General features: G+C 37.7%; 2 protein-coding genes across 5 annotated transcripts; both read right to left on the bottom strand.

The window, feature by feature from the left end:
- Positions 1 to 2,288: 2,288 nt before the first annotated feature.
- On the bottom strand, positions 2,289 to 10,854 carry smim13 (small integral membrane protein 13). Its single transcript, XM_088929013.1, has 2 exons — positions 10,361 to 10,854; positions 2,289 to 5,944 (listed from the first exon to the last, which is right to left on the bottom strand). Exons 1-2 carry the CDS (start codon positions 10,434 to 10,436, stop codon positions 5,754 to 5,756), a joined length of 267 nt encoding a protein of 88 aa, XP_088785139.1. The 5' UTR covers positions 10,437 to 10,854; the 3' UTR covers positions 2,289 to 5,753.
- Positions 10,855 to 35,513: 24,659 nt separating this feature from the next.
- nfatc1 (nuclear factor of activated T cells 1) lies at positions 35,514 to 138,280 on the bottom strand. 4 transcript variants are annotated; one of them, XM_088929722.1, is made up of 11 exons: positions 137,854 to 138,280; positions 128,620 to 129,688; positions 124,874 to 125,033; positions 107,061 to 107,263; positions 102,886 to 103,058; positions 100,701 to 100,841; positions 85,595 to 85,650; positions 82,240 to 82,372; positions 68,600 to 68,997; positions 68,302 to 68,500; positions 35,514 to 36,253 (listed from the first exon to the last, which is right to left on the bottom strand). In XM_088929722.1, exons 1-11 carry the CDS (start codon positions 137,984 to 137,986, stop codon positions 36,198 to 36,200), a joined length of 2,721 nt encoding a protein of 906 aa, XP_088785848.1. In that variant the 5' UTR covers positions 137,987 to 138,280; the 3' UTR covers positions 35,514 to 36,197. The 4 variants fall into 4 exon arrangements, with proteins under 4 accessions (XP_088785848.1, XP_088785846.1, XP_088785847.1 ...); XM_088929720.1 differs by having other exon boundaries at positions 36,084 to 36,253; positions 68,302 to 68,997; XM_088929721.1 differs by lacking the exon at positions 137,854 to 138,280 and adding an exon at positions 131,509 to 131,832 and having other exon boundaries at positions 36,084 to 36,253; positions 68,302 to 68,997.
- Positions 138,281 to 141,141: the final 2,861 nt, after the last annotated feature.

Here is a 141,141-nt window from a genome sequence, read left to right as displayed (position 1 = left end):
TGCTTTTGTAAGACCTTTAATCAATATTCAATATTGTAAAGTAGACATATCAGAAAGCCCACAACCAGACTCCTTCTGTAAGTTACAGACCGGCTCTAGAGTAGTGGCACATGTTTCTCAGCTGGGCCATTTTCAAGAGTATTCATCAACAAATTAACCATGATGCAGCTTTAACAGTAAATTTTTCAGAGTGTACACTACCACATTCCAAAACACCTTTTTGTTTTTTTAATCTTTTTTGTCTGCTGGTATTTGTCAAATTATACCAAATTTGAAATTAATCTGTTAATCTCAGTCATCATATCTGTATCAGTAAAGTATTTGGGGAAAACCATTTCCAAAAGGCTGCTGCAATTCAAACTTCAGATACCACAGAAACAGCAAATTGGTGCTCTTCGGAGACATACTGTACAATGCCAATAATCTAATAACTGACATTCAGGGTGTCAATAGATCCAGCACAATTAGATGGATCGAGGTCAGCCGCCCCCATAATCCCATCAGACAGTGGCTGCAACAGCCTGAACACTGTTTAGCAACTGAAGAATCAATTTAGCAACTGATGCAAGGAATTCATCCAGCCATCTCTCCTAAAATACACATACACGTACTTCTTTATCACCTGAAAGACGCTGCGATGATACAAGAAAACAAGTGTAAATTAGGTTTTGGAGCATTCAGGATGGAAACCAGGAGGCACTTCATTCCAAAGAGGATTGTGAGGCTTTAGAAGCAGCTCCTATACCATTTTGTTTGAGGTTAATTCTGCAGGATCATTTATGAATCGACCTTTTCTGGACCGTCAAGATGGGGTTGAAAAGCCTCCATCCAGGACAAAGTGCTTTGAACCTCTACTTCATTCATCAAGTTATTGTGTTTTCTTCCCTTTCCCTTCCCTTTTTGTTCTCATTTAGAGATCTGGACACTGTGAACTAAAGCCTGGAGTAAATCGTAAGTTCAACACACCCAGCAACTGAAGATTTCAAGGCCTGGTTCTGATCAAGGATTTCGATGAGGCGGACTCAATCAACCTCTAGGAAAAATAAATCCATCTCATTTTGAACTAAACGAGTGGCTAGGGTAAAGTGTTGGACTTTTTCTGGGCCTAGGTTAGTTTTTTTTTATAAAATGAGGCTTATTTCTCAACTTGCTCAACAAGCTCACACAGTCACACAAACCACAAAAATACTCCCTACTAGGGAGAAAAAACATTTTTTAAACATTATTCATAACCAAGGCTCAAAATCTGAGGGGTAAAGCACAGTTGTGTTGTAGTAATTACAGTAGGTGATTTATGTGTGTTAATAAAGTCATTCTGGATTCTCCTTGGGCCCTTTTGCAAAGTGTGCTGGAACAATGATACAGCGATAAAGCATTAGAACTGAAGTTGTGAGTTGCACTATCTGTAGCTTTACCAAAGAGTGAGACTGTAGTTAAATCCAAAGAGTATCTCATATCTTTAATAGGTAATCAAGCAATCACTATGCACCTATCGTTGAACATTATTAGAGTGTGGAGTCCCACCCACATGACTGATTCTACTTACCCCAAAGTTTTTGTGTATTCACACTCAAAAGTGTGACGTTTTTCCTCTTCAGCACTGTCCTGTGTTCCTGTTGTCTGCTCTTTTGTTGAAAGCAGTAATGGATAGGTAATATTAAATTGCATTTTATACAAAGGTAATGGAAATAAGGAACAAGCTACTGTAGTTGGCCATGTTGCTAGAGCTGATGCCTTGATTTTTTGAAGAAATGGCAAGATAACATCCTTGGATAAATTAACTACTAATTTGGGCTAATATAGTCCATGTAGTCCAAATGGGCTATATTGGCTGAATGAAATCCTCTTGTTTGTAACTTTCCTTACGAATTAGACTTTGATCAATATATTCATAAAACTGTTCTACATTTCGCAAGTACGTAAGGAGAAAGTATTTTATTTTGGTTGCGGTATCGAAAAATACAGCAGGCCTGCATTGGAATAAATGAAATCCTCAGATGCTTTAACGGATGTGTGAATTGATAACATGCGGTGATAAAACGGAAAGATCATTTACTGTGCATGTTGTGTGCCTTTGTCAGTCACGTCAATGACCTAACCAGTCATCGATTCCTACAGGTACAGCACAGATAATTATTTGGATATAGATTAGTTTAATATTGGAACATCTCCATCCAAAAACAATAGGATACAAAAGTAATAAAACACTAGATGGCATCTTATTGTACCTTAGTGCTTTTATTTCCTCCTTGTGTTACAACAAATAAAAGCACTGGAACAGTGAAGGCTAGCGAATAACTTTTATTTTTAAAACATGAGCTTTAAGATGTAGCAGCACTGAAACACAATCTAGTGAATTCTGCTGTAGCGTTATGATAAGTTAGGGATTAAGAAGCCAACTGATCATTTCCGTAGCATTCCAAGGCCTTTTTTGTCTTCGAAGGTGATACGGCCCTAACTTCATGCTACATCACCACAAATCGCCATTCATGTTTATGACAGACCAATATATGTGAACTTCTCTGTTCTGGTTTCCAGGCTTGCTATAGCTGTGTACGCCCCGCTATAAGGACAGTAAAATGGGCATGGTTCTATTTATAGACTGAGGAAAGTAGCAAGGAAAAGTCTCATTTCCTTGGCTTACCACAGTCATTTCCTGACCGTCATCTGTAGGCTCTATTTTTCCAACATGTATACTCCGAATGTTTTTAAACGTGTATATTCAATAGCTCCTTGAAACTTTTTTTTTTTACAATCACACAAAGTCATGTGAACTGCAAAGTCACTAACCAGTATCGTTGAAAGTACTTCTTGGTTCTACACCTTTTCAAATCTTATAAAATGCTTTATTTTTTAAAGCACAGTGTGTATTAGGAAACAATTGTAATAGTAATCAACAATGTCTACAGTTGTGGCTGAGCATTAACAATAAAAAGTGAATATGCATTGAATTTACAGATGTGGTATCAGTTCAGTGCAAATCAGTTTCAAAACTGATACAAGTTACTACTGCCACATACATAGCAATAGACCTTATGTACATTTAAATGGCATGCATGCACTTGAAGCACAAAAAGAGCTTCATCATTTAAAGTTAATCCTCCTAAATGTCTGTGAAAAGTAGTTCAGTTTAAAATTTTGCAATGTGAAATGCAAAACTGCCATCTTGTGTTCAGTCTCCATATTGCACTTTAAGTATAGCTACAAGGCATGACTGCAACACGCAAACTCCCTTTGCACCCATCTGCAGGCAACATAACAGAAGAAAATAAATCTGAAACTAGAGACAAAAGACAAAGTTGGTCAATGGCAGACACAGTTACATAGAAATATAACAATCCAACCAACTTTGAGGTAAGTCAAGGATGTCAGAAGAGTTCTGAAAAGGTCCTTAAACTGAATGAAATGAGCACAAACCAGGTCATAAAGCTAACACTGATATAATTGGAGAGACAGCTCAATGTCAGTTATTCTGAAAATAACTAAATACACTTTTTATTCTTACAAAATACTCAAATGATAATAAATCCTCCTAGTTTTCACTCTTCATTATTTAAGTAGTAATGTTCACTATTCCCGCTACCAATCAGACCAAATGTTCTGCAAAACCTAGGATGAAATATTTACCAAATGGACATACAAATTCTATTACAGATAATTTACAAATACAAAAGCAATTGCATTTTACTATTGCAATATCATAACGTCAGTTACAATAGGAATATTACCATTTGTTTAATGTTAAAATGAATGCGCTCATTATGTTCAATTAAATTCTAAAACCAAGATTCTATCATATCTGTGTCTTTACTATAGTACATTTCCAACCCAAGGATGAAATAATGCTTTCTAAGCAAAAACTGCCCTACCGGTCCAACGCAACTCCATCTAAAAGTGTTTGCAATAAAAGCTTTTAATTTCCCACAGGTTACATGCTTTTTCCCAGAGGGGAACTGCACAAAATGCCCGATCCATCTAGGCTTATGTGGCTTTAGGCACTGTTTTACTGTAACATTATAGCCCATAATGCAAGAACCTTCAAATAATTTCAGTCCATTGTCCAGCTTGTCCATTGTAGCAGACCGTTCTCTCAAAGCATGGACATTTTTCCTTCCTTTAAAAACTCTGACAGCCCCTGTGATAAAACGTGTACTGTATGTGTGTGGTGTAGGGGCACACTCCTATCCTCAACGGCATCAGTTTAACATTTCTCTCCACACCCCCTCCACAAGCCATCAGAAAAGTGTTACTATGGTCCACCTCTGTCAACAAAAGAAGATAATTTACATCACATTAAAGCTCAGCTGGAATGAACACCAGAAGAACCTGTGACCATGAGGACCGGATGCACCTCAGTACCATTAATGAGTTTCCCTCTTTTTGGACATGGCTCACTGTCCAGGAGCTCAGCACAGCTCTCCTTCAACATGCCTCATCTGACATGCTGCCAGCTCTGCAGCACCTCCCAGGAAAGTCAGTGCCATCTGGAGGAGTGATGCTTCTATTACTCAATGCACTGCCAAACTCCAACGTGTCTGGAAGGTTCAAGCCTGACCAACCCTATCCCTTGTAACCCCTGCAATGTTCAGACAACTGTGTGCCTCCATCTACAGAATCTCCAGGAATGCCCAGGCTTGAATTAGGCACATTAGCTCAATCACCGGATTTATAATTCAGGTGGAGTGATGTTCATAGGACGGAGTGGCCCTTGAGGCCTGAAGCTGAGGAACACCACTGTAACTCGATGTAATGGCTGACAGCACTAAGGGGAACATTTTAACTTTATAGGGCTGTGATTACATCTACACCCTAATTTGTATTTCAGGAGACTTTGAGAAAATTCCGTTTTTTTCAGTCAGTAAGATGAGTATTCTGTTTAACTAAGAACGACCCTTTTAAGGAATATATTAAGGGCCATTCCAGCTACAGTAAAAACAACACAACATGTAAACAGTTTACAGTATTCGCTATTGTCAGAGACCATGTTCAGAAAAAACATCATATGTAAAAGCAGCTGAAAAGGGTGCTTCTTAATACATATAGAATGGAGAAAAAACAACAATGTGAATGTGCAAGACAACTTGATACACAAGAAAAAATCTTTCTACAGTCGTTGCTTTTATATTTCTGAGTCAAGCAGCACTCCATGCAGAAGTAGAGTTAAATGACCAGAGGTCCACTGTGGTTCTAGTGTTGTCATAACATTCAGTTTTCAGAAGGCCTCCAAGCAAGGAGTCAAGAACCCTAATGTTCCCCTGATTAATGTTAAACCGTTATGCACTATTTCACCAACCAATTTCACACATTTCTTTCATTGCACATTTGAGTAACCTTTGGAGTACAGTTTCGAAACTCACTTGTGGAAAAAAAACTGAAATAGGAAAACCTGGGGGTGGCGAGTCAGTCAGTTACAATAGTTTTTCCCCAGTTAATAGTAAAGAAATGCTAACAGGTTGCTACAGCCAGTGTTATCTGGTGTTTGGCAAGCACTGCCTTTGTCTGTAAACACAGCCGGTGTGATGTAATGGACAGTCATACATCTCACAGACATCAGCACACTGGAGCAAGTCAGTAGCCTTAGGGAGACGTGGAAATCAAAGGTTACTGAACATGCTCTGTACTCAGCAGTACTAGTGGAGGCGACACTAAAATTCTAACATAAAAATGCGTCACGTCACACACGTTACTAGCTCCTAGAACACAGGTATGTTCAGAGGCCTGGTCAGAGGGATGATGCAGGACACCGAGTCTCCCTATGTAGCTTCTTCAGGAGGGGCTTTCCTCTGCCGGGCCATCCTGGGTCTGTGCCGGGGGGTCGGGGGCGAGTCTCGCTCTGCCTCCGAGTCGGACAGCTCGTCGTCTCCCTGTTGGGATCCCGTGTCACCCACCAGCTCTCGCAGGAATTTGAACTTAGAGAGGAACAGCTGCCATACAACATACCAGCCTGCAGGCAAACACAGCAGAAAAACGCCGATAAAATGACAATATCAATGTTTCACATCACGTCTTCTGAACAGATGTTATAAAGAAAAAGGGAGTAGCAAATAGACTTGCTGTACTGTAAAGCATGGTTATCTATAAGGAAAGATTCTGACTACAAGAGAACATGTAACCAGCTGACAGCATGATGTTTATTTTTCAGTTTGCTAATGTCTCCTCGACAATGCAGCTGATAGTACACAGGTTAAGCATCCTTACAATGGTTCCACACATCGACAGACATGAAGCTGCACTACAATTAAGGGGGACCAGGACAAAATGCAAAGAAATTAACATGCAAATTGCTCCCAAACACCTGATTTTAAATTAAATGTTTTTATTTAGTTGCATAATGTGATATTACAGTATTTTCCTAACAATTTCAACTGACATTAAACACTATGCTAATATGAATAAACAGAAAATGTTTCTAGTTTTCATTTTTTTTCTGCAAATAGCATTGATTATTTTTTGTTAATTAATAATTAAATTGCACATTCTCCCAATCACACTAATTTTGCTAGCCCTGATGGGAGGTGTTAGCTGTTTGCTGCAACAGTAATTAAGAAATGACTAGCAAAAGGTAGAATGACTGTTAATATAGTCAATTTCATATAGGCAATTTCAAGCTCTCTTCTTGTATCTTAGGGACTACAGAGATGCACTCTGTAGTCTCCCTTGATATCACACAGGTCAATGTGAACATCTGAAAATGGATGCCAAACTTATTTTGAGGCATATCTCTGTTAAAGTCCTCGCCCCAAATCCCTGCCAATAATCACACAAATTTCATCTTGTTTAGTCCACAGAAACTAGAAAATGGGATGTAGACTTTGGCCAAGAGGGAGCTAGTTCATACAGGGCAGGGTAAACCCTTTTTATTAATCATTCAACTCAGGCAATTTTTCCACACTATCAGTTTCATGCTGAAACTAAAAAAGAAAAGATAAAAACACTCAGCTGTAAATCACAAGTAGACTCGTTTTATGCCTGCTGCCAGATGACCTCAAATTACACGATCTAGCCAAAGAAACAAATCTCTCCGTCATTACTTTCCCATTCTGCTGAAATCTAAATCGCACTCAAGGCATTCTCAGGGCTTCTGGCACACCTAAATTTGATATGATTGTTTTTGCGTGTGGATGTGTTGAAGATTAGACAGATGCTGGGCATGAGATAGTTACCCAGGACATTATTTGGAAACATTAAGTCGTCACTTCTTTAGCTTAGCTATCCCACGTCTGACAAAGACAAAAGGCCACTTTGAAATGTGACGCTGCTCACAGAGCACAGCCCACGATGAACTGCAAATTACATGCTACTGGATCTGAAGCCTTTCCAGTATTTACGTCACAGCAGACCAACACTGCTTTTTATTCAGCCCACTGTACACACAACCCACATCCTGATCTATGGGAAATCTGTGCAATCTGTGCTTTTTTTTACTTACCTCACCCTGAACCTGTAATCTTGTAACTACATGTTCAACAGTTCTCAAGCGCTAACACTTAAGTTAGTTATTTTTAATGATGGTAGGCTTGTTTGCATATCCCATTACACATGTCATGTCATTTGCCAAACAGCTCTATACCATAAGGTGTTGTGGGAAGCCAGAGCCTACCTGGCAAGCAGCGAGTGCAAAGCAGGGTACACCCTGGACAGGGCGCCACTCCATCGCAGGGCAAGTGCAAGCCAGTCATACATGGGGACAGTTTGGAGGCCATGGTAAAGGCTGAGGGGGGAAATCTGGCCCAGACACTGGGATAACTCCCTACTCTTCTGGAGGGGTTCTTGAATGACCACTGAGAGTCAGGACCTTGGTTTAACATCTCATCCGAAAGACAGCCATTACACGTGTATTACATACAAATATACTCTATATCAAATATCAGAACTTAGCTAGAAAAGCAAAAGTGAAATATATAAAGTCAAATCACACATTGGCACTTTCCTGTTTCAAAAGGTTTTAAAAAGGTTACTGTACAAACAAACAAGAGTGGGATAAAATGAGGGAATATAAGTTAATTCAAAATTGTACCAAGCACTCAATAATGTAATACAATATTTTTAAAGTCAACTTGCACATTGGTTGACCCTTTCAATTAGCTGAAAAACATTATGTTCTTAGAAAGCAACCACACCAGATGACTGACAATAGTACCATTCTACAAATGGTACTGTACCTTCTACCTAATTTCTTGAAAAGAGCCAGAGTATTGTCTTTGACAACACTGCTGTGTAGCTTGTTCCATATCTCGCAAAACTTGGCTGGGCAGTTTGTTCCAGACATGTAACACATTTTATGTTTGAAGTATCCAAAACCTCATGCATGCTTAAAGACTTAAGAGGTAGTGTAAACTGCAGTGCCCTTTCCAAATCAACAGATAATAAAATACAAAAATGAAAAGCCTAAAGCCAGTTAAAATTATGCTGAACACAGTACCAGAAATGTCTGAGGACACTCTGAAGTAGGGCTGAACGAAATGAATGAGTCAAGAAACACACAAAAAGGAAAGAGAAACTTAAGCAGCCTTTTTGCACAGAAAGCAGGAAGTGGTCCAGCTATAACACAATTCTGGAGGTTACAGATTTTTTTTGTCTTGCAATGTTGGCCCCACTGGAGAGGAAATCAGCATGGGTGCAGCATGCCTGTTTCTTAACTACAACGAGCACATGGTTAGCAGAACCATTTAAAAGGCTACAGAACAATTCAACAAAATGGCTGACTTTGGTGGTATAAACGAAACGGTGTTAGAGAGGTACTCTCTGAACAGCAGGGAAAAAGAGTAAGGTGAACAGTACCTCACCTGTTCCATATCTCAAATCTAACAGTTTTATAAGACTTCAGTATACACTAGCAAACTTTAACAAATACGTCATGCAATAAGACCTGTCCTGTTGAACAAGCATCTTCTATGAAAAAAAGTAACAGAAGTGGTTTCACTGGTTTCGCAGGTCCCAGAGACCCTGGATTGAATAAAGTGGTTAGAAAATGGATGGATGGACAGGTGATTTCACAAGCAAGGATTACAATATTTATTTTTCAGTTTTCTACAAGCATGAACAAGATGAATGCTCACACTAAGATAAATCACACTCCAAAGCATGAACGATGTTATTAGCCCCTGGTAACCAGAATTCCCAGAAATACAGGAAAGGGTGGGGCTTGAGTAGGTCAGGGTTCCTAAGAGTTTTGATCCTTGCAAGTTAGCCGCAACATTGGTGAGAGATGCACTGATCATCTCATCCCCTCAGGGCTGCTTGTCCTATAGAAATGTTGGCAACACCAGAAGTTGAATGACAGTTGTATATGAACATTTGTCCACCCACCGCTCTCCCCAGGCAGCACAGGGACAGAAGCCAAAAAGTCAAGCTGATAAACAAGTGGCTGTTCTCAAACAGATGGGTTAAATTAATCTGGGAATGTTGTGCCTTCCTCGCTGAGTGGCTCATCTCTAAGCTAGCTCTGGGGACGAAAGTATGCCAGTTTATAAATATTTATAAAGGTTGTTACCCTGAAAATAGAAACCTTGTAATGTGCATTTATGATATTGCCCCAAAAGAAACTTTGAACTCCAGGTGTTACACATTCAGTTTAAGACCTCAAATAGACCTTATTTCTATATGGCATATTTTTGTTACAGGAGACTGGCAGTGTCACAGACACAGTAGTCCTGGAAAGCTGTAATTAAACAAGTCTTGTAAGTCGTCCTACAGGCATCTCCCGTGTAGCAGACAGAACCTTGTACAAGCAGTGAAACACTTTGAATAAACAACATAACATTCTACCTTTTCTAACGCACTATTAGATTTCTCCTATTTTCACTGTGAGTTGTGCAACTCACAAAGGCACAAGGAGGGAAATAATCTAAATCCGGGAATTCGTTCTTCGGGATTTGTTTAGAAACGTGACCTTCCTGTCAGAGCTAAAATTGTTATTTTGACAGAAGGGGGGGTAAAAAATATGGCTAGGGGTTGGTTAGCAACATAAATACCTTCGTCACCACCAACATAAAACGATCTGAATGTACAGTACGAGTTAATATACGCATCCGTATTTGTAAAACCTGATACACAGTTTGGGAGTTAAAGATTTTATGTTAGAAGTTTCGTGTATAATCGCAAAGATTTTATGTTGGAAGTTTCGTGTATAAACGCAAACAGTCGCTGCATTTCCTTTTCAAATGCACGACCCCTCCAGTACACTTAGTAACTACCTACCCACCCATTCGCTTCATTATTGCAACGAAGCTAATCACAGATGAAAAGATATTTTAAAGCAATTCATTTTAATATAGTTCCGACTGCAATGCCGTCGCCCCCTTAATACAGAGAAACAAACTGTGCTAATGGTATGACACATCTCCACAGGGCTACTTACCAAACAGCATGAACAGCAAGACGCATACAAGGGTGGCGACAATAACCAGCACAGTCAGACCGACGCTTTGCCACATGTTCCCCCCAGCACAAATACAGTATATATCCCTTTCGTCTGTTTCTTTACGTTTTAAGCTGCAAGCCCATTTATTATTTTTGGCTGTGTGTGTGTCCCATAGATGGCAAACTACTGATCATTTTTGCCGAGACGCAGAACCGTATGCAGCGGCAACCGACTTTTACCGCTGCCACACTCGGCAACCGCAAGTAGCTGTTTCTGCACAGCCCGCAGGACGGAATATAGATAGACCTATCATTAGAAATAAATACATAAAAACATCTAGACAATTAAAACATGTAAATGCATACTAGACTACAGTACGCGAGAAAACACACCGCACACAACCCTGAGACAGAGTCCAATGGAGCTTGCGTGCTTGACGCCTGTGGAGTTGTGGGTATTGTCGTTCACAGAAAAGGGACTTCGGACAATGCAGCAAACTGCGGAGACTACTTTTCCCAGAAGTCTTTAGTAAACGCTCTTTAATAGACGTTCAGTGATGCGATAGGTCAATAAAAAGTTCTTTCCTTTAAGACTTTGTATTAGTAGGTGCTGAGGTTTTTCGTTGTATGATTTTTGGCGATATTAACAGAATTCAAAATCTGCACATCTGTAAAAAAGACTTTCAGAACATCAGTTTTCGAAATGCAACAAATCGATAACTAAGAATTACTGGTTGTTAAATATCTCCCTTGTAATCAGACTACATCGGTCTCTGTCAAGTCATAGGTAGACTTTAGACCTAGTGGGCTCATGTTCTCCCCCATTTACCTTATAATGCTCTACACCATAGACATATATTACTAGAGCGCCACAAGCCCTTTTTTTTCCTGTGGTTAACAGCTACTGTACTGCTACAAGGCAGTAAGTAGGTTCACCACATTTATAACCAGGGTAGTGGTATTTGTGATCTTGTCTTAAAGTTAAATACCACTCTGTCTTTTACTGCATTCATCAAAACATGTGAGAACAGATCAAATGGAATAACATTTCTCTTGGAAATAAAGATAAACACTATTCAGAATTACGTGAAATTATATATCTATTGAACATACAATTACAGTAGTGTTACCAATTTGTAGCATGATCTTAGTTGAGCTCTGAAGCTTAGAGAGGCCTGGCCTGGTTAGCCCTGGGATGGGAGATGCTAAAGGAGAACCAAGCAGGTACTGTAAGAGGTGTTGGTGGGTCAATAGATGGCGCCTTTTGCCCTGAACAAGGATTTGCAAACCAGTTCCCCATTATGGTGACCAGCATGCTGTCCTGTAGGAGGAACGTTCTTTCATTGAGATCCTGTGTACATGTGTACATTAAAGATCCCCTTGCAAAGATTGTAGGAGTAGGGGTGTCAACCCTGGTGTCCTGGCTAAATTTGACTTGAGTCTTGTACAATTAGGCCTTCCTAAAATTAACACCTTTATTCAACTGGTTAAGCAATGTCTTGTTTCTCTACCTGATCTGCTTTGTGAGTGTGGCATAATGGCTGCTGCATGTCACGCAGATGGGTGGTACATTTTAAAGGTGGGTGGATTGTGTCCACTCATGTACAATATGTAAATTATTTGGGGTTTCTGTCAATAGTGATTGAAACAGACTGTACAATCAATAACTTAAATACAATTACCTACAGAAAAAATATACATGAAATGAAAAGGCACAGTTTTTGAACATTTTTCCCTTTCAAAAATCATAAGTGGGTAACTAAGGCTATTCCTGTGCCTCAGCCTTTTATTTACAGTAGCAGTTTTGAATAACTGTAAAACTATTAACTAAACAGTACATATAGGAAGGAGAATAAGGATGTAACAAGCATATACTCCTTTTGGAAGTTCATTTCAAACAGAGCAGGAGGTACTTCTTCACACAGATGGTTGTGGATGTTTGGAACAAGCTACCCAGCCATGTTGTTGAAGCAACCATAAACCATGTACATTTTTCTGTTAACTTCCTTAGTAAAAATACTTTTCACATGAAATCCTCAGATTTGACTGATTTGGGAAGGAAGACCTCTGCTAGTTTCCAATAGACTTGTTAAGAGAATAACTTATATGCTTGAGATCAAAATCAAAGCAAACCTGGCTAGATGTTCTCCTTTAACAAATTAAACATAACCAGTTTTAATTAAAATATCCAAGAATTATCTTGACTCCAAAGCTCTAGTATTCAGTTTTTAAGTACTATCACTGGGCTTGCCAGTGGAAGATGTTGAGAATATGGTTACATTCCAGTAAATTTGCTTCACAGCACACAATCGAAGAGCTATTAACTTTGCCAGTTAACCCTTTCTTCCATTAAAGGAAGGTACTTTTAATAGAAAACCAATTTGGAAAAAAATGCATTTGATCAGAACCTGAGTATATACATTTGATAAGTTTGCTTAGTCAGGTAAACACCATGTCTTGAATAGTCCTGGTCACAGTCAGCTAGTGTCAAATCAAGCAAGCTCACTCACTAATCAGGCCCTGTCTTGTTTTTAAGTTCCTAAATTGGAGAAATGCTCTCCTTATTTCAATTGATCCCATTTGTCACTAAACATTTGGCTTCTCCAGTTTTCCCTAGCAAAAGGCTCTCTCACATCTTACTTCCCAATGTCTTTGTTGCATGACTGAATCCAATAACACTTCTTGGTTCTAACTTTCTCCTAACAGTTTTCCCTTTTATCTTTGCAACTAACTCCATCCTAAATGCATCACAATGACTATACTAGCCCCTACAACCAGAACACAAACCCACCCCAATCACCTTGAGGCCTTTTATATACTGAATTCCTTTAATCACATCCATTTGAGAATGTGTCCTCTAATCCCTTCATCAATTATCCAATTAATGAATTAATCAATCATCACCCAGTGTGTCTGTTTAACGTGAATCACCCTAGCCTACCACAGTCTCCTAGTATTTGATCTTCTTTGTTAACCATAAGTGAGGACATCTTCTCATGGTGATAACAAATAACTCTTACTGTTGAATATATTAAGGGTATTTAAATATATTAAAGATGCATATTGCAGGTGTAGAATATACTAGCATGCTGTAACTATAAAGTATGAAAATAATTGTCTACATCTTTAATGTCTTCAAATACAAATGTAATTGTTCTTGTTTTTGAAAAAAAAAAACAGCAATGTATTCACCTGTTTATAGGATAGGTCACTTTTCCTAGGTGGTTTTGTATTTGCCTGGTGGTTTGCCAGAGTCGGGAAACGTCAGTAAGCCAAAAAGGTGAAATTCTTTTGTGTATTATCAAGAATGGTTATTTAAAGGTACTATTTGACTACCGAAAGCCAGGACATATTTACCCTAGCACATTACGACACTCCTGTTTTCTTGTATGTTGCTTATTTTTATTACGCAGGGCTGATTTGAATGTTGTTAACCTAACTTTATAGTACTTTTACGACCTATGAAAATAAATTGTGTTCCAGAAAAGCTATCTGTTTGATTAAAATAACTAGAAATAACTAGAGATATAACACAGGTCATTATAATTGAAAATCTTAATGAACGAGGATTAAAATGCAAGTTATTTTTAACAATAATATAATAACACTCAAACTGAAAAACAGTTTGTGTATATTACAAGCACCCTGTAGATCCTGTGGTGGTCTATACTACTACAAGTAGTTTACATGCTTAGAAATAAAATGTGGCTGACTGGCACATTCAATAGATCTTTGGATCAATGAACTGCTAAGTACCAAATGAATCTGAAGGCTGGTAAGACCTCTTCTCAGGATTCTAAGAGACAAATGTTGCCATTTTTACATCCTTTCTACATGAGACACTTCACTTCCCATTGACTGGAATCTTCTTGTCTGCTTACAGTGGATATGCAGTATTTTTCACAATCATTGTGTGATGGGGAAATGAACTATGACTACTTAACAGTTCTTGTGAAAGTGGAGAGTCACTTCTTGACCTGGATGATGAGGAGGAGCTGTCCAGGGTGCTGCAGAAATGCTGCTGCAGTTTCAGAGTATTAATTAATTTTTAAAGATCTGTTTTTACAATGTAAAACATTTCTGACATAACCATTAGGTTTAGCCATAAACAGATCACTTCCGAGAATACAGGTGTTTTATTCATAATTAAAGAATGCTGTGACCAAAACTTATATAAGAGTCATTTTATGTTTAAGTATCAGAACAATGAAAGAAAAACATGCTAAATTAGTTAAATCTTTGGAAATTTAAAGTAAAGTAAAACACCTGCGTTAAAACGTGATTTTTTGTATGCATAACCTGCAGTAAGCAACGGTGTTATACATGTCTAAAGTGGGCGTTGCCAAGATACTTTTTTCATTTTCATTTCATTGATCGTCCACCAGGTGGAATCCTTCGGATTTGTAACACTAAATTCGAACATGGATATCTAGATCTGCTAGATGTTCTAGTAGTCGCCATTGTTACATTTCTATGGCTTGAGCTGCCATTTTGCTACGGTAATGGAACTTATTTTCTAGCTTTTTGTAACCATGCACAAGATCGACTGATTTAAAGTCACTTATAACATTTATATAGTAAAATATAATTAATTTTAAAACACTAAGAAAATAGTTTGCCACACACGAACCTTAGAAAACTGTGTTGCAAAATAAAATACAGGAATTACCGGTGTACGAGCAACACTGATTTCCACAAACATTGCGGAGCACATACAGTAACCTGCTCTGATACCACAATTACTGCACAACTACAGTCCAAATTAAACAGTGTTTTAATATATACTAAGAAACATTTTGCTTTTAGTTAACAACGAAGCTACACATTACCAGCAACATTAGATTTTTAAAGGATTGCACCTCCTTAGATATGACATATAAACTCCTGATGCACAGAAACCATAACTTAATATATGCAGATAAAATTCAATATTTAGCTCTATTTGCGTAAAGTGCCACTAGATGTCACTCTTGGCTTTGATAGTAACAGCTCCACAATTCTCCAGCCGGTTTGATATAATTAAGCACACAGTGCTGTAGTTTTACTGCCTAATTCATTGTTAGATAAACAAGTATGTAAAATTTCCCTCCACAGCAAATATACTGCTCAAGTTTTTCTTTAGATTCTTAATTACACATTAGTGTTTAAGAAGCAAATGTTAATTTGTCTGCAAAATTCTAACACCTTTCAAATTTGGCTACAGCCACCCCCTGTAAACCTCTGACTCCTCCACGTGGAAGTCTTTGTTTCTGTATGTTGTCAAATTACACAATTACATTATTTTTAGTGGAGAAAGTGGCACTGTATTATCTTTTGCACATATGTTACTCCTGTGACCTAAAATGACCCCTCACCTAGCAGGACTAGACAGGGGTCTGGGAATACACCTAGGGTTCTTATTTGCTTCTTTGGTTCATCATACAAAACAAATGCTCATTCATCATCTCCACATGTCTATCCCTGAGGAAAGGGCGGAAAAATAATCATCAACGTAGGCAGCACCCCTCAGGGTGTCTAGACCAGCTCTGGAGCTCTGACGTAGCCTTAGAAGATGTATTTTGCCAAGCTAATCGGTGACTAAGCAACCAGTTGATCACCTTACAGAGTGCCATGAAGCTTAGTCATGGCTCAATGCACCACAGTAAATCTAAGAGCATATGGGAGAGAAAGAAAATGTAGTTTTTCATTTTCAGTTACTCTGTGTTGCTATATGATGCCTTTTGTGTTATGCACAACACTAATTATCTGATGCTGAAGATAAACAAGTTCAAAATCAATGCAAGTTCTGATCAAGCAGAAATGGAAATCGCAGTTAAGGTGATGCAAGTTTTAAATACATGCATATGTATGGTTTTTAGGAAGCATTTTAATGTCTTAATCACTATAGTGTCACAAATGCTGTGGAATAGTGCTACAAAAGATGTTTACATCCATCCAAAATATTTATCAGTCCACTGTGTTAATTTTATATACTTTCAATTGTAATTAGGGTGTTGCCTTGGCAGTCTTACTGAAATACAACTATGAAGGGAAGACTCTGAAGACTACGAAGAGAAATCATTGGCTTCACTACTTCAGAAAAAGTGTTCAGGTTAAAAACAATTAGAGCATTTTCTTTTGATGTGCAGACATGTTTGCTTTGATTTTGATTTTCCTTCTGATTTTTACCATCTAACTTTGACCAGCTCTGGGCTGATTGGAGGTGTTTCCTGCCAGTGGGAGTACTACCACTACTACCAAGTCTAGTGATAGTGGGGAGATGTGTCAGAGTGCCCTGGTTATATCACGTTGCAATGATCTGTAATTATTTGCAAAATCAGTAATTACAGTATGTATGAAAAATGTTAGCTTCATACAGTATCTATATATAATATACCCACACTGTATTGCCAAAGAATCAGGGCAAGCATATGCTTCATGGAGGTAGTCTGTAGAAGTGAAAATCTAAATCTGAGACTCATTGATACAATCAGTTCCTTCCTGTATGACATTTTTCAGTGTGGAATAGACGTCAGATTCCATATGTTACATAAGACAGTCCATATGGTTTGCTGTGGCTTTGCAGTTCCAGAGGACTGCTGAGCTTACAGAGTATATGCAAAAGCGAAAAGCAGTCCTGAAAGACTGAATGTGTTGAATGCAGAGTGGAGATCAGTTTAAAAATCAACAAGTGCAGAGGTGTGTCTACTTTCTGTCTAAACCACATGCATAAGCAGGGAAGGTAAAACACAGCAGCCTCCACAAGCACCAGTCAGATGAACGTGTGAACATACTCACATGAATACGAGTGCACACAGATGGATACAGTGGTACCAAGATCATGGAATGTATGATATACAGTACTGTAGCAGGGAACACACCCTTACCAGGGAAGAATTCTCCATTTAATGCAAAACAACCTGCTGTAAATGGGAATGGCACCAGTATGGAGAAGACTACTGTATATACAGCTGTATGTCTTTTGTTCTCAGTGCAGTGTGATATAGTCCAGCTGTGTTTCTTGGGTCAGCTGGATTTCACTAGTACGTCTTGTGACATACTGAACATGTCACACTTACCTACCAAAGAATAATGTAGGTTGTCACAAAGTTTGGAAAGTAATGCTGTAGTTCATAGAAGAATCACATTGAAATATTTCATTTATCTGAGTCCACAGGTCAACCAGACAGAGCACTTCTCGTATGACTTGGAACAGCCAATCAGGAAGAGACTACGGGGGCCAGTTTGTCTCACTAGAAACATTGCTGAAGGAGGAATGGCACAGTATTCTGGCAGATGTCTGCAGCAGTGGTTCAGGCCAAGGATGGGTCTGAACCACTTGGGAACTGCATTGTTGGGCCTGAACTACAATGAGACAGCTTACAGACCTTACAAATTAAGCAATTCCTCTGTCATTTTTTATATAATTAATAGGTTCAGTACGCAGTGTATATGTGTCTTGAGCTGAAAAAAAAATCCTGCAGTTGTTTTTACAAAAGGAAAAGATGATGCATGGTGTAGAGTGTGCATAGGACTACAGGTAGTCTTAACCCTGTCTTGTTACATCACAGTGTTGAGATTTGAAAGAAAGTACATGTAATTTTTAAGGTAACACAGGGATTTGCAGATATTCTACACTGTAAATGTAAACCAAGATGTGTTTCACATTTCTCATTTTTCAAGTTAGGTTTGCTGCTCTCATTCAGGCAGTTCAATTTCTTAGTGAAACATATACTGTACCTATCAACCTATCAGTTATACCTCAAGAACTAAGGTGCCACATGAGTAATGTGCCCTAAGATGGTCACAGGGGATTTCAAGATGAAGAAATGTGACCTGACAAACAGTTCTGGAAGTATATTCAAAACCAAAAACAAGGTTTTTGGCAGTCTGAAACAAGCTTCCCAGCCATACTGTTGAAGGTGATACTTAGGCTTCTTTCAAGAACTAGCTGGATGAGATCCTTAGATCAATAAGTTATTAGCCTCCAAATGGACTAGATGGACCAAATTGCTTCTCCACAATTGTAACTGTTCTTACGTTCTTAGGAACATGAGACAAATGATTGTGATGCAGATTCATCCAAATTTGCCTAGTACGAAACCACGTTAAAAGGGTTTGTGTCAGCGTGTGTTTGAATTCATTCCACATTTATTTCAAATAGATGTGAAATTGTACTAAAATGTTTTTCATTTTTTACATAAGTACTGTAGTAACAATTAGATGTTTTTTTCAATGGATTGAAAAAACTTGAATGAAGAAAGTGCTTCAAAGTTTCCAAGTTCTTTATAATGCTGTGAGTTAAATTATTGCTTTATGATATAAACTGTATGTATTATTTTTTTAATTATAAAAAATGAAATTGCTGGTAACCTCTTAAGATTTACAATTTTCAAATAATTATACCAGAAATGCAATATACTGTATCCCCAAACCAGGACGCATGGATTTTATGAGACTTATGGAAAAACTTTGCTGTGGAGATCATTACTTTATTATTCCTAAGTCATGTCTGGCTCCATTTTTCTACCACTTGTTGGTCTGTTTTAAAAGCTTTTCTTGAGATGCTGTCGTATTATACTGTATATGTAAAGTATGTTGTCAGTTTTGCTGCCTTTTGTACTAAAGGAGAACTGTCAGTTACTATTCAGTGTCTATATATTTGACACACAATTTGCTTCGGTGAAAATGAATAATTTCTGAATGAGCTGTGACCTTCTAATTTGAAATAAAAGTATACTTGTAACAGTATCTTATTGCTTAATATTCTCATGAACTTTTGAACCATAAAACTTACCTTTAACAAAGCGCTCAAAAATAAATGCTTCTTAATGAGCTTCCTGTAAGCACCTTATTTGTGACATTTGTTATTGAGAACTATTGACTGTAATTGATTTAAAAAGCACTTGCAACCACTCCCTTAGATTCATCAACTAAATTGCATTTGTTATAGTGTAGTATTATATTGCTTTTGTGTTACAATAAACTAATCAAAATACAACAATATCTTAGAATGTCTGAATTTATGTGGGACTCTGTGTTTATAGCAATCGACAGATACCAGCTTTTTAGTCACATGTTGCTGCTATTGCTGTGGTGTATTCAGGAAAAAATAAACAAAGTGCTCTGCTCTCTAGGATCAGATTTCTGTAGAACCACATTCAATGAGGTGGAGATCTACTCTCGTTAAATATGCACAGCATCATCAACTAATATTTAAATTAGACAAAATTAGGGTAAATTGCTGCAAACGTACACTAAGTAAGCAGATCTGTACTGATTTGTGGAGACGGTACATATGGTACTATCTTCCTCTCAGGAACCAAACAGCCTATTAAAAAAATCAAGTTGTTTGTATACATATTTCCACATGAAGTTAGATACCAAAACTTTGTGGCATATATAGTATTCTGCAATTTTCTGGAACTAATTTTACTACCATATCCTGATTTTATTTCAAACTTCTACTAAAATAAATGAAGTTGTATTATAGAGACAAATCTTTTACTGGTGCACATTATATGCAGCTAAATCAAATGTCTTAGTTTGACTTAAAACAGAGGTGCTTGTAATTTAAAGCAGACCTGCTGATTACATATTTCCAGTGTATAGTCTTAATTCCTTTGCATGTCCAAACTACACAGATCATGGCCCGTAGCCATGTGCAAAATTATGCAATAGGAGAAAAAGTGTTATCCAGAGTGCAAGACCACACAGTTAAAGGAATTGCACTGTGACTCACTTGCATTCGTGTGTGTGACTTTCTCGCACACATAAATGCAAGAGGGTTCAACGATCACTTCCCTGAAAGGGGATAATCCTCTCACAATGAAATGCCAGTGACTTGCACCTGTGGTCTGGCGTAGCTTCAGTTTCAGTTTGGCAGCATAATAAAGTCAGAGTGGGCTCTCTAAGTGGGCTCTCAAGACCCTGCCCTTGGACCTGCAGGAGTATCACTGCATTTAATTAATAATTATCTATTATATATAGCAATGAACAGCAATACTAATATAACATACACAACCAATTGATCTATTGTGTTATTTTGTATACATGTAACAATACTTTTTGAATCCCAAAGGGCAGCTACAGTGCTGACTCCATAGTCCTCTCCGCTTCAGAGATTTCATGCTTGTTTTACAGGTTTAATGCCTTTAAGATGAAGACTGCATATTCATTGACCTCATGAATGTACCAGTGCCTCCAACCAGTCCTCAAAAACAGCAGGGTTCCTCCACAACGTCAAATAATGAGCAGATTTTTCATCAGGCAGAAAATAACACAAATGTGTCAGCCCTACAGTAGGGGGTGCTATATACAACTGGGGCAGGTGAATAGGAAGCTAGGCAAAGGGCTGCTGAGGGGAGAGGGTTGGGGAAGTGATAGTGATGCAGCACCTTAGCCCCTGTGCACTCGAGAGAAAAACATTCAGAGAAAGAGATGTTTTAAAAATGAAATTCTCACTGGAAGCGAGACATTGAAATGGATTTATATGGATGAAAGTTTTTACAACAAGAAGAGAGACAATGCAGGCATGAGAAATTGCACAAAAAAGGAATATCTGAAATCTGTCATCAATCACATATCTCCAGAACACCTTGCCCTCCCACATTTGTGTTTGCCAATCTATCATACCTAGATCACAATTTTCAGATTCAGATTTTTTGTGTACAAATTAATGTTTAGAAAAGCCCGATCAAATAAATATACTCTTGGGGGCAGACAATACACTGCTGGACAGAGGAGCATACCTGACAATCCTTGTCCTCAATCAGTAAAAATCCAAACTCATCTGAAGGTGATCCTGAGAAGAATGAACAGAGACTAGTCTAAAAATATGCTAAAAACCTAATGGAATACATGCCACGCTCTGTGCACACTGCTCACAGAAGCCCACTGTTTTATTCAGTGGTGGGTCCTTAATATTTCATTGCATGATTCTGGATGAGGGACAGGTGAATGGTTTCAGTAAACAGAGAGGTAATGAAAGACCACACATCCAATAGTTAGCATAACATGTTACAAATACAACTTTTCCTGCTCCTGGCTGGACTAGATTCTTTCTGCTCAGGGGCTCCAAGGCTGCACAGTACTACTCTCAGGAAAGTGGAAAACTCCATCACACCAAAAAACAGGTCTTCTGCAGCAGCTGCGCCGTCTAGATATCAGATAAGGGTGACATCACTTCTGTAAGTCACTCAGCACACTGCTGCTACACTCTGTACTTCTGAATTCCTCCTTCTGCACAGTAACCTCACTAAGTGATAGACATTAGCCTGAGGAATATGAGGCACAGAACCACTGTGACGAGTGTAGCTCTCCCTGCACCTCCCTGGAACTTTCTGGATTTGATTCTGACCGCTAATGGGCTCTAAGCACACACGACTCTAAAGACAAAGGATACCCTGCCACGCCAAAAGACCAGGTCTTCTGCTGGGGAAGAATTTTACACTGTCTAGATTTCATAGGGGAATGATGTCACTTCTGTGACCCGCTCAGTGCTCCAAGGCCTGTCACAGACACGTGACAAAGGAGAGAGAAGTAAAGCACTGCTTTGCACAAGCTCAAATACACACATTTTTCAGCTGCATTCCAGCTTGCTTTCACATTGGTTCCTTTTAAAGTACAGCTCTGTTGACTCTCCAACGTTTTGCACCAGTTTCAGAAACCTGCACAATGTATGACTACTGTCCCATAAAAAATTGATTTTGTCAGAAAGCATCAAGTGTGCTGTGTAACCACAGTTTATTTTGAGCTCCTAGTCATTTAATACCTGGGAAACGACTGAAGAATTCTCTTACTGGTTAATGTAGGATCTGTACATTGCCTGGGAAAACTCAGTCAACAGTGCCGACAGCTCCAGGCATTCCTACTTTTGTGTAAAATACAGTGCAAATGTCCTGTTGCACTTTCTGTGGTCAGCTTAAGACCACAAGACATGAAATATCTGACAGTATGTTATTCTTTATTAACTACGACATACGCTAAGAGTTAGTTTTAAAAGCTGCTCCAAAACTTTACAGTTTTTCTTAAATGTAATAAAATTTACAGACAGCTTTTTTCAAAGTTTAAATTAGATTTATAGTAGTCACCTAGCCAAAATAAATACTGTAGGAACTTACAAAATCCAAGAAAAAAAAAGATTTTCCTGATTTGGAAAGTGCTTACTAAGCTTAGGTTTTAAACTTTTACTGAGTATCAAAAGAAACTTCCCACATGTAACTGCAACAGATTTACAAAGTTACTGTCAGTAAATGAGAACATCTTTTTTGTAGCTAATTACAGTGTTTTCACTGACATGTTATTGAAGAATTGCAATCTTGTTAAATTGATTGATTAGGCAGATTAATATTTGTCATCATCATGTTTTATCACCAATCTTTGAAAATCACAGGACTGCAGTGAGTGTGGCCACACTTACTATGTACCAGTGCGCAGAGGCTCTGTTGTAGGATTACAAGGCTTGCTTAACTTCTCCCTAAATAAATGGAACAAATACTCTGAAAAGCAGGATTGCCATACCACCCAAAACAAACTTGTACCTGCTAAAATGGTTGCTTTTGTTTTTAACATAAGCTACAATACACTATCACTTTGTAACCACAAACTCATAATCAAGTCTGTTGCTATGCTTTTTGAGCCATTGTCCAACATTGGTCTTTGATTATGTTTTGTCTCTGTTCAAAGGAAAGAGAGGAAGACATGTTTAAATTGTGTGGCTGGATTGTTCGAAGTGATGGAGATAGGTAGAACTACAGCAGACAAGTGGAACTGAATCCGGGTCTAGTAAGTTACTACAGTATTACTAGTCAAAACAATAGATACAAATAAATTCTATTGAACAGATGAAAAATAAGCATAAACTCTTTACATACGTCACTTGCCAACAAAGCAAGAATAGATCACCCCCAATGAACATCACAAAGGAATAGGGGGCACCTCAACTGGTCCCCCCAGTATATCACTTCCCTTTGTCAGATCCATAACTCTTACTGTATATCATCAAGGCATGAAATCAAGACTGGTACTGCACCTCTGAACCTACAATAGTCAAAGATGCCCCAGCAAATGTGCCTTGCAAAGTACTAATTTTATTCATATCAGAGTAAATACAAGTAGGTCAGGTAGAAATAATATTTGTAAGTTGAAAACATGATGTCATTTTCCAACAAGAATTATTGCAATATAAGAAACAGTGTAATATCACCTTGCATAACAAAATCTGTTAACACAGAAATGACATTTAGGTCTGATTTTTCATACCTAAATCAGACACAAAGAATATTAGTAGCCTTGAAAGCAAATTGCTGTGATGAGAAAACCCCTTCAGATCTAATGATTCCTTTGTCTCCTACAAGGTGAACTGATGTTCACCATCATGGAGGACTTCAAGCACTCCAGAATACTAACCTCCTTTCCTTACAGGAAAGGTCCGTAATTCTTGGGCAGCCAGTGAGCTATAATTACTGTAAAAATATAACATAGAGCCCTTAGCTGATTGAATAGGGGTCAAATTGCCTGTTTTCTATCAAAAGCATTTTTTCATTAGGGCACCAGAGAAGTCTGAGAATTAACACTCCAAGTTTGTTGCAGCATCCAGAAGAGCAGCCTCCTTACATTCTATGTACCCTCTCCATGCCACTAAGTCAAATCTGAAAACCACATAGGGTTTTTTTTTCAAGAATACAACTGTTACGCCAGAGTAGAGAGTGGCTTACGTCCGAAGTTACCCCAGGCAACCAAACATTTGCCTCCTTCCAACCATGTATGAACTCGCTCAGGTCACATTTCTCAAAACATTTTACTCAGGCTGTTAATACCAAAATCAATCATTTGAGTTGGCTTGTTAAAGCTTTTTCTGCACTAACAGTATTCAGTGCTCTGACATTGAGTTAGAGCAATCACTGCAAGCATCAGTGTCACTTAAACACTTTTTGCTCTTGCTACATTTTTTCCATTTTTCCTGGATCATGTTGTTTTTCTTTTTTTTCCCCAATTCGTTGTCATCTCTGAGGCTACAGCTCCCCAGCATTCTCCACTGCTACCACTAGACAGTTTTTTTCCCCCACAATGAGCCTACATCTTATTCTAGCTGCTTTTTTTTTCCAGCCAGCCTGTCTGCTGCAGGTAGGCAGCCTTTCCCTGCTCATTAGTCACTCATCTCCTCTCACCCTTTCAATCAGCCTGCATCATTTACCTCTTCATCACTCAACTCATTATAGCCTCACTCCCCCCAAACCTCCTGAAGCTCCTATGAAAACCTATGCTTGAAGCTCAGTTTGTGATTCACCACAGTCCTGAAACTTCAGGGACCACAATATGTCAACACCTGAATCATAGCAATCACTTCTGTTTGGCAAACCCAATATCCTGAGGCTGTAGGAGAGGTAAGAGACCCTTAAGTTCTCCATCTTCAAAGCGTTAGCATTTAATATCTTCTGTTCACTTTGTTCACTCAAATCCAAGTGCAGTTACAAGATCATTTGCAGAATACTTGACATCTGCTCATTTAAGACTGCACCTATTACAACAGCCCATGAGCTTACGACCACTATCTTAATTTCACCAAGCAGTGTCTCCACTTCCCGTGACCATTTCAGGAGACCAGTTCGCCCAACTAATACAGAAGTTCCAGCTTCTTTGCAAGTAGGGAAAACAAGTGGTGAAAAATCAAACCTCTTCTATAAAATAGGCCATCTCACAAACAAAGATGCATTGAAAATACAATTGGAATAACTAAAAAAAGTATAAAAGAGTAGTAGGCAATAGGAGCACTAGCTCTGGGATACCATTTAAAGCACAGGAAAAATTGAGTAGCTCATCATCTCCATGCGTTTGGGGCCCAGGATACTTTTGAAATACAGTCATGAGTGTACAGTCATTTTCATATATACAGTATTATATACTGTATGTAATGGAAATTGATTCATTTTCTTTATTCATCCAGTAGAAGATAGCTGTTTATTAATGGTAAGGGCCACAGAAACCCAGAGCCTGTCTCAGAAGTATAGGTTGCAGATAAGACTATACCCACTACACCCTGTAATAAATGTCTCTCAAACACAGTGCAATCACAAACAAACTTACAAATGAACAGGGACAACTGAGAGATAACAAATAACCTAGTGAGCATGTCTTTAAGAGGAGGAAAGTTTAGCACCTGAAAAAAGACCAATTGAAAATGCAAGGGGCATGCAGACTCCACATTTTCTGTTTGCTCATTTAAAAAACACTAAACTTTTATAGATATACAGTATATCGGTAAATATTTTACATCTTACCTACTGTTTTGTGCTTTCTTTTTTAAGCTTGTTTTGTTGTAATGTTTCATTAACTACAGTAGTGCTTTAAGCAGAAGAGCTCACTTAAACACAGTTTATCAGTTGTCGGATGTCTCCAGTTTGTACTTTCATTTTCATGTTCAAAATTTACTAGTCAAAATGGTTGTGCACAGGAGTGCCAGGTGTAAGAACAACCCACAGGATTCTAGTGAGTTCATGAACTCACTCCTCTTTGGTTTTTAAAATGGTAATATAGTATCATGAAATATTATCAGTTTTGACTGAGCATAATCTTATTCACATAGATTTTCAGTTCTATACAGGAGCTTAGAGTGTTGGATATAATTCTAATCTTAGAGCTCCATACAATCTACTGTAGCAATGGCAGGTTTTGTCTGAGCAATAAAAAACAAAATTGTAAAAGCAACCCTTAGGGCAGTTCCTATACAAAAACCTTTTCCGATAAAACATTTATAAAACCAGGAGCTCCTTAACTTCTCAGTTAATGTGCTTGTGGTTACACTCACTCAGCGTGGAGTTGAATTCGAGGAGAAGACGCAATACAAAAAGTAATGCTGCTGTCTTCAGATGGACTGATTATAGACAAGCCAGATTTCAGGAGGGCACTAAGGAGACAACTCCATTTCACAGTGTGAAAAGGTCAGTCTGCACTTTCTAGTTGATGTGCTTCAGAGAAGTGCTGACGCTTTGCTCTTCTGGCTCAAGTGCATTGAGCAAATTCCCTCTTGATAGGGTCAGAGTTTGCCATTAGTGCCAGTAATGGTACAGGATCCAATAATCTCGACCTCCTGTCAATGAACAATTAATGGGGATAATATTTTTAGGACTGATGTTGGACTTTTAAATATCAAGTACTTTTAAGTATATTTAAGTCCCCAGATTTTTGGAAGTGAAATTAGGAACACACACATTATGGAGGAAGTACATCCTTCCACCCCCAATCCTCACAATATCAGTAACACCCCATGCTGTGCTCTGAGGAGAGGTCTTTACCATTTGAGCCAGTGATATTCTTTGAAACAAAGCCGAGAGTGCTGTATACTGCAATATTGACCGCTGTGAAACTGCAGCTACGTAAAGCATTTAACATCATTGTATTCTTAGAATAATTTTATTCTTAAATATCATGTTTTTCATGGAAATATATTGAAGAGAGAAGCAGTTCAAAATATTAAACTAAAAAAGCCTTAAGAAAAACTGCACCAGTTCTTATACAAGCTTGCTCTTGTACGACCAAGTGAAATGTATAAGGATGTGTCAAAAATGCTAGGAAACAACCAACAGCAGCAGACAACTCAGATTTTTCAAAGTCTGCAAAAATACTTGTAAATATAAAAATACTGCAATTTTGTGGGAACCATCATTGAAAAACATAAACCCTAGCTATAGATAATGATGTGCTCTGTAACCTTATTTGTGTAAATGTTACAATAGTAAAAGACGACTAGGGACTGTCACAGCCCATATTGAAATGAGCAGCATTATGCAACATTGCTTTGCTCTTGACCTTGACCTGGCCTGACAGGATCGGGACTTTGTGCAGATTGTGCCTTCATGTATCTTTTTCCTAGCATTTCTGATTATTTCTTTACATGAAATCTTGATTATGCTAATGCATCAGCTGCTGGAACATCCTTGACAATGTGTTTATAGTGAATAAAGTCTTAAATTCACCAGGGGCCATTTTATCTAGGATACACTGATTTTATGTAGGGTACACCATACCATGTTAAATACCACTTTAACGACAATATAGGCTTAATTATAAAACATAAATATCTTATAAAGATAATACTGTATATAAGATGTTTATAATGTTTTACAGTATATATATATATTGCCTCATCCATGAGCATATTATTTTGTTGTATTTAAGTGTCAGAAACAAGTGGACCATATAATATGCCCTTGTTCCCGAGACACAGAGAGCTAAAGAAAGCATTGAACTGGATTTGTTTTCTTTGTGATTTTGTAGCGACATTTCAATTTCACTGCAACCAACACTGTGTCAACTGGAGGTCAACTGCCCCCTGTCTCACTACTCTATTAGTTTGTTATTTAGTGTATTATTTCAGTAGTGGGAGTGATAGACTAGCAAAAAAGAATCATAATGCCTCCTCCTCTGCACAGTAGCAATCAATAATGTAAGCTCATCAAAATTAATAGACATTTTTTCTGAATCCTAATTGTTGAATTGTTGTATCAGTGTCAGGTGAATGAAGATTGAACATAATGGAAGCTTGAAAAGGTTCTTCTTAGCATTGGGAACTCCAGCTTATTGCAACGAAAGCCCAGGGAAAGGATTCCTGTTAAACTCATGATCCTCTTTAAACCTTTGAGGATGAGTTACAGAATGTTAATAATAATTTGATTGCATTTCTATAACATCATCCCAAAGAACAGATAAGATATAGAAACTCACATATACTGTAGGATGGGACTCAATTCTATCATCAATCAGGATGAAAAATGGAAACACTACTGTCCATAGTATATTAATTAATAAACACGTTTCCAAAACTAGATCAAGTAACATTTTATTTTTTTGGTTTATGGTATGTTATTACACTAAACATGGTCTTGCTCATTGTAGGAGTGAATCCTGTAATAATGCCTTTCAGGTAATTCTTGTGCTGTTACCATGCATTACCTAATGTGTATAGCAATGTTAAAAGATTTTCTTGACTATAATTGAAAAACTTTCATTCGTTTAACAGTTCCATTTTCTCCTATGATCACAATCACTGGCCATCAACGTTGACAGGTGGTAAGCAAACTCAAATTGTCAGCTCAAAGAGTTAATTATTCAGGTAATCAATCTACACAATTACTGGATGTGAACATCTAGAGTTGTGTTTCACTTCACAGGTCAACACTTTATGAGCATCAGATGTTCCTTAGAAATAAGGGCTGTTAGATTTTTAATAATGCCTTAACCTTCTTGAGGCGACCCTCTGGAGGGATACCATTGACTCTATTTTGTATGAAACACCTCTAGAGAACCGACACCTTAGGGCTTTGCTAGTCACAAGCACAGGGCTTGGAGGTCCTCACTTCCTTGTTATCAAAAACTAAGAACTCTTGTTTTGAGACTTGATTTTTACTTTGTTTTGACAAAGAGGGAAAAAAAAAACTTCTGTCTTGGTTTTTCAAAATAATATTCTCTTCCAAACTATAAACTGTTTATTTCCTAATCTCTTTTATGTTACTAAAACCTCTTGTTTCCAGCACTATTACCTGGTCTTAAAACAGACAGCTCATTCCCTTCTGCCACACCCTTATATACTCTGAGCTTCCACTGACAACAGCTGTGCTTAATTGACTCTGGACAATTCTAATTAACTCTTGATTAGCCTTTTTTCCTTTTTTCTACACAAAATGGAGAAAAGCTACAGTGGGTTGAGACTATGCCATATCTTAGGCCCATATTAGATTCCTCCAATAACTTTACCCCATATTATGTCACAGAACAGAAATATATGTCTTCAAAGTCATGAGTGAAAGTATTGTACCACCAGGCTCCATCTCTTTAATGTTAACCAGACAATTGCCTGATCAAACTGTGGTCTGAAAATCTGTGACTCATTCCTCACAGCCACTAGTAGTTAACTCTACTGCAACTAATTTGGCTCACTGAGTGTAACTGATGGTGTGAAGTATGATTTGCACCTTTCTACATTAATTGCACCACACAGAGAGTACTACTGTGCAGTTCCTGTTGTCCCATAAGGACTAGCTGGATTTGCAAGCTCTGGACCTGTGTTAATCACAGCTAGAAAACTCTGTCCTCATATGCTCATGAGGTAGATATTCTAGGATGCTGTTGGACACCAGCTTCTCTTCACCTGCCTCAGCCTCCTTCACCTCTACTGCCCTGGCCCCTGTGGACTTGTGGTTTTAAAACTTAGTTGGGCTCTTGGCTCACCTATAGTTGGAGAGTTACTACACACAGGAATCAGCACTCATGGCCAATCACTCTTGAAGACCTTCGATCAGTTGTGCAAAGTTACATGAGCAATCATGATCAGAGTTGCCTAAATAAACAGCCTTCAGGGCTCAGTCTGCTCACTGAATGTTTGTTAAATGAGTGTTGCTTGGAGAGATTCGCATGACATGATCTGATACATGTTCTGTCATTGTCTGTTTCTTTCTTAGGTTTTCATCCAATTTTAATGACAAGAACTGCAAGATGGCAGGAGCCTGGCAAGGCACAGCAGTCAGGCAGGCTGAGGAAACCCTGGTTGAATATGAAACCACCCAACTCCAAACAGCATGTGATGGTTACAACGCAGCACAGCACTACAAAAAGAGGCAGAAGAGTACTAAATGAATGTGAACATCAAGGGCTGTAATTCTGCTGTGTGTTGCAGGCAGCTGTGGAGAGTTTTTAGCTGGAACCCAAGCGTGGAGTCTGTGGGTCTTTGGGTGTTTTCAGGAATTAAAGAGGAGGCTCAACTGGAGCTTGTTGGAGACAAGCATATGCACGTCAATGCATATAAATTTCACAGATAGATAAAAAGGATAAAAAAGAGAAAAAAAATTAAAATGGTAAGTTTGGCAGATGATTATTTCTATACAACAAAATACTTTTTGAAAATCAGGGAAAGCAAAGACTAGCTCTAAAGAAGCACGGAATGTAAGCAGGACATGTACTCGAGGTTCTCAACTGGATGCCAGCAGATTTTCCAAGAATTCCAATCCTGCTGAAGGTGCAGCAGAGCAGGGCAAGGCTGAGGCTTGAAAAAAAGCAAAACCGGTTATTGATCCCAGCGAAACAAAAAAACCTACTGAGAATACTGAGCTTTGCGTTGATTTCTGCTATTTATTTCACATCTCCAGGAGGGAGAATTGAAACTCCTCGTCAGAGAGGCTTACAATGGAGTCGATAGGGTTAAAAAAGGCTCAATGTCGGCGCTCTTCAAGAGTGGCGCCTTGAACGTTTATAGGGACCTGGAAAGAGATGATGGGGAACCTGCCTGAAAGGAGGTGGTCCAGCCCATTTCCTCCACGGGACACCTGCCATCCCTTGTGGGAATGATACGGTTTCCTGGGGCAACAGAGGGCTGTGAGCCGGCCCTGCTCGTGCGTAACAGGAGTGTCATGTCTTGACCACCAAACACAAATTATCATTCAGATGCCTGTGTTATATACATATATTGTATTCCACAGTAAAACTGCTATTACAAATATTAATGAACATAGGATTGATTAATCAAATCTAAAACAGTGCTCACCCACTATAATTCTTTGTGTCACAAAAGTCCAGTAATGCAAAATTTGTTAAAATCCTAAATAGGGTTAAAAAATCCAGGTCTTTTCCCTAGCTAAATAAAAAACATCTGTCACACATCTTTTCTCAAACTGTAAGGATGCTGTCCTTGGAAATATCTTTTTAATGCCAATGAGCATCTCTCTGGGCAAGACATTTTGAGAAAAATGGAAAAGAAAAAAGAAATAGCCACTGCCTTTTCAGTCAATAATTCACCCGTTTTATTATTTAATAATAATATATAACTCAGTGATTGTGGGCTGATTTCAGCCTTGTCAGTATCTGCAAATCATTGTGCAATCCTTTTCAACTGCCCTGGAGTACTTCCAGGAGAGCAGGAGCACCTGATGAGTGGACGGTGGAGCAGTCGTCTCTCTCTCTTGTGAGAGAGGGAGTGATAACATTTTTTTCCAAGCCCAGAGCCCTAACCACTGCTCCAGACTCCAGCAGGATGTATCTAAATGCACTTCATTAGTTTCAATAAATTCACTGTTATGCATGGTGGACACTTCTCTTATTCTTCCCCATGTGCCCTCATGGCCACATGTCTTAATATTCAGGCAAAAACAGGCTCAACTCTTTCTCTTCCTTACTCCCACCAACCTCTCAGATCTCTTTTGCAGGCTTCCACTGAAAAGTTTCACTCTCTGGTTAAGGATGCATACAGAATTTGCATTGTGGCATCACATTTAAAATATACAGTATATATAATTTGTTAAGGTGAAAAACTGATTTTTTTCATGCGGCCGGATCCACATCCGAATCTAAAGGTATTGGATTCAGCTCCCTCAGGAGCAGAAATAATGCCTTTACTCGATCTGGGGAATAAAGCACCTTCAGAATAACCCCTGTTCTTGAGGGATATACTGTACAGTAAAGAACTATAAGAAAACCTAGTCTGAATCTTTGTACTGCTACACAGCTGTACAGCTACACTATGTAGAATACATCTTTATTGTAGTGCATTAGAAAGGTTAAGAATTACAGAATACCAGGGAAACTTAGTTTCAGTACCAAATTAGTTCTACTCAGGGCGTGGTATTCAAAGATGCTTCTTGACAGGGACAATGGAAGAAGCCAGTGTTTTGAGTGCAGGCCATGGTGACATTGTGGGTAGCTCTACTGCCTCACAGCTTCAGGGTTCTGGGTGTAATTTTTGCCTAGGGTCCTATCTGTGTGGAGTCTGTCTTGCTAGTGTGAGCTTTCAGGGATCCCACCCACCTCCCAAAGACATGCTTTTTAAATTGATTGGCTGCTCATCAATATACAGCTCTACCAGCAACCTGGGGGTTACCAACCATACCACCAAATGGGGCAGTACTCAGCCAGTTGCATGCCATCCCCTGGAGAAGACCTGTCCCTGCTGGGTTTCAATCCTAGTCGCTTGTGGGCTCCAAGATTGCACTGCGCCACTCTGTAATTTGCAGATAACCCTGCCACACCAAAAGACTAGTCCTCTGGCATGGCATGGTCTACATTTCAGAAGAGATCAATGTCATTTCTGTAACTGGCTCAGTGCAGGAGACCTGTTACGCTATCTCAGGCTCCAGGTGGCAACTTCTGGATGACAGGGCTCAACCCGGACTGTAACTGAGCACTTTTACTGAACGAGCCACCTCAGGAGCCACCTGAAATTCTTTTTATATGGTATATTATCATTCACAGATGAATAGCATTTGTATCGAAATCTACCATCACAGCCAGAGTACTGTATGTAAACACAGTGCAAACAGTGCCTTCGAAATTGAGAGACCAGAAGAGCCCATCTTAAAGTTTCAGCTTTAAAATGAGACTGAAAATGCTTCTTTACTTTACTCAGACTCATTTAGCTTCACCTCTTATCACAGGGGATCATAAGTGACTTAGTTCCTGAGCACTGGGTAGTCATGGGAGACAAAACACAACAGCACATTTTATGATTTTGGCTTCTTTATTTGTATATACACACAAAACATAAACGATCAAACAAAAAAAGAACAACAGAATATTTGAAAACATTACATGTGTCAGAGGTAATCACCTTAACATTTAAATATCTGAACAACCTTAACAGGAAAAGGGTCAAGGAAAAGTGTGAGAAAAGGGGTGTGACCTGATCTTTAAATAGAAAGGCCATTCGGAGAGAGAGAGCGCAAAGGAGCAGGATGACCCCACCCAGGCTACTCTGTATCACCATGGAGATGGCGGATTTGGAATTTTGGATAGGGGAAATGTTTGGAGAAACAGCAGGTGGGGACACAGGACAAATGGCATTCCGCCAAGTGTTGACCAGCTACATTTACCAGCACCTCCCAGTCTCATAAGAAACAGGAAGGTGTCATAGTCACAATGACCAGCCACCTTCATTTTCAAATACCAATAAAAAGCACAATATGTTTTGAAATGTGGCATCGTTTGCATTCTGGAAGGTGTGGAAGACTCAATTTGTAAGATTTCACCTGACAGATAGTCGATACAGTTTTACTTTTAAAACACAGGGAGTCACTAAGCATTGAGAATTTTTTTTGTGCTTGAGTCTGTTTAAAAAATAACCAGAATTATTGAAAGCTTAAGTAGAAAATGGCTTTATACAAAATCTAACAACTGAAAAATGGATCTGCTGTACATTTGAATCTCCTCCTCTTTATGTCAGACAAGGCAACATATGACATAATGACAGGTTCATTCTCCTTAAAGTGGACTTGGTCAGTTGAACACTAAAAAGATACTATAGCAATTTGAATATACATCTTTACAACTAAAATGCAGTCATATGGAAAAGAATAAGTTCAACATGCACCGGAAATTGTTTTTTTTAGTAATTAGTTCGACACAATTGCTTTGGATGGAAAATGTCAAGGTTCAAGGAAAGTCTGCATGCCACTGTTGAGTATATGTGTTGTCTGGGATCGGAATCTGGAGGATAATATTGGAGCTAGCATTGCTCCGAATCATCTGGGCTGTTAAGCAGAACGTTTGTAGAAGAAATATGAGATATCTATGGATGATATCATGTAGCAAAGACAGTGATATAAAACAGCTAGGATTAACACAAACCATACAAGTTGCTTTGTAAAACCCCTACACATATGTTTAAAGCCATACTATATTCTTGTCTTCACAGTAATGTGCAAATATTAACAATATGGCTTTTATTTTTAGCATTTTTAAGTCACCATGTATACATAAAACACCCTTTTCCTATAAATATTTAATATTTAAAAGGAAATACATTTCACTGTGTGCCTGATAGAGCATGATACAGTCGCAATCATGTCTAGTTGAGACAATGATGGATAAGGCACAATATATAACTGTATCTCTTGTATTAAATCATGCTACAACATACTCTACAAGTAGGAAATTCATTCCTTAGTATATAATTAGCTATTAATGGTATATTAAGTTAAGCTATAAAAAGCATAATTACTGCATGCTCTATGAAGCTAGACATCTATAATGTACAACAGCTTTGCTGAAAACTTTTGATGAAAACCATGAAGAGATCTTGCAGTTAATTTTGATTCATATAGTCAGCTGTTTTGGTGGTTCATGGACAAAATTTGGTCGTTACAATGCAGACCCCAACACAAAGTTTGCTTCTGCTATGTAAAGTGCATACATTCTTAAGGCTTGGAGAAGCATACCTAACTATGACGAGCATCTAAAATCAGGCAATATTTAAAGCTTGAGTAATAATTCCACTCAATTTAAAATGCTTTGGTATCCAGATCTGTTATTGCCAGCTTGTCCTTGTTTCTTTCAAGAAGGCAAACAATGATTGTCTCTAACATAGTTTAATGATGTATTTACATGCACACATCTTAACTGCATTTATACTCACAAAAAGGCATTGTGCATGGAGCCCGTACACATTCTTTTGTGACCTCTTAGTAAATCCCTTTTAGTCACCCTCATAGGCAAGTACACTATCACATCACCACTGCCTGACGCAAAATGATGAAAAGAAAAATGCAATCTAAAAATGTTTTTAACAGCAAAGATACTGAAGGGTTCTTGGGGGGTTAATTACTGAAACAGTCTATAGTCTTCATTTTCTGGGAGTGTATGTACAGTATGTGTATGTGTGTTTGCTGAATCCTAAAAACACCATAGAACTGCTTACTGCATTCATAGCGAACAAAAGAAAATATAAAAAGAAAAATATTTAAGAATTTGTAAATATGTCCCTCATACGAATGGCATTATGAAATAACCTATATTTACCTTGATATAGTAAAAACAATTAAAACTGTTCTGTGATGTGTGTAATATGTATGTCTACTGCACAGACAGCAGCATGAACTCAGTGACTTAACTGACTGTGAAGGCAAATATTTTGAGCTCCGCTTAGTGTTGCTGCCTGCTGGCTTATTTATCAGTTATTTTTGGTTTCTCTAATGTGTCACTTCCAGCACTTGGTTTGAAAAGTTTCTCACAACAAACCTGACAGAAATATCTTTTGGCCCCAGTCAGGAACTGAAAACTGTAGTGTACTGCACAGCAATGTGGGTCATTTAATTAGAGTAAAAACAAAGGACATCCAACAGCTGAAGATGCTTGGCTTTTGCAATAAGGGCTAAGGCATAGATTAAGTAACGTAATGTATGAATTACGTGAAAGTTTTTTTTTTCCTTTTTTGTTTTGCTTTCAAAGAACCACAGGGTTGCGAAACAAAGGCAACATAACTACAATCCATACAATTTGTTTCCAGCTTTTTCTCTCTGTAAACATCAGATAAAAATACTTATGTAACTTAAAAAAAGGACAAAAAACTAGAGAACGTGCTTCTTGGCTTGGGTATAATATAAGGCACGTCCTTGGCTGTTCCTCTTTAGTACAAGTTACAGCCAAACCCATGCCGGGCACTGACAGCCTGGAAGCTAGCATCACTTAAGACTGGACATTGCTTTCTCTTGTTTAGATGGCTAAGCCAAACCTTCTATATGTACAAAAAGTTCATTTTACAATAAAATGAAAGAGTTCTTGGTCCTTGGAAGATCATTATTTTTAAGGCAATGGGTATTCTGCTTTTTTTATTGTTGTTGTTTCTTGGAGTTAAGGCCTTCATTGACATTCATTGACATTGACACTGCAATGGAGGAGAAACTTGTCAGCCCAAAATACCTTCTCCACAGACACAGTAAATGTCATTTGTGAATTGTTTGGAAATTCGATTCTTCAGTCACGGGTATGGGAGACATCAGTCCCTTGTTGCTGTGAAAGCTGTGCTTCGAAATGTTGTCCTGTCCTCCTGCCTCCAAGCTGACTGTGCTAAGAGTCCGGTTGGTGGAGATCCCACACAGCTATGCGTGGCCATGGACAGAAATGCTGGAGAGGTCATTCCTTATTATCTCATTTACTGTGAAAAAAACAAAAGGAGGAAACAAGAATAATAACAGGTTACAGGTACTGTAGGCTTGAGCACCAAAATATTAAGAGCAAAAGATGTTAAATGAATATACTGTAATTACACTGACAGTAGGCTGGTAAAATAAGAAACAACACATGGCATGGATTCTGCAAGGTTCTGAAATATTTGCAGCCCAATCTGATCCTCTTCCTCTTGCAGGATTTCCTTAAGTTGAGGCTGTGCAGTTCAGTCCCACATACAGTACCATTGACAAGGAGCAATGGTATTATATGTGCGGCTAAACTTCCCATTTCACCGGTCTTTAATAGAACCTGGATGTGGGAATAGCTGTTGTCAGGTAGGATAATGGACATCTCCCCCATTCTCCACAAAGCCAGCAGCACACTGCGTGTCACTGACAGCATTTATTCATTGGAACAGGGTGTTCCTAATGATCATGTCAGTAGGCATACAAAAACCCAACATAATAATATCCATTCTGTTCAGTTTCAAAGGTTTTGCTTTTCCTGATATGGCATAAAAACAGTGGTCTGTATTGAAACAGGTAGTGTTCATCTTTCATGACCGAAGAGGAACATTCAGTACCCTCCGTAAGCATCGGGACAGTGAAGTTAAAATGGCTGTTTTTGCAGTATACTCAAGCAATTCAGATTTGATATGAAAAGATGAATATGAAGCAAAAGTACAGAATGTCATCTTTTATTTCTGGATATTTCTGTGCTAGTATGTTGTACCATTTCAGAATAATGGCACCTTTATTTTAACATTCACAATGAAAACAATGCATTTATTTTGGGATTCTTCATCTCAACAACAATGACATTACAATATTGGGATACTCCAATATTTCCACCTGAAACATAATTTAATCAGACATCAATTTCCTCATTTACTGGAATAGTCTTTTTCAGACAATGAGCACAAGCACCGAGATAAAATGGTCTGGAAACACCCAACAAATTCTTACAAAATCCTGATACAGTAATATTTGGACAAATCAAACCATGAATAAATTCACAATTGCCTTATTTCTGTTGAAAGGATGGATGGATAGTTTGCTTAATGATATTGTCGCTCCGATCAGCTTAAAGTAAATAAATGATAACCACCTAAAAACATTAATTACAATATAAAATTCTGGTGCCACAGAAAAAAAACAAATTGAATGTGTCACCAGCAGTTGTTCGAGACGCGTTCCGAGATTAAACACTTTGATAGGCACTTCTGTAATCAGAGATTTGTCCGTCTACATATCGTACTGCTAAGCATTGTTTTTAAAATAGAGATTCTAATTAGAGCAGAGGGAAAGAGTCAAAAAACAAAAGCTATCTGACATTATGAGGCAATGAGAAATAACATGGTCTATGATTTCCTTAGAGATGCTTCATGCTCTTGCCTTTCCCATTTCCCTGCAAAATGTCAACCCCACACGGTTCCCACACTCCAAACTGCATCCTTTTATCAGCTGTGTTCTTTGGCAGATGAAAAGGAAATGACTGAACATGGCAAGGACCAGCTGGAGCTAAATAAACAGCAGGACATCTATGGTCCTTCTGATAAAAGGAAGATATCACATCCTAGGCAGCTCCTTGTCTGAGAAGCCCATCTAGAATGTTCAGCAAGCATTCAGCCTCACGGAGTCAGAGGAGGAAGTGTCTTTCTCCACGTAGCACAGACCAAGCTGCCTAATCTGCTTTTGTTTCTCAGAGCAAGAAGGCTAAGACAACATGAACATACTGTATGCGGAAAGTCTCAAAACCTGAGCTCCAAGGAAGGCTGGTGAAATAAAAATACTGTTTCATGTGTGACTACACGGATTTGTTGTTTTACACCACATGAGAAAGGAAAAACAGTCTGAAGACACAAAGGGCAAGTGCATGAAGATCACATTTGGGAAAGTAAATATGTAGTTATGTATAACAATTAACAAATTGCTGTTGCAGCACTGTAGAACCTAGAAACCTGTACACTCTAGAAAAAGAAACACTGCATAAGCTCAATTCACATCTCATTTCACCTGAAAAAAAAACCCTGTTCTACCAAAGACAACACCTGAAAACTGTATTTCTTTATTTTATTATTTTCCCAGATAATAATTTATGCAAAACACACTCAACTTTAAATCCATCATTTAATAATGTAATGCCTGGCGTCTGAATAAATATAGTGTCTGAACTTTCAAAATTCCCCAAAAATACACATTTATATTAAGACAGCATGGTGGCACAGTGGCTTACATTGCTGCCTCACAGGGCTGGGGCCCAGAGTTCAATTCTGGACCTGGGGTGCTCTCTGCATGGAGTTTGTATGTTATCTATGCGTTTGTACATGTATGCTTAGATTTCTTCCCACAGTTGAAAGACATACTGACAGGTTAATTGACTTTTTGGAAAATCAGTCCTCGTGAGAGCTCTGCAATACACTTTGCATCAAGAAAACCTCGATCTGCTGTGTCAGTGTCAATACCATACTGACAGAAATACTTAAGACAAAACCTGGGCCAGGCTGTGGTGCAATTTATAGTGTAAAACCATGTTCAAATCATTCCATGCCCTTACTAGCTAGCCCATAAAAATACTGTACAAGAAGGAATGCTTTTTATGTCATTTAATGAGGAAAGGAGCATGTGTATTGACTACTTTCAAACATACAGGTACTGTATCTATACATCTCACGTCTGTATCTTCCTGCTGTTGGATCCTGTGGTTTACTAAACTGAGACAGATTCATCTGTTTTAGGGAATTATGTCAGAAGGGAAATTAACTGAGTGCACCTGCCTTGTTTCTTTTGAGAGTTCAGACAAAAAAAAACTCCCAAATTCTCAGAAAACACAGTGCTTGTCTGGCTATTCCAATAGTCACCCACATTACTTAATCGTCACATACAAGATTGCTGTCCTTTTAACAGTTATACCAAACTTGCCAAAATTATGCTTGTAAACCAAAAGTGTAACAAAATAGAAAACTTCACTTTCCTTGGAGCTTTCAATACAGTGTCCTCCAGATTTATTCACACTCCCAGTAAAATGGGAATTAAAATCATCATGTGACAGTATGGAATATGAATTAAATTATGTGTCTTTCTTAAAATGTTCTAAAAATGTTCTATTATAATCATAATAGCCATATTTGTCATAAATAATTGCATTAAAAAAATCCAGATGGTCACATTTATTTACTCCCATGAAACCAATGCTCTACATGTGAAGGTTTGAAACAAAGCTAAAAAGTCTGCATTTATACGAGAAGGACTCGTAGCATCTTATAGACTACTAGCACAGGGCCAATTCAGGTAACAGATTCATATCTGTGAACAAGACAACACAATGTGCTCAAAACAAGCTTAAAGTACACAGTCTTTATCAATCACTCCTGATATGTTTTTCTAGAGAAAAGAAAAATGAAGATCAGACTTAGATCCCCACTGTCGATGCCTATTTTTCCTACACTTTCTTAATACGGTCTGAGCTCTTTTCTATGCTGTTTTGAGAAGCAAAACCACAATAGAAGCTGCAAACTGCAAATCACATACATACAGCTACACTCTGTAACAGAGGAGAACAACATTCCTTTTAGCAGTCTCTTCCTGGGTGAAAATGTGTGGAAATCTTTGTGGAAAAACTAAAATAGAGCCAAAGTTGTGTTTACTATTAACATGACTGTCTTCTGCCAAACCAGAATTTACCTGCAAAATTTATTTTTAGACACTCTATTATATAACAGCAGGAGCCGCTCAGTTATGTTAATTCATTCAATCTATAGTTAAACACTGCTGTTGTATTTATTGCTGTATACTTTTGACTTTGAGGAATTATAGCTTCTTTTTGATAACTGGGAGGTACATGAAAAATAGAAAAAAAAAGTTATTTTTAAGCGAAGGAGCTCTGTAACCGCTATTGTTTGTGAGTCATGGTAAGTTTGCCTTTTTTTTGTTCTCTGGCTTTGAACATTGACACCTACATCACAACCACAGTGTTTTTCTTTATCAACTAATACTTTCCATTTTCGCCTTCAACATTTCCACTGACAAAAATAAAAATGAAAAAAAAAACAAAACAAAACATGCACACTTGTCAGTTCCATGGGTAGTAATTTGACTCTACCTTTTGAATCTTGAGATAAGAGCTCTCTCCCCTTGAAACATTACAAGCCACTGAAACAGGATGTGGTAGACTGTTAGACCACATGAAATTATGAGAGTTATTTATAGCTAACTAATGATGCAGTTGTGTCTCTTATCAATTTCAGGGTAAATGAAAAAAAAAAGTAAAAATTATTGTCTAATTCGTCATAGCACAGGAGATGAAGCCACAGCCCTCTTTGAAAGCATTTTTAAAATGTGGCAAAGGGTTTTCATTTCACAACATTTTTCGTTTTGGTCAAGCTGTTTCAGCTTTGACGTGGTTTATTCACAGGCTTCTGATTTTCACAGGCACTTTAAGGTTTAACTGTTGGAACAAAGCTCAGGTGCATTCGATGATCAGATAAAGTACAACATCGCTGGGAAAGAAACAGTAAAAAAATACTCCCATTTACTGTACATGTCAAAAGAAACTATAGATTGTGTCTGGTACATCTTAATGACAATGTACATTTTCAGTATGAAACTGTAAAATTATTTATTTTTTACTTCAAACTGAATACAATATAGCAGTAACGAATCGTTTTTATAGTAATGCAACACTTAAACACAGTACTTGTGCATTCAAGGGAAGGAAGGGTATCACAGAAATATCAGCCCCATGCTACTGTGAAGTATATTAGAGCTCTGAATGAGTCTTGTGCAGTGTGATACCCAACATTTCTATGCCCTTAACTGATACAACTTATATATATATAGAAACAACACAAATATATGAAAGAAAATCTCCTTTTTGTTGAAGACATCCCCATCCATTATTTTTACGAGAGATGAATTCTTGTGTCCAAGTACCACACTCAAAATGAAGAAAAAAGCAACTGATAGACAAATACAAAGGGGTACTACTCACTGTAGGGAAAAGGGATGTCAAGAACAAAGTTATTAACTTGTCACATGTGTTCAGTAAGTAAAAACATAAATACCTAAGCAATCTGGAACAGGAAAAAAAGTTGTGGCAATTAAAAGAAAGATATTGATCTCGCTTGCTTATTATTACCGCTCATTTCTTTCTGATTCAATGGAGACTTCCTACAGCCGGTATGTAGAGCTGGGTTGGAAAAAGTGTACTTCAGACATCTGCAAAGGTCTTGAAAAAGAATTCTTTTCAAATGACTAGGACAAGGAAAAAGGTCAAGCTCTCTCCTCATGTTGCATTCCTCCTGAGTTACGTAACAGCCTGTTGGAAGCTATCTGACTTTTTTTTCTTCCTTTGCTTGAGACTCAAACAGAAGAATGTGTAACCTCTTTTTATCTTCTATCTTCAAGACACTTTGTGATGTGAAGGACAAAAGAGATAACTTTATCTACATGAAAAGAAATTGTGCTGTTGTCAAGTATTGTAATAAGAACTTTTCCCACCTACACCACAGTCAAATAGCCATTATAATCAAAAATAATTCAAACAAAATGTTTTATTATTTTAATGATTATGTTTTGTTATCCTGAAAAAAGTATAAAAAATAAAAGTATACCATCTTCTCTTTTTAAGTGTCATGTGAACAAGTGATATGTTCCTATGAATGTTTTGCTACTTCAATCTCTTTAAGCATTACTTAAACCTTTAGGACAACCTGCTTACTGAATTGCACTTTATAAAAAACACAAAATATTAATTTGTTCTATACAGCCAGGACAACATTCTATTTCTCCCTGGTAAACGTTTCCCTCTGCAAAATAACCCACCATCTGAACCTTCAGTCATTCTATACAGTACAGCTACAGTAACTTGATTCAACTAAGAGTTGATGTTGTATTCTCACACAAAATCCAACTGAAGTTCTTAAGCACTGCTTTTTAAGTTGGATGTCTTACACCATCTATCATGTATCTACTGTACAGCACGTGATTCCATGTACTCCATTTGGATTTCCACCACAATCCCACTGTTTTTCCATTAAACTAAACAGGCTGTAAACCTGTGAAACAAACTTGTGCTCTAGATGGTGTAGCAAATGTGCCATATCCTTAGTTAAACTGGACTGCCTGTCAGTTATAACTCTCGGGTTATTAAACCAAGTACCCAGGTGACAAAAACTCAATACATATTTTACTGCTCTTATGCCATTCCATGAGCTCTCAACAGTACACTCAAGAACAGCACTGCCAACCTAGCAAAGTTTCAGTTTATTTTAATTTTGTCTAATCTTCTCTAACAACTATTGAATATGGCTTTCATTTTCAAAGCTGTTCACCACACCATCACCACAAAGTCTAGCCAAAGAGGTGTTTGTAGAAATATTTTGACAACTAGGTTTTTGGGGTGATTATAGAGAAAAGACACCTGAAAGCACAAGTTGGGATCCCCTGGGGTCCCTTTTACCGATAATGCATGTGAAAGAAATTTTCTTTGTTGAGTAGCATGTAAATTCAAAACAAAACAAATGAAACTTCATCAAATGCTGAGCAAAACTGTTTAATGTAGTCACGCTGAAAAGTGATTTTCATAGCTTTCATAGGAACATAAAAGGAGCTTTTATGTTCCTCATTCTTTGAAAATTATTTAACAGATTAAAGGTAAAAAATCTAGGTGGCACGGATATGGAAAATAAAAATAAGTATTTTATATAATTTATTTTACAGATTTTATTTGGAGAAAGGAAATTTTTCCAAATTATTTTACCCACATTTCTTTTTGTTTTTCTACTTTTACCTTTGTTTTTTTTAATTAATTTGCTAAATAGCCAAAATACTGTAACACTATCTTAGAAAAAATTCTGATATCACTTTCCCCAATGAAGGCCGTAATCATCCATCTAAATTTAGAGAATTTCACATCAGCTTTCATAAGAAATTATTCTGACTCCATTTACCTATAACCCTTTTGGGATTATGTTCATTACAATACATTGCAAACAATATTAATGCGAGATTATTACAGAAATAAGTCCTGTTCTTCAACAGTGCAAGCTTTAAAAAAGAAATCAAGAAAAAACAATGTAGGAATGGAAAGTCTAACACAGAGGGTTCCACTGCCGAAAATTAAAAAACAAACAAACCCTCACCAAAGAAGAAATGTATCTTTTAATACCTCAAATGCCTCTGATCTCTTTAAAACCCAAACTTATTTTTATCTCTTTTATCACAAAGAGCCATCACCACCGGCTGCTATTTTTAGAGTGCATCTGACAGACAACAAGTAGTTTTAATAAAACATGATCCTCTTGGCTTAACGCTTCTGTTACTAGTGATGAATAGTACTGTTACAAGTGACTGTCACATTATACAGTACAATTGGATAACTTTTCTACTTTCGTATCTCCCTTCTCTACCATTACTAACTCCCACATACTGTATATACCTTAACTGCTATACTAAAAATGCTGTGGTCTTTTTATTCTGGGTGAAGGGGGTGTCCGGAGTTTTGAACGTGCAAACAATTCCAACAACCTAAGTAAACCTGGACCTGGTCAGTACCAGGATGGGACATCTCCAAGGAAAACCAGCTTTCTGATGTGAGCTGTGTTGGAGCTGGTGGACCAGTAGGTGGCATTCTGGCCTCCTGACCAGATTTTCAAAACAATGTCTCAGTGTGGCTAGAAGGGGTATGTGTGTATCATACGAGCTGTGGTCCTTCAGATCCAGCAGTAAATAAACTTTGGATAGTTAAACAGGGGTACTGTCTGTTGGGTCATTACAGAACTCACAACACTTTTGAAAGGAGGAGGGTTGTTAGCACTGATGTCCTGGTTAAATCATTAGTGTAAGAATTCCTAACTGCTCCACTTGATTAATAGCGAAGCTGCTGGTGCTGTATGGCTGTTCCACAGGTGGCCAGGGCAACAAGTGGATGCTGCCTATCAGTGGTGAATATAGTAGCTCCCCCTCCTAAATGTGAAGACATTTAGGATGCAAATCACTATGGAAATGCAATATATGTTTATCACATACAGTATATAGTTATTATTAAAATGTTTTAAAACACATTTGAGGGAAAATGCCTGTTTGAAGTTCATTACAGTATTGCTTTGCTTGTATCCCTTTTCTTAAATTATTATATTTCATGGTCTCCACTTATACAGAATACTGCCATATCAAAACAAGGAATATTCACACAAGGGAACACAGGGTAGGTTTTAGAGTACTGTAAGTGTAAATCATTTAAGCTAGCCATGAAATGGAACAGATGATATTTCACAAGCAAATATTTTATTATGATTATTACATTTGAAACAGGGTTAGTGTAGGTTTAGTTCATCTCAGACTCCCAGCTACTGGACGTCAGTGGCTATTCCCTTGCCAGCTGAGCTAAGGCATGACTTGTTTCTCTTACAACTCCAGTTCCCTGCTAGTCTTACAAATATGTTGAATTTGCTTCAGTTATACTTGAAACTGCAGATGTGCCACTAACATATCCTACACACCCTACAAGCGGCCAGATCTCTACGAGACAGCTTGTCCTGTCATGAAAGGACAAAAAAGGTTAATCTCAATTATCTGTCAGATAATTATAACATTTGTGCCAGTATGATTTTAGTAGAAACTTCATTTATAACCACAGAATGAGTGATGGCAGTACGTACATCCTAAACTTTCCTTGCTAGATTATAAGATTTATTTAAATGTCCATTAGTATAACAACAGAAGAAGCTGAAGGATAGTAAATTCCAATTTACTATCCTTTCCACCACTCTGTTTTTCTCAGTCTACATTTCCACCATTGAATAACCAGTTATTATTTACCTTGACATTTTCAATAGAACCCTGCACCAGCTTAGGAGAACTGAAGACAACCTACACACGTCCCTCAAGCAATGTAGTGTTATTCCATTGTTGCATTTCGAAATATCAAAGTGGCCTCTCACCTCAAGTGGTGGATGTAGGCAATGCAACCCTAACAGAATATCACTGGTTTGAGGTGCACCTGTGATCCTCCCTACTGACCTAGATAATGCTGTAATCCGTGCCTCAATAAGCAAGCTCCTGACTGAAGAGTCATAGAACCCTGCATATTTACATTCCTGCAAAACCACAGAAATGTGGGAATCTCCAGCGCAGATGATAGATTTCCCATTGCTTAACCATAGCAGTATACTTAAGATGACAATGGCCCTTTCTTAGACCACTATTGTTTATTACACTAAGCGGACAGTGAGTTTCTTCCTGAACATAGTGGGTTTATGTTACAGTATTATCACTTATGGTGGAAGTCTAGAGCCCATGCACACAGTAAATGCCCACCTGAATTGCATTTCCTAGATGTGCGCTTGAAACGCCTGAACTGGAAACTGGTCTTTATAAACATCCATTTCCAGCCATTGTCCTTTTCTCTGTCTCCCTGTAAGCAATCTGCCTGAGGTGAGAAGAACTGGAATCGTAAGAAAACAGTAGAAGAGAAGAGAGAGGGCTCATAACAGGAAAACACTTGACATCTGGGGTTACATACTGTATTCAGGACATTGCACCGCATTAGTTTCAGGTTTCGGATTTTGCACTGCTTTATTTTTGGTGCAAAGATTTACAAAAGCAAAAAGAGCCATTCGGATGGAAACTCAAAAGAGACTTTGTGAAAACAACCACATTTTGCATTTACCACCATCTTCTAATAATTTTCAGAATGAATCTGTTTTCAAGTAATCAAATCATATACAGTAAAATTAGCATGCTGGGCACTAGCATGACCATAACGTGAATACAACATGAAGCTGACATCTGTTTTTAGGTCTGCACAGAAAATATTCATCGATTGCACTTTGAGCCATGTTTGGGAATATGCTTAGAGACCAGCAGTATGACCAGTCAATCAATCAACATGGTTAGGATACCAAAGAGATAGTTCATCTGGTGAAAGAGATGTATCTGTAAATAAAAGGGTTATACAACCTTTACTCCATAGGATGACCTTTGTAATAAGGCAAGTGAATATCTTTAAAGCTTATCCACACTTTAGAATCTGATGCAGTAAGCAATTAATAAACAGGAAAACGCTTATTTGAACTTGTGGAGTTTGCTTCTGAAACATTAAAGATGCATTAAGATTGGGGTTTTCAATCTAAACTTGAAGTTGTATTAGTAAAATTCAATTTCCTGAGTCTTATTTCTTTTTTTGTTTCCCCACAATATCAAATTTACTCTCAATTTCAACATAAACACTTTATGGACAATTTACTACCACCCACACGTATCTTGAAATCATCAGAAGGAAGGGTGCAGCCATTTAGGTGATCATATTCCACCCCGCTGATTGAATTGTCAACATTAAAGCACACAAGGGCCAGTCCTTCTTCCCCACCTCAACATCTTTCAAGCGACTGTCTAGAAGCATTCTCACATAGCCAGGTAGCATTCTGCAAATGTGGAACCACAACTCTTGTGGGTGGCAAACATGTACGTGCATATCAGGAGGTGTTAGCGAACTGCTAGTCTCACGGTGCACTTTGTGCCAGAAAGGCAGAGAGCCAAACAGGTTACTGCCTACTACACAAGTCCTGCTAATAACTTTTTTCAAAACAGGGCAAGCTGACCAAATTTCAATAAAGAAGCCAACTAGTTTTATTACCATTTTGTTGTTTTTGGTTTATTTTTAAATATTCCGAGGCAAATACAACAATGTGTATGTTTTGACCTTTATTGCATTCCTCATTTTAAGAAGGTTAAATATATTGCAAATACATGGCTTTTTTTACTTTGCTGGAGACGACCACAGTTTCATGTTTCATCTGAAGCTTGGAACACAAGGAGGTGCAGTCACACACTCAGCACTCCAGTATAGAGTACGAGTCAGCTGAAAGGGACTGGAAATGGAACTTTCTTAGCCACAGTTAAACAGCCTAGCCTCATTTCAAACTACAATTCACCCTGATGTTATAATTATGTGTCCTATTGCTTGATGCAGAAAATGGGTTTATCTGGAATGTAAACCAAATTTACACGTTCTTCCAAATATTGAGTCTTGACTATGTTTTTCCAAAACAGTTGAAAGTACTACACTGATGTAAAGGAGGGCTAATACTGTATATTTCCAAAACCTCAGCATGTTTTAAATTGCTACTTTTCAGAAAATGTGAAGTGATAATCTTAGGTCGTGTATTTTAGTCTGCAAAAAACCCCAAAATGTAACAAACACAATAATACGATATCTATCACATGTACCAGGATCATCTGAAACTCTTCAGGAAAGCGAGACCGAGGCCTTGCAGCGCTTCTGCTTAACCTTTACAAACAAGTCTGAACTCAGACCATACATGCATTTTTATTTACTTAAAATCATTGATTTGAAGAGTTGGGAGGTGTGGGACTCTGGATGTCTGTGCTGATTGGGAGATCCTAATATACATATTCTCCTCACAGGAATGGGGGGTTTGGTTCTTTAATTTCACTGAATGTTGTACACAATGTTTATCACACATTTCTGAGAGAAGGAAGGCCAGTCTAGCTTTAATAATGAGAAAAAAAAACATTTTCCAGTTCATACAAAGTGAATTCCTTCCTTTACTGGCATTGGAGATCTGTTCAGCTGATGCAGCTGCATTCCATGGAGAGACCTCTTAATTCCCAACATCGTAAAAAAACAATATATCAGTCCTTGTTTAATTTCTGAACAAGGTGGATGTTAAACATAGCAAAGTATAAGAACATTCTATTACAGGGCATACTGGATATTATCAAAAACACAGCAGGACGTTGTTGCTTGGACAGAACTGCTTGGTACCAGCCTCAGCTATAGCTGGACGGACAGGCTTTGAATGTGTTTTCATTTGGTGGTGAGTGAACATCACAATTCTAAAATGATTTAATGGCCTTTAGCAGCTGCACGGACATGGAGATATTTTGCAGCCTGGGTCTCAGGCCAAGCTGGCTCATCACACGCCAGTAAGCCTAACAATAGGAACAACGGTGAGTACATACATAAGCACGTTGGCAGGAGACGAGGCCTTGGATCCCGATGAGGAATTCCCTCTCACAGTAATAAAGTGGGCAGCTCCGTCAAATGTAATTAAAATTTATTTGGGGAATTTTGTTCTTTCCATTGGTTACAAAAACTTTAACAGATTCCAACCTAAAGCCAGAGACACAATGTAACTAAGCTTATTCCTTATAAAATCCTATCCGTATGACCTCTCCCGACTGAAATAAATAGGAAGTGAAATTTAAAAAGCAAAATTTAAGCACTAGTGAATTTCTTGGTCAATCAAAGAAATTAAACACCTAAAAAATAGGTACAGTACCCTGTAGCATTACTCATCTTCATATTATACAAGGAAAATGGTTACTCAGAAAGACTTAAGTTTTAAAAAGTAATGTTATTATTAAATTGTGACAAAGATGAATCACTGGTCACTGGTTTAATATATATCTGCCATTTCCTCTTTTAATACCCAGACAGAAACTTTACTGTATGTTCTGACAGAGGTTCTGCAAGTTCAAAAATCAAAGTTTCAATGTTACTGCCAAGGAAACATTCAGTATTCTGTACTTAAATCAAAGCAAAGACAACCCGCAGACATAGGTTAGCAAGCACAGAACTGCCTGTATCCTGTACGAACAGGTTTTCTCTCCCACAGCTGATGATTAAATGAGCTCTGGGATGAGGATGTCGTTGTGTGCTTTGTGGAAATGTGCTTTTGCCCCATAAGTGATGTCAAAGCCCAGATGAGTTGAAGAAGTGATAGGAACACAAAACACTGATGTCTTTCACTGAGGAAATGGTCTTCCCTTTTTCAAAGCCAAAACAATAACAATGGCTTCGTATCATCCACTTTATCATCTCTAGATTCTCCCAGTCTCCATGGCCTGACACCATCTCTCTATCTTTCCCCTCTTTCCTACCTCCCTAGGTTTTATCCCTGCTGGATTCGGCATTGTTTTCTCTAGTGCAACACGCTTGTGTTTATTCGGTCGGCTGCGTCTCAAGAGCCTTAATCTTCAGCGTGTGGAACTGATTCATAACTCTCTGTGTCAGAGCTGTGCACACAACTGTAGCTCTGCACCTGGTCAGACGCCTGGATTGAATTCTCAAGAGTCTTATAAAAACACAACCAGCTCTGAAATTAAAGGACCATTACAACACTTTCAGTGAGCACTGTACTGAAATTCTGTGCAGTGCCTCCTCTCCTTGCTAAATCCATCTTGGGTTTCAGCTTTGTTTCTATCAACTATCATACTGTACTTCTGATGACCAACTGATACAGTAATGGTCAGGAAGCCTCTTCATATTTCCTCAAAATTATAAATGGGAAAACTATTTAAGCTTTTAAACCAATCAACAGATTAAATGTTGTTTTCTTGTCTAAATGACCCAGATTATGATATGACAAAAACACAAGATTTTTCTTTTGGGTGTATCATGTGCATTTTCATTTACTTCACACTACAGTTGACACGCATTTCAGAAAAATAAAATCTGTAAGCAAAGTGGCAGACGAGAAAAGAAAGAAACTAAAGCATACCCTTCGTACTCAACTGACCATCTCTGCGCCTGTTAGATTTCCAAAATCACATAAAACGAAGAAGAGATGTAAGTAACATGTCATTAAGGAAGATCCACCACAAAGCCTTTTGCTACATATGTGGCTGTATTAAAATATACAGTATATAAGTTTTTAAATATCTATTTAAAAGAATAGATTGATTTTCTTAAATGTTATATAAAATCATGAGTCCCATTGTAAATCTGTTCAGAAATTGATGATTAATGACCCAGCAGTCGAGATTCACTAATTTATATTATATTTTTACAGAGGAGAACCTGTTTCAGATACAGTGCAAAAAGTTAAACATACTGAACTGATTACATATATTTCTTGAAAAAAAGAAATGGTGGTATATTTTACAAGGGAGAGTCTCTATGTGGAATTCGGCCTCATAATCGAATGTGCTGATATCAGCATTTATTCACACGTGTATTAAATCACCTATTTGCTGTCAGTTCTATTATGGGATTTCAGAGATGCTTTAAATCAGACAGATGACTTTGAAACTAAAATTTCAAACAAAAATCTTAAACAGATTCATCATAAACTTTTGAACACTTAAAAACATTTTTGTGCTGATCAATATTGGCCTATGGAGTAAAACATTATCATTTATGTATTAGTGGTAACTGGACCTACATGGACAAATGCTCAAGATTAGGGGACAATTCTATAATATATTTTCTTATATTACATTATAGTGTAATAATATTATTACACTATTATATTATCATATTATTTTATACTTTATTACATTATAATTATTGCTAGCCAGTAGCTGGTTTGTTTCTTGCTTAATTACTTAAGATTATTTAATTTGTATTTGCTATACTAACATCCTCAGAGGTTTGAGTTTGAGCTGCAGGTTCAACCATTCTTTTCTTTCCACTAGTGTTGTTGTCAAAAGCTGTGCTCTCAGCTCTATCCTCATGCATTTAAACCTGGAGATATGGCTGGCCATTCAGTTTCTACAAATATCTACTTCTTTTCAAGACACCCTACCCCTCTTGTGCAACCAAAATGAATATTTTGAATGGCTGCATCTGTATTTCATATCTTTTATGACCGAATTCCTGCCTGCCTGTGATTATAATCTGCTTCAATATTTCTCAATATACCCATCACTTGAGGCATAAATGTCATCTATAAATTAGAGCTGCCTACCCACCAGTCGTACTCTTTACAGCTTCAACAGTAACGATGGACTCTGTAGCATGATGCAACATTTTCTGGCCAAAAAAGGGCAATTATGTGTTATGAGTGAATTAAACTTTATGCTAACGAACAGAAGTGTTTGACGACTTGTTGTTTCTCCCTGCACTTCATTAATAAGCTTTACAGCATTATTCTAAGGTTATATTTCCCCCACTGAATTTTGTAACTAGCTTTAAAATCTGTTCTTGGACACTGTTATAAGTAAAATTATACCTAATGGAAAATATTTCTATTAAAAAGCTAAGAGGGTGAAATGCACAGATTTGGACTGAGAAAAGAATGAAAATAATAACACAAAAAGACAGATGGCACTAATGTCTTTGTTATTGCCTGGATTTTAGTTTTGGGGGTGGACCACTTAGATTATACTTTGTCATAACAGTATTCTATTAGTAGAACATCTCTGTTAAATATAAAATATATTTTAATTTGCTCTATAATCACAGCAAAGAGCATACACTGATTGACATTTATGTTTTCTCAAAGATTGTAAGATTTAAGACATGTAATATTTGTAAGATGCAAGATTTTTGAAACTATTAATTGCCTGCATGCTTAACACATACATTCTGAAGACCTATATTGTGTGGAAATATGTCATCACAGTGTTTCACAGATAACAGGCTTTTACTAAAGTGCCAGAGACATTAATGGAAAAAAATTAGATGTACCAGAAGTTTTATTAGTTAAGGGGCCTAAGGATTTACAGCACATGGCCTGTACAGCACTTTGAGATCTTTCCTTTATTCTTACAACGACTGTCTCTATTCTGCTGGTTATGGGGAATTACACTGTGTAAATGTTCAAGAATGGAAACATGTACTGTGTGTTAGCGTTTTTGGCTGTCAGTTGTAGTGGTACCTGCCACCTTGATCACCACTTTCTCTCTTTTAGTTGAAACATAGAAATAGCCAACTTTCTTTAGAAAGATGGAGTGCATCACCACTGCCTTTCCTTTAGTTTCTATCCTTTCATTTCTAGCCTTATAAAATAAACCTGTTTTCCATAAGCCGAGTACAGCGCACGCCAAGAGACCACTGGATATTTGCAGGTGATGGGGAGACACAGCTTCCCCCTAGCTCAGTCTCCGAACACTGCCTGCCACATAATTTTCTCTTCAAATATTCTGGCAGTCATCTAGTCATCTGCCAAGAGGAAATAGCTTCTGCGTAATGGGGGTCTGGCAACAGGCAACATGACTGAAAAGACAGAGGGAAAACAGAAGGCTAGGAGGAAAACAAAGAATGAAAAGGAGACAAAAGCAAAGACTCGGCACTCGTTCATCAGAGGGCTCGCTTGTGCTTGTTCATTCTTTAGTGGTGTGTGCCGAGGGATCGTTTGTCTGAAAGCCTGTGGTGTTAAAACTTTGGGTGATATACAGAAGTTTATGGGCCGGTGACAGCAGCTACTGTGAAGAAAGGAGGGCTTTTTAAAGGCCCATTGCTCGCCTGAGCACGGTGAAGTCAGGGAACTGTTCCAAGTGCAGCAGATAACACTGGCTTTCCCCATCCCGACTGGCCGCAGACCACGTCACTGCAGGATACGTTTCACTGAACTCATAAGGGGGCTATAATTAAAATACAGAATGCTGCCCTTTACGTGTTTGAAAATGTCATATACTTAACACCCTGCCATGTACGTAGAAATAGTGCATATCTTTCAACAGAAAGTGATATCAAACACATCAATTAAAAATCTTTTAATAGCCTTTAATGAAGGGGATGCCGGTGCTATTTAGAGCTTAGTTGGATCATACCAGTTCTAAACACATTCTTAACTTCATTGACATCCAGCAGAGAAATCTAATAATTCCTGTAAGATGAAAACACACAGTTTTGTCCACTGAGCAGTCTGCTTTACACTGCCTTTGAAAAAGATGAGCTTTACAGCATCAGCTAAATATTTACCTTAAAATGCCTTTAAAATGAGATTTTAACTTTAGCTGAATCTTTAACTTCAGTGAATCTATAAAATGATCCTATACAGTATATCCGTTCCAGAATTTAGGTACTAGGGAATTGAGGTAACAGTACAGATTAAACAATATTTTCAAATATATGAGGGCAATGATGTTCACATTTTATGTAACAAATCCAATTTATATGACTCACTTGCTTTATTTTTAAAGAATGGGTCAGGCTGACATTTTGCAGACATTTTGTCATCACGCCTCTGTCACCACATCTGTACAGTATTATATATATACTGTAAATGTTCATATACTGTAGCTCTGTCTATAAACCCTGGAGCTACTCGATCTTCTTTTCACGGTCAAAATCACAGTGACGTAAAAGAAAAGGTACTGCAAAATGTTCCTTTAGAAGTTTTTTTAAACTCAAGCGAAAAAGAAGTACATCAACAGCAGCAGAAAAAAAAACTGTGAATGAATAAAAAGCTCCTGCTTCTTGAAGGAGAAAAAAACAACCCAAACAAAAATGAGCTAAGTGTGGCTACCTCAAGAACACAGAGGCTATTTTCTCATCTGTTTTTCTAATACACACAAATCCATCTTTTTGACACATGCATCAGCTATACCTCTTTAGCCTTAGTGCAACTGGACCTTTTTCTGGGTGCTCAGTACTTTGTGCTTAATGCACAGTAGTATCAAATAACCCAGCAGCAGACTTGTGTGAGGTGACTACTCAAGAGAAAGCACCCCTTCTCCACCTCAAAAATGAAAAAAAAAACAAGAAACCAACCGCCCTCTACTCGGCTCTTTTGCTGAGAAACAGGCACACAACACCTCTAGGGGCCCTGGCCTGTTTTGATTTAAAATGAAGAGTTTTACAAGGTGGGGGCTGAAGCTGAACAAAAAAGCGCCAAGGTAACTCTTCAACATCTCTCTCTCTCTTGTGGCTTGGAGCAAGCCCTCTCTCTCTTCCGGAACCTATTTCCTGCCCTATCCAAGCTTTGCAGCAGCTGCAGTTGTCTGATAGAGCTTTGGGGGTTGCCTGATCTGAGGTTCCTACAGATGGGACGGAAACCGAAAACAGAAAAAAATACACAGAAAAAGCAGCAGCGCAAGACGGTAAATTGGGGTTCAGTGCATGAAGTTGGCGGTGAGCAGATATAGTGTCCCCCTGTAATCAATGTTTTTGTCTACACAGGAAAAATAACACAGCAGGCATAGCAGAGGAGGAGGTGGGGGTGATGACTGTAACAGGGTAAAAAAGTAGATTTTATTACTTCAGTGGCCAAACAGCCCTGTGTTCTTAGGTAGTAGACTGCCTGGACCGAGTATTGCTCCTAGTATGCCATCTTATTTGCGTTAAATTAAGAGCATCATAATTGCGAAAAGTATAGTTAAGTATAATTAGTTTGGAATTAGTCTGGTGAACAAAATAGTACTTTAACAATACTCTATGTACATTAATTATTAAATACTTCTAATGATGCCATTGCCGTTTGAGAGCTGGAAAGCATTTTTGAATGCTTCACACATACAGTACATTGACAGCACAGGTGAGTAATAGCTGCAAATCCAAAATTTGATTTGCAGTGGATATCCAGGATCTATGCAGGTTGATGCTAACCAGTTATTCTTTCTCCATGCTTGCCCTAATGCAGAAACAAAGTGCTACCAACAGGCTAACCTCAAACTCACAACAAATTCAGCAGTATTTTATTTTGATTGTCATTTGGCAGACTCTACAGGGATCTCAATCTCCAAATGTTTAGAAATGTTTGGTGGCATCAGTTTGCATTTATGTTGTTTATGTGTCATGCTTACCAGTTCACAGCATGAATGAATTAGAAATTAATTCTTTCACTAGGACAGTATATTTTAGACATCCCTGGTCTTTCCACATTCCTCTTTAAATATACAATATATTGTATCCAATTTCATCAAGTTATAGACATGAAAAACCTTATTTATTTACATAGTATAGCAATTACTCACCAGCCAGATTCTTTCACCATTACTGAAGATAATACGATTGAGTGGCTGGAATTATGAAAGGAATTTGTTTGTTTAAATGGCATCATTTAACATTAAAGATGAAATGCAAAGTCATAGCACTTTAGAATTGGTAAGAAGCTAGTGGAGACCCTACTACTAAACTAAAACTAACTAAACTAAAAGTAGAAGAATCCCTATAGAATCATAACATGATATCTAGTTCCTCATCTTAAAAGTCTAAAATGAATAATAGCATGACCTTAAATACACTGCCTTTCACCCAATGTCTTCCATGGTACTTAAGTAAAAAGAAGTGGCTTAGTCCAACACCAGTCTCTGCAGGGGTTCATGTTAGCTCAGGTCAGCTCATGTCAGCTCATAACATCAAGAAACACAGACATTACCGATATCATCATGTAAGGCAGACAGCACAAATTGTGAAAAATACATCTGGGGACTTTGGGAAATTACTGCAGTTGTATAAGAAAATAATTTAGTCAAATTTTCAAACCTTTTTTCTTTCAAAAGCACATATGAAAATCTATATTTTACAGACGCACACTCATTCTTAGTTGCTTTCTAGATTCTTGAGAGCACCTCATAAACAGCCCACACTAATTGTGTTTTTCTTGCATTGCTCCTTAAGTCTGCAAATGTGTACAAGCTCCAACATGCCAGCCATTAATGAGCTTAGTGTTTACTTTTCAGACTGACCTCTGTTAACGTGGTTTATTGGAGTGATCTGTGTCCAATTTTATATTTTGATTCTTATGTAATCACTGTTATTGTTATAATCATTTATATTATGTAATTCTAATATCTTTTTCAATTGATTTTTGTCATATAAATTCATTAAATACAAATTTTCAATGCTTCTGCCTATAGCAAATTCCATCCAGATCATGTGCTTCTTACGTCTGTTAATGGAACGCAAGTGCAAGGCACATCAGTGATTGTTTTATCAAATCTAGGCTAGTTTAGTTTTCTACTTGTGTAGCATCTCAAATTCTTAAAGGTGGGGGAAGGAGGTATAGGAGATAGGAGCTTTGAAGTAGCCCATTTAATAAAATTAGTGTAGGCTGTTTATCTAGCTGCGTAATGTAGAAGAGCTGCTGTTTAATCCAGCTGTTTCTTCAAGGATGACAATATGGCTACTTATCTTGTACTAGATTTCTGCAAATATGTGCAAAGAAGTGCCTACAGTTTTCAATTAGAAATGCACAGCTACTTAATTTGCAATTACTTATATGGCCTATCTCTTGCCAGGGTTTTGGTGTCATAGTACTGGCTGGTTTATCTCTGGTTTACCATGTAGTAGTGACCTCTGCCAATCTGAGCTTCATCTAGTTGACACAATAGCTTTTCTGTTTGCTTCCTTGGCTTGCAGAGAGAAGAAAAGCAGATGGCTTGGCAAAGCCAGCATCTCAGAGGACACATGTGTGTTCTACTCCATCTTCCAGGCTGGTGCAGCATTTTCAGTGGAGGGTCAAAAATGATTTAGACTGAGCAATTGTAAGTTAAGCAGGAGACATAAAAGGCGAAGAACACTTGTTGGTTCTAAGTGTGCAGCACAACATGTTTAGACATTTAATATAGCCTTTAATGTAAAAAACTGATTAAAATGTTTTACCTGAAAATATTTAGGACACAAAAATACTTTTGTCACATTTTGTAGGATGGTTGTGTAGAACAAAGTTGATTAATTTTAAATTGATTAATTTAATTTATCTCGCTTAATTACCTGCAACAGCATAATTGTTTCTCTTATTTCTCTTCTCTTAAACACATACTGTAAAGCAGAAAGGCTTATGACAAGAGTACTATATATATATTACTTTGTGAAGTCATGAAGATTATACATTGAACCTTTAAAAGTAATTTGGACAATAGGATTATTGGTTCAGATGGTTTTGTTGTTAGAAATGTCCCCCATATTGCAGGTAAATATTATGAACTAAGTAATTAATTTTAAAAAATGGAAAGATGTTTTCTGTCATCTAACTCCCCATTGTTTTTGTTGGTATAATCTGTCTGAAATTTAATATATCCTGTCCTATATAACAGTCTGACATTTTCTGAAGTACACTCCAGTATCGTCACCAATTCTAGAGGAGCAGCACAAACAATTTTTTGCCTTTTTAGTGTTTCATGAAAGCTGTTTTATAATTAGAATTGATTTCCAGCTGGACATCTGTCCTTTTATCTGTCCTTCTTTCTATCTGTCAGTTTCAGTATCTTATTTTCTGGAACGTGACTACTGTTATAAAGTAAAAATTGCTTCAAGACATCTAGACCTGACACTCGAAAGGAATCTGACAGTATATTTTGGCCCCTGGTCTTATCCACTGCATCATATCATACATGCAAACGAATATCGATTAAATGAAAGCCAGACATCTGATCACAGTCAGCTAATGACATAAGCCAGTGATGTCTGGAGCATATACAAGTCATCCTGCTTTCTGCCCATGTGTCCTCCTAGCAATACTAAGCTGTCCAATTATACCCTAGACATAGCCTTTGGTCCATTGATGCCAAACTCACATGTTCCCACTGTCTGGCCACATTCTGTGGGCAACAAGAGGCTGTTTTCCAGGGATCTGATCACTTCAATGTTTTAAAAGAATGCCTTAAAACCAAATACTTAAACTGACCTTTTGTAAAAAAATATAGAAATGGTCTCTTTCAGCATGTATTATTAAGTAGAGCTTTGTGATGCCTTGTAAAGAAAGGAGGCTTTAGAAAAGGGTTACTGAAATAATGTTTGTAATAATGCCAAAAGGCTGGTTGTACTTTGTTTACTGCATTTGCGTGTTGAAAACATATACTGTAAATATAGTATAACATATATATACTAAATATAATACATATAATAAATATAGTGTAAGTATAACAAAGTGCTTCTGAAACTGATTTTTTTTAAATACCATGTAATTCTCAATAATTCCTGCAAGTGATCTATTAAAATCATAAATGTTGGGCACTGGTAGAGCATTCTAAGTGAGTCAAATGGTTTGACAATGATTTGCCTACAGGTGTCACAGAACTCTGAAAATATTGCTGCAGGGTGAATTCTTCAGACAGATGAAAGGCCACACATCTATTGACAAATTTGAGTTTTGCATTGGGTAAAAGTTTGTTGCCAGTTTTAAAAAACATTTGATTAATTCTGTGATTTCCCATTTAACATTACACTTATTGTATGTTGCTGCAGATTATAAAATAAGTACACTTCAAAATAGTAGCAAACTGTAAAACAAAATGAATCACAGATTGTCCTTTCTTCTTGATAAGTTGATGGGCAGCATCTGCAACATTATTTAAACCTACTGTACAAGAGAAAATGGTCAAATATACACAGATTTTATATTCAATAGGTATACGGGTTTATGGTGTCTGCGTACACAATAGGCTTTTATGTTCAAACAATTGTTACCAGTATCATGTCACTGTCTATACAATAGACCTTTATTTCATAAGAGCTTAATGTGAGTCCAGATTCATACACATCTGCTGCATAAATCTGCCCTTTGATTAATAATTGTCTTCCTAGCCGTCTAACCCTTGCTTAAGCCTTCTGGGGGCTTGGAGACCCACTTTTGATTTAATCTTAAGTTTTTCTTTCCAATACAGTCCCAGAAATCCCCAAAAACCCAAGTTCATTTTTTTTTTACTTCAACGTGAATTCAGTGAGTGCCAGGAATACAGGATCTAGAATATTAAAACAGAGCAGAAAAAAAATCTATATCCCTTTTAAAATCATAAATTATAAAACCTTTTGCGTTTACCTGCCAATAAACTGAGAAGCAGCCCGTGGCCTCTTGTACATTATTGTCTTGACACTGCACTTAACCAACAGAGAGCACTAAATGTCTGCATCTATTAGGGGGTTATTGAGGCCCTTCTTTCAGGGAATACTACTGAGGTCACAGGTTGAGCATTGTAAAAGCGAAGCTTCTAACCACGGACTTAACCATCTCATCAAAATGGTCTACCACTTCCACTCGCTCCATAGCCATCTCCATTAAAGTCCTTACCCTAATGAATGATTCCCCTTTCCCTCACTAATTCCTAGCCACAGCGCCAACCTCCAGCCCCCTGAAATGTTAACGACTCAGCATGTTTTATCGCAGCATGTACACTCTCAATCATCATTAGGCTTGCGGAGGACCTGGCCCTGGGCAAGGAGCCAGATGAGTAAAAGTTTCCATGAGGAAAGGTTTTTGTTGCCTCCAAAGGGAAACCAGCAATGTCGGACAGGGATCCTCAGAAATTTCAGACGGCTGCCTTATTAGACGGGAGAGACAGAGTGTCTTTCTCCAAATGAGCTTTCAACCTGCTTGTGGCTTTAATGACATCTGGACTGAGGAAAGATCAGCCTGCCACTTCTAAAAAAATAAAGACACAATTTTAGTTCAGTAGTCCAAAGTTACACCATTTGTAGATTTTTCATCTCCACTTCTTTCCTGAATCTGCTTACAACCAGCTTCTTAATTATTTTGATGTTTAATTATCAGGAATAATCTGTAACATTGAAAGTGCTGATTGCAATGAAACACTGCAAAACAGCTGTATAGAAGTGTTGACAATATATAGGCAACATAAGCAACATTTTGCTTTTGATATGCAGACCTTCTCTATACAACATCATGGAACTTCAAAATCTGGGGTGTCTAAGCCTAGAGGGCCACAGTGACTGCATGCTTTCACCTATGCTCTTATGTACTGTGTTACACCAAATTTGGTCTAACTTTGCCAGATGTGAGAGACCCACAAAACCTGTTGGAGTGTGACCTAGCAAGACCAGAACTCGACATCCTTGTTCCAATAACTGTCACAAGAAAAATGTTGTTGAAGAGAAACACAAAACACAGAACCAGAAACTGCTACATAATCATGATATTATTCCAGGGTATTATTCCATGGTACAACTCCAGGGCCCTAATTTTTGACTTGGCATATGACATGTGGTGGTAAAAGATTGTCACATTGTTTCTGTGTTTAAATTGAACAAATTTTAAAAAATAACACGAGGTAAAGCAAACTTTCAGCACATAATTGAAGGTTGAACTTATGACACACCATTGTCTTTGCTTAAAGGCTTGCAGAAAAGTTCAATTTTGTAAATATTTATGGGCCATTTTTGACTACCTGTTAAAGTTATGTATATGTATGTACTGCACACATGAAAACAGCTCTTTGTGAATAGATCTCGGTGTAGTGAAACACAGCTGGCAAAAATCTGCCACTCTGATTAGTAGGCTGCTGTACATTCAAAAACCTTTCATGATATCATTACTCACTTTGTACTCTAATGTGAAAAGACACACAAAACATTTCTGGAGTAGGTATTATACAGATCTCTACACAGCTCTGAAACTAAACCCTCAGCAATACTGTGACTTCTTTGTCTCAAAACGTAAGTTGTATAAGTGCTGAACTGTGGCCTGGTCTCTTCCTGTTGGCAATTTCCAATCCAAAGAAGAGATCACACAAAAGCCCAAGTTCACCAAATAAGGACACGAAAATGATGTCACTTTTTTTCCTTTTCCCCTGATGAGTCTGACTTACAAGATATCGTTCATTTTTGTAAACCATTACTACTGTTCCCACACAAGGTGAGGTACAGTCTTGGCCAAAAACTGAGTAAGGCCAGCAAACTGTGTTAACTTATTTAGATATGTTTCTCATGATAAACAAATGCCCTGTCAACACAAAAAATAACTTTTTATTTTTCTTCACAATCTCCCATATTTTTCTTTCACCTTTCATGCCCTCATATTGTAATTATCATTTATTGTTTGAGTTGGCTTGTGACTGCAACACCAGCACTTGCTGAAGCATTGTGCAACCCACATTGAAAATAGTTTGATTTTGTGTCCAGTATAAAACTTAGTCCATAAATTGTTTGAGGGAAGTGGGTCTTCTTGCTTTAGATGGGGTGAAAATGTCTGGACTTGGGCACAGGATGCATATGAACTAGCGAAACCCTAGCTGGTAGATCTGTACCATTTGAACCCCATGAAAACTGCGAATTTATGGCAGTACCCTTTGTGAAATCCTTCTATTAAATGTGCCTCTTGGAAACTCTTTTTTTTAAATCTATTTAAAACACCTGATCTTCTTGAGTAAGAAATATTGATTATACTATAAATAATTATAACTATAGTTAGTATGAACCAACTCAGATTTCTGCTCTGTGGCTAAGAGGACATTATTCCAAAGGTCTTATGATTCAATTTAAACATCTAAATTCATAATGTGAGAGGTCAGAAATACTCTTGGGCTTTTTAGTCCAGAACTTACAGATTCATGACCATTATTTTCTAAAAACATTATATCCAATCCAAATAATATAAAAAATACAATGTCAGAAATGTATGCTTCATTACTTGAGAGTACCCTCTTACTTCTAGAAAACAAAATGAGTACGTCATTCCCAATAGAATTAAACTCGCATTGGCATCAAACTGGTCATTTTTTCTCTTTAATAATTGTTTATTCTTCTATGAAGTAGGGATGTTTAAAGTCACCAGTTAAACCACAATACAAACAGTAAGAAGTACAAAAAATAAAGTGTTGTTATGGGCTTGTATTTGAGCCTTTTCTGAGGTGTTAGAAAAGAATGGACGGTGCAAAAACAGGTAATTGAGTTGTGGTCAATAAACAGAAACAAGGAAGATGAAACCAGTTGAGAATACAGAACAGGGGAACATATCCTTAGTTTACTATTATACTATGTTAAAGGACAATGATAGTGTTTGAACTGTTGCTTTCAAAGTAGCATCTCATCTCATCTCAGTTGTACTGTGATACACTGAAGAATACTAGAACACAAAGCACAATACAGTTTTAACAATTCCTAATGGAAATAAATGTAATCTAGAATTAAGTCCCAGAGTTAAGGAAACTTAATTCCTTATTTATATTGCATTCACACAAACACACTGTGAATATAACCGCATGCCAAAATAGATTTGTTTCCAGCTACATGATTACTGTTGTCTATCTGATGCTGTCTAGTATAGCCAAATTAAGCTACTAGATTTCTGTGTTTTCATTTAGTATCCACACTGGAGTTGTAAACTTTGGGCAAAGCATAATATAATGAATGTCTGGGAGCAAGTGAAACACATTTTATGATCACACACAGTCTATTACCACCTACCCAAGGTGTTCTGTCAATCATTGCTGACTGTGATACTCTCTCAGCTGAGACATGCGCATGAAATGTACAATCTGTTCAATAAAATACAGCTGTTAGGAGTGCTCTGCCATCTTTGTTACTCATTCTTCAGATTTGTAAGTTTTCTGGTTTAGGGAGACAATCTGAGCATTCATGAATTTTGACTGTTACTTCAAACAGTTTGGATTCCTTTTAATGAATAGAAATATATACATATAATATGTTAACCCATGTTACTCCCTTTGACACAGTCACCCGTGTTTATATCACTAGTAAAGTTAACAGTTTAATTCATTTGCCTCTAAAATAATAAATTACAGAGCAGGCTGGGGCCCAGACAATAAATCTACTGTACTGTCTCACAAAGGGATGTTATCGTGTCTAGTTCAATCTGAAATACATCAACAGCATAAAATATAAATATAATATGTGGGAGCCTCAGGAGACAAAAACCATTATGATGTAACTCCTTCAACAGCACGTGACCTATTAGGAGAGACACATAAATCAGTCACATTATAAATCTGGCTACTTAACATTTCCAACGAATGTTCATTCTTTCACCAAGCTTCCATAAATTGTTAGTAGCAAAATATAAAAAATGCTGTCATACCCATTAATCTCAACTGATAACTGGGTAATGTTCATTCATGAACCCTGGGTGTATTCTGATGTCTACCATTTTGTTAACCGGAATTCTTTTTTAATTAAACTGTTCATATTTCAGGCATTCTTAACTGGTAACTATAGGGTTCTCGGCGACTGGTTAGGGATTTAACACACGCGGACCTTTGAAAGACATTTCCTTTTTTGTAACATATGGGATTAAATTATATTTTTGAGCTCAAGGGTAGTTCATGTATCCTGTTAACTCAAAGGACCAACCCTGTACTGGGACACTTAGTGGTGAGTGCTATATCACAGTCTAGTGAAGACATGTAATCATATTTTAGAGGATCCTTTACTAGCACACAGGGTAATGAGTCTAAAAGGAAAACCCACGTCTCCTGACTTTTTCAGATTTATGTCATGTCGAGAATGGGAATGCCTCATTTGGTAGACAAATTCAAAGTATGCTATTACCACCACATACTTACTGGGTCTCCATGAACTAACCAAAGGTACTAATTTAAAAATTAGATGACGTTAAGTGCGCCATTTATTGTGGTCAGGAGGAGGCACTCCAGTATCTTTCGGCAATCAATACAAAATTCCGGAGAATCCCTAATGCATGTATTATTATATGATGTGCAGATATATTCCACAGAGTTATAGAAATTCGTTATGCTAAAGTGACAGCAGATTAGGTGAGGATGCAAGTTAGCTGTGTTATCTGAATCTGAATCTAATTATACAAATTTACCTTGCTTTCATTTTGTCTCGGAATTTAATCAAGTTAATATAAAGTAAAATAATGCATTACAACTTTTCAAGCAAAATACTTTATAAATAGCATTTCTAAACACATTTCAATTTTTACACTTATTATTTTCTGAGTGTCCTTGTTACATAATGTCTCACTTATAGTGTGACCATCAGTCATCAAGACACAACCTCATTCACTTTAGAGGAAGTGTTTTTTTCAAGTTAACTTTAAGTGTATTTGTAAAGAAGCTTTAATATTACTTATCAGAATAACATTTGTAGCTGCAGACTGTACATCGTTTTGCTATAGTTTTGATAACTTTTTGAGGTTTAGAAACTTTATTGTATGGGCTTTTACACTACATACAGTACAGCATATACTGTATCTTAAGACCTACAGTAAGTCAGATGTCTTTTGTTCCAAGCAACTTCACCAATAAAAGGCACATCATCACATTCAGTTAAGAAAATGCTGTATGTGTTAAGAGGCATTGAAACAATCAAAAAGTACATTGTGATTTCTTTTTATGTAATAACTTTCAATTTTAAAATAACATTAAAATCCATGTTTACTGTCCATGCCTTTTCTCTAATCAATTAAGTTCACATTAGTGTCTTAAACTGGAAGACATGGCATAACACATGGCACGATTCTAAAATTGAACACTGACTTGTTCCCTCCAAAAGGGGGAGGTTTCAAACAGCACGTATTACGAAGGATTTCAGATTGCAATTATCAGGCTTTTATATGAGCAGCAAACATCAATGAAAGATAAAAACACTGCCCTTAAACTCTTGCTGGTGTTGGTTTGAAGACACAAATTTTGAATTTTATGTGCATATTTAATATTTCACTTTTCAATTTTATTTTTTGCAAGTTGTTTAATTGAACATATTTAAGTTTTCTTACATGATTTATGCCATATAACAGAGTTAGAAACTAAGGCTCACAAGACTAAATGTCACTGATGTTAACTTCCTCATCTATAGTCCGGATTCATTAATATTTTCCTTCCAGCATTCATAGCTTAGTATCCATCCACTAGCATCATCCCCTACCCCACCTCCCTCAACATGGAGGACCCTAACATCCTAATCCACATGGTCACCCTCATCCTTCATAAAAGACGATGCTGTAATCCTCTGCATTACTAAAGCAGCAGTGTTAGGTTGCACGTTATTGTCTGAATTTATTGAAAATAAAATAACACAGTAGCCTTTAACCTGTACAGTTTCCATAGCTCTTCACGTGTATTATTTAAAGCAACCAACCATCCCCAGGAAATGTCAACCTCACATTCTCTGTTCACATTTAGCCCAATCAGAAGATGAATACTAATTTTGTTATGTGTGGGAAAAAAAGAACTTCTCCGAAAAAAGTGTTCTTCACAAGAAGATGCCCAATGTTGATAGATCTGAGTACTTCTGAGGGCACTTTGCAGTGCTGACAACAGGCCCATAGCTTTGGATTTCTGTTTATTTATGAGGTGAAGACAGAAGCAGTCATCATGGAGGCAGTTGTGCTGACAGCTACAGTTTGACTCAATTACAATTCCACTCCAATTTCTTTTCGAGCTGCTGTGCAGATATACTTCTGCCTACTGTTGGTCTCATGAATGCTGCTCATTTACAACTAGAATAAGCCTCTAAAGTCCCAATGGAACTGTGTTCATATGTTGTTGGGAGAGCCCTGCTTTTGTCATGTTGTCGGCAGTAGGGTGCTGGTCAGCTTGAAGCCGTGTAAGGTTTTCACCGAAGTACGCTAGCATTCCGAAACACTCTCGCTGGAAAACTACTGTACTGTAGGTATGAGGAAACCGATGAGAGAACTACAGTTATTTGACTTTTACACAAAAAGAATTTTACAGATATTTTGTCATGCTTGCCTTTTATAAGCTAGTGACTAAAAAAGTATTTACCACAGAAACCTATTTACCTGACTTTTTTAGAAACTGTACTGACAAAGCAACTCTCGATTGCAAGAGACAAAAACCTTTGAAATTTCCTTAGTGCAGGCTGCCTACTCTACATACGACTGCTTGAGTGCATGGGATTTTTTCAGCATGGAAATAATTCTTTTTGCACCATCAACGTTATCTGTATATGCACAAGCACCAATGTCTAATGCAATGTCTAGACTATGGCAGCATCACTAGCTTTACCTTGACACTCTGATTCTTGAACTCAGTAAGTCGTAAGCCGTAAGCAATAGATTTGCCAGTGTCAAGTACCTGGTACCTTCTCCTGTAAGCTCCCTGGCATTCCCACGCGTGCTAAATTCCACACATGCTCATCCAGGAACTAATTATCCGACCACGTCTCTCTCTCTCTCTTCAATATCTAAACACTCTTCACTGGCTTACCCACGCTCACTATTGAGAAGTCTTCCAGAGCTTTCTCTTGTGCGCACTACTATTCTCGACCTGACTCCTTTCACTACCCGACCTGGTTCTCCTACTTTTGACTTCAGTCTTGCCTAACGACTTGGATTTGGAATATTGGATTTACTTTTGCTCGTACTACCTTCCTCACGGCTTCGCACAGGGGTCCAACAACTCACCCCTCTCAGAAATCCTGACATCCAGAACTGAGAAAGTGCAACTTAGAAGTTGAAGACATGTGCTTCTGGACAAGGAGATTATTTGGGAGCAAACGCTTGTACAACCATTCTTTTGTCAGATTAACTGCTTTTTTAACAAATTACAGTGTCCAGTGTTAGACATTATATCAAATAATTTTTATTTCTCATCAGCTCATTGTTGGTGGATAAAGTACTGTTCCATGAAACACTACTGAAATTGAACTAGTGTTAGCATAGCATAAAGCTATGGCTGACAATGTAATTTAACAACACCTACAAATGTTTACTGTATAAGTTGCAGGAAGTTCACTTCTTGTTTTTAGTAATTAGTTAATAATTGGATTAATAATATTACTGGAGTAGATGGTTCTAATTTTATTAGTTCATTTTTTGTTATTTTCAGGCTTTTAATTCTAAAGAATCACATTGTATTATTCAATGCAATTCCTAATAATCATTACTTGTTTTGTTTCCCAATGCATTAAAAAACATACTGACACTGGCAAAACCTTTGGTAAGAAAATGCATTCAAAACATAAACAAATGATTACTTTTGATATCAAACTATTAGAAAAAATATAGACCTATAATCACGCTGAAAACTAAGTGCTGACACAGAATTCATTTGGAAGTTAAAACATTTGTATGCATGTTTTAGTTGGTACAGTATGCATACTGTATCTCACAGGCAAATTGCTAGTCAATGCTTACTGGAACCAGAATACTTTATCTCATCTCCAAGTCAGTGTTTTTGACAAAAAACCTGTTTCAAACCTAAGATTTAATAGTGTACTACTTCACTTGATTCCACTCTTGTGTTGTTGTATTCACCACAATTCAACAATGATCGCTGAATGCTCACCAACAAACCTAACAATGCACAAGGCTATTTCTACAGTTAATATAGGAACCAGCGCAGCAAGTGACAATACAATACAGTAGTTATTCTGAAGAAACTGGGATGCAAGCCAGAAGTTCCTTTTGACCCATGAGTCCGATGATGAGAACCTTATTGCAGAGCATGTAAAGTGGGAAAAAATGAATCTAAAAAAATTACCCTGCTTCTTGTCAGTCCCAACAAAAGCAAAACCTTTTTGATTTTCTCTGAATAGGAAAAAGACCACACCAGGAAACACTTCTCCATTGTTTTATTTCCTTCAGTAGGCCTTATATAAACAACTTGGATCACAATGTGTGTGTTGCTGCCTTTTTTTCTCCTGTTTTACCTTAATTTTTGCTAGTTCTGGCAGAACATCACTTTATTAAATCTTTAAGAGATCTAATTGATCTTTAGTATCTGAAATAAACTGTATCTCAAGCTTCTGAGCAGTTGTGCACTTTTGAGAAACGCTGCTTTTAAAACACAAAGTTTTTGGTGACAACCGCTCAATCTTGATATTTACTCCAACCTATTTAGGCACTACTGGGGGAACAAAGAATTTCAAATATTCACAACCTACGCCAGTGCAGATACAGAATGACCAGGAAAATATCAATGCTTATAGTCGAAGTTTATGTAAAAGAGGAATTTTTTGTGTCAGCTTTATTTCGCTACTGGCCTCAAGATGCAGTTCTTTTCTTTTAAGTGTACAGACAAATACATTTTATGAATAAAATATTTCAAAGCACAATAATTTTCCAGATTCCTCAACATGAATTACTGGCAAGAGAAAAGAAGGCAATGTTTTCCTTGTTGGGGGACCCTTGAAGAAAACTTTGCATAGAACCCAGTGCATTAATAATTAACCAATTAATAAATTGGGTTGATGAGAGCCAGTGGATTAATACTGTATTTAAGTAAACACAGACTTCAAGGTGTAATAGGCCTGGTGTCCCTGACAACACCACTGTGCCCTGTGGGGTTCAAATTGGGTTTATGGGAGTCAGAGCATTAATAATTAACCAATTAATAAATCCATTTATGGGAGCCAGTACTTTAATAATTAACCAAATGATAAACTGGGTTGATGGTTGTTAGTCCATTAATAATTAACTAATTTATTAATAGATCAGGTTGATCTGAGCCAGTGTATCAATTCACCAATTAATTAACAAATCAAGTTGATGGCAGTCAATGCATTAATAATAAATTAATTAATGGGGTTGATGGGAGCCAGTTCATTAATAAAGAACCAATTAATTAATAGATTGGGGGTGATGGGAGCCTGTGTATTCATAATTAACAAATTATTGAATAAATGGGCTTGATGGGAGCCTGTGTATTGTTTTTCACTTACCATCATCTAAGTACATCTGGTCCAGATCCTGGGGCTCTTGCTTGACTGTGACAGGCAGAGAATGCTGACTGCTCTCTTCCTGCAGCAGCGGCAGTGGCCCTGGCTGCTCTGTGGGAGAGCCATTTCTCTGTGTTTTGGGCAGTGGTTGCCCCATGGCAACAGGCTGTGGCGGACTGTAGGCCTGGGCGTATGATGGCTCCTGGGCAGCAGAGGGAACCGGAGAAGAAGAAGGACTGTTGGGACAGAGCGTTGGCTGTTGGTAACCATGAGAACAGCTGCCATTCAGATACTGACTCACCTGGGGCTGCAGCATGATGAGAGATGATTGATCGGGAGAGCTCGGGTGTACCACCACTGACCGACTGGGCACCTCCTGGATTGTGGCCACGCCTGCCGTGGGTTGCTGAAGGGAAGCCAACTGGTTCTGCCCACCAGAAAGGCATTTTGAGTAGGCGGAGGGAGAGAGATCGTGGAGTTTGGGGCTGGAGCTCGGAGAGGAAGGTGGCATCACCATGTGTCTCTGCTGACAGGAAGGGAAACTGGCCACCAGACAAGAGCCGGGGTCCGGGGGTATCATGGAGGTCAACACTTGCTGGTTGTAGTACGACTTCGAGTGCGCGTTCAGTCCAGAAGCCACCGGTCCACACAGCTGGGCGGACTCGTAGTCATCATTCGGTTCTGTTTTTATTATTGGAACTGAAAAAAAAAATTGAATAAACACACGTTCAGAATTCATGTGACTGAACAAGTGGGCTTGTGGCTAGGATACCCTCAGCAAAACAAACAAGCTCTTGAATGAGAGTTCTGTGTGTCAGTCGCTTAGCTCTCCCACCCAGTTGAAGAATAAAAAAAAAACTAAAAAACTGGATGACTCATCAGCACAAGAAAGTCACAGCTGGTTCTAATATTCAAAAGGCCTATTTTCTTTGGATTCTCCTCCAGCTCTAATATCCTATAAAAGCATATTTTTAAACATTTCGCTGCAGCAGGAGCCTTAGACCCCAGGGCTCCACAGTGTAAAACTAATTACTTGCTTTCAGAAAAGAGCAAGGCTCAGACTGCAAGACAGACTGTGCCTCTTATGAAATAGCAATCTGTGTATTTCAGCAGATCCCAGGAACCCTCATTTAAACTAAAGGAAATGCTCAAGGAAATGCAGACGAGTTAATTGAAAACAAAAAAAAATGCTAAGTTTAACAGGAACTAAGTGCTACACAAGGTTGTTGTGGTTCTAAAGTATTCACTTTGATTAATTCAAAAAGATGATTAGAGTAAGTGATTACATTCATTTGCAAGGAACAGCAAGTTTCAACATCTGTGCAAAAATAATATTTATAATTGCTTGCTAAGCCATAGCTTTTCCAATCTACTGTTTTTGAAATACTTGGGCTCTTTAAAGATTATAGGCCCATATAACTTTCATAAATTTAGCTGTTTATTTTAAACTACTTTAGAATAATTAAGTATTACATCACAAGCACACTCTCTGGAATCACTTCCAGGCTACAGGATTTTTCTTCACATTGTTAAGACCGCAGCGCACAGAACTGATGGAGGAATGATGTAGTTCTCTTGAGAACACCAACAGCTTACAGGGGCTGTCAAGGGTTACTGCACAGAAGGATGATGAGAACATGGCTGACTTTGAGCCTACGCAATCCCAGTGGCCCTAGTTAGGACTGTCACTGCTTGGGGAATCCTATTTACAGTCAGCTAACAGCACAGGCCAGAGTCCAGGCAGCGACTGTAAGTTCTCTGGGCTGTAAGGCCCTACTCCACTCCACATAATTGGGAACCACAGATTTACTGTTTTTGCATGAGTTACTTTTATGGTTTTAAGAGACACCTTCTGTGCTAGCATGATGACAAATATGGGTGGACAGATGGACTACACCTCACGTATGCCAAGCATGGTTACCCTTTCAGATCCAGAAAATGAACACACATCTTTATAAAATCTGTTTTTGTCTTCTAATTATATCTTATTTTTAAACTAATTCCATACTCTTCTCCTCATCACAGTAATAGTCCCTTACAGAGCAGAAGAATAAAGGCAAAAAACCTGGGTTTTACACACCACAAATTTAAAAGAAAATCACAAATTTCACAATATTTATAATATATTTGGGAAAGTAACCTAAGATTATTCCCCTCCCTCCCCAGACTGTACACTGTTGTGCAAATGTCTTTTACACATTCAAAGCTTACTGTAAATGTATATCACAAGCAGCATAATCTAGCCAAATTCTTCACTAGTATTTTCAACTATTAATTATAATTAATAAGAGACTAACTTTTTAAATAATTAATAACTAATTAGAATAATAACTAATAGTTAATTTATTTTAGTCCAAAAAAGGATAAATCATTAATTCACATTGATCAGATTATTGTACTCAAAATCGACTGTAAAACAACAGCAAACAAAGAAGTTAAAGGATACTTTTTAAATGACAAAAATATAACAGGAAGGACAGTCAGCTTAAAGCAAAATAACTAATCACTAAAAGATTTCCTCCAAACTGTGTGAAAAATATTTAATTTCTTTCTATAGTGGTATGTACTAATTTATCCAAGCAGTATTGCAACAGTAGGTACAGCATTCCAGCTCCACTGCATAAAAGATAATTAAAACAGTCTTAAATAACAGTAATAACAATGGAACACACAAAAAGCAAAGCCCACAGGAAAAAAACCCTGAAGAACATAAAAAGCTTCTAAAATAAACATGTCTAAGTACAACAAAACTGGGCGGGTGGGCCCGGTTCCAGGTTTTTGGAATTAGGAATGGGCACAGTAGCCCTCAAAGGCTTCATAAATCTGCCAGCAGGGACAAGAAAGAATTAATACCACTCATCCCATCTCCCTGCTGCCAGAATCACTACCAACACATACTGAAGCTTTAAGCTGAAAATACAGCTACAGAATTGAATCCAAATAAATAAAAAAATAAAGCTATACCTTTCAATCTGCTTCTGTTTATGTTCTCTGTAAATACAGTTTTAGAGGGCAAGGTCATATGGTCCTTCCAATCAGAAGGCATTCTATCCTAGAAGAACTTCTCACAGATTTTATTTCTTTATAGTGAGCACCTATTCTTGCTATGCTTGTACAACTAATGACTCAAAGTAATTTTTATTTAAATCTAAACACATCTAACAGATACTAATTCCATAATAGCATGTGTTTTAAATTCCTCTGCTTGCTCGCCTGGATTGCGGTCTTGTTGTTTCCTACCTGATGATTTATTAGGGCAGCACTGGCTTCTGCTCTTGTTTTCCTTCTTGTTCTACATCTAAATATTTGAGCCTTTGCAGGTTACTGCTTGCAGTTCATTTCACAATGCTGTTTATTTAAGATGTGCCTCTGTTATTTTTATTGTCGTTATATTGGAGGACTTGCTTCCCCACTTGAATATTGAAAACCCTTGGCAGCTTCTAAGAGCTGCTGTAGGTCTGTAAATTGCATTTATTTTGAATTTCCAGGACACTGTTGCTGTTCCCTTATTCACAACCCCTCTCCTCCTTAACACATTCTGACCCTGGTTACATCATCATAAAGCTCTTGAGGACAGACAAAAAAGGTGGATTACCCAGTTTGTGTAGGACTCTTTGAAGAGGGCTCTCTGTTTCTAATCATGTTCCATGAACAATATTTGAACAGAGACATCTTGATGATGCAAGCCACAGAAACTCAATTTTTAAATAGCAAATGTTCCTATTTTGGCAGGGAGGGGGGAAGTGTGTTTATCAGCACTTAAATGCACTGCACAAAGAAAGATGAGTGGGAGTGCAAATGTTTGCCGTAGCACCAGCAGACATGTTTGGGTGTATCAGTGGCATTAAAAGTAGAAAAGGCTTGCCTGGGACAAGATTAAGGGTTATAGGATGTAACGATCACAGAAGAACATAAGCAAATACCCAGAGGCTCTGTATCCACCAATGAACGTGTTTTTTTGTGGTTTGCTGTTTTACCAAATATCTTCACAAACTACAGCCTCAGCAGCTCCTCCAATGTAAAGTTTACTTTAAATAGGTCTCCTTGTGGGTGGCAAGGCGATTAGTGCTGCTGCCTCACAGCTTTGGAATCCTGGGCGTGGTTCACACTAGGGGTTCCTTCTATGTGGTGTTTGCATGTTCTCCCTAGTTCCAAGCAGATTTTATGCAGATGAACCAGTTTCCTCCCACCTCCCAAACCGCAGGATGGTTAAGTTGACTGAATTTTCTATATTGTCTATAGTATATTTGCCAGGAAATCCTTGCAATGTGTTGGCATGGCAACCAGGGTGTGGTCCCCCTTGTGCCATACACTACCAGGTTACTGCAACTCCTACCAGGAACAGGTGTCTGTCGAACATTAGGTCAATACTTCTCTTTGTATCAAGAATCATCTTTCACAGCATCAGGATTTTTTCTCAGAAGAAGTTTAGATTTTCTCCTCAACAGTTCTAGAAGGATAGACTATTTCTCTTCTTAACAGTGCTACAAGGAAAGACACTTGCTTATCTTCTCTGTGTTCATCATTTTGTAGCGATGACACACCCTGGTACGGTAGGCACACTCTCTAGTTGTGCCAGACAGAGACCCAGCACCCATTAAGCCACACATTTCACAAGTGAAGCCATTTTTCTTTTTGATTCGTTTTTGTTATTATTGAAAAAATGTATTATTCAAATGCATTGCAATCATTACATAGAAACATGACTAAAGAGTACAACTACAGTTCTAGTGGCAGTTATTAATTCATATAAATGTGCACTTTCTAGAAATTTTCACTAACCCTTTAAGTGATTAAATTTACTTTGTAGCACATTTATACTGTAAATCATAGAACAGCAACAACAACAGTAACAATGTTAAAATTTTAAGTAGATTTGCAAGTAGTTTCAAAATGTTCTTCTAATCTATGGTAATACTAATTCCTGTGAACTCGCACACAGACACTGGAATAAACCCTTAAAGATTAATGAGTAAATGCTGTACAGCACCTGTGCAAAAAGACTAGTGACAGCAGCAGCAGAGCTCACGCAGTAGGTATGTTACTGCAAGGAAGAGCGGCAATCCTCTGGACTCAGAACTGGTACAGCTGGGGACTCTCGCTGGGAAATGCATTTACGTCATTTTTTGTCTGCTTTGGAACTAAGCGATGCTCGAGTGAGGTAAGAGTCCCCAAGGTCTGTACAGCCTACCTCCAGGGACAATCCCTGGCTCCCAGGGCTGGTGAATATTAAACAGGCCTGTGGGGTTTACAGCTTCCACCTCCTGCTCAGACAACAATGTACAGTATGAGAAATAGGGGTATACGACTGGTGCTGGAGTGTACAGTGGCTCAAAACTAGCAGGGAAGAAAGACATTTGAACAATTGTAGCTGACCTCCTCCAAAAGGTTTGAGTTGACAGGAAGAGAACAACTAAGAGTCATTTATTAGATTGATTTGTTTTCCTCCAGCACGTTAAGTGTATTTTTTGAAATTCATTTTTTAAGGTTTTGTAGCTTATTTTTGTGGCTTATGCAAAATGAGAGCATGCCCACCCAAATAAAACTACTGACCGCAATAAAACACTCATCCCGCTATGTTCATTTGGTGATCCAACAAAGCTATACAATCTGTCTCCTCAAGAATTGCAATGATTACTTTACCTGAAATGAGTTTTAATTTTACTGGTACAAGTAAGCCACCCACAATAAGGAAAAGTCTCAGTACATCAACCACCTTTTTCATGCAGAAACACGATAGACAACTTTCACATAGAAATCAAATTCTTTCTCTTGTACTCCCTATTCCCTGTGAAATTGTATAAAAATCCTCCCGTTTGCAACCACCAAAGAAAGTCTCTCAGAAATCCAGCAGTCTTCTTTTTTGCAGAGATCTGCCTTCTCTAATGAAAGCACTACTCAACTCAAGCGGGATTATCAATGCTTTTTGCTGCAGAGTAGAATTTGCTCCTAATTTACTGGAAGTTATTAGAAAAGAATGATTATGCCAATCAAGCTGGAGACAATATAGAAGAAGGAAATGGAAATAACATTAACATGTTTTTCACTTAAACACAGTTGCGAGTTTTCAGATGGGCTTTATTCAGTGAGAAAAAAAATTGGAGACGATTTGGACAGGAAGGAGATGTTAGTCGAGATTACATTACATGCATTTAAATAAAGTTCTCTGCATCATGAGGTCTTTAAAGAACCTCATGATCTTCACAAATCAACTTGACATCAGGCTTTCAGGATAGGTATCATCTTCACTAAGTTTTACTTGTGGCCAGATACCAGATATCTATTGTGCCAGATATACAATGTATTGTGAGAGCCATTTCTCCAGCTCTTGTTTGTCTTGTTTGACTGTGTTTTTCAACCTGCAAGATATAATGTACAACAGCTACACCTTTTTGTTCCCTAAATCTGTGAAAATATGCTCATTTTCTAAATACTTAGTTGAATATTGTAAGACTCGAAAAACTGACCATTTTAAAAATGTATGTTTTTCTTACACCTTAGTTTATACTATAAAGCCACCAATAAGGATGACATTATTTTAGAGGGTTGTCATAGCCTAAGGCTGGAAAAAACCCAAAACTCTATGCAGAACAGTGGTATGTTGATCAGCAAAATTTACAACAGTTTACCTCTGTTTCTGTGTTTGTGATGCTTCCTAAATTTGGTATCATCTGCCAATTTAATTAGCTGGCTAATAATACCAGAATCTAAATCATATAGATCAGGAAGTGCCTAAAACAAATGTGTGCAGTACACCATGGCTTGCACCTGCACATTTACAGAGGTATGCCCCTGAAGATGATACACTGTTTCGGCTCACAGATGTGAACAGCATGCGAGGGCCATGTACAGCATATAGATGTTAATGCAAGCTGGCCAAGGCAGCCTGTGTCTCCATTGTTGAAGGATGAACAATCAAAGGGAGCATTCTTGATTCAAGCTCAGGTGTTGACTGTTAGTATCAATTGCAATACTTATAATCCTGGGGCACACAAAGAGAGGCTGCCAGTCATTAATTCCCTTGGAATAGGACTACAGTATAAACAACTCCTGAAATTACAGGAAAATATATAATGGAATAAAAGTAACCAAGGTATCTTTTAATATAATTGCTGGGTTTATGAAACAGCCTTTTGTGCCAATGTAATGTATAGAGCAGATTTAACAAAATAAATATGTGGCTATACTTAAATGTGCACAGTAATGTTCATGGTTATTATACTAGACATTTTCTCATCTTTTTCACACATGTCTAAGGTCTGTATCTTGCACGGTCCATTTGAATTATTTACCAAAATTTCAGTTCCACTTTGCTACATTTTGCTGTGCTTTTAAAGAGTGCAGAACAGCACACATTTCTCAAATGAATGTTACCAGGAACATTGTGGTCAAAGAATGATAAATTAAATATGACTGTGAGATTTTACACGCTATTTTTTTTTCCAGCTAAACGTTTTACTGGACGTTTTCTATTTGTTATACGAATACAAGAAGAAAAAAACAAATCAGCGCCTATTGATAAGAACTTGCTGGGAAACAATGCAGTGATAAGCAAGCTCCTTCATTCATTGATAAGGGTGAAGATAAGTCATTGGTGGAGGCATATGAAAATGTCAGCTCAGCCTTATCTATATCTGACAAGCTCTATAAGAAATAGAATGTCTTTTGATTATTGTGCAGAAAGAAGTACAACTGGCAGGCCGAGTATAACAGATTCTTGTGAAGAGTGACAGAATAAAACACTACTCTGGCTTATTTCAACAACAACAGTCAGAAATAAGCACATCAGTTATTAACCATTGACAGCATGGACAACACAACAACCACAAGAAGACAACTGGTTACAACACAACTGGTTACAACAGATTCCCACATTGCCTGTTGATGTAAAATGATAAAAATAATCAATGTTATGCTTTCTTTAAGCATGTTAAACATGTAAAACAACATTAAAAATGCATAGTATTCCTGAAATTAATACTACACAGTATGAATCGGATTACTTATTTTAAATATCTCATATTATTAGACTGTAGAAAGTCCATCATTAAGCTACATGAATGATTAATAAAAACCCGTATTTATGGTACTAAAGTATTATTTATTTTACTGTCACCTTGCTTAAGAATGAATACTAATAAAATGCTTATCATTAAGTGCACAGTAGTAGAGAGCTGTAACTCCACAACAGCAGTACAAAGAGGCCACAAAATAAGCTATTTCAGGGGCAGATAGAACAGTTAGAAAAAAATGCAACGTATAAATTTGACAGATGCCCAGAAAAGCAGAATACTTCTGGGCTTTGTAATTCCTAAAAGCTTTCAAGGAACTATGTAACAGGACGAAAGATCTGTACTAACAAAGAAACAACTTTCTGTTCAGAGGTGCTCCTGGAAACTGTGTTGGTTCATGCTGGAACAAGTGGCCCTTTCTGATCAGACGACTAAATTCACCCATGACAGCCCGTCCTCATTAAAGCAATTTAAAAGGGCTAGTGTATTTTTCTGTGCGCGAGCGCTTCCGTCACTATGTGAACAGACATAGTCTTTTTTTGGCATTGTGTCTTTTTTTAGAAGGTGGGTGCTACAAAACGCGAGTGCTAATGAGCCGTGTATTTGAAATGTCATCACCACAGACAGTAATAGATTTGGCCATGAAGGGCCACAAACCTTATTTACATGGCTGGGAGGAAATAAAAATACTCGATGACAGTGAATGGCTTCCTTCTCATTGTTGTGTATTTTTTTTTTTGTATTTGTACACAGAAACACCATCCTTTCTCTGAGTGTGTGTGTTCAAGACCACATGGCTCTGCTGCGTATGAAGAGGAAACAACAGAAATAGAGAGGGATGACTGAAGAGAGTGGGAAGGTAGCAACTATTTCCTGCATCTTCTTCAGCATAAAAAGTAACTGTTTTCCAAAACATTTCAAAGAATTTTAAAACAGTTTTAACAGTTCAGGAGCCAGATTATCCACCCACCTTTCAGGGTAACTTTCCTATTTTGTCAGCAAAATGGTTTTCATGGTTGTGTTATTTTGATGAAAAAACACTTACAACTGCTAGTTTCCTTTGTATTATTTCAGAATAAAACCACAAATGGAACTCTGTGTCTGGTACTTGAAGTGCAAGAGAGTGCTTTACTTGTTTTTTTCTTCCATTGCTATTGTATGATGGTCAGTCTGATATAATTTATGCATCCTATTGTAGCATCCTCAAAGTAAATGTGAGAAACATTACAAGTGTGGTGTCTGAGCAGGTAATTAAACCAAAATGCTGATCCACTTGGGAGCTTTTTTTAATTACAGTCCTGTGCTGTAAATTGCAAATCTACAGGCAGCTTCCCATTTGCCTATTTGGACTTCATTGTTCTACCCATCACATACAGAATCAAGAGTACTTGGCACATGGGCCAAATTATTTTTTTAATCCAGGTTTGGAACTAAGACTCTGAGATTTTATGGGCAGCTACGCTATGTTTCCCACACACAAGGTTTTAAAAATAATTGAAGGAGAATCTCTGTTTCTGTATTCCAAAACTCCTTAAAAAAACCTGAAAATACAACGCAAAAAGTCATTATATAGACATACAGTAGCATTAAACTATATTCAGAGAACATGTTTCTGCTTTTTGTATTATATGTATTAAATTATGATATAAACATAGTCTTGTCTTAATGTAGGCATTTTCACCTATATTAAGAATGTTTAGCTATCCTTTATCAATTCCTTATCAACACTGCATGAACAAAGAATTTAATTGTTCAAATATCTCCTGAGTAGAATGTTAAAAGTTGCTTGGTTACAAAGCCAATAACCTGAATGGGGAAGCACAGTGGATTAGTTTGGTCAAACTTTTCCCCCAAGAAAATTCTCTTTTTACAAAATTTTTACAAAATAAGAGTAACATTGGAAAATTCAGCCTAGGAGCTTTGTAACCCAGAAAGAATGAATACCCACTGTGTACTGTTTATAAGTCCAGGACCATCAGATGCATCCTACAGTATATTATGAGAAATCCTAATCATTTTAAACTTGATCTAGAAGTATCTAAGTGCAAAATATATCATTCCCAGTTATTCCAAGGATGAATAATTTTAATTACATTTCTTTTAATGTCCCTGTTTATGCCCTTCCATTTTACTGGTTGACCTATGTTTTAAATAGCCAAAGCTGTCACCTTTATTGCTTTCAAATGGCTTGAAGAAACATGTGTGACTCCATTCACCTGTTGTTCCCTTAAGCAAAAAACGACAAACTCACACACAAGGTAAACCACAGCACACACTATTACACAGCAAACACAGGGAAATACCAGTGGACCTATGCTGCTGTTTCAGGGATTGATAATCCTGGTCACATCTTGTTGATGACACAGTCCTGACTCAAGACATTAAACTCTGGACAACACAACCCATCTTTTGGACAAGCTTGGAACTCTTGAATAGAGAGGCTTAATTTTGTTTAAAAATGTCAGCTTAAGTCTTGATCTTTCAACCATGGAATAAGTATAGATGCTTTTCTCTATTGGGAGATATTTTGGGAGATATAGTATATTGGAAGGAGATTTAAAATTTCACCAGATGTCTTACTTTGGATTTATACACTGCTTCCTTATCATCCTTAATACTTCTACATGCAAATTACAATACAACAATTGTTTATTAACAATATTATATACCAAAGTATCTATTTGCCTTTTAATGCATACTTTGCATCTCCTCTATTTACACATTACGTCCATATAACAACATCTGAATTAAACTATACATTAGTCATTACTGCCATTATGTATATTATGGGATTATTTAATGTCAAACAATAAATAAAACTAAAAGTCAATGTTCACTTAAACCTTTTTTACTTTTTTGTATCCTCACAAGGTCCTCAAAATGAAATGGTAGTATGTTTGCTAAAGCAACTTTAGTCTATTTTACTTAAGCATTTCTAAAAGGGAGTTCAAAGTCTCTATCCATAAAAATATGCTGTCAGCTACTTTTTTATCTGTGTTTAAATGCACTAAATATTAATGTACGCTCAAAGATAAAAAGATAAAACAAGTACACATTATACTTTATATATGTAAATGTGTAACACCAAAACAGCAATTCTTTCAGTCTTAATCAGGATCAGTTATGGGACTGTGATGAAATCTATAGCACAAATATGTGGGCTGATACAGCCAAATATCCCATGACAGTTACCCATAGCAAATTTGCCACCAGCAAAGCTGCATCTCCAAATATGGGCCTTCTCTAACATGGCAGTCTAAGTCATTTTCCTATCAGATGTGACTGAACTGCTGCTCATTATAAACCATCATATATCCTGAAGAACTGTGAAAATTATAAAGATGAAAACCTAGGCCACATAATTGCTAATATTATCATGACAGATAATATTATCTACTTATCTTTTAATTAACTCGGGACAAAAAAAACAAAACAGTCAGGGAACATGGTAAAAATGAATCTGGCACAATAGATATATTCATATAATTACACTTTTTGAGATAAGTTGTTATGTTATTAAACATTATTGTTGGAGCTGCATTGTCAGGCACAATTCTAGATAATGATGTTCAAAGGTTTGTTCTCCAGTGCATTGGTAGGCTGAGCTTTGCGCAAAAAGTTAGAAACCAACTGATTTGGTGAAAGAAATCTTTTTCAAGCCTCTTGTTGTCTCTTGCTAGATTTACAGTTCAACCTTTATAGTCATAGTTCAAAATATCTGAAACACATTTTCCAATAAACTAATAGAATTAACCTAGAAGATTTACAGCAATATACTAGACAGCAGCGGATGTGAGCTTCAAGTGGCTTGTTTTATTTGTGGGAATGAAACTTAATTTTAAGTGTTTCATAATCATGATATTCCTCCTAGCAACATGATCTTATTCTAAAACAATCAGGTTTCAAATAAAGCCTTAACCTGTAAGGAACCACTCTTTAGCATTGTGTTGAAAGCAATGAGTGAAAATTTGGCTGTGGGAGTCTGGTAACAAAGTAGACATGCTGACTGATTCAAAGCCCAATTAACTGAGAAAGACATCAATTCAGTATGTTATTCAGTACATCATAGCTTAAGTTAATTTTTCTCTCATTCATATAGTCCTTATGAACTATGTAAAAACTACTGTATATATCTCCTCCCCATAAAAATTGTAACATTCATTGTCTTTGATTCTCTTATCAGTTTAAATATTACATCTTAATACTGCTCTCTCTTTACTGTTTATAAAGCAAATCTGGGAGATTTGTAAATCTGCAAGATAATCTCCCTCTGAAGACTGCCTGTCATATCCTGTAAAGTGCTGAGCTGTAACACAAATTGTCCTGTGTCGTTGCTTCTTGGCCTCTATTTACATGTAACTGTACCCACAGAATTGCCATATCCGACACAAGTTAATTCCTATAACAATGTACAGATTATACTGTATGCAACAGTTCTCATTGTATTTTTATACTACCCTAAAATCCATAATGAATGAAACTGGGTGTTTCCTTGGATTCCAGGCTACTCTATAATAAGAGAAAGATACAGGACCTTGACCTTAATTTACAGTTTAAAGCAAATCTTCAGGTTGATTCAGGGACAGCTGAAATGGCAAGAATTTGCCACATAGCATTAGAGATAATAAAAAACCCTTTCTGACCCTCACAGTTCCTAAAATATCAATAATCCAGAACAAATAATTACATATGATGTGATCCTACTAAAGTTCACTGTGGGTTTTAACTTCTTTAGCCACATGAGTACTTGAAGTTGCTATTCTTTTACATGCTACAGAACTGATTTCTATGAGCTAGAAATGAATGATCGCTGCTACAGACTTTATGAAGCACCATCTATTCACAGCAGATTCATTTTTTGATGAAGGATTGATTTGATTTGGAGTAAGTTTCCAGGATGACATCAATCCTTTGAGGATAAAGTATTCCTCAGTTTTCCTCTCAGTTGATCAGATTCTTTAGAAATAAATGGTATAAAGCTAATAAAGGCGAAACCTCTGATTTTCAATGGCATTTCAGGTACACCTTTTACTCAAGAGGCACTGAATATAAGCCAAATCTGAAATTCAGTCAGAAAGAATACCACATCTGTTATACCAAAGGCGGGCTCCTGAATACAATGGTTTTATCATATTTGATCATATTACAGTGGCATTATGGCTCAGGACTCATCATGGGCTAATGCCTGCCTTGGCTGTGCAGGCCAGGCACTTGAAGGTGAATCCCAAATCAATCTGGCTTCATACAATCTTGAGAACCCACAGGTTACTACTGTATGTCACATAATAAACCCTGTTACATTCACACAAAACCAACACAGATAAGTAAGATCAGACATATACAGTATAAAACTGGAAAGGCCTTTATCTGAATCCCGTCCAAAATGACTTTTAAGAGATATGTCCATATTATTACAAAACCTTAAATAAATTCAGGCAGAAATTGTAAATATCTCAAAGCGGACACTTTTTAATTAATGAAAGACATATTTGCCTAAGAATACAATAGAACACGTCTTGCTAGTTTTTTTTTAAGTCTGAAACTCCATTTGACTTCCCCACCCTAATAGAGAGGATTATGTATTGGTATAAGCATGTATGACACAGTAAGAGGAGATACAGATATTTGTCAGACAAATATTTGGGAAAGGCCTTGCAACTATTTTGTCATAAGGTAGGTCAGGACGAGTGTGGTCTGGAAATAAAATTTGAAGAAATAAAGTCCACTTCCATACTTTAATTCATAAAACATGACTCAGAATGTTTGAAGACATATGAGAACCAGCATGTTATGTCAATGTTTTAAGATTTTTCCAGCACTGTCGACAGTTTAATATCCTTACAGTGGTGACAAGGCCTGGAGATTTGAACGGAGTGCAGGAGTGGCGGATGAGACTCGGCAAGGGAAAACATGAGACATTGAAGATTACCGTTCGCTGGAAGGTAGGTGAAGCGCTGGTACTGGCTTCTCTTCCTTTTCCCATTGCAGACATAGAAATTCACCTGGGTAGGGCTGGTTAAGCCCTTATTGCGGTATGAGGGAATCTCCACCACCAATGTAGTCTGCAACACAAAAAGGACACACCGTCTAAGGAAAAACTCTCCACAAGAGAAAATCTATTTATCCATCCATTTCAGATGCACCCATTCTGTCATGCAGGAAGCCAGGGTATCAGCTTTAATAACATAACTGTGTACCTCATTCCAGACTTCCACAACTCTCTAAAAAGTGCTTCCTGCTATCCTACTTAAATGCACTTCCCTGTAATTTGTACATGTGTCCTCCGGCTTATGCTTTACTGCTGATGCTGATCCAAGAAATCCAAGAGGATTTACATGGATCCTCCCATCTATTCATATGCATTCCAGCTAGCATGTCATGGTATGGCATAAATACATAAAGTGCAATGTGTCACTGTGCTCCAGTTTGCTTCTACCTTCCAAAGGCGGCTAGTTTAATTGTTGTCTCTCATTTTTTTTCTCAGAGTTTAGCTTTAGGTGAGGTGAGCTGGAGGTTCCTTATCATTCCCATTGCTTCAAGATGCAGAAAGCACTGTGCTATTGGTGATATATCCCCTTGAGGCTCTACCATAACACCAATATTTTTTCTGTCACCAACTGCTTAACATCCAGTCATTATAATAGATGACTTCTGGAACAACTGTATTCAATTTCAGCCTTCTTAACAATGGAGGGTAGACATGTTTTAAGTGAATACTCAAAGACAGGAGAAGATCTTACACAAATCTTTTTTTGTTTTTTTATTAGTGTTTCAAAGACAAGCCCTCTATGAATAGGAAATTGTCTTTCCCAGTTTCAGCCTGGGTGGGCCAAATATCTGTGGTCAATAGATGTGCTGTTTTTCAGAAGGAGCTGCAGTTCAAAAAACAGATCAACCCATTCATAGTTTACATTCCAATTGTTCTTCAAGCAAACTTGGTGAGAATTGTGGACACAAATGACCTTTCTACTTGCTTCACAACCAAGCTATCCATCGAATGTACTGTACCTTTTAACAAAATGACTTTATTGGTGAATTGCAGCACACATGACAAAAAATATTAAGACAGGGACCTCCCACAATTGGCTCTGCACTGCTAGGGTGGTGTTTGATTATTTATTCTGCTACGCGTAAAACAGTAACGCTTGCAGTGACATCACTGAAAGCTTCACCTCTCTACCAATCAGAACTGAATGTCTTGTGTCTCATTACAGAGCTTGAAGCATGACTAAAGATGAATGGCTTGATAAATAGGCAATTAAGAGAAGCCTGTTTCCTCTTCCTCACTCTCCCCCTGTGGATACAGGGGTCATCACTCTTAGGTGAGAAGCAAAATCTGATATTTTAAATGCAGTGGGCATATAATCTGTGATCCACAATTTGTAAAAAAATAGGACTTTCCAAAGAGTAAAACGAGCAAGAACAGTAATTGTTTAAAAGGAATCAGATTTCTGGATCGAGGCTGTAGAGGTCTGTTTCAGCTCACTTCTATATGAAGCTAAGTTACAGACTACATATTGTATATTATTGTTTTTAGTTTCAAACATATAATAAAGGTGATGCTCAATATGACAAGACATGTATGTGGATGTGATTTTAACATCCACAATATTTAAGTAAAAAGAATAGAGTTCTACTTATTATTTTTTAATCTTCTTTAATAACTGAGTCTTCACAGAATACGCCCAAGTTCAACCCAAGTGATGCAATACAGAATATAATTTGAAAGGAAAAAGGTCTATAAAATATTAAAAATATATATTTTATGTTTGGTACTTGGCACCCTAGCAAGTGGAAATTGCCACAGTTCATTATTGGGAAGTGAGAAATGGAATCCCTGTTGACAATTACAAGCAACTAGAGAGGGGAAAAATAAAGGCTGCTTTGTAGACAAAACTAAAACACATTCACTGTAATGTCTCAGTGAGAGACCTTTGCATAATAATAGAAAAACATTCAGATATTAAAGCAGGCTCCTTGCTATAGAAGATGGCCATTTTTACAATTAAGCAAAAGAAAATACAGTCCTGGAAAAGTGTACAATGGCTTTACTTGCTCTTATAGAATAAAACAAGAGCACATTTCATTAGCTTCAAACATGGTACTAACATTTAGTGAAATCCAGCAAAAGATCAAATGAAGTCCATGTTATTCTGTGTTTGATGGACAAAAATTGCAGATCTGAAAGCTTAATTCTTACTTGGTTTGTCCACGATAGGCATTTTAGATTCATATGAAGTTTAATTATACAGGGATTATGCAGCTTTGCGGCTAATGATACTATCCATGAGGAGCTGGAGAAGCACAGGGGCATTAATTATCTTGGTAAAAGTGAGAAATCACTCAGCTGGTCTTGATGCCACCTGTATTCCAGCTACCACAGTGATCCAACCTTGGTTAGCGTCCCACTTGGCAGCTGAGACTAATGAACACAGTGTCTGTCTCTGAAAACATCACAGGGGTTTACAGCTGGCAAAACACAGTTTACCATGGTCTATGTCCAGTATTACAACAACACAGATTTTTACAGCCCATTTATCTTTCAGACAGACAGATTTTAATGCAGGATGTGCTCAGAACCCAGAATGGAAATAAGCTCTTGCCATACAAAGACAAGAAAGGAGCAGCTGTGGGTTTTCTAACATCCGTAGCATGTCAGTGTCTGCCCCCCAAAGAAAGCCTTATGTAAAAAAAGGTCTCAACTTTCTGTTTCCTTCCCTGAAAAATCTAACTGGATGAACTGTTATAGGAGCAGCCTGAACCTTCATCACAAAAGAGTTCCCAATTTATATATTATAATATAATACATGAAAATAAAAAATATAATTATAATACAAACTATTATATTGTAATAATTTATCTTTAAGTGTCTATCTTTAAAGAAATACATTAAACTTTGTATTATATAATGTAAAATGACCTTGAATTGAATTTAGTAATATTAAAAGTGGCAGGCTAAATGTCTTGCTTTTTTATAGTGTGAGAAATGGGTTGTAATACTACAAGACCAATTGCGTTTGTTGTGGTTTCTCATAGTTTTGTGTCTTTCTATGTTGCATTCTTCATGTTTGTAAATTCTTTGATGTGCTTCAGAAATATTTTACTAGAGCAAACCATTGGTTCATTATAATTCAGTTGTGTTTCTGAAGTTTGAACTCATTAAAGTGTTACTCAACTTTCCTGGCTTTTCTATTTAAAAAGAATATGAGTTCCCCAAGTCCCTTTCATAAAGTAATGTTACTATGACAGATGTAATGTTTCAGCGCTGATTAATCTTTACTTACAGACTTGAACGAGTCCTTGTCAACCTTTGCTTCTGTTTCCCATATATGGTGGCCATCTTAAAGAAACAAAAAAAGCATTAAATTATTAGGTTATACTGTTAATTAACCTAAATTTACTTGATAGGATGGTGATCACTATCTCAGGCCCACTAGTGAAAGAAGTAAGTACAGGATTAACAATGTGCCACCTGTACACTTGCTGGTGCTACAATAAGAAAACACATTAAAGAGTGAATAAATATGAGGGATTCTCTTAATTCTATTCTAAATGTCCTGAAAATCCTTCTTTCTTAGGACCACAATGTTTGTTAACAAGTGGCACTATGGTTAGCACTGCTGCCTCACAGTACTGGGGCCCTGGGTTGCATTCTGCAGGGACTTAGTATGTTCTTCCTGTGTTTGCATGGATTTCCTCTGGGTGTTTCGGTTTCCTCTAGTCCCTGTGTGCACGCCCTGCAATGGACTGGCATCCCCTCCAGGGCGTATCCTGCCTTGCCCTTATTGCTTGCTGGGATAGGCTTCAGCTCCTCCATGACCCTGAATTAAAAAAAGTGGCTAGAAAATGGAATTCAGGAAAATTCTTCCTGATTTATTAGATGCAGCTAGAAAATAGATGGATAGTTGGATGTTTGCTAACCTCTGTCCTGTTGCATCCCGAAATTGATTCGAAGATCAGAAAAAATCCAATGGCTGTTATTACAGAAGCTGTAGATGTTGATGCTTCCAGGCAGTGACATTAATTACAGTACAATGTCCTGGCTTGTGCCAAAGGTTTGGAAGTCTGCATTGTGTCCTGACAGTAATGTTCTGGTCTAACCTGAGTGTTACTTTGTATATCAGAAATGTTCCCCTGTTGTGACTAGTGAGAACAACAAACACAAATGAACAAATCCAATTTCTCCTTATTTGTATTTAATAATGTAAAATTGCTTTGAATTGAATTGCTGCTAAATTTAATCCAATACATATGAACAAGCTTATTTTCTAAAGGGTTATCCATCCATCTTCCAACTGCTTTAACCAGTACAGGTTAGGGGAAGCTGGAGCCTAACCCAGCAAGCAACAGCCACAAGGCAGGATACATCCTGGATGGGACACTAGTCCACCTCAGGGCACATGCAGACACAGACAAATACACACACATTCATACCTGGGCCAGCTTTTCCCAGGTGCTAATTAACAGCTGCTAAAATTAATTTAGCAGCAATTCAATTACCTACCAGCATGTGTTTGGGAAGAAACTAGAGCATGCAAAGGAAACCCACTTAAACACAGGGAGAATATACAGTACAAACTCCACACAGATAGCACCCCAGAAATTGAAACCAGGAACCCAGTACTGCCAGGCAGCAATGCTAACCATTGTACCACCATACCGCCCACTCTAGAGGGTTATTCTGAGGTAAAATGTATGCTTAATTGTAAATGCTCGAGAGTACAAATATGTAACAGTCACTATGGGTATGAAAAAGATAAAAAGTAGCATTTGACATATTTTCACTTAAATGTTTAAGAATTTGGACTAGGCACTTTTAAGAGATGTGAAAAGTGAAGTAACCTGTGCACTGATGCATAAAAGAAAGCTGTCCTGTGTTCAACGTTCATTAACGAGTCTTGTCCCCTTCCCTCAAGAAATGACTGGACAAGAACCTTGGATCTATTTGCTACTAGCAACCAAACATTCTACAAGTCCTTCTCTCATTGGCAACTTTTCTTACAAAAGGTCTATATCAATAGATTTCTACTAAATTTTATATGAATAATCTAGTACTGATATTTTAACAGGCAATACTTGTGCCTCTATTGTATTTGTAGCTGTTACTGTGCAAAGACCCTTGTTTGTAATTAAAATGAATATTTACTTTTTAACTACTATGAAACAGAATCTATTGTGGTCTTCAGTAGAAGATGTTACTGTTTAAATGATTCAACTAAAAATGTCCCTAATTAATTCTCTGTTTTATCAAGGTAAAAGTAACAAGAAGTCATTATTAGTAGCTTAAAATAAAAGTGGTTTCCCATATTTTATAATCAAAGGGTAACTTTAATTTGGACAAATAATTTCTCTCAAAAAATAACATAAATCTGTACATCTGATTAATCAGTATATGCGTACATTGTGAATGATTTGAACCACTCCAATGCTTAGAAAGGTTTTATATTAAAATGGAAGTATATAATAAAAATTTAATATGATCTTGTTCTACTTTGTCCTCCCCATAGATGTGTATGATTCTGTAAAAATCAGACAGACAGGACTGCACTGTATAGCTGTAGGACTGTGTAACAAACACGAATGATGAAGTTATGTATTACTCATTAGGTACAGTATAATGTTATTTTTCTTGCTAGACTCTATCTTGCATAAGAAACACCGTGGCTGTGGAATATTTAGCACTTTGTCTTGTTTCTACAATATAATTATCATCATTTATATACTACTTATACCACAAGATGAAACAACATGCAGGAATAAACCAGAAGCTACTGTCTTCCTGGAGTTCTGCTCTTACCTATCAGCTGAAGCTATGTCTTGAACCCCTAAATCATACATCCTACACCATAGATGCCTCCCAGTAAGAGCGCTAAAGAACAGAGAACCAATATTTCCTAATAGTGTGATGCAACTATTCTGATAAGATCCAGGCCTCTTTAGCCCACAATATTTGGAATAAAAAGTGAGACAGCGTAAAAAAAAATCAGGAGCGGATGTGAATGATTTTGTTCCATTTTTGTAAGAAGGTCTTTGTGCGTCAGTGGTATCTTTATGGGAAAACTATCGGGAATCACCAATTACTGAAGATCTATGGAATATCAGGTTTAAAAACTACACTCACGTATTACACTCAGCATCTGTCTTCTTAATTTATCATTATAATTGGTTATATATGATAATTATCGTAAATTTCTTACATTTGAGAAAAAGGTTTATAGTACTGTACAAGGAAGAATATTATTGCTAAGAGAAATCCGTGATCTTCATCAACAACAGCACTTTTCTTCTGTGTTATAATACTGCAGCACAAACTTATTCATGTTACAATAGTCTCAGATGTGTAGTTTGGAAACATTGCTAACTCTGCTCTTTCTGTGTCTCATTTCGATTAGCAACAGATGGAATTGTATAAACTATGAAGAGGAATATATTTCAGCATTCACATACTACTGATATACTGCACTTCTCTCTTTGGTACAAGTGGCCTTGGTTCATTTATTAAGTTCTACACAACTGTTCATTATTTGTTATAATCCTGTCAAAAATCTTGACTTCTGCTTCATCAACGTGTCTTAGGGTAATATTAGGCCAAGCTGTGCATGTAAAATTAGCTTGTAGCAAATTAACCTAGGAAATGCTGGCCAAGTCTGTCCTTTGATCCAATTCTACCAATATTATTGGGTTCTGATAATCCCAATGATCATAAATATTTTGGTTCACACTGTGTCTCTCCAGTTGGTGTTGCTAAACCAAACCTATTCTAACAGTATGAAACAATCTGGGTTAAATGCTCCCTGTAACTGAAAGCCAGTAAAATGGCACTGTCACAGTATCTCTGCATTACTGCCAGTGAGTGTTACCATACAGACATTCTTAACTTTCAAACTATTCAGGCTATGATTTAGAACAATAATTCAAATGAACTACATAATTATCTAATATCTGGCTTGGTAAAGGATTTTTACATCAAATGTTCTTCGGTGGACTTGTCGGAACATTCATTCATCTGATGCAATTTCCTCTTAGACAGCTCTGACACATTTTGGATCAAAGGAAACCCAATGGTATGAACATCTACAGTTTTGCTCCTCTGGACATAAAATACATTTTCTTCATTTTCTCTCCCACTCCCCAATTCATGTGAAGTACTTTAGAGTGAGAACGTCACAAAATCAGGATAATAAAATGGTGTTCAATAGACCCTCACATACCAAGAAAGAGGAATCTTGTACATTCATCAGCTCTTCTTCCCAAATGTGCAGTTTTTTGTCATTCTTTTTAAATAAGCATTAGACCTTTCATGCCTCAACTCACACTCAAACTAAATTGTTTCTTCCTTTAACTGCAACTTGTTGCAGCACACAGTCTTCCTGTTAGCCAATAAAAAAATAAATCCAGCTGTTGGAAATCCAAAATGCACATAGTTTTTAAAACAGTTAGAACTTTCTTTGCTATTTTTATGCCACACTTCAATGAATAGACTTTTTTTTTTGCTCTGTTTGTACAATCATTAGAAAACCACAACACATTTATGCCAGTGACTCATTAGCACTGTCTGAAATAGAAATTATAAAACACAGAAGCCTCTTTGTATCTGCAGCAGTTTTAGAAGAACTACAGGTTGCATTAGTAACAGCAGGCTTACTTTTCTCAATCTGGAAATGTAGCTATAAGTAGTGTGCCTGATTGTAATAGCTACTGTATAATACTATCCAACTCTGGTGAAAGGTCGATCATGGAAGAAAAATATCTTCGTGAACTTCTTTACTCTTGTGAATGTCATTAATGGTTAATAGATATTACATCACACTAAACACTGTTAACATTGTCCATGCTGATGCAATTTCCCTTTTGGAGATAGGGACCCTCTTTAGCATTTCAAGCTGGTATTAGTGTCTAATGCTGAAATAATCACTCTCGTATGTTTGTATAAACCACGCTAGGCTTGTGTAGGTCCCTCTTTAAAAATGTCTAGTTTAGAAAGCTCTTGGCATCTGTGCGCTGCCACTTTTACAAACTCTTACAAATGTAAAAGAAAGCCCCGATGAAGAAATGCGGTTCAAGCACAGTCAGCTCTTAGATTTCCAGAGACATGTTTTTTAACATCGCAATGTAACAAAAAAAGTATTTGTGCTTGGCTTGGCTTGCCACGGGTGAAGAATCTGCGGGGGTGGGAGTGGAGAGGTTAAGCCTTGTGCATGGACTGTTTCTAGTGGAAACCACCAGGTATCGATTTCCAAGATCTGTAAACGTTACTGAAAAAAAAAGACGCAGATGGTTAAGAGCTTAGAGTGGGGTTTGAAAAAAAGCTGCAAGCAGCACGTCAACCGACTTCATTACACTCTAGTGAAGCAACACAGGGCTGACAATAAAAACAGTCAGAGTAGCAGACAACTCATTAAAAGGCCATGACGCTGGGTTTGGATAGCTCAGGCTGCTATGTGGCAGAGACGAAGGGGCAGATGATTCCTCATATTACGTCTGGAGAACCAAGAGGGAATCTCGCCGCCCCCGCACTGGGATATACTCCAAGAGGGAAACCTTAGACCTCTACGTCAACTCTCCTGGAGTAAACATGTTTTGCAGGTTTTCCTTTTTTTCTCGTGATGTGTAGATATGTACAAGCAAACGTAAAATGGAACAATTTGTTGAAGGCTCCTAGTCAGGAAAATAGCTCGGCAGGATTAAAATAAAAAAAAAAGTTTTTTCTTCCAGATGAACTGGGACGATGCCACATGTGTGGGATACCTTTTCATGTCAGAGTGTGCCTGAGGACTGATAACCACAAAATGTTCCATTGGCTTTCAGTAACATCTGCAGAATGCTTCTAATTCTGAAACCCTAGGCAACACCCTTTGCCTTGGCAGCTGCCCAGACTTTAGGCAGACTCGCAATATTTCTCTTACCTTCCTTAAAGCAAATAATTACCAGCATAGACATAACATCGAGTAGCTGGAGACATGTTAAGAGTGTTCACTTAATGGTTACCCGTGGGGATCAGAAAATATACAATTCCGCCATTTGTCATCCATAGCTACCAAGAAAATCAAACAGCTGCTTATGCTTTAAATTGGTCTGTAGAAACTATAGGGGCCACAATAAACAGCAGGGAGGAGTGTCACTCAGCATAGATCAGTATAGAGAGATGGTTAGATTTGTATAGCACTTAAAGCAGATGACTTGATCATGCAGTGTTTGGCTGTGATATATGCAATGCCACGTTTCTAGCAGTGTAGATGTTGCATGCTTGTGCAGTTGGCTGCAATTGTTGTAAATCATTGTAAACAATGAAGCAGAAAGGTTTGAGAAAAACTGATCCATATGAACTGAGTTACTTTGAAGAAACAAACCTAAGTTCCAGTTTAGACTACAAACACTGAACCACGCAACACCGAATCGTCTATTTATTTTGTGAGTTACAGACAGTGTGTCTTTAATTAAGTGCTTCATCATGTTTATGTTAAGGATACTACCATGTGAAAGCCTGTGATCACCTTTCACTCTTATTAAGAATTTATAAATATGTATTTTCAACACTGTCCAAACATAATATTGTCATCTTAATGGATGTTTTACAATGGGTTTTTTTTTATCAAAGGACCAAAATGAGCTTGTACAGATATTGCTTTCATACATTTCCTCTGACTGTGACTGTGACAGCACTGTACAGCTCAGAGGTTGTTAATCTCTTGTTAATTCTTTACCATTAAGAAGAACAGAACTCTCCTCTGTCAAAAAAAAAGTGGGAATGACAAAAAACATCCACAATTATTTAATTCTTGTGGTTTGAGAATGGAAATTCAGACTCCTATGCTAACTATAGAAGCACTTGTAAAAAGATTATGTCTTTTTTTCCTTTCAGAGATCATTTTTGAGTATTTTTTTTTTAGTAAATCCGACTGCCACCTGGCAAGCTCTCATTATGATAATCTTTCGGAATTAAACTTGGATCTTGCAGTAGACACTGGTTCTTGCCAAAAACAATCGTCTGTGTCTGGATCTGTCTTTCTTTCTCAACGTGACACCTGCTAATTTACCTCTGCTAATTGCCACTGAATGGGTGGAAATGAGAGCACCTTAAAGAACCCTTCAAAGCAGGCCCCAGCACACAATGGCTGTGGAGCAACCATTAGGTTGTGGCTCTGAGCTGTTTGCTGTGGATGCGAGTTCAGACTGCTCCTTCAGAGTCCCAGGCAGAGGTCCAATCAGCCCAGATGTAAAACCATTCCTACTCATCAGGGAATTCCCTTTTGTCTGAGTCACACAGAGGCTTCCCCACCACTCCCTCCCACACACAATCCTGCATTCTCACAGGCACGTAACGGCACGTATGCCAGGACAGAAAAAAACATACTGTCGCAATGCCAAGCAGGGGCGAAATGCAGCAGGACCAATAAACATGTTTACTGCCTGCTGCCCACATGCGACAGCACGGGCCAATCCCTGAAAATTGCTGGAGAAGAAATAAACTAGTATTTACAAGATGGAATTAATTTCCTCCACAGCTCAAGTAAAGCAAGGGAAGGACAGATTGTTTCATACATTCTGAACCAAAGAACAAAGCAGCATTGTATAAAATGACCTCCCTGTGAAAGTGAGTTCTGTTATTTTATGCACACTCAAGAGTTGTGCTCTGAGCATGATTTCTGTAACCAATGAATCATATTCCTAAACCTAAGCAACTTCTTAAAGACTAAGACGGTGAAATGAAACTATATTTACTTGCTTGCAGCATTTCATTATAAAAAGGTGCAGAAAAAAACATTCATACAGTGGGTGTTTTTTTGGTTGAAGCTGAGAAGACTAGCACTGTAGCTTTTAAAATAAGTCCACTAATATCTAGACTTTTCAACGCAATGCAAGGTAGTCTTTTTTCTGTTGCTATCAAAGAAATGTTAAAAAGGGGCATACACTTATGTGAAAGGAAAGTACTTCTGTCATAATGTTCTGTCTCTCTACAGGGATTCCCTCCCTGATGAGTCACAGTGAACAAGATGCACTTCCTACCAGCACACAAACAGGCCCCAAGGCTAATGTTTAACAGTACATACAGGGACCTAACTTAAAGATTCAGTCACACGTGTCAAAGTTTCAATTAAGGCTGTGAAAACTGTAGGATCCTGAAAGCACTGATCTCTCTTCCTTTAAGGTCATCTTGTGTTTGTTTATAGACAACACATTGAAATAGGTGCCAGGGTTATAAAACATGTTTATTCTAGAACTACACTGACATTGTAGAACATCAGTATCAGCCAATCCTGGCCAACAGGAGAGTCTTTGGACATTGGTCCACACGTGCTCAATGGAGCTCATGATTGGAGTTTTATGATTGACCAGGTATGCCTTTGTTTCTATCCATTTCTAAGCTGCAATAACAGTCAGAGCTTGGACATATTCTTCCAAGAAAATGCTCTCTTCGCAGAAATGAACTCTGGAACAGTCAGAGACATGTGAAGGCTATTCTTTAATACTCCCTGCAAATATATCTTGTTAAACTTAGTTACTGGGACTCATACATTATAAAGAGTCTGTTATGCAAACCATCATGGCTAAACAACCTCACACAATGTGAAAGCACACTGCAATCCTATAAGGTCAAAGGCAGTATCACAAACTACTACTGCCACTCATATTTTGCTAGTTCTGCATGTTTTTCCAGAACAAACAAGTGTCCTTTCAAACCATTTTACTTTTGAGTAAGATCTGCATAATATTCCAGGACACTAGATAATGATCTCAAATGCAACACTCAAGATAAGCAGAACACAATGAAAATAATAAGACTGAATGCCACTGTAAAGAACAATAAATGAAAAAAAACACCACACCAGTTGGTAAAAAAAAAAAATAGGAAATTACTTGAAGTGTGGATGAAATAATTAACTTTCCAGTCCAGGTATTTATAACTGGTATTTACTGTATAACTACAATAGTAACTACAATAGCTGGGTTTACAGCTCTTTGACTACTGGAATCATTTTACATGTTTCATGAAAAGAAACATTCCATTACCAAAGTTCTTCAATGCTGAAGCGCTGTCACACGGAAGTTGTATTGATAAACAATTGTAGTTCAGAGCTCTCTTGGCTATAATGGAAAGAAACTGGAATTCATAAAACACAGTATACTCTATCACCAGGGTTGCAAAAGAGCGATAGTTGGGGCCACGTGCATACTTATTTTTATAAACTGTGTGCTTCTATATTTTACACATGGACAAGTACTACCTGTAGAAACAGACAGCTGTATGTGTCCAACCAACATTTAGTACATTTACAACCAACACTTGCCAGAGAATTGAGCCACAACGAATAGTTGGCCAGTTGCATAAGGCAATGCAAAACAAACAAGAGGGGGAAGCCTAATTCATTTTGTGAATATCAAAATATTTCTGCTGGTAGTCTTTGAGAACCTAATGATGAATTAACAATAACTCCTTGTTTTGGTACAGCACAGTTCATTCAGAAAGATCATTGCAATTTTCAGCATAGCCCAGCCCTATTGTACTAGAAGCATACTACAAAGTAAGGCAGGTGGAGAAACGAGCAACTGTTTTACCAATTGAATGGAGGAGACAAAGTTATGATAGACGAAACAATCCTGAGGTGGAATTTTTCCAAGACATCATGATGAACAGCCCTATATTTAGTTCACAGGATTTGTAGTAACTACAGGTAGTCAGAATCTCTGTTTAACATCTCATCTGAAATATGGCACCTCCTGCAATGCAGTATGAAATGAAATTAATGCTCTATGCCTGAACAGCTTCTGTGGAGCTGTGGAAAGTACTCAATATGTTTTTCCACCATCTGTGAAAGCTTTACACTAGCAGCTCTGTCATGATCTACTGAATACAGGGTTTACTGTTGTGGAACATTTCACCATCCAAGGCATTGTTGACTAAACTGCATCAAAAAATTGGCTGATGCATGGCACATTCAGTAACACTTTTAAGAACACATAAATATTTATTCTGTACATAGATAATCAGCCCCTGTACTAAAGAGTATGGTATTACATGTATGTAACAAGAATGAATATTATACATAAAGATTTAATACATTATTTAAAAAACAATTTATGAAAATAAATTAGATAGTTACTGTACAGCATGTTCATCACTTTCTTTCTCCAATCAATGCAAGGAAACTAGAAAAAAGACCAGAATGCATAGATATACTATACAACAAGGGTGTGGAGTCAGTACATGTAGTCCATGTGATATTTACATGCAGCATAATATTTAGTGTTAAAGAATTAAAATATAGTATTTTCTATCAATCCATAATGTGTGATTTCTGCTGCATGGGGGCCAGAATCTGATGCGGCCGTGATAGTAGATATTCTCATGTCATGCAGCACCAGTATGGAATGAGCTACCCAGCCATGTAGTTACAATGGCTTCCTTCAAGGAATAGCTAGGAGAGATCCTTGGATTGATTAGCTATTTACTACCAAATGGGAGAGATAGATTGAAGGGTCTCCTCTAACTTGTAACTGTTCTTATGTTCTTATGAGCCCCACCATATGAGCACTTTCAATAATGTATTATTACCTTAGTGGAACATCAGAAATATCCGCTAGTGAATGTTGAAGTTTTGCAGAATGAAAATAGTATGACATACAGTAGCAGATACAGTACAGTATACAGTGTCAGTATATGCACATAACAAGTCAATGTCAATGATTTCAAACTGCCTACTTTCAAATTGTCTGTCTGGAATAGCAGTTATGTTATCTGAAAAATGTTAGTTCACTGACTGAAAAGTAATTTGATGTAGGCATTTAAAATCTTAAAAAGAAGTATGTTCCTCCACACATTAAGTTCAAACTCAGAGAGAAAACTGGGACTAGGAAGAAGGGGTTAAAATGAAAAACGAGTGCTTCACAAGATACAACAGGGGACACAAATAGTCTGGGCTGTCTAGAACAACCTACAGTATGTTGCTACCCCAAGAAATCTGATTCAGTTTAGACCCTGAGGATGCTGCTCAATGAGGTTGCTGTAGCGATACTGCACAGGTCGGGCAACCCAATGAGTAAGATGGAAACCAATGGCCAATCACATCTGCAACCTTTTATGAGTTCTTTTGTGCTCGTGCCTAGCTTACTGTATATAGTAGTTGTAAATTCACACACTGCATCTTCTTAGCATCTGTAGCATTTTTCATGACAAAGTCAAAAACAGTAAACTAATCCCAATAAAGCTGTCAGACAGCGCCATACTGATGTGGTGAAATTTCTCCATATGACGTACAGATCCCCGCAGCAATTGGCTTGGGCTATCACTTCCTTTGATCCCTGGCTTTGCTCTTTCCCAGTGGAATGGATTACCCTTGGTTATACATCTTTCTGGAATGTGGGGGCACGTCTGTTGCTACTTAAAACTCTGGTATTTCTGGGAGGTGTTTATTGGAAAACATTGCGGAAAATTAATAGTCTGCTTAACCTTCGATTACTGGACTAGTAATGCCTGTCAGGACTCCAGAAACCCATAATTAGGGGGATATTATGCAGAATGGAGGGTTTTTTATTAGCCTTATTCATGAACTTTCCAAGGTAATAGAATTCCAGATTCATGACATAAAACTTTCTGAAAAAAAATCTGGACAGAGATGAAGTATATGCACTGCTGGGTCTTAAAGCTGGAAGGGAAAGGGCTTCTTTTAGGTTTGAAAATAGTCTGGCACTTCAAAAAGGGTTGAGGGAAAAATGTAAAAAAAAATAAAAAATACATTTTTATAGTTGTAAATGCTGCAGAGTACTACATTACTCATTTAAATGTGCATTTATCAAAATAGATTAGATATGATGGTATTATGTTATAATGATTGCAAGTGAGAACTTGCAGTTATCTATTTCAAAATTAAATGCATTTATTTGTACCTATAGGACAAAAGGAACAAGTCAAGAGTATCTATCATTAAAGTCCCTCTACTTTTTGTCTACGTACATTAGGTTGCGGACCTACACATTTAGGACCTGATAACCAATTTGTATAAAGAACCTGGAAGCCCATAAAGACTACAGTTGTTAAAGGTAATATAAGTCAGATAATAGAGACAACATTAAAGGTACTGTATTTTGAAGACCTCTGAGAGTCTCTCATAATGCTAAACAAACACGATTCTGAAATGTCAATAGCAGGCTCCCTGATGCTTAGCGATCTTCCTTGTGTTCAGCTAATCAGGTTAGCTGCCTGGCTGGCTGGCAGAGGCAGAGAGAGAGACACAAGTGGCCATCCTCTAGGGGATTCCCTTCAGTCTGAGTCTGTTAACACACAGCGACGAACAGTGCATTAACGAGGACAGGAGGGGAGTCGATTGCAGACTCTCAGGAGCTCACTAATATTGAGGGTTAATCAGTCAGGATGTCAAGGCACCAAAGTGTTTGGAGTGCTGCTTCTCTGAAGAAAGACTGGAAGGAGAAGGAGGAGGCGGAGGGGGGTGCGGGGGGGGGGGGGAGCGAGGGTGTTTCCATGGCAGGCTCACTGTGGAATCTGAGACTAGTGCCAGACTCAGGGAAACCCTCTTCAAAAACAAGAGCGCTCACTTCTCAAGGCCAGTCCAGCTTTCCTGCAGGGCCCTAGAGCCGGCCTCTTCCATTCACGGGACAAAGACCCACATGTCTCCTTCGTTTGAGCCTCTGGACAGACAGCTTTTCACTTTAGTTAACAGCCTCCATTCTTCTTGTTACAATCAAACTCAGGTACTGTATTTTTTAAAACTGGTTATCCATTTGAGTGTTAAGATTTTTCTAATATCTAAAAAATTGGAAGCAGATTGGATCAGGGTTTTGGCCCCAATCATTTTTGTGAATATTTCACAAAACAGATGAAATCTGATTTTAAGTGAGTTTAAATGATCTGTCTGATAATATAATGCTAATCAAGTTATTTGGCCTTTTGCAAATCTGTGCATCATGAAACAAGTAGCAATAACAATGCACATCAGAGAGCACTTTGTCAGCTCAGTGTTACCACAGCTAGTGTCCACAAAGGCTTGGATGCATTGGAATGTGATCTCTATGGTTCCACACCTGTTTAAAGTGCAGTGTTCATAGTAAATTTGTTTGTACAGATCAATTACCTTTATAAGCACTCTGTAACAGCAGGTGCATGGCCAGCAGCAAAGGTGACTTGCACAATGAACTGAGGATACTACAGTATCTGCAGACCTATCCCCAGATGTGACCTATTCATTCCTGGTCTCTTCAGAGACCTTTATACAGTCACACAAACAATGAGCAGGCAACCACCTGACTACTAGACCTTGACCACCAGTTTTTTACCAGGTTAGATATCTGTGAGCCCTGCATCTTTTGAACAGCTTATCCTCTTTTCATTGGGGTTAACAAAGAATTTTGTATTTGCAGGCATTTCAGTCTGTCTCTTGGGGTCCTTGAGATCAAATAAAATGGAGTAAACTGGAAACACTGAACATGTATTTTAGATTCTGTTTAAAAACTATACCCCTACAAGCGTAGGAATGTTCATGTTTGTAATTAACAAAGGTTTGTTGTAAATTAAAGAAGGAACTATGTGCTTAACATTTCCGTTAAAAATCACTCCCCTTAAATTACACTTTTATTGTATTTATTTCCCAATAATGATACCAATAATTATTTTACCTATTGTACCGTAAAAGAATAATAGGTAAATTTATTTTCCCTTTGTGAGTCTAACAAAGACTGAGAATGCATTTAGCACATGCATTACTTGCTTACTGAACTAGATAAAATGATTTTCTGGTAAAGAACTTTTTTTTAATTAGTTTAAAATTCATTTCCTGAACCAACTAGTTGGTCCCATTGCCTGAAACAGGTGCTAGGCTGCATATTGCACAGTCATGTTTGGACAAATAGTATATAAAAGGTTCCCACATGGGTCTGAGTAAAAAAACATGGGCATCAGGGTCCAGCTGGCCTCCTCTGATTTTTAATACATCTTATTTTAATAGGTTTTGAATTGAAACTTTTTTTTAATGTCTGACCATAGCCACAGATACAATAAAGGGACAACAATTATGCATAAATGACAAAACAAACAAAAAACATTTGTCACAATATTTGCATCATATTTTAATTTAAAATATTTACAGGACACCAATTTTGTTTTTGCAGTGAAAAATATGCTCTGATTTTTCTTCCCCCAAATATGTCCAGCTAAAATTTAACAGCTATGATTATAGTAAAAAAAATATTTTCCTGCCTCTTACTTAATTTATACCTGTAGACTTCTACATTGACTTTCAAAGAGCTGGGGGCAAATTTTATTTGTGAATATCTGTTGTAAATGCCAGACACAGAGCTGCACTTCAGGAGAATGAAGTCTTTTGTGAGCGTTGAATCATTTCTGAATCTCACTGAGGCCGCCGTCATTTCAGTTCTGCTTTATTTAACATCTCGGGGAAAAAAAAAAAACCACATACAATGAAATAACAAAAAAAAAACCTACAAAGCTTGCCACATTTCAAAATATAAACCCCCTAGACACTGCAGCTTTAAAATACATTATACAACATGAATATAGCCCTCAGGGGCCACAGTCAAACGAATACAGGGTGAAAAATCAAACAAAGTAAAGGATTTCTTCGGGACTAATGTTTTCTTCTGTTGGAGTCTTGATTATTATTAATAATGTGGAAGAGGAGAATTTAAAGGCCACCCATTTCCCCCATAGACGCAGCTTGCCTTGGGGTAATACTTAGCCCCTCTGAATCTGTAGCTCAGCTACTCAGCAGATCAGGTGCAAAAGTGAAGACATTACTGGGCCAGTTAAACTGGAGGGAAAGACTTAGGCAGGGCAGACTGAGAAATTGCAGTAATGGTAAATGAAGAAACAGGGCCTGCACTTTAAATTCCTTTTGCAGACTTGAGAACTGTAGGAGAGGTTTTTGGTTTCCCTTTATTCAAAAACAAAATAACAAACAGTGGTACCCTGACAACATATGATACAGCATGTGCTTACACTCTTTGCCTTTGCCTGTGAAATGTTCAGATTTTCGAAAGCTAATCAAGGAAATTTCTGTTTGTAAATGTCTGATATCAACATCTTGGAACCGTCACTTCCCATCCGAAGGGAAACAAATGGAAAAAAAAAATCAAAACAAATCTTCCAACTCTAGAGTAACTGCACATGCCCTGTTGTGATTCATTCCTTTACTTGTGGCAACCGTCAGTGAACAGACAATGGAAACTTCTGCAAATGTAAATACGTTTGGTTAAAAATATAGTGCCTTAATGTACACCACATGTGGCTTTCTGGCAGGCTGAGGAATATTTTGACGGCTGGGAGAGGGGAAAGCGCATATTTTCGAGGCTCTGAGTGGGAGTTAGACGGCACAGAACAGTTTTCACTCTTAGCTGGCTGCTGTCAGGCGGTCAGCCTACCTGGGGCTTTTTCCACAAACACCACTTTGGAGTCGGGCAGGAAGTTGTGTCCACTCAGAACCATCTTTTTCCCTCCAGTCACGGGGTAGCTGTCCACACTCTGTTTCTCCACCAGAGGCAGCTCCTGGGCAGATCTCTGAGCTGTTTGGAAGAAGCAGTGGTTCCTCACTACTGTGCTCCTTTAAACCCACTCCCCGTCTACCCCCGAACCGCCAGACACTTTTTTTTTTAAAAGTGCTTACGTTGCCAAGAGGAATCCCACAACCCCCACCGCTCCCCTCCTTCTTCTGTATTCCAGAAAGTGCTTTCTTTCTGGTTTCAAAAGGAGCAAAAAGATTACTGACTTAACCAAAATGTTATAGAACCATACTGGCAACATTTCAGCGCAGAGGATTCCATTGTTTTTTAATTACCGTTATTATAGTTTATTACTCCACAACACAGATGCCTTTGACATTGAGTTATACTGTGAAGTAACAAAAAGGCTTTTTTTTTGCAATATTGACGTACAATAAAATATTACTTAGGAACAGATATTGGCAAATGGAAAAGTTTTAAACAAACGAAAATCATTCTGGACTTTGGAAGAGATTTTTAATATAGAAATCTTAAATTTTCCTGTTGATTCTTACCAACCTTCCAAAACAATTTCCAGTCTGGATATTGCTTTCTAGCCTTACTTGTCTGAGTCAGTATACAGTTTAGCAGCACTGTATAATCTGTTTTCCACAAAGATATAAAAAATGAACTGAAAAGTGTTTTCTTAACAATATTCACAGCTAAATATACAAACAGGTTAAAAATCTGAAATCATTAAAAAAAACCCCACTACCAACTCGGGCACACCCAGTGTGCATCACTGTTATGCCTGTGTCATGACAGAATGCAGGGAAACCTTGCAGGCTTTCCCAGACCCATCCTCAAATTGCAAGTCCCCAGAGGGTCCACAGCCTTGCTGGCATCAACAAGAGGAATGATGCAACTGTCACTGATGACAATGTTGAGACTCACAGGTGCATAGCAAGTCAAAAGGATCAAATAGGCTGACAACACTCATGCTGACACAACCCTTCTGACAGTTTGACAAGCATTCATGTCACCTCCTGACATTTTCCACAGCATTTTACTATTCCCATGGTCCAGTGTAGTGAACCTAGTGATACCATAGCAAACCACTTTATACCCATGGTCACATAACAAAACCATAGCAAGAAGTAAAAATCTATGGTAAACTCAACATAGCCAACTCTCACAAGGGAAATACAAGTTCTAAATGACAGCTGCTACTTTGGGAAACCTTGTCACAACCAGCCCAGACTAGAATTGATGGATTCAGAAACCACACTAATACTTTGAACAAGCACATCTATGCTTTGATCCACAGTCATTGACTTTGTTGTCTGATATAATCATGCTATATTTTACAAAATGGAAATAAATCCTGCAGCAGCACTTGTGTAATATTTTTGCCTTGCCTTACTTTTTCAAACATTTAATGTGGCTCAGTAACTTGAAAGTGTAAGACCACTGTTCACATCCCCCACAGCACCAATCCACTGCTAGGGACCTCACACTGGCAAGTGTTGAGATATGCTGTCACGCTTGTCCGGTCAAGAAAGTGGTCTCCCCTTCTGTGAAAAGGGTACCATGAGGAATGAAGACCTCACCCAGATTCCCAGAGTGTAACTTACTGGGATTTTCCTACAAGTGTTAATGGGAGGACTAACAAATTAATGAGAGAATCAAGACAGGATTTAATTTGTCCAACATTGTACTGTTTGCTTTTATTTCCAGAGAAAGAGCCAGAATCTACAGTAAACATAAAACAGTGCTGCTGGCCTAACATAGCCCAAGGGCTGATGAGCACTGGGCTTGCATCTTTCTAGTTAATGACACAGAGTGGAGAGGGATGGAAAACAGCTTGTTCCCTAATGAGGAAGTGAGAGACTCTAGAAAAAGTAAAAGTTAGAAGACAAGAGTTAAAAATAAATGTTTTGTTTTTGTTCCAAGATGAATGAGATGCTCAGGCTGGGACAAAGCTGATCGGCTCTTTTGGTCAGGTATGCATTCTACAATATCTGTTTATCTGTTTTTGTGACTGGACACACATGGCCATTATTTCAATGGGGGTGCAATAATGAGTATATTCCTTTCCCAGTTGACAGAGAAGAGGCAGTGTACTCACAGCACTCAATGGGGTTGGAAGCCACCTGCAAAGAGACAGTCCGGCCATTGGGCTGGTTGATGTGCACGCGAAAGACCATCCTCACTCGAGTGTTCTTGCGCCCAATATCTGTTTCCCCCTTTCGGAGCTCAATATCAGAATTGCGGAGCTTCAGGATTCCAGCACAATCGATTCTGTCAACAATAACAAAGACAGAAAATTAACCTTGTAAAATCAAGATGGGGGCAGCACATTGGTGAAGTAGTTAGCATTACTGCTTCGCAGCGTTGTGGCCCTGGGATCAGTTCTGGACTTGGGATGCTATCTGCATGGAGTTTGGATGTTCTCCCCATGATGTGTGGGTTTCCTCCCAAAGACATACTGATAGGTTAATTGGATTCTGGGAAAACTGGCCCTGGTGTGAATGTGTGTGTTGATGTCTGCGTATGCCCTGTGATGGACTGGTGACTTGTCCAGGGTGTACCCTGTCTTGTGCCCTTTGCTTGCCAGGACATACTGCAGTTCCTTCATGTCCCTGTAGTGGATAAAATGGTTACCAAATGGATGGATGAAAATCAAGAATGAAACTAAATTTATACATTACAAGTGGTCTTCAAGGGACCACTTTTTAAATTGTAGACAGTTACAGAGTCTCTCAAGGATCTGGACAATGTGTTCCACAAAAGTGGCTCTCCACACAAGAAGGCCCATTCTACTGACCATTGAGTAGAGACGGGTCTATGGTGGAGTAAGACCTGAATCAGAAGATCTAAGATCAAGAGTTGGACTATACTCATACATTAAGTCATTAAAATCACCTGGAGCTATGCTATTCAATATCTAACCCATGAGCATATCCTTCAACAGCCAAGCAGCTGATTCAACAGCTAAATAAGTTTGAATTTTCTCCTACTTATTTCTGACAAATCAGAGGTATTTGGTATGTGACTTCTTTTTTCTCAATCTCATTTGCAATCTGATATAGTTAATGGCTTTGAATCAGAGAGTCAAATTTGAACAACTTCAATTATCAATTATTCAATATCAATTATGAAAGTTGTACTTGCATTTGACAATTTCTCAGCTGCTTACTTTTACAAATGAAATATTATTTAAGGCTCAAGATAACTCACTTTTTCCTCATGTATTGACTATCACAATTCTCTACTTGGTGCTCTTATTTTTATCTTTTACACTGGCTCCTAGTCCTATTTCGTATTGATATTAAAATTGTTTTGCTAGATATACAGTAGAAGGCTACTGAACTCAGCCTCTTCTTCCTAGTGGGGTTTTACTGCCCTACATTCCTGAGCGAGATCTTCATCCTCAGGATTCTGGACTAATGGTCATTCCCAGAGCACGAGTGAAAACATCAGGGAATAGCTCCTCGTCAAGCTGCATCTTCGTGGAACTCCCTGCTGAAGTCTATCAGACAGATCCAAATCTGTTTCTGTATTTACATCCCAGCTCAAGATTTATTGAGGTGGGATTTGTAGAATGCTTTGAGGTCAAATCGGTCAGGTCCACTGAAAGCTCCACTCAATTCTGCAGACCTGCGTTTTCACACCAAATCTTAAAAATTACTGTTTTGCACATTCATGACTTAATAAATGTATAAATATACATTTTATGATCCACAAAGTAGGCTCCCGTGAGATCCTTTTTTAAGGTCTTTGCTCTCCCCCTATTGATATTTCCAGCAGAGTAGCCTGCTGGCTCAGACATCATTTTTAACACCCACTTCTGCAATTATTCAGACAATTTATTAACATTTTAGTTCTTTTCTTTCTTGCTCCACACTTTCAACTTTTCAGCATCATAGCTTCAGCATTTTTAACAAATGCCACGTTTACCTTTAATCTGTCTGGGGTTTTCCACTAAAGGATTTTTTTTTTCAGTGGAAAATACTTCATTTGTTGCCTTACCCGCTCATGAAATTATAAAAAAGGACCTGGATTGCTCAGTAAAGATTGTGTCTAGAAAAAGATTACTTTTGTCATCTGGGCAGATATTTACAGAATTCCTGGTTTTCTTTTTAAATTATGGATTAAATTCACTGAAAGTAGTACAATTCTGCTTATTAAAACGAAATATGATTCCATACTAAAAGAAGTTTTTCTTTAAATTCACATTTAGTGTGAACTCTACCTGATTTAAAACACATAAATTCCTACTTCTATGGTTGATGGTGGATATTATTTTTAGTTAAAACATTTTTTCTGGAAGGGATCTTTTTCAATAACATTTTGCAAGACAATAAATAGCAGTTAGAAAAGACAAGGTGACTTGTTTAAAATATAGAAATGTTTAATAAAATTAGGTGAGTTATTTCATTACAGACGCAATGTAGTTCTAAAGTTTTAACAACAAAAGGGGACACAAAAAAAATCTTTTTAACTGTCCTCAACCCACACAGGCACGCAAAGCTAGCCATGACTAGAACTATCAAGATGCCTTTTTACAACCTATGGAAAGTCTCCACCAGGGCTGGTAAGTGGAGCATAACCTTTTGCTGCCACCAGCCTACACTTTCCTGTTGAAGCCCTGGAGAAAACTTCACTTTTACTTTCCTAGCTTGTTCTCTCTTTTTGAAAGACTACAGTTTTCGAAACCTGTTCTGCTACCACCACTTAACTTTTCAGGGTAAGTATGCAGTGCACTTTATAAGTGTTAATGAGTATTTCAGGAAAGCTAAACACATTGTTTTGCATGTATAAAAAAGGATTGAAAATTAGTGTATTTTTTTATTCCACAGCCACTCTGTTTTTTACTTCTTTAATTACACTATTAACACAACATTTAAAAGATCTCCCATTGAATATGTAACCTACTTCAACATTTGCAGGAAAATTCCTAGGTTTGGTTCTGACATTTTTACCTACAGCCCTGAGGATGCTTTGAGTGCACACACTCCATACAAAAAGATGCCCCACTAATTGCCTGTAGCCACCCAGATTGAGTGCAATTGTGTGGTGTGTTCCAAAGTTACTGCATCATTTTATATGTAATTACTTTTAGGGCAATATGCTCAATTCTTTAAAAAGAAATGCATATTAGCTTTCAGAAGCCATTCTTCTGGGATATTACTGTATTCTTCGTGTATATTCCCTTAGTCAAAGGAGCCTTTTCTTTACACATTGGATTTGTTTATATTTTTGTTACTGTACATCATCTAAACAAATCTGTTAGCCTCATGAGGATATTGTGATTTTTTTCCTCAAAAGAAATTGATTTTGTCTCTCCCTTGTCAAAGTATATTAAATTAAGCTCAGGGTATCACCTAATGTGATTTAAGCCTCCAGCAACAAAACTCCTGTGACAGTATAAAAATATCAGTATACATTAAAAAAAAAATTGAATTTCTGGGATACCCTTACCTCACCCAACATTGTCAAGGGAGAATTGAACTGTTCCAATGCAAAAGAAAGGTTTAAGAGAGGCCATTATATAACTACAATTACAGTTCATTATTCCTCCTGAACAATGCTGAGTGAGGGCTTGCTGACCCACAGTGACTTAATGAATCCATGCCAAATGCTACTGCCTGCAATGAAGGCTGGAACAACCCCTGGTAACAAGCCCTGAGGGATCTAAACTGGGTGTTTTGGAACTTGAGCTCATGAGTTTATTAGCAGGAAATTTACTACCGATAGCGTTTGGGGCCACTCATTTCAGGACAGTCCAGCTTGCCAGATATAGAAACTATAAAGTTGCAGCTAATCAGTTTCCATAGTGATGGGTAAAGTTTGCTTTGGACTTTTCCAGTGATTAGATGGATTGGGGGAGTACACTCATTTAGAGGGCGCTACTGAATCTTTTGCATGGCAGCAGAGATCCAGTTCAATGTGAGGCTATACATAAAGCATTGTAGTCTATTTCACTGTCTGTTGCATACAACTTTTTGAGGCCCTCTTACATATTGTATTAAATATCTGCAAAGTGCCAGAGTTTGCCTTCTGAACAGAGCAGCAGCTCCTTGGCATTTCCACAGCACGGCTTCTCTGCCGTCTGCTCCTCTTGTTATTTAATTGAAACCAGCAAACAAGCACAAAGTTAGAAGGGAGGCAGTTTTTAAAGAAAACCCTTCGGCAGTTTCGAGGGCCAAGGAGGGACCGTGTTAGCTGGAGCTGTTGCTGAAGGTTTAACATGCGGGCGCGTGCAGAGCGAGCAGGGAGGGCGGAGGGCGGCGGACTCACATGGCGCGCATGTTGTTTTCGGGCAGCAGCGGGATCTCCAGCACCTTGGTGTTGGAGAGCATGACCTCGTGGCTGGCGGTGGAGACGGTCTTGCCCGTGATGCGGTGGACCTGGTAGAAGGCGTGCGGGCGCAGCAGGCGGTCGTCTGCCGTCCCAATGAACAGCTGCAGGGTGAGCGGCTCGCTTTCCATATAACCGTGGAGCTGGCAAAAGAACAGACAGCTCCAGCTAGGCAACGTACAGTAGATGTAAACTCCTAAAGACCAATTTAGGCTTTTACAGGCAGAGGCCCCTAATTCGAACAAAATAAGGACAAGAGAGTATTAATGATAGCCACTGACTGCTATGTCCGAGTTTATTTTTCAGAAGACATGAATAGCATTCATCAAGGAGTAAATTTAAATCATAAAACCAGAACATTCCCTTCAGCTTTTGTTTTCTATTTTTCTTGTTTTGATCTCCAGGTCAGTTCAATGAAAAGCTCACCAGCTACAGGGTCTATAAAATAAAGAATTGGTGGACTTAATGATCAGCAAGATCTAAAAAATGCTAAGTATTTTCATTCACAGCATTTGGATACTGTGTTTCAAACTTATATGAACATCATAAAGTGCTTTGTAATTCTATTATTTGGGTCAACCTAGATGAAAATTATGTTTCCTGGTGTTATCTGGAGCCTGGACAATCCACCAGTCAGTTTTATTGTGTGTGTGATGAGTTACCCTGAAAAATGTCCTTTTTTGTGACAGTGAAGCATATTCTTGTGGAAATCAAATAGCAACTTAAATTTGAAAGAAAAATGAAAGTGTAAATTATAGTACAGTGAATGAAAGTTATTCATACTAAAAGTATGATCATTTATTAGAGCTAATGATTATTTATCATACAAAATATGGAAAACCATATGTAAACATTTCATTGTGTGAGTGCAGCAAACCATGGTAAAACAGAAAATGTTTCTGCAAAAGTTACCATGGCAAACTTTAATTTAGGAAAAAGATTCTGAAACTATGACATACTGTAATCATCAGATTTAAAATGATTCCTTAGTTACAAGTGGAAATGACCTGTGATTCAATTTCATCCCCATTTCCCAGCTTATACATGACCAAGGATATATGAACTACAGTATTAAAAGAACTGGGATTAAGTTCGATATAATTAATTATGAATATGGGCAACATAGCAGACAGTAATGGTAAGTAGTACCATAGCCGTTGATACAATAGGGAGTGCTGTAATCCTTTCTTATAGAAGTCTTCCGTCTATCTACTTTGTTATAAAAGTCTACCATTAGCAAAAGAAACAGGTGGCAGAAATTGTTGCCCTCAGCTCTCTGTCTAGCCAAATTCTTGTCAGCTATATCTTGCCACTGTTTATCTACTGAGCTATGAAGAATGCCAAACTACCACCACATCCATGACACTTTTAAGGAAACTCAGATTCCACATAAACCCTGTTTACTGGTGAATCCAATAAATATATTTCAATTTAATTTATTTGTATATAGCGCCTTTCACAACAAGGTTGCCCCAAGGCACTTCACAAAGCTGTAAAATATAACAAAATGTATTATAAATATAACAACATGAAGACCAGATATTGGCCTCCCAAAGAAAACCAGCAATCTGGGTCATCACAGTGTCTGTTGATGATTTTTTCCTACCTTGCCTTCTCTATTGTTAACAGTGCATTAAAAAAACAATTAATTTTCCTTTTGATTACCAGTTGCAGAAGTAAAACAGTATATATCACAACTGAGGCACCACACAATATTGAATAAATAAAAAAAAAGATACTGTATTTATGGGCTTCAAACAAAAAGCAAGACAAAGAGTGTACGTATTAGCAACATTAGTGACATTAGAACAGTTATGTGCAGAATTAAACTTTTTCAGAAAGCAAAATTTGTCATAACCTAAAAACATTACATTTCCATGACCTTATGTTGTTTAGCGAACATTTTCTAACCACTGCAATTTCTGAGTCCTGAGATTTTGGAATGCACCTTGTTGAACCTATACTGTTTTGATTTTGATAAGTCATATCATAATACATGTAAACATGGCTTTTTATTTTTCAAAAGTCTCCAAAACAAAACCTTATCTTCTTCACAGGCTTTTAACTTATTAAAAAGAACTATTTGGAATCCTTGATACCTTGCAAACATCAGATTTCCTTTCACCAGTAACTGATATTGAATCTTTTTCTCTCTTTTATTTTTTTAATGTGCCCCGTATTCAGTACCTACAGTTGTAAACCCACTGGCCTTACTCTTGCATTCTGTACAGTACAGTATGTGTGCAAATTCTTTTCAGTACCTGTCTTGCTTAAACTACACCTTGCAATACTATGAGTAAAGTACCTAATTATTTTGTCGCCAATTGGGAAAACAACCCTGGGATCCTTTAACTTATCATCAGATGCTTCTCCTGAAGGGTCCATGTTTGATTTACAAGAGGTGTTTGGGTCTAACCGTTCCAGAGAAAGCAAATATACACATATACTAGGGCATGCTGGGCCTCTCTTGCAGAGTAGCCTGCTTTTTTATACAGAATGCAACATATGCTATGATTTTCATTAAGTCTTATAACCTTCTGGCAGGGGGCCAGCTCTAATACTGCATGGAGATGAAAGGGCTACTGAATCATAGAAACCACTTCAAACAACCAGGACTCCATGCCTCCCTTTCACTGGCAACTATTAACAGCTACCGGTTTCTAATAAAAAAGAAACAAAAATCATTAACTTTGGGCTCACAGCTAATGAAGCTAAAAACAAAACAACAACATGGCCTTGTTCAGCGGTAGCCCATCAGAACTTTGTGGTCTTTGTTATTATACCTCACAGTTAGTTCTAATACCTCACAATCGTTAGACATTTGCTACATTTTTATCCAATTTTTAACTCACATTATTTCTCAATAAACATAGCTGTGTATTTCCTACTTGCAATCACACAGGAAAGGAAGGGAGTCCCTCAATCAAGAGCAAAGCCATTATTCAAACTAGCTGAATGATTTTGCGTCCTCTCACTGCAGACACAGTATGTGATTCTATGGTGAGTAACAACAGCCTTTTCAGGAACCGTTGACTACAGCCTTAACTTCATTCCTTTACTTGAAAAGATTAATGTTGACAAATCTTTTACATTTTCTAGATAATGTAGGCAAACAATTAAAAAGGTAAACAGTATTAGGATACATAGTTAAAGCACAGAATTTCTATTAAGGGATGTTACAGTATGTTAATATTGTATAATGCACTAATAAGGCCTCACTTAGAATATTGTGGACAATTTTGGTGACCACGTCATAGAAAAGATATTTCTGATCAGAAATCTGTCCAGAGAAGAGCAACCAGATGCATTTTGGGGCAGAAGGGAATGTCCTACACTGACAGGCTGAAGGAACAGAACACCTTTAGTCTTGGACAGAGGAGACTAAGAAGGGATGAGAAATGGCTGCCACTCACATATATTAATACAGATTCACACACCTTTAGCTTAATAGATCATTCGCCTTTTAAAGTGGTGAAGACAAGGGGAAAAATGTATTTAAACAGCCGTTGGCTGGAGATGAACCAGAAGCTTCTGATAAACTCTGAAGTCTTGAGGATCTGGCCTGGGGACATGCGCAGAATGCATACTTAAAGGAAGGGAGTGACACCATTAACTGTGTAGAAATGCCATATCTGTATTCACAGCACTGGAAATTAGTGAGAGGACAAAAACCAGACAGAGGACTTCATCAAAATTGATCCAATGTGTAGAAAGCCTTTTGGTAGGGGTTAAACAATTTTAATTCTTCTATATAATGCAGAGAAGGTGCTGTTCATTTAAATCTGTAATAGGATCTGTTCTTTTAGGCCCCATGCTTCTTCACGCCACTGTGATAAGTATCTTGTGCACTTGATGCTTTGGTGATTAGGCTTGAACCAAGACGATCACAGGAAGTCCCAATAAAGGAAGGAACAAGGAGGGAGGGTGGCGGTAGCGGGGGTGGAGAGGCATGTTGAACATAACCCAACTGTGGCAGATGCAGCTTTTATGATGCAGCTCACCCAGACTAACAGACAGGCCGCAGAAAGCACCCGGTGCCCTGCACTAAGCTGCACTGCTGGAAACTAGACAGCTGCACTCCCTCCTTCTTATTTTTTAAAGAACATTGTTGATGTGTAAATAAACACCCTGATGCAAATGACTTTCTGTGGTTAATACACGTTTAGGGGTGGAAAATGAAAGTAGGGCAGGGATGGTGATAATCTAGTTAGGCAATGCAAAAAAACCCCTTCAACTGTGGCTTGTTCATCTGCTCTAAATTCTCCCGAATACCACTTGAAAACTTGTACCCTTCTGCACATTGAATCCTTGAAATGATAATAATTCACAGACAGGCAGAATGCATCTGTAATGAAGCCTTTAAACAAAGGAGAATCGCTGCTTTCTTTCTCTTGAAGGACAGAAGGAATTTCTTTTTGAATTATTAAGGTTCACATTCTGTCCGTCTGCCCTGCCTGCAGTTCAACCATATAATCTGCATATCGGAGGGTGTCGGCAACTTTTCTGGCTGACCAACAGTGATATTAGTACAAAAATCATCAATTTGATTTAGATGAGCAACACGGTAGCCATGCCTTACAGACGGTGCAGCAGAGCACAGAGGAGCCTTGTGACATGCAAGGTGACACACAGCAGGAGGGGATTTTAGAGGTGATTTTCAGATGTCCTGAAATATTTGTGCAGCTGGTTTCTTCTCCCTGAGCTTTATTAACACTTAAAAAACACAGAAAGACAGCAAATACAACAGGAATGAGGGACACCAATATGAAGGCAGCTCATGTCTTAGAAGCAGTATAACATAGAATAAAGAATAAAGGGGGGCACTTCTGGGATTTTGCCTGTTTCCACAGTGGTTATTGTGTATTACTCAGCCAGGGATTGCCTACATGTAGGAATTTGTGTTGACCGTAAAATGTCTTAATTAAATGTGTGGTTTCTTGCATAAAAGCCAGTATGTAATAAGCAGTTATACAGCATCGTATACTGTAAATCTGAAGTCTCTGCCTTGGGATGGTGTAAGCTTTCAGCGCAGGCTGGGATGACAGGAAAATCTCACTCATCTTAGGAAGTTTTTTCCTCGCACTTTCAAACTTTTGTTCCACATCATAAATGCAGTCTGCCCCAGACAACAGAAGAATGTCCAAATCTCATTTAGCCACCACAAAATTTCCCTAAATGTTTCTCAATTGGAAAGACTGTACTACATAGTCACAGGCACACATGCAGATGACAAAGATCAATAATCCAAAACAGACCCAGGAAAAAGGAAAAATAATAATACAAATATTATTATTGTACCTTAGTTTCTCCATTATAACATGCAGTGTCATTTTTCACAGGATCCTACCCTCCCCTTTCCCCCTCACACTCTGCAAGTGCAACAGCTTTGCCAAAGAGCTGCGAAGTTTAATCGAACTAAAACACTGTTGTTTTTCACACATTCTGTCATGTTCATACCATTTTTTTTTTAGATATTTCACGGTACTGTTATAGGTAAGTACTACTCTTTTCACACTGAATAAAAGCTTTCCCTTTTTTATTCTTAAAACTGTCTTTTACATTACAGGTTACAGATTCACATCTCTTTGGAATGCTTGTGGTATAGACAGTGTATTTATAGGACTATAAGGGGTGGAATGGTGGCACAGTGGTTAGCATTGCTACCTGCAGTGCTGTAGTCCTGGGTCCAATTCCCGTAGTGCTATCTGTGTGGAGTTTGTATGTTTTCCCCATGTTCATGTGGCTTTCCCCTGGGTGCTATGGTTTCTTCCCACAGTCCAAAGATTCATTAAAAGGGAAAGCTGGCTTTGGTGTGAGTGGATGATTGTTTGTGTCTGTGTGTACCCTGAGATAGACTGGCATCCTATATAAGATATATCCTGCTTTGTGCCAGTTGCTTGCCAGGATAGGCTCTGGCTCCCCTATGACCCTGTACTTGATAAAGTGCTAGTTGGCTATAAGACTAGAAAAGCAGGATGTTGAACTTTCTATAAGCCTGCAAAATCCTGAGTTCTCAGAAGAAACAGTTCTCAATGCTTTCATTTTTTACAGTGCTTTCTTATGATTTGAGCAATATTTCGGTGTCCTTTACTGAACCAGACTATGATTGCAAAATTATTTATGGCAGTAAGCCTTGATTAGGGTATTACCACAGAGCCACACAGGTGTAAAGGAATCCTTGCTACGGTGAATCATTGTATTGTCAAAGTCTAAGTATAGAAGGGTTGTAAAACCACAGGAAAGCATAAGCAAAGTGAGAGTAAATGACTGTAAATTGTAGAATAAAACCAAAAAGGTTTGAAACATTACATTCCAGAAGGGTGAAGCAAGAGGGGTCTGTACCAACCTCTTTAACTACTAACTAACTTTAACTCTTTAACATGACCAAAAGCACTGGAACGTACTGTAGCACATTCTGCCGCACAGTTACCTCCTTACTGCGAATTGTGTTTTATTTCTACCTTGTTCAGAGCTGTGCACAACAATAAACAGTTGTTAATGTCTAAAAAGTGCAAAAGCCGCTCTGGTCAGAGCATGTTGTAATCTTGGGACAACAGTGTAGGACATAAAAGAGTTGCAGGTCATAAGGGCCTTAACTACTTTATAGGTAAATGATACAGCACATAAAACACTATCATCCATCCATCCATTTTCTAACTGCTTTATCCAATACAGGGTCGCGGTGGAGCTGGAGCCTATCCCATCAAGCAACGGGTGCAAGGCAGGATCCACTCTGGACAGGACTTCAATCAAATTATTTATTTACTGACCTTCATAAAACAGAACTTCAAAATGCTCTGCAAGCAGTAAGTGGAATGCTTTCTTACAACTGGTGTAGACTTGAAAATTCACTTCACTAATACTATCAGATTCTTAGAAAAATCTCGCAACAAACTAAATATTTTCTAAATCCATAGTATGGGTATAGAGAATATTTTCAATGCTTCCATAGTTCACAATTCAAAATTTTCAGGCATGAAAAACAGTATTCTTCTAAATACTTGACAGAGCAATTTCTTATAGGACTGTAGTGAACAGTCACTGTTGATGGCACACAAAGTTAATTAAGTTCTAATCACTAAGTCGATCTGATATCAAGCCCATACTGTAACTGTGAAGCGAGTAGAATGATCTAATTATCAAGGGATTCATTTGAAAATGTTTGCAGCATGGCAGTTATAAAATTTCAACATTCTCTGGGTGTTACTTGAGACAAGAGACCAAATGACTTCCATCATTCTGAAAAAAACAACATTCACTTTTAAGTGCATTAATAGCATTTTAATATGACCAGTCACCTTAAAAAAGTTTCCTACTTAATGTACTCCTGGCATTAAATCTTTGTATTAAGTAAGGTCAAGCACAAAGATTTCAAATTCTTTCATGTTCTGTTGTCTACAATCAAAAATTGTCTTTGTAAATTTTCAACTACAATATAAAAAATAAAACTGTGGATTGCTACTGTAGATGATCACATGGTGGTCATGTACCCAGAAAATCGTGGAGATGAAACGGAGAAACTCTGAAATTGAAATTGATTCCTGCTGCAAGACAACATTATCACGTCTGCAAATTTGACCGACCTCAGTTTCTTCTCAAGGCTCGAATATTAGGTGCATATTTGATGGATTTTGCAAGTGTCTTAGCCCGGGGAGAAAGGAAAAGCACTGCTGTGTTTATCTGGAAGCATTGTGGAGCTGTGCATCTCTCAAAACGGGATCAGACCTGGCCTTAAATCCAATTGTATCAACTGATTCATCAAACATATTGCAACTCAGGGTCACAAGGGACCCTTTGAAAATCCATGAAGACAGACAGTTGAGGAGATAATGTTGAGAAGGCATGCATACAATACTGTGGCTATCTAAATGATAATTTGTTCTTTGAGAAATTTATAAAATGGTTTTCGAGAATACTTACTGTATGTGTATGGAATGGTGTATTGTAGAGTGATAAGATACACTAATTTAGCTAACTAATTCTGTAATAGATTAAGTTTTCCTGAAAAGGAAAAAAAAACACCTCAGTCACTCATCTTCCAATTCAACATACGGTAGTTTCCAAATTAACATCACATTAGAAGAGATGCATCCTGTATATATTAGCACCTGTGCCTCACAGAAGTTGTCTGTACGTTGACTGTGGAAGCAACCACCTGAGGTAACTACAGTGGTGTGTGACCCTTATCTAACTTGTGCTTGCTTACACCTTAAATGTCCTGAACATACCCTGTTACTGATATGCTGATTAACATAAAGTCTGAAACATGCATTAATTTTTTTGTGTGTCACCTGAAGCATTTTGTAAGAGGGATGTTCCAATCTGAAGCACAGCCAGAGCAACAGATAATTGTGGCATTTCGGAACACGGCATACTTTCATGATTTTGTGGTTGTTCAACAAGTCTTTTTAAACTGTGCTTTCCACATATTTTCCAGTGAATAAACTGAGTCTGTACTTTGCACATGCAATTTGAGGAGTTTCTGAGTTATACTTGTATGCTTTCTGCTGCCACCAATTTTCATTATGAAGCATGTGTTTGGCATCATGTATAAATCACAAAAATAGACTGGACTTTTTGAGGCACTAGCTTATAAATGCCCAACACACTTGTATGCTATTTTGCTTTTGAGGGTCCCAAACTCCCAGAATCAGTTTCCAGAAGGCACGAGGTAGTATGCAGTGAAATGACTGCCAAGTAACTCAAACTTTCATCTCTCTGTGGATTAAATATCTTTTTCTTGTAAAGTTCCTCATTCACGCTGACAGAGAATTTTTGTACCCACTATGTCAGATTCACTAATATTCAGTAAATTACTGACTGGTGCAAAATTCTGAACAGAATACTACATGAGCTGGTAAAATGACCATAAGAGTAACTGAACTAAAAATAAATAAATAATGGAAATAATATGTTTACTTCAGTCCTTAGGACATAATGGCATTGCCAGCTAACAGTAGTTGGACACATTCCATAACAACAGCTTTTACCATTACCCTATCAGTTTTCATCTTAAACTACCACCTATAGTTTTACTGGAAGGACCTACCGCTTTTTCCTAACATGTCAAAATGCATTTATTAATTTCAAACACCATAACACACTTGTCAGCTGTATAATCAATTACTTAATTATTCTCAGCTGTGCAGGTTCCAAGCTCTTTTATGATGCATTGGGTAATTGGGCTGGAAAAAGACCACCCCTTCACTATCCATTCCACGCATGATCAAGAGGTGTTCTGTCTTATTTCTCATTGATCCCTCCATCTTTCTAGCCACTACTACTGTACCTTTCTGTCTCTTCGTCTTCTGCTAGACAAACAATAGTTCCTTGTCTTCAATCTCCTGTCTCTATGGAGGATTAAGATATCCACAAACATCAGGTCAGAACTGCTCTGATTGCCTGCCAGAACCTCCTCCAAAACCACTGGATCAGACTGATCTTCAAGATTTGACAATCCAACACAGATTTGCTGCAATTGCTTTATTACTTAGAGCACTGAGTCAAATGTGATTATTTCTGCTAGACCACTACACCACGCAGGCTTTGTGCCTTCTGTAGGTAAAAGAAAATCTTCTGTTTAAAAGGTAAGCGGCCTTGAAAAACAGAGCCAGCACAATTAACAATCATAATGAAAGCAAGTTGTACTCCTTGACTCATTTTCTTGCTCATGCACTTGCACTTGCTGGAAATACTGGATACTGGGCTGCGGCTTTTTGCATAAATACCTAAGGAAATCATGCCACCGTATTCATAATGAAGTCTTCTTTCACGAGCCAAAAGAACGCATACAAGTTTCCCAGATTTGACTAATTTTAGGGACCTTTTTTAGGGCCAGCAATGAAACATTTTAGCTGTATTTTAAAATCCCCAGTGAATTCAATATGCAGGGCATGCAGTCTTGTCTGTATAATAGCTGAACAGAAAGTAAAGGACACTGAAAAGTCTACCAATAGGTGTATTTCAGTTGTAAATTATAGTAATTGGAGCTAATAATTCATATTTTTGGTCCACAAATTAGCAACTTTTACACCTCGTTGTAGAAATACTGTGATGAACAGTTTGCTTTTGAGAACACATTAAATTGGGAAAAGTTTTTTTCTGTTTAACGACGGTGCCCAGTTCCCCACAATTCACACCAGCAACACTGCTGTTTCTCATTTAAGTTTTGCTTCAGATATGACAGGCTTTCAAGGTTGATTAAGTTAGGGTTAACTACTTGCAAAGCATATATTTGTTTAAGAAAATGAGCTGCTGCTTGGCACTGTTGTTTATTTATCCTGGTCTGTGGGTGTGTGTGATAAAATATCTGACTACACAGGCCTCACTCTCTCTCTCCAAAACATTCTATCGCTGCATGGAGGAATGTGGAGAACACTTCTCCACGTGGCATTGCTCAGCTGGCTGGCAAAACACACAGAGATCGTTACAACACAGCTTAAACTCAGCATAACCAAGTATTCAGAGTCTTACAGGCACAGACAGATGTGTCAAGCCCCTCTGTTCATTTTGTACTGTATAAAACAAATTAAGACTTAACAAAAACAGCCCGTCTGCCTCCTGAAATTCAATGCTAAGTGGCTTAGCCAGTTTTTGTTCTTTTGATCCCTGGGTGTCAACTGAAACCGTCTGAGCAATACTCACAACCCAGCTGGTTTATTTGTCTTTTCCAAAGTTACAAATTACCACACAAAAAAAACTTGCACTTTTAGTAGCTGCACGTTTGTGTGCTCTTTTTAACAATTAAGATATTGTAGAAACCTTACAGTATGATGCAAAACCTTCCCACAAATTGGTACATGACATAATAACATACAGTCACGCACAAGAGGCAGACAATTTCAATACAGGGTCCCAAAACACCCGATCTCCACCTGCGCCAGTCTAGTGAAGGTCAATGATACCAAGGAAGAAAGGCAACACAGTCATTTGACAGTCAAACAAATCATCTGACAGCTGCAAAAAAAAAAAAGTTTTTTCCACATAGGATTTCATCAAATGCGAACCCAGACATGAAAGAAAAATAGATTAGATGGAGCAGTTTGGGCAGAGTGACGTGTATTTCAGTCTAATGTCCTGAGAACAAAGCTGGCCAATTTATCATTCACTCCATCTTTCACTCTATAAATCCAGTTAGTCCCAGTCATCACTTCAAACTATTGTAAACGTAGTTATTTAGCTTCATTTTCCAGTTGCTATTCTGCCACAATTATTAGTTATTCAATACCAAGGCCATGAGCATGGAATGCCCCCCCTCCCAACTCACACAGAAGGGAACACCACAGTGTGCTGGCTAACAGTAAGACTGAGGGCTGTAACAGACTGACAATGTGCCAGGGATACATCTGAAATGGATCTTCCCTTAACTTTACACTGAAGGTACTGTAGGAAACAAAAACACCAACAGAACAAGTGTGCCACTTACAATTAATGCTGGATCAAGTCCCTCCTTTAAAATGCATCCTGACACACCCACACTCACATTATCTAATGAAGGTTTTGTAGTTAAAATGCCTTTGTCTTTTTTTAGAGACTTGAACAACAAAAGTAAAATATGGGGCTATTTCAGTATGTGGTTATGTGTTCTTGATTGTAAAAGTTGTTTTGAGCTCACACTGATTTTGGCAAAGAAAAAAGATACAATTTTGTGGAAAAAAAAATGAAAAGACATTTAATAAAGTTAAAAAGGAAAATCGCACATGTATACTGTAGGTTTAGTTTTTGCTCATTCCCATTTGCAAAAAGTAAAAACTGATCATTTTTTAACTGTTATGTAATTTCTACAATTAACTAAATAGAATTCAGGTTTCCTGTTGTACATTCAGATGTGAAAATATACCAGAGACCATGCAATTGTTCACATGTTAATTGTGCTTGGAAGTTTAAAATTCATGTTGTCTTAAGTGTGAGTCTCATCTTTGAGTGAGACTTGCTATTCAGTGCATTACTGTACAATGGATTAAAAAATTGGATTGGATTGAAAATCCATTGAATAATGTATTTTTGTATTTACCAGACCCTACATTTATCCTTTTGTAAGGGATCTAGGGTTTCCATCAAGTTTAATGCTTTACGGACATGGAATGGAAGCAGTAAAATTACAGAGAAAGGTAGCAAAAACATAAATTATCAATATAAAAAAGCTGTTTAAGAATAAGTTTTAGGTGTTTATGTTGACAAAAATCTTTTTGTCTTCTAAGAAATGAATGGCTTTTATGTTAGAATTGTAAAATAAGATCTTATTGAAAATATTATGTACAGTTTTGGTCACTACAGAAAAGAATGCTGCTCTAGAGTCAGTCCACAAAAGAGCAAACAGATATACATACTGTACTCTTGAGCTCAAAGGAATGTTATATTCTAACAAGTAAAATAATTATTAATAATAATAATAATAATAATAATAATAATTGCTTACACTTATATGGCTCTTTTCTGGACACTCCATTCAAAACCCTTTACAGGTAATGGGGACTCCCCTCCACCACCACCAATGTGCAGCCCCACCTGGATGATGTGACAGCAGCCACAGTGCGCCAGAACACTCACCACACATCAGCTATCAGTGGGGAGGTGAGCAGAATAATGAAGCTATTTCATAGTTGGGAATTATTAGGAGGCCATGATTGATAAGGGCCAGTGGGAAATTTGGACAGGATGCCAGGGTTACACCCCTTTTCAAGAAACCCTCTGGGTTTTTTTAATAACCACAGAGAGTCTCATCTGAAGGATGGCTTCTTTTTACAGTATAGTGTCACTATACTGGGGCATTAGGATCCACATAGACCGCAGGGTAAGCACCCCCTGCTGGGCCCACTAACAGCTCTTCCAGCAGCAACCTCAGTTTTTCCCAGGTGGTCTCCCATCCAGGTACAGACCAGGCTCACACCTGCTTCGCTTCAGTTGGTTGCCAGTTGTGAGTTGAAGGGCTGCTGGCATATCACCCTGACTAAGCCTCTTCAGTCTTGAACAAAAAAATAAGATGGGACCTGATTCTATTATTCAAATTATTCCTCTATGGTACTTAAAATGTCAGCCCTGTAGATGTCTTCAGAATCAACAGAGAAACACAAACTAGAGAACAGAAGTGGTTATTACAGGGTTATATATCAATATTTATTGAGGATAGAATAGACGGCACTTCTTTTCATAAAGGGTTGTGGGAGTCAGGAACAAGCTACCCAGGCGTGTTGTCAAAGCTGATAACCTGACCTCTTTTTAAGGAGATGCAGGATTAGCTATTTGGATAGGTACTAAACATCAAAAGAGCTCTATGGATTGCAATTTTCTCTGCAAGCTCTCTTCTGTTCTAGAATATTTTTCTGTTTCTAACACTTTGAATATGACAACAAAAACAGTTTTGGACTTACAGTATTCAGGTATTCCAATGAATAAAAAAAACCCATAAAAGTATTAAAGAGAGACCGCTTCTTAGTCACAGCATGTTTGTGACTGTGCTTTTAAAACATTCACCTTGGCCATAAGAAGGTGTCTATACTGAGATTGCTTCAGAAAAACCCTCAGATATGCTTTAGTCCTTGGCTCTGTGAAGGGTAGACAAAGTCTTATTCTTCGAGATGAAAGCAGACATTGCATATAACTGTGGTTAAATTAAAACTTATTGCCTCACTGCCAAGGCAGGCTTTGAGACTGCCATCTCTATAACAGATGTGTGGTCTGTGACAAGGGAAACAGTGATACTTTACAAACTCAGCTAAGATGTGAGGAGGTCAGAACATATGCAGTTAAGGAGCATTTGTGTTCCAGGACATACGCAACCTTTGGTAAAGGCACAGGAAAAACACCAGAAAGGCTGATTTGTGAGTGTCCGCAATTCCCCATACCTTGTAATCTGGACGTTCTGATGATTGTGTGGCTTGTTAAAGGCTTTTACTGACAACTCAACAGAGAAGAGGACAGTTTGCCAAAGGCTTGTGTGGTTGAGACAGACTGCTCCATGGGACATAACTCAATGTGGTGTCAGTATTGAACTTTTCTTGGAGAGAAATAACCCTCCAAGACAAAAATGCAGTCTGTACATTAGGCAACAAATTGAAAAAATCAGAGAGTTTTGTTCTATACACATATGTATTTTGAATTTTATTTCAATTTTTATTTCAAGCTTTAAGCAGAAAATAGTTAAAAGGTCACTTTAAAATCATCAGGTCCCAGACCCTCAAAAACAACAAATTACAAACTGTAAGATGCTAAAGGTGATATCAGTGTGTCAGAGATGCAGGTTCACCAATAAAATCCCAAGATCCTCTGGGTTATAGGATGAAATCAGCGAGAACCCAGCTCTTCCAGGTAAGCCAACACCAAGCCCTGTTGAACTGCTGAATCTCTTGTTTCTCACTATTTTCTCCACGGCTGCACCCAACAACTGGAACTCATTATTGCAAAGGCACATGGGATTTATCTAACTCTTCGGGTATTGCAGAGTGAAATGTCTGTGGCATCCCCTAATGATTTCTTGTTTTGGAGAACTGCAGAATGTCTTAAATGTATTTGGCACTACAGTTCAACTTTGCAACAGTATTAATTTCTTGCTGGCTTTTCTTTTAACTGAATCAAACCCCTACTGTTGACTTGGGTATTTTTTTTGTACTGGCACTTTCCTGTTTCTTGATGTGGCATTTGATTTAACATGTTTTTCACTCACTGCAATGAAGGCAAAAGGGTGTTTTTTTGTCAAGGGAGGATTTTCGTTTTTCATTAACGGGAACTGTTGTCACATTTAACCTGCTATCTACTTTGTAGTCCGTCCTTAAATTAGTGTTGAATAAAGAACAACAACTTACTATTCATGGGTATTTAACTCTTGGATTGTAGCTTCATACACAGAGATTTCTTATGTAGACAGTATAGACAGGAAAGTAATTTAAGTGATCTAAAGATGGGGAAAATTGTTTCCACCTAAAATTCAAAATACACTAGCACTGTGCTGAAATTAATTGGTAAGAGTTAGTTCCTAGAATTTATTGTAGTGTTTTACTTTCAGTAGTAAGCAAATAAGATAGTATTGCTTTCAGTTTTTACAGTAAGTAAAAGTGTTCAATTCAAAATGTCATGATCTAAGGAAATGGTTAAGTTGTGTCTTATATAAAAATATAGCATTTTCATCAGTAAAAACACTGTGATGAACAAAATGTAAATTGTAAAAATGTTATGATATTTTCCATGTCATCACTCACAAACTACATTCTTGTACTGCTACAGTCAGCCTGAATATGCTGATAAATATATCAAAGATTTATTTAAAAAGAACTTCAAAGTGATATTTTAAGCAGAGAATTGTTTAATCTCTATAACACTGGTCATTTCAATACTGATATTTTAACAGTGCACGTTAAATACAAAATTATGCTGACAATTCTTAAGATTCATATACTGTACCATGAAACATAGTCTTCTACACCTCGTGAATGTATTTTAAAGCCCCAGTGGGAGTTAAGAAACCATGTTATGTAACAAACAGGAACTGGTTTACAGATCACTGCTATGAATTTGTTTTACTGTAGCTTTTTAAAACATTCTTAAGTTTTTAAAGAAGCAGGCCTTGACTTGTCTGGTATGGTTTATTTGGCGACACACAGGGCTTTGCCATTCTTCAGATAACCAAGACTTGCTTGTCAGCTGACAGGACAGTGGAAGTTGTCAGACAGTCTCTTATTAAATTGAATGTTGTCTGATTTATTAGCACAGGAGTTAGGGAAGGACCAATAAATCAACTGCAGGGAACCTAACAGCCCAGAAGAGTCTGTTAAATTAAAGCATATGATTTAAGTTTCACAGTTAAGGTATGCCAAGCACTCTATGTAGTAAAAACATAAGTTTGTAATTATAGTTTTCATGGAGAAATTACAGAATATTGCTTCCTGGTAATGCAGACAAATACCTACTGTAGCAAGACGATGACTTCTTCTGAAAAGACTGTTGTACCATTTCTCTCTAGGTGGAATCCTTCTCCCTTTAAACAATGGAGCACCTGTTGCTTTTCAAGGAAAATGCCACTTTGATGCATCATACAAGACTACGTAACACAACAGGACATTCCACAATGAAGAATTGTAATGGAGTTCTTCATTTCCCCAGTTGAACAGTCCAAGTACAGGCAGTCTGTACTACAGTAGTAGCCGAGTCAGATTGGAAGGAGTCAGGTCATGGTGAGTTACTGCATGAATGAAATCAAACTACATTGGTAGTGTCAAATACAGCAATAGAGGGCAGTGATAAGATATGATGTTAGTAAGAGTAGCTTCAACTCGAAATGATCAGCAGAAAACATGTGAGATGTTGTGACACTAAGCGGATAAAAGAGGGATTCTGTATGGAGAAACCTTATGATGGCCTTTGGAGCTCTGGTTGAACCCATAAGCAAACACAAGCCTTTGTGAGGCCAATCACTGTTCATATCTTCTCTGATTTTATTTCAGAACATCCTTCTGTAGTTCTTTAGTATTGTAACAGGAATATCATCTAGCATTTTATTGCATCCTATTACTTCTCAAAGTCTTTACATGGGTTCGGAATAAATCCATAGCTCTGTTTGTATCCATTGTTTAACCAGATAAGTCAGTTGAGAACAAATTATTTACAACTGGCTTACAATGGCAACCAGGAGAGTACTGATTTATACAGCAGGGTATTTTACTAGAGTACTGTGAATGAAGTACCTTGCTTAAGGTTACAACACCAATGTCCCACCTGGGATTTGAGCCCACAGCTCTCCAGTCTGAAATACAAAGCACTAACCACTGTTCTAGGTTTAGATTTAAGCCAAAGATTTCCTGATTTCTTAGACGTGAGTGTAAGTTTAGCCACAAAGCAATGAAAGGTCTACAAATCTGATATAAGAGCTGATATGAGGGAATGCTTTAAAAAGTAAAAGGGCATCTGGATCTTGCCTTTCTCTGTGACTGTTTTACACTGCTCTGTAAAGATTTTAGACATTTAACATTCTTCTATTTTCTTATTTTTTTCCTTCTTTATACAGGAACACAATTCAGTGATTAAATTTTTTATTAAATTATTTTTTTTAACTTTTTAACATTTATTAACTTAATCCTGATAGATCTATATTTTGTAGTACCAAAATAGAATTTTTGCTTTATGTATGGAGAGAATAGTAAATGATAGTAATGAAGGCGATAAGCTAACAATGAATGACTTTTAAGGCTCTCTTCACTGTGAATTCTAGATAGATAAATGACCAGCTTGGCTGCTTAAGCTATACTAGTAAGTCACAGTTGTTATAATAATAGAAAACACCAGTGGGGCTTTAAGTAAACTGTTGGCACTCGTAACACATGTATACTTTAACTTTTGATTGTGTCTAGGAGTTTTGCACAGCGGCATATATGTTTTATTTCTAATACAAGAAATAAACAGGAAGCTCTTTACTTTACTGGAGAAAGGGTACAACAATTGTGAACACAACTAGCACAAGCTGGGATTCTAGCCTTTATCACAGGATAGCTAGACTATGCTAGCAGTCAGAAACTGGCATCTCCAACACCTCAGTGCAAACTGTCACCATATAAGGGCCCTCAGGATGGTATTTCTGGTTTAGGGAAAAGTTTTGCACATTAGCTGACTTTTCTTTTCTGTATCTCAGCTTCAGGCAGTAGTGAGATTCTGGGATGTAACATGTCACAACTTGAAGTGGCGTAAGGAGTAGAGAAAAAGGTCAAGGGTCGTAAATGACCAGTTATTGGTAATTTGACTCATAAACAGTCTAGAAATAACGGTACCTGCACCACAGGATGCCCTCCTGCCAGTGCCTTCACTGCACCTCGGCTCCCTTCCGTTTCGTAATGAGCGCGGTGATGGGATTTGGGCTGCACCTCAATCTGCAGGCTGTAAGCACCGGAGCAGGATGGCAGCTGCCAGTCGAGGGCTGGCAGGGAGGGGCTGCAACAAACAAGTGTTCAGATTAAACATTCATGACCCTGCAGATAAAGCATAGACCACAAAGGAGCACAGCGCGATTACTTCCAAGACCACAGGAGGCAGCCCATCTATCCCCATCTCACATTGGCCATATCCATCAATAACGATCATACCATGACATAAGTAATTTAAAAGGCTTGGACATCAGTGATGGCTGTGTTATGAAGATTAATGGGCTATGTTTGCATTTTTACCAGGACTGAGAAGTTTCTCTTTGGTTCGATGGGGTGCAAACCTTATCCTAATGCAATTACAATGCATGTACAATGAAATCAGGCAAAACTACAAGAAGAAGAGAATATTAACTCAATTAGAACCTGTCCTTTAGAATTTTCTGGTTTAAAATATTACTTTTTTATTTTATCTTGCATGTACTGTAATCACATTTATATTGCTTATGGTATTACAGAAGCCATCACTTGCTTCGTGAGTGTAAGGAAAGCAAAATGAGGCTGAGTGGTTCAAGCTTTGCAAACGTTGCAAAATAACTTCTCTTACACCACAAGAGAAAACCATCTCATGACATATGAACATCGTAAAAATCACCCAAAAATGCCTCCCATATGCAGCTTTGAAAAGGACTTTTATTGTTTTTGAAATGTAACACTCACACTAAAAGAAACTCAAGTTTTTGTTAAATTAAAATTAATACGTTTTAACACAGGCCTATTTTCTTATTGAATGAGCTAAAAACAGGAACATTGCCAGTGCTAATCTAGAGGTAGTCTTGTATCTAACAGTCAGGACACCAGTAATTAAGGACACAGATCAAGACTGTTAAGATTCCTTTGCTTCTCACACTATAGCCATCAAATGACTATATTTTAAAAAGAATATGACAAGATAATTTGATATAACATATGACATATGATATGATTGATTTTATAGGACCTACTGTACATAATTTATGTACACAGTGAACATTAAATAAATTGCAGTGTAGAAGCAACAGTCTATCAGCAAACCATACCCAGATTTCCAGAAAGGAGCACTGAATTTTCTTTTTCTTTTTGAAAGACACAGATCCACAAAAATGTCTGTCTACTGGTTTTGATCGACACCTACCTTTTACTGTACTAGAGCTAAGTCCCATCCCATCCCACAGTCCCTATCTGTGCTTTTAGTGATGATTCCCAAATGGGTTGGGACTTCTTTGGGTAAAAAAATCTACATCTAAAACATGAAACGTTTGAGACCTCTAATCTCAAAGCATAATTCTATTTGTGCTTTTCATGACCTGTATGAAAATGAAATTCTTGAGTTTTAAATAATTCTCTCTGGATATAAGTTGCAAGACAGTACTGATGTTCCCCCCACTACTCAGTAACAAGTTTACTGTGACTGATGAGACATTTTTTTACAAAGTAAAACCTATCACATTTATGGCTATAAAAGAACATAGCAAGAAGAGCGTTTATTCCAACTCTCCTGCTTCTGTGGCATGCCATGTGAACTTCAATAGAGCTAAAAAAGGATTCTTATGTAAATACTGGAGAAATAAAACTAATAATAAATGTACTTTATGAACTTTTATGTCTTCTCCAATAATCCTATGACCTAAATGTTACAGTGTCCTCTCGGAACTCTCTCTGTTTGTTTGTTGACCTTGCAGCCCCAAAATGAACCAATTTCCCTTCTTCCTTATCACCGCAGTCAAAGCATGACATCACATTAGTAGCAAAAAGAGGTCAACATAAAAGCACAAGGCAATGCAATTATTCCACCAACTGTTTCCCTCTGTTTGGCTGTCAAGATCATTTCCTATTTGAGATTATCTTCATCAAACACTGTATTTCCTACAGGAAAAAATGTCAGTGGAAAAATTCTACTGAGTCAATATGAAAATTCTCTATAGGATAAATCATGTTAAATAAAGTGCTTTCACATAAGAGGAAGTATGACCACAGATATTGTGAAATTACATTTTTTATACATTTTAGCAATCAGTGCATGACCATTTCTGAAGTGAGTTTGATTTTCAAAGCAATCCATCTGAAAGTAAACAGAAATTAATTTGAACTGTTATTGTACTGCTCTTTGAAGATAGAAACCATTATACTGTATTACTACAATAATTACAAACTCCAATTTCGGGGAACAAATATGCTGAATATATATAGATTTGCTCTACACAGCAAAGACCAAATATCATGATATTGTATAATAAAAGACATGCAAAAAAAAGTATATATATATATAAAAAAAAGCATATACAGAATGTGATGAGCCTGTCTCTGTAATTTAAATATTTCTTGCTGCTACACCTAAAATAGTATCATTTCTCAGTTTCACATGACTTGTGAAGTAACTCATGTAGGAAACTTAATCATCACTTGGAAACATTAATACTTAAAATAACCACATTTCCAGGTTTTTCACCAAAATGGGGTTTTCCCTCCAGGGTGTGACCATTTTCTTCTGAATCAGTGACACATTTTACATGCACCAAAACACACCTTCAAAATATCTTCTTTTTCAAATTAATTAGTAATTTTGATTGTTGGATGCAACCCTTAGTGGAACACAAACAGATACACCATACTGTACATTGTATTGTGAATACCCTTTGAGAAGACACTTTTTGAAATAACTGATTAATAGGTTTTGGAGTGACTGACTGAAATTATGGTGGTCTGTAAATTCACATTTAGTTAACTGATTCTTGGCATTTTTTATGATAAAAGTGTCCTGAGCTTTAATAAAAAGCTGTTGTAATATTTTAGTTGTGTGTTTTAACTGGCCTCAGTTACTGAATATCCCAAATTTATGTATAAAAAACAAAAAATCTTTAGCTTAGACAATGTGCAAATTATCATTATAGAAACATTTTAGTTTGTGGCAGAAAAAAAGTGCCTACATACTGTACAGTCAGCCAGAAATGAGAACACATATCACTAAACCTACAACAACACAAATGATCAATTTCCACTTTGATTGTAATGCCAATTAGGTGCTGAGGGAAAAAAAAAGTTTATATCAGAATTCATATTTTATTCCTTTAACTACATCAATCAAATACATTTTCATACATAAAGAGCCTAAAGAATATCCATTTATTCAGCTATCAGGGTGTGGCGATTTAAAGGTTTTATTGCTCTATTTCAGTTTTGTTAACTCATTTCAATGAACAGACTACTACAGAGACAAAAATCTTCAGCTCTTCAGACTATGAATGCAACACCACAGGTCAACACCATTAACAGCTTAGGAACCTTTAAAAACCCCGTTTCAAAACCGATTTTCATTTCAGAAATGAATCTTGCCTCCTCAGAGAAATGTCTTATATAACAAAAAAAATTAACTTAAGGCAAGGCATCAGTGCTAATAACTTTCAAGAACAGGCACTGACGCTGGGTGAGGCTAGAGGAACAGTAAGTAGACAGCTTTGACTACCTGCGTCACTCAGCCTAGTCAGTATAAAAATGTTTCATTAAGCGGGGGTAGGAGCATCAGTGCAGAACAGTTGGAATAAGACCACCTTGAAAACCTCTTCCTCAAAAGAAATACTGCGTTGTCTGTGTTCTACAAGATTAAGAGGTTTTCTTACCTGATATAAGGTTTTGGCTTGTTCCAGCTGTAAGGGGCAGGGGGGACCAAGAAGTCCCCGCAGAAGCTTTCTTTTTTGAAGGGTAAGCGTGGATTAGAGAAGTCCTCTTGAGGAAGCTCCCCAGAACCTAGGTCCTCTCCGCCTGGCTCCACCTTGAGGCTCATGGTGGGGCTGTGATCCATCATGGTTTTCCTCGACTTCACAGGGATTCCTTCCCCAAGGTCTGTAACCCCATCAGTGGTCAGGGCATTGATGGCAGCTACAATAGCTGAGTTTGTGTACTGGTTGGTATTAGGCAGCCAGGTCTCATCTGTCACACTGACCCGTGGGGAGTTCTGGGGTGAGGGTGTTGGCGAGTGATTGGGAGAGTAGGAGGGGTGCCTGCAGGGGACACCATTGAAGCTGTACTTCCTCTTGCTGCCGCAGGGCGAGGAGGGCCTGGGACTCCGATTGCCTGTCCAGCTCTCTTCAGTGATGCTGGTCCTCGGGGAGGTGGAGGGAGAGTGCCTGGGGGAGGCTACAAGAGGGCACGGCACCAGCCCCTGGTGATAACGCTCATCCTGGGCTGTGCCCTTGGGAGACACGCAAGGGGACTGCCAGGGCGAGTTCTGGGGGGAGTTGTCGTAGTTGTAGGAGAAGTTTGACTCGTAGGACGAGGCTTCCGAGTTGCAACTCCGGGAGGACAAGCTACTGGCGGGGCTCAGACAGCTGGGGTCCCTGTAATTTTCTGCATTTGGCAGGGTCAGTGTGACAATGGAATTGCCCCGCTTGTTGGGCATGCTCTCTTCGATCTCATCCTCAGGGAACTGGTTGCCATGGTGCAGCCCAGTGTAGGGTGTGATTTCAATCCGAGGGCTTTCCAAGGCTGGGGCTCCATTTGGCCTGATGCTAGGGGACAGATAGTAACCAGGGGCTCCATTATCCTCGTGACCACCATAGCCAAGCTGATGGTTGGAAGACACAGAGATAACCGGGCTGGACTGGAGGTTGTGGTAAGGCGTTGAGAGGCAAGGGTTCCCCATGCTGAGTGGAAGAGTAAGGCTGACGTTTGGGGCATAGCTGAAAGCCTCTAGAAAAACAAGAAGCATGACTTCATTAGAGTGCAGCACCAGTAGACCCCCCCAGGGGCTAAAACAAACACAAAAAATAAAATGAAGAAGTCTGACATGTGTTGCAGTGGCTGTGTGCCTAAGGCCAAATCAACAGGTGGCTGGCATCAAAGGACATTAATACAGTTAGTTCCACCAAAATGGTTCTCAAGCAAAGTAGAAATTGTGTAACAATTGTATCATGCCTTCAGCATAGGACTTTGCTACATCTACTGTTTCAGATAGCACACCTGTTGCACTTGCAGTTGCTTAGTACAGCCTAGCCTGTAGACTCTTGACACTACAACAGTCTGCTCTGATATGCAGACTCTACACAGAAGGTGCCCCACCGCAGACTCCAATCCAGGACCTGAGAGCTCTGAGAAAGCAGCGCAAACCTGCATGGGTACGTTTGCCTTTCATACTGTACATCACTAACATGCATGAAAATGTTATTTAGATTGACATTGTTAACTCTGACATTCGGCAATAAAGAATATTTGGCCTGAAAAAAATATAAGCCTCTTCTCAACAGCTGGAGAAAACGTGGGATAATTTATCTCCTATAGTACACTCAAGATATGTTTAGACTAGACTCCAGTGTATCTGTGACTGAAGCTACTGGTACAAAGTGAGTCACATTTTAAATATTGTACCATTAAAGTTACAGAGGGCTCAGTAGCTAAAAATTAATACAATTACCTATTTATCTGGTAACACTTTTCCAATAAAACAATTGAAAGGTGTACGTTATGTACGTAAGGTTTAAGGAATCTAAAACCTGATTTTCAAAAATAATAGGAAAATTATTGTCCTATCATTTGCCAAATTGGTGACAAAATGCAAGAAGTAATTGTTATTCACAGCGTTTCTATCTTTTTCACAAGACATAATCACCTGTATTACATTAAAAACAAAAGCATTAACTGTAAACAGAATCAGTTAACTAAAACTAAATACCAATAAAAAAACAAATAAAAAATTATCTCTATTGTAAATGAATCAGTTTTTTTTTAAATACAGTGATTTGTGAAGGTTTTTTTTCCTTGAAGGGAACTGTATAATATAAAGTTTGATTGATTGTATCAAACCAGCTTTGGTGGAGCACAACACAGATAAATTTCACAAGAATACAGGTTCTTTTTGTAAAATTGTGGGGTTTCCCTTCCAGAGCTCTTCAAGACTTCAAGGCCCTTGCACCTTCCTTGTTAGCTCATCATGAAGTGATACATGAGCTGAATACTCATTATTGTAGCAGTTCTAACCTGACGTAGCACACACCATACATAATTATTGCACAATCAAACTGGCTCATGTTACTTTTTCCTATTACTGGAACAATATACTGGTAAAAAAAGAATCAAACACTGCAAAATACAGGGCACACATTTCCATACTCACAAAATATGAATATGTCTGGTACTAAGACATAGAAGTGACAACTATCAGATGTTGGAACTTTCAGGCTACGATAAAACTCTCTGTGGTTTGTCAAACTAAGAACATACAGTGTCCTAAAATACTTAAAAAAACATAAACAGCTATTGACCATTCCAGGTTTCTGTACAAGCCAAGAAACATTTGCTTTTATTTTCTTTTACAGTTAATAATTGGGGCAAAATATTTTTTTTCCAATTCAAAAGTTTTAGAATGATTTTGTTTTCCCCATCACCTTTGCTGTATTACTTGATTTAACATTTATTTGAAGTATTAGATAGCTCACCACACTTTGAAAATAACCCCAAAAGACAGAAATCACCCTCCGCCCCCTGAAAGCCCTCTTCTCGTCCCCATTACAGACCTTTATAGCTGTTAGCTTCTTCACTTTGGTTGTACTCAAACAGAAAATTAAAATCGAATTCCGGTTCTTCTGGAGCAGTGGTCATCGTTTAGCCTCAGCAACACAGACTTTCTGAACTGCTTAAACTTGTCACAGTTGAGGTATGCTTTAAGTGCCGTTCGTATCAGCCCACGTGTGCTGTTCGTAGGCTGGAGGCAATACTGCTCACAATATCCGATGTGACAGAGGAAACAGTGACAGGTGTTTAGCATAAGCTTCCTAGTCACAAGCTTTGTAGCTGCTCTTGGGAGTCTCAGCCCTCTCTCTCTCTGCTTTCACTCGTTCACACTATCTGATGCTGTCTCTGAAAATGTAAAACATTGCATTTCCGGGTCTACAACACACATGACATCAGAAAGACAAAACAAGAAAACCTGCTGCCCGTCAACTTTGTTGAAGGAAGGAGGGGTTGGGGGGGTGTGGAAGCAATCTAAGAAAATAAAGAAGAGTCATTGTAACTAATCATGGTGTGATTGTTTCCTTCTTTTGTAAACATGCATTTTGTGCTTGTAGGTTTCCCTTCTTACACAGCAAATGGAGGACATGAAAAGCTTTTGTGGAAACCAGAGCTATCTTTAGTTTATCAAAGATGTAGATATTTTGTCTGATGGAAAAAGGAAGAGAAAAGAGAATTCCCTTGAACTTTACAATAAACTGCTGAAGTCTTCTCTAATTTAGTATACTACAGTATATAATATGTGAGACTGGTGTATTTTATTTTAATAGTACAAATTGCAAAATGTTTACCTGATCAGATTGGACCCTGTGTTTTGTTTTTTTTAATGGCTCAACTACAAGAATCAGAGACAGTTGTGCACCTGCTCTGAAATTTAGGCCTCTGTAGAATTACGAAATTCTGGTGCTTTAGACAAACTGAAAAACAATCTTAACGGCATTACACAATCTTGGGACCACAAAAATTCAGAATACCAATACTGTTTTATGTACTGGGAATGTTTCTAATGCTGTTATAATCCTCTCAAAAAACAAGTTGTTTAAAAACATAAAAAGTGCCTAGATACCCTCAAACAGGAGTTTTAATACATCATTCTTCAGAAGAAGGTGCTCTTTTTTCTTTTAATCAAGCAATAGGAATGAATGGGGTGTCTTTATATTACTATTATTGGTATAGTTCCTTATTAATCAATTATCATACTGATATGGGTGACTGGTACTGTATGTGGGTTAAATTCTAGTGTGATAAGGAGTACAGCAGGAGCAGGAGTCTTCAAGTGGAATAGAGGTCTAGGCTTGGGATGGAAAGTTGTTTGTTGGTTGTTAAAGCTGTGTGTTACAGGAACTCTTGGTAAGTCAACCAAGACTTGTTGACTTAACACACGAAAATCACGCCTTTACTCCTGATCAACTAATTACTGTACTTTACCAAATTAAATATGTATTTTCAATATACTGATCCCCAATCAATCCAATTTACAGATAATTTAAAAGACTTGATGCACTATAAGACTCAAAGTTCACAGATGTGCAATGCTGTACTACTGAGAAGGATATCAAATCAGAGGATTTCAACTGCCTACACTTTGTACACCTTTGTGAATTCATTTATAGGGTTACGGATTCCAGACAGACCAAAAAATCTACCCTGCCTTGCCTGGCTCTGAAGTAAATTAATTTAATATTTTGGCCAGTAAGTGGATAATTCTTTTATTTGTTTTAGACTTAAATCTAATCTAAAATCAAAATGGTACCTTAACCAAATGAATGCTCTTAAATGTTATTAAAAAAATCTTACTTTTTTAGATGATATTCTATGACTAGGGATGTAAATTGCAACAAATGGGCCAAAGTGAATACACACCCATGAAAACTGTACTGTGAATGTTTAATGTACTGTATTTTCAAATGCCGCAGTAAGAAAGGAACCATTATATTACTTGCAATACCAACACATTGCCAAATGATGCAATTCACAGTTCTATCCTTTCTTTCTATAACATAAAAACAATGGAATTTCTCTTCCAAATGTAATAGATACCCAATAACGAAGAAAAACCTCTGCTAAGGAGTTGAACAATACTTTTCTGTTTGTTTTTTCTCTCTCAAACATTCACTTTTCTAGGAATCCCAATTTTTTGATGCATTAGATGAAAAGCATTACACATACAAATTGTTTAAAACAGAAACATAAATACACCAGGCTCCTGACTTTATGAATTGCTCACTTTTTGAGTTTCTTACAGTGCAGTGCTACAATCCGTTAGGTTAGCTCATTACTGGGTGCTCTGCAAAAGCATATTCTTTCCTGGATCTACTGTATATACTGTACAGCATGGAGATTCAAGCAGCAAGATTGTGCAGCAAGGATGCACACACTGGAATCAACGCATTTTCAATATACAGAGTGTGAACTGTTTCAAACTCCTGGTGACAGGTGCTAGCTTTAAGCATAAAAATGTTTTGTCTTTCAGCACATCCCTGTTTTGCATGAGGACTTCTGATTACATGCATGCATAATTAATACAACTTTTGAATAAAAGGCTTTCTCTTACACAAGAGAAAGTCAAGCCTTATAAAGCCTATTTTAGTAACTCATAAATCAACACTTTTGAAGTCCACCCTGCGTAGTACACAAAGTACATTTTCCCCTTAGTGATCATCAAGCAAGTGGACGGTTTCCTCATTTATAATATGACATTTATTGTTAATCACAAAACCTGATCTCATTCATGCCTTGTACACTCTGTTGCTCTAGGTTTGTACTACTTTCATGCATAGGTTCTACCGCACGTAAAATGCCACTATGATCCTGTAAAAACTGTTCAATTGGGCACAAGAAAAGCAATGCAATAATAAATTAGACTTACGATATGTCTCTTCACAACTGCATGAAACAAATGTAGGTACTGTAGCAACATTTCTTACATATCTGACACAAAGTCTTTCAGAAATAGTGAGCCCTTACCTCTTAATTCAACAATTAACAGCCAGCAGGTCCACTTTAATTCTGTATCTTCAATCAAGATGTACTGTATGTAAAGAAATGCGAAAGGGCCTCTGACCATGTGGTCTGTTTGTGCATTTATTTACTGACCGGTGTATTTCAGACAGATTGTGAAGGAAACTATCAGACCCGCCTACACAAACTCACAGGGAGATGTCTTGCAACATCTAAAACTGGTAAAAATAAAACTCACACTATATGGCTCCAATTATTTATTTATTTTTGTTTGCTTTGCTGCACAGAAAGTCTTAGAAGTCTTAGTCTTAGAAGAATCCTTCCTGTGAGCTTATAAAGATGGCTCTTGTGTTTTCTCCATCTTTTTTCTCTTAGTTCCCTCTCTCCTTCCCTGTTCTGCTCGATTAGCTGATTTTTTATGGTGACCGTGTTAATGATTGTTTACATGTATTAAGAGAAAATGAAATGAAATCCAATAAACCAATTTTAGAATCTGTTCCACTCATTTGCAATTTGGAAAATCAAACTGCATGTACAGTATATACAGTATGTACTCCAATTCTGTTACAGATGAATTCTGTGCAGAAAAACTGGTCTAATGATTTAACAACAACGTTCAAGTTCCTTCAGGCTTTCTGTGATATATAACTATTTGAGCCCTATCCAAAAAGTAATTCTAAACAGTTTTAAAGTACTTTTAAAAACCCACACACCAAAGTAGCAAATTAAATAAAACTAATACACAATTATATTTTAACATACTGTCCAATGGCAAATTGCATAATAAATCCACAAAGACAGCCCTCAAGAAAGTGTGCAGTTCATTTCACGACAGCACTCAATATTTTTTTGATCAGATCCTAACTTTATGTTGTGTTAAGCTCTTTGCATCGTGAATGATACCACAGTATCATTAAAACTGTAATAGCCATGGTCAGCTATTTTCTACAAAGAGTTTAACACATTTTCATCGTCAAAGAAAATCAAGTTGTGTTTTTTTTGCAAAGGGTTTCTCAATATGTTTCTTATGAGAAGTATGCGTCCATCACAGCACAGATGTCACCGACGCCGATGCTATATTATCTTATTGATTTGACCACATGATATTGCAAATACTGTTTTAAGAATTACACAGGCAACTAACATACTGTAATGGAATACAGCAAATCAAAAGTCAACAAAATTGTTTATTCAAGCAACCTTCAGGGCCGAGCAGAAGGGTCGACGTTCTTTGAACACAAAATCAGGTAGACTCAGGAGAAGAGATTATGTGAATGCTGGAAAAAGTATCTTATTGTTTAGGTCATCAAGAAATATTACAGTATGTATAAAGATAAAGTTCAATGTTGTAGGAGATCAGTCTCCCAAGACTGATCTCCTACAACATTGAACTTTATCATTATCTGATTTTTAAAAAGCATTATCTTTTTAAAAAAATATATACATATTTTTCAAATTATATTGCAGGCTTGGATTAGCATATTGGTTTGTTAGCATATCTAATTTAGAAGGATGCTGACTGATTGACTGATACCAATCTGACCATTTACATCCCTACATTTGCATTTGGCTGTCAGTTAAATAGGAAGATGTCTGGTGAAGCTGCCATCACAGTATTGACTTTAGGCTTCAACCACTGGAGTCTGGCTCTCATATAGCTTTAAGTTACCACAAAAGCAGTAGGGGGGATCAACATCTTGCTGGAGTCAGCATGCTGGTTATATCAAGTGATGATGCGCTTCCACCAGCCAAGGGGAAAGAGTCGCCAGTACCCCAGTCTGCTATCAATTATAAGACTTACAAGTCAACATTTCAGCAATTGAAAATAATGATAGGTTGTCCCTCCTAGAGCCTATGACATCAACAGCTGCATTAAAAACTCATTGGATGATGTCACTCCAATGCATTTATTAAAGTGTATTTGTACCTGTGCAGACATTCATACATGTATGTACTGTACCTTGTGTGGTGATGTCAGAGTTCCTGTTCCTGCATGCATTAAAAAGGCAGGAGGTAAATCTTTTATGAAATATTCCATTGGCTACCCTCTTCGCAGCATGCAGTAGACAGTATACATTCTAAAGTAACAGGAAAGGTATATAGTCAAATTAAAGAGAGCACACTGACCTGATTTTTCTTCTTTGGCGATTTTAAGATTAGCAACTGATAAGGTTTTCATCACTTGCAGCCCAATTTCTTATGCAAAAGTTAAACAATTTATTTTGCAATTCAGCATATGATTTAAATCTTGTATCTTTTGGAGTTCTATAATGAGGGTGGTGAAAATTGCACATACAGTAAAACGACAGTACAGTAACTATAGTCCTGCAATCGCAGGAGCCCCCTAGGGCACCCCGTAAGTACACGATGCCAAATTGGCAAAACCTTTTCCTAGAGTGATGCAGCAACAAGTGCCGGTTTATTCGACTCGCAGAGTACAGAGCACAGAGGCAGGATACCGACACTGAACGTCTATGGAAAATTAAAGCACTAGGTACAGTACCTTGACTAGCAAATTACACTCGCCTCGATTTTTCACGCGGGAGACCTCCCAGTCAACAAGTGCAAGCGCGTAACGAAATAAAAGAAGTGAGGAAAGGAAGCTGAATTGGCTTTTAATCGACTCTCCAAAGACACACTTTTTTCTTCCAGTAAAGAACTAACGTCTAATATCTAAGGGTAATACAACTGCAATTTGGTTTTCATTTCGGGAGAGCAGTTTGGAGTTAATAATATCTGAACAGGAATCCACGGGAAATTAAGGTGTTCGTATTATTAATATTAGTATTAAGGAGTAGTAGTAGCAGTAACAGTAGCATTAGAAGGAGTAGTCAAAGCTTGCTGGTCCACTTACAGTACATCCCGTGTATTACATTTTACGTAGTTATAGTGACCCACGCAACCTCCATTTGTTATAACTTTTCATACACCTCAGACCAAGACACATTATGGTGAAACTGAACGAGAAGCGATGGTTGAGTGGATTCTGCATTTTTCCAAATGGTTTCTTCAAAGTGTTACAGCAGAACTTTGCTGTTACGCTTTGCTGTAATGTAAAATTTACAACGCCGCGCTATGAGTTATACAGAGGAGACACCTATAGGCAATAACCCGTAAGAAAAAAAAGCCTTTTCGGTTGCACTGGGAGACAAGTGGTCTACCACAGCATCACACACTTGGGCTGAGGGAATCTTACTGATTTTAATTCATTTTCCTCTTTAGTAGTTGTCGCGAATTAACCCACAGTAAATCGTCCTGCAGATCTGAACCAAGAAATTCTGAACGGGTTGGCTAAAACCATTACGAAAGTCTCTGCTACTGTACATCGGTAACAGTAAACCATAAAAGTTGCACAGATATTTTTATGTATATATATATAGCATAGTTACCTTCCTCAGCAGATTTCATGGTGGTGTAGGGCGGGAATAAATGCAATTCCAAAGTTTCCTTTCCTACAGATGAAGAAAAGAGTGGTCCGAAGGTGAACTTTGAAGAGACACTCAGATAGCTATTATCCTGCATTCAATCAGCGGCAGGTCTCCTTTCTCGGTAGTAACAATGTCTCAGAGGATTGGTATAATTTCCGAGATCCCGTTTCTACTCAAGAAGTCTAAAAATATTGTTCTTTTTTTAATAGGAAAGTTAAGGCTTACAAAAACTCCAAAAAATCTTATAATAAAAAACAGTAAAAAAATTGCCTTCAGTCCAAGTGACAGTAAAAGACTGAGATTTAAGAACAGGGGGTATATATGGGCATAGCGGCTGCAGGGAAGTTTAGCGGAGTGGCTGCCTCTCTTAAAAGACAAGGAATGGTTTGGAGTGTTTTGCTGTCTCTCGTGATAATGTAATTGAGATTTTCAGTGACTCTGTCTCTCTGTGACGCAGAGCTTGTCAAGAGTAGACTCCTGCCTTTTTAAAGCTGGAAAACACCTCCAGAACCTCTCCCCGCCCTCTGTTAGTGACGTTTATACCCTCTCCCTGCCAGCTCCCAGCCGAAAAGCTAACTGAGGGAACAGAGATTAGAGCCGTAGGACCGAAACGCTGCGGCTGGAGTCAGGGAGGGCTATCGTTGGCGATCCTGTACAGTGACCCGTTCCTTTTACTCTGGTGGAGTCCTGTCGTAGCTTAAAAGAAATTTGTTTACAAAGATATAAAAAACAAAGATAATAGCTTGAGTCTTTCTGGACTACTGATACAATGGACTCCGCCGAAGTTGTTTATTTACTCGTTTTGAAACAAAAATTGCTACAGTAAGAATCTTCGTCACTATTTAAAAATCTACTTCCTCCACTTAAGCATAATAGTCAGAGTGATACTCTAACCACTTAAGAAAATGAATATATATATATAGTGGTGTTTGCTTCCTTAACGCCTACGGAATTTCTAAAAAAAGTAATAGAAACACATGCAAATTAGAACAAGAATCAATCTCTCTTTACCTTCTTTACAATTTTTTATATTACAATGATTTTATATTTCTAGAGCATTAAGGTAACTTGGAAATTATAGTATTTAAGTTTGTCATCAAGACTTACTGCATAAATGTATTACTTTAGAGATGTATGTTTCACTTCATAATGCCTTTGTGAACTTTCTGTTGAAGACTAGAGAATTTCTTTTGGATATCAGAACTATGGAGACACATCACAAACGAGGTGATTAGAGATGGAATTCGTTCCTTGGGTATTTTAAACAACAGTTAAGTTATAATTGTTGAGAAGAATCAATTGTGTATATAAATGCATGATCTTTGTGTCCTAAGCTGCAGTAATATTAGTATGAATTAGAGCCTTCTTGCAGTAAAATGGCAGGTGCGCATGCCCTTGACAGTAGACTAACTCTAATTATTGAGTAATGTTTATGATAGGCACCTGCTGCACTGCTTGCAGATTAGTATCAAATTAGCAGAGGGGAAACTGTTTTGAATGGCTTGTCGCTTCTGACCGAAATGTTTTCAAAAGTGAGGTGAGGGGGGGAAAAAAAGAAGTGTTTCGAGACTTTGTCATCTGCAGTTAAGCCACCGAGGAAGACAAGTGCTGAGATTTGTGTTGCCAGACGAAGAGTTTGCCTTTTTCATGGTGCAATGGAAAATCCTTTCACCACACATCAGAGAATGCCAAAGGATGAAGCAATGGCTGAAAAATGTGAAATAAGTCACAAACCTCCCTTCAGGTTACAGCTGAACACATGTAAGAGAGCAGTATTGCCTGGTCTACAGTACTGTATATTGCCAGAACTGTCTGATTGACAGGGTAGTAGCCCTGCATTTACTTTGGAAATCTTTAAAGAATTAACAAAACAAACTGATCTCATTTAACTTCAGAGTCTAATCCTCTTGGTCTTTGGATTTCATCTTCATTCCTCACAAACACCTCAAATGTTATGACATCAGCAAAGAGACTAGACGAGAATGAAATAAAATATTTGCTTGTGCTATGGTTTAGCTCTATACAGTACCTCTTGGTCTGGCTATTTTATACTTCAGATTAGAAATTAATATGTACCAGATTACCCTGGTTCTGTAATTGACAAACTTTTTTTCATAACTGGTAAAAAAGTTATCCTCTTTGCAGATCACTATTATGACAACATTTGTATACTTTGCTCACCAAAAGTATTGCAGCAAAGTCAAAGCTTATTTGTGTTGTGAAATAAAGCCATTTTGAACTTCAGTTAAGCTTAGAATAAATGATAACTTCAATATAATTTATATTTTATTTTTCGATAATCCCATTCAGGCATGTGATCATTTTAGAATAAGAACATACTCTGTGATTTCAAGTGACCATGCGTACTGGGACAAATTCACTTTAAGTACGTTTCAGAGTGTAAAAGTTGGTATTTATTTGCATATTTTCCATCTTTGCAGAAGGAAAAATAGTGGGGGAGGGGACAGCATTGTTCTATTAATATTCCTTTCACAGTTTGTTTCATTTTATTAATATCCTTTTGAATTTGGGGCTGACTGTCTCTTTGTCCTCATACAGAAAGCATTCTGAGTTGTTATATTACTCTTAGTTATTAATTAATCAATCTGCGTGTGAGATTGCACACGTTCTTAAGCAGCTATTTCTACCAGTGGCACAAGTCTCTCATCAGGAGAGGAGTACAATTCCATTTTCTCAACATCTGTATTTTTCTCAAACAGAACAGGGTGCCTTTGATAACCCGGGGCAATTGTGTTGAGATGTAATATTACTTACCTATTTCATTTCAGATAAATCACTGCTTGTTATTAGTATAATCCTGTATTATGGGCACAAACCCAGAGGTCTGTTTGTTCAAAGCAAACCAAAGCAAATATGGGTCAATTGGACTCCTCTCATTTGCCTTTCCTTCAACAAGATAATATCTCATAGTCTTTTATGTTTTCTGCCATTTGGGTTTTCAATACAGTAGTAGCTAAGAAGAAGTAAGAATGAGGAAACTAGTCTGAACTCTAACACATATGTTTTTGTTTTTCATTGAAAACATTTATGGGAATTTTATGAAGGAAAATGGTTAGTAGAGACATTCCCCTGTGCAACGAGACATTTTAGGAAAACTTGTGTAACGAAAGGCCATTCTGTTTTCCACCAATCTATAAAACCAATCTGTTTCAAGTTGTGTAATAACTCTTGGGCAGCGAGGCAGTCCCCTTGTCCATTTCTAGCTTAATATACTGTGTTATTACTGCC

This window comes from Atractosteus spatula, chromosome 12 (genome assembly GCF_055471065.1).
Source record: "Atractosteus spatula isolate fAtrSpa1 chromosome 12, fAtrSpa1.hap1, whole genome shotgun sequence".
In the NCBI taxonomy this organism is placed as follows: domain Eukaryota; kingdom Metazoa; phylum Chordata; class Actinopteri; order Semionotiformes; family Lepisosteidae; genus Atractosteus; species Atractosteus spatula.
This window is presented reverse-complemented; position numbering and strand designations above follow the sequence as displayed.

Excerpts from the sequence above, each read along its gene's own strand:
- smim13 (XM_088929013.1), bottom strand. The coding sequence starts at position 10,436 with ATGTGGCAAAGCGTCGGTCTGACTGTGCTGGTTATTGTCGCCACCCTT. Across the intron at positions 5,945-10,360 it reads CTTGCTGTTCATGCTGTTTG|GCTGGTATGTTGTATGGCAG; the intron begins GTAAGTAGCCCT and ends GTTTGCCTGCAG.
- nfatc1 (XM_088929720.1), bottom strand. The coding sequence starts at position 137,986 with ATGCAGGATAATAGCTATCTGAGTGTCTCTTCAAAGTTCACCTTCGGA. Across the intron at positions 107,264-124,873 it reads GAGGGCATCCTGTGGTGCAG|CTCCACGGTTATATGGAAAG; the intron begins GTACCGTTATTT and ends TTCTTTTGCCAG. Across the intron at positions 82,373-85,594 it reads ACAAGGACTCGTTCAAGTCT|ACTACATTGGTGGTGGAGAT; the intron begins GTAAGTAAAGAT and ends TTTGTGTTGCAG.